This window comes from Rutilus rutilus (genome assembly GCF_951802725.1).
Source record: "Rutilus rutilus genome assembly, chromosome: 13".
Taxonomy (NCBI): domain Eukaryota; kingdom Metazoa; phylum Chordata; class Actinopteri; order Cypriniformes; family Leuciscidae; genus Rutilus; species Rutilus rutilus.
Window position 1 is genome coordinate 6077769 of NC_140218.1, and position 144179 is coordinate 6221947.

The 144179-nt window shown below is 41.1% G+C and overlaps 3 protein-coding genes and 2 long non-coding RNA genes across 6 annotated transcripts in view; 4 read left to right on the forward strand and 1 right to left on the reverse strand.

Annotated features, from left to right (window-relative positions):
* Positions 1 to 14177: 14177 nt before the first annotated feature.
* LOC311302661 lies at positions 14178 to 15830 on the reverse strand. Its single transcript, XR_014629640.1, has 3 exons — positions 15346 to 15830; positions 14798 to 14851; positions 14178 to 14664 (listed from the first exon to the last, which is right to left on the reverse strand). It is a non-coding gene; the product is annotated as an uncharacterized lncRNA (long non-coding RNA).
* Positions 15831 to 16151: 321 nt separating this feature from the next.
* Positions 16152 to 65321, forward strand: LOC311302372 (uncharacterized protein; the record flags this gene model as incomplete). The annotated part of the gene is made up of 19 exons (XM_084428189.1): positions 16152 to 16661; positions 17133 to 17682; positions 17936 to 17992; positions 18114 to 18236; positions 21961 to 22975; positions 28724 to 28750; positions 28839 to 29371; positions 34556 to 34580; positions 35919 to 35999; positions 36796 to 36866; positions 37691 to 37780; positions 47010 to 47243; positions 47372 to 47519; positions 51485 to 51511; positions 51608 to 51919; positions 53383 to 53759; positions 57952 to 58176; positions 64196 to 65071; positions 65184 to 65321. Exons 2-19 carry the CDS (start codon positions 17134 to 17136, stop codon positions 65319 to 65321), a joined length of 4908 nt encoding a protein of 1635 aa, XP_084284315.1. The 5' UTR covers positions 16152 to 16661; position 17133.
* A 150-nt stretch (positions 65322 to 65471) lies between these two features.
* Positions 65472 to 66746, forward strand: LOC311302658. 2 transcript variants are annotated; one of them, XR_014629637.1, is made up of 5 exons: positions 65472 to 65573; positions 65663 to 65767; positions 65865 to 65925; positions 66030 to 66142; positions 66318 to 66746. It is a non-coding gene; the product is annotated as an uncharacterized lncRNA (long non-coding RNA). The 2 variants fall into 2 exon arrangements; XR_014629636.1 differs by having other exon boundaries at positions 65472 to 65767.
* A 39736-nt stretch (positions 66747 to 106482) lies between these two features.
* On the forward strand, positions 106483 to 120918 carry LOC311302617 (E3 ubiquitin-protein ligase TRIM39-like). The gene is made up of 7 exons (XM_084428607.1): positions 106483 to 106707; positions 107340 to 107896; positions 113875 to 113970; positions 117166 to 117399; positions 118557 to 118707; positions 120108 to 120134; positions 120257 to 120918. Exons 2-7 carry the CDS (start codon positions 107342 to 107344, stop codon positions 120805 to 120807), a joined length of 1614 nt encoding a protein of 537 aa, XP_084284733.1. The 5' UTR covers positions 106483 to 106707; positions 107340 to 107341; the 3' UTR covers positions 120808 to 120918.
* A 22445-nt stretch (positions 120919 to 143363) lies between these two features.
* LOC311302623 (E3 ubiquitin-protein ligase TRIM21-like) overlaps positions 143364 to 144179 on the forward strand; it is a 183590-nt gene continuing 182774 nt past the window's right edge. Inside the window, exon 1 of the mRNA XM_084428621.1 lies at positions 143364 to 143376. The gene's annotated coding sequence lies outside the window, so the exon portion shown is untranslated. The remainder of the gene's footprint in view (positions 143377 to 144179) is intronic.

The window sequence follows — 144179 nt, forward strand, 5'->3', positions numbered from 1 at the left end:
TTCAAATTCCCTCTGCACGCAATAGGATAGTGCTACAACCAACCAGAGCAACGAAGAAGGTTGCAACGGTGGCAAGGGAAAACAAATGACCGGCGAATATCGAACCTACAACTAACTTTACTGCGCTCAACCATTTCACGCATTTGTATTTTGAAAATCGCTCGCGTTCGGTGGGGGGGCACAGTAACTCGTTAGGGTGGGCATGGCCCTCGAATGCAGATGATCCTTAAATCTAGTACATATTCTTCAAGAGAAGCGAGAGCATTAGAAGGCTTCACAATGACAGTGTTTTTGACTTTGGTTTGAGCACAATATCAGTGAATCCGTGCACCTGATTGAGCTGACGGCAGTCCATCGATGCCAGGAGCTTCTGAGAGCCGGAGACGGTGGGAACAAACTTCTCCATCAGTGTAACCGTCGCAAGCTTCTCCACATCACTGACAGACACAAAGACAATATCAACTCTCTGGAAGCTTCACTCTTTAAATATCATATTTAATGCAGTACAATTTATGTTTTGAAGCAAATCTTATGGAGCTTAAAATATGACAATATGATCTGAATTTGAATTGTGTAAATTTGAATTATTTACAAGTGAAATCTAACAAAATTGAATTTTAGGTGGTAGTTTAAATAGTTCTGAATTTTATTTTTTTAAACGAATATTGAACATTTTAAATTTAACAAACTGAAATGTTTTTATGGCAGAATTTTATAGACATGTATTTTCAAAGAGCTAGTTTTTTTGTTCTGAATTCTTATTTTGCAAATATTCAGTTTAAAAAAATACAGATTAAAGTTTTCAAGATGAAGAAAAGATGAAGAAATTCGGAACTTCAAATTCAGTTTTCTAAAATTCAATCTCAAAAATTCAGATCTTACAGAAAGTAGGTCACAGGGAAGAGTAACTCGATCTGGATTTTATTTTTTATGATGGACAAATGTTTCGGAGGCAGTGTGTAAACGTGATTGACACAAGGTGGTTGCATTTCATTTTTAAAGTACACGCGGTTACAAAATCCTCGCGTCCGCATAAAAGAGAAGAATATTTTGGCCTTTAGTTCAATTCTCCTCAGACGGACCGTAATTTTTAAATTGTAGAGATTCGCACTTCAGGATAGTGACGTGTGCACTCGTACAGTGACAACAGTTTTATTAAAGCTCACAGATTATTATTATTATTATTATTATATGAAGGTCTTAGAAACTTTTTTAGTATGCTTTCATCGTTTATTTTTTACTTTTAAATGCCACATTGGGTTACCCTTGTACAATATGCAGGAAATCAATGAAGATTAATGACACTATTAACACACTGCTCAATATTCATGAAATATGAGCTTTATGACATCACTGCAGGCGAGTGAAAGACTTTCGTGAAGGTGAAACTTCAGGTAAACTGAAAGCTTCTTCAGACAACAACCTTTTTATTCTGAAACTAGTGATTTACATCTGATATTCACTCACAGGTAAGTGACAGAAATGTAAGAGTTTAGTAGAGTTTACCAGAAAGCAGTATTATCAAAAACAGTCTGCTATTAAAAGTGCATTTGATTTGTGTATTTTCATGTCAGACTTCAGAAACAGGAAGAACTTGAATAGATAGACAGAATGAACAAAGTCCAATGAAAACTAGACTACTCCATAAAATGAGAATTGCATAATGTTTAGAAGATTTTTTATTTATTGGGTTATTTATCTGTAAAATAAATACTTTGCTGTGTTGTCTGTCATATATAGAAAGATCCTTTCTTGATGGTATTAAATGCTGTTGGCTAGTACCCGTGCATCACCGTGGCTAGTAGAGACATAACTAGTTTCTTTTACGATGCAGAGAGAGATGATAATCAAATACTTTGACATAAACAGCTGTTCATATTTACATTGGTATAACAGATTTTATGAATACACTGGAATATGTCACTATAATGATGCATTTTGTCCCCACTATCGGTGTTTGTGTGACAATTCCTTAACAACAATTCCTTATAATCAATTTCATGTATTTCTCTGTGATATTGTCACGGGTGGTTGAAGCAGATGAGGAAGTAGGATCCATTTGCAGTATTCCTTTATTACACAATCTCAGACTCAGGAAACAAGGCACGGGAACAGAACAACCAGCAAACAAACATTAAGGATTGACAAAGACTGACCAAGACACACAGGCTTAAATACAAGGGCAAACAAGCTAAACAAGATAACAAGGGGGTGTGGCTAATAGGAAGCACCTGGGAAGACTAATAAACATAACTGGGAGCTGCTAAACATGAAACAAGACAGAAACACAGACTAGACTTATGACAGATATAGCAAAGGCATTTTTTAAATGAAAATACACAAATTACCCAGAACTAGAAAGAATGATACGAGTTGACCTTCTGAGGTGCTGCCCTGCCTGTGGGGGTGTAGCCTAGCAGTTTAAGGCCTGGAATAACTGACGGAATAATACATAGTTTCTATACCTAAGTATAGTTTTGAAGAATTTTTACCTACTCGTGTAGCCTAAACTTTAGAGCAAAACTATGGAAAAACCTTGTCTTCCTTGCAGTCTCTTTTAGACTTAGGCCTGTTCACACCGGGACGAATTTCGCGCGATATTCGCCGACGTTTAACGCCTCGTGACTAAACAAAGGGCGCCAATGTGAGTGTGCACACCGGCGCGAAAAACGCCACGCGTAAAAGCGTCCTTTTTGAAACCTCTGAGGTCGACAAACGCGCGGGCGCGTTTTGCTGGATTTTCTCCACATTGTAGCACTATAAACTTAAATTACTCCGTCATTTATGGTCATACAGAAAAAAGAAATATAAAAAAAGAATCTGTGATATTTCTCCTTTTGTAGGTGTCCATTTACAATCAAATCAAAACATTGTGCTTTTGTAAAATAAAGAAAATAAACAGGGTGTGCGTTCTGCCTCTCCGTCGCGGTGAACTTTTTTTTCTTGAGCACGTCTATAAACTGAAACAAAACTCAGCGAATACTTGTCACACATTTATGAGCCATATACCTTTATAAACATTTAAGTGTGTACTTTTAAATGATCGGATTCAAAACGAAAACAAATATTCTCTGTTTAAGTAATTTGTATAAAACCAACAAGATGTCCAGCTTCTCAAACGCTTGCTCATTACAGTTAATTTGGCCACGCCCACTCGCGCAAAAGATATTCAGATGCAAATCTCCACATGGAACGCGGACTCGTTCATTACCTCAACAACAAAACACTTCACTTCACTTTTCGTCGAGTTTGAAAGTGCCTGAGCTTACATTGGATTTAGGCTAACTCAGAAGAAGAAGAACGCGATTTGAAGACAAGAAAGATGTAAGGTAAGACATTCTTACATATTAGTTTGTTATTGTTGCATAAATTTCACATTGCAGTTGAACTGTTGCTAGATATATGGGGAATATTATAATATTTAGACCCGTGTTTACTGTTACTGTGTTTGTGGATATCTGCTCAAACGTAGATATCGTCGCTGTCCAATGAAAACCGCGTATGTCCATTTTGCCGATTTTGAGATTTTTCGACGGATAGAATGTCCAGGTTCATTTCCGTATACAGTATGCTTCACATATCTAAATGACCAATGAAAAGTTGTGAAATCATGTCATCTGATTTTCACGTATATCCATTTGGTGTCAAAGCTGTCAATCACGCCGCGTATCTCCCGCCCTGTGGAGGCATCTCGCCGGTCTAAAAGCGTCTCTGGTAGCTCAGCATTGGACAGCCGAATATCTCTGTGAGGTGAAGTATCAGCAAACGTTTGTGTTTGACAACTGTTCAAGTTTATAATATATATTCGCAATATATTCACAACTGTTATTTACCGGTAAATGGTCAAGACGAAGTAATTGTCACTGTTTATTGTGGAGATGTTAACGCACGGGTCTGTTATTTTTAAATACTTTTAAGGTAGTCTAACATTTTTCTGACTAATAAATTACTGACACAGTAAAGGGGAGATTTAAATAAAGAAAAACAAAATTTAAATAAAGAAAAAAACCCGAAATTTAAATAAAGAAAAAACGAAATTTAAATAAAGAAAAAACGAAATTTAAATAAAAAAAAAGACATTTAATCCGTGTATCATTCGTTCAGTCGTTTTTTTATTTAATATTGAAAGTAGAAAAATGAGAAAACAGTTCCTTTTTCGATTTTCATTTTTTCCAAAAAAACGAAAAACAAGAATTCAGCTTGATTTTTCGTTTTTCGTTCTGAGGTAGAAAAATGTATAAACAGCTGGAATATTCGAATTTTACACGTGGGTGGGAATGAAACGCCCCTTTCCTTTGATTTGTCAGCCGAAGATCAAACTGTCCCGTCATCAGTTCTTCCTCAGTTCTGCACTGCAGAATAAAAGTCCTCGCGTTGTGATTCCTAACACGTTTTTTGCAACTACATTTCATCTTTTTTTCCCATCAAATAACCAGACTAACATGGCTCGACACAACCCGTACTGGGAAAAACACTAGACAGGGCTTTCTTCTGTGTAGATATAAATTCACCTACGCTTTGCATCAGCTGGGTATGCCTAAATGACGGCTGTTAGCCTACATGGTCGCCCTCGCCCAGTAAATTTTTTTTTTTAAATAATAAATGAAGGTATAAATCAATATAATTAGTTGTAAATTTAATATTTTTAACACTAATACAAAAAGAAAAGAATAATGCATTGACAATATAATATTTCTATATTAACGTAAACGCATGACATTCAGACTGACTATCTAACAACCAGAGAACAACAGAGATATTAAAATACACACTCTTCTGAGTTTTATGATGTAGGCCTTGTGTTTTATTAAAATGTATTAATTTATATCTCAAAGATGTGCGCTTGTACGCAGCGCACCGGGTCATGTTGAGAGGGAAACAAACGCATTTTATTATTAGCATATTCAGAAATAGTGTAAAAGATCGGTAAATAAAATGCAACATTAACATTATAAACACTATTAATAACATATAGGCTATGTCTATGCGTATTTTACTTCCCCTTACTGTAGCCTATGTCAAATCCTTAAATGAATGGTAGGCCTATTCAGAAAACAACAAGAATGAAAAATAAGTAGCCACGTATAATAAAAATATAGCCTAATAGCTTATAAAAATAGCCTATTTTGTCCTTTATTATAAACAACATTTAGCCAATTTTAAACGCCAAGCCTAAACGAATTTATTTGAATCGAAACTGAAACTGTACCGACGTTGGTTTCGCGCATCTCTCATTCGGTCCAAAGTTTCCATATTTGCAATGTAATATTTGGATGCTAACTAGTAATGTAAAGAAGGCTTTATACTTAAGTCGAGTCCCAATACACGTATAGGCTGAATCAGCATCTTCACAGCAAGGGAAATGAGTTTGGAATAACAGCAAGTAGCCTACTGTGCGGCACAGCCTTTATATTGTACAACAGACCAATTAAATTAAGCAGAATAACTTTTTATATGTTTGGTTGACTGTGTTTTATTTTAATAATGAACAGGCTGCGATGTTAGCCATGCCAGAAGTGAACTGATAATAGCCTAGAGATGCTGTGTGAGCGAGCGATGCGCCGGCGACATCACTTTGATTTGTTGCTCAGCAGGGGAAATAATAATATTCTGTCGTTTAATACTCTGTCATTCGAAACAGTAACATTTATATTTTTATTTGTGTACATTCAAAATGACTACAAAATGTCATGCCTTTGGAAAATAAAGAAAACAATATGATGCGCTGCTTTAGCGCGTCTCAGTCTCCTTGAACATCTTTCTGGCGCACACCAAAAATGAACCAAAATAGTGAATAGCCTTCTGACGCACCTACTTTTCAAAGTCAACATTTAGATTATTTTAAGTAAAATGCATTATATAGTCACTTAAGAATAAAACACAGCGTGGTTCATGATAAAAAAAAAAAACGTGACTTTACAGTTCGGAAATAGGAAAATAGCAAACCCCTGGCACTTGAGAACTCCTGGTCTACACAGAAGAAAGCCCTGTCTAGTGTTTTTCCCAGTACGGGTTGTGTCGAGCCATGTTAGTCTGGTTATTTGATGAAAAAAAAAAGATGAAATGTAGTTGCAATAAACGCGTTAAGAATCACAACGCGAGGACTCTTATTCTGCAGTGCAGAACTGAGGAAGAACTGATGACGGGACAGTTTGATCTTCGGCTGACAAATCAAATGAAAGGGGCGTTTCATTCCCACCCACGTGTAAAATTCGAATATTCCAGCTGTTTATACATTTTTCTACATCAGAACGAAAAACGAAAACTCAAGCTGAATTCTTGTTTTTCGTTGGTTTGGAAAAAATGAAAATCGAAAAAGGAACTGTTTTCTCATTTTTCTACTTTCAATATTAAATAAAAAAACGACTGAACGAATGATACACGGATTACATTTAAATAAAGAAAAAACTCAAATTAAATAAAGAAAAACCCGAAATTTAAATAAAGATAAACTAAATTTAAATAAAGAAAAACGAAATTAAGTTAAATTAAAAACGAGATTAATTTAGATTGATAACGGGTAAAAAGGCTAATAGCCTACATGTTGGGTCCGTGTACTTTTTCGTTCATTCATTATTCTATTTCGGAATGATAGATGAAATGTAAAAAAAAGGGTGCAGCTTGTTTTTTTGTTTAAAAGAAAAAAACAGAAATGGCTGTATTTTTTTTTTTTTTGTACATAGCATAGCCTACTTTGTTATGATTTTAGTATCATAATGATTAATAAATGCACGCACAATTATCCGTGAACTTGATTTGAAGCCTTTCAACTTGTGTGTGCAAAATGCAGAATTAAATGAATGTGCAACAATTTGTACAAATAGAGTCTGTAGGTCTACTATACTGTTGAAAGTATGAAAAGTGAACAGCACGAGTAATAGGATGCACAATTTGAGACGGGTCAGACATGATTTTGACCAATTCATTACGTTTTGTTTTGTAGAAAACCTTTCTTTAAAGTGAGTTTTGTTTTGTATAAATTGTATCTTAATTTTAATCAATTTTGCATCAACCAATCGCCTGGAGTGGATTTAATAAATAAGAAGCAAATATATAGCAGACAATATAATCATGGAGGCGCCCGCGCGGTCACTTGCATTGCACGTTAACGAAACTCAGTGTATGCCTCACACAGACATGAGAAAGACATCAAATACACAAAGCTTGAAAAGTCTTTAAACAAAATAATTCTAAACGAAAAGAAAAGGCTACTCTCTGATTATGTATGATTATATGATCATAGAGCCTATAGCCTATTTTGTGAATTGTTCATTCCCGGTTGGCACACATTTTGCTGCCCTTACAAAAGTGCCGCTCTAGGCAATTGCCTAGTTCGCCTATATGGACGCGCCGGCCCTGGGGTCAGCAATGAGTGTATTGATTCATTGTCCCTTCATAGTTTGCAAGAGACATTTAATAAACTGAGACGTAGGCTATTTAATAAACTGAGCGTAGCCTATTCATCTGTCAATGTGAAACGCGACTTGGCCATTCTAATTAATGATCGGAAGAACGCGTATCGACCACCGTTACTGTAAAATATGCACGTATGTCCATTTAAACTCGATTTTGGTCAAATGTGGATTATATCATTACACTGGCAAGAATATGGTTACATTTAAAGATGCCGTACAAAGTATGACAACGCTACGTTCAACTGCTTTTGAAATTACGGTGTTTATTTTCACTTCCTGAAAAGTAACCGTTTTGGACATACGTGAGTTTCATCGGGCAGCGACGATATGTATATGGTAACCATTATGTTTTATATTTGAGCGCGATCGCGTTTGAATGTATCATATTTTGGATAGCGATCGCGTTTGAATGTATCATATTTTGCAGCGCGATCGCGTTTGAATGTATCATATTTTGGATAGCGATCGCGTTTGAATGTATCATATTTTGCAACGCGATCGCGTCTGAATGTATCATATTTTGCAGCGCGATCGCGTTTGAATGTACTGTATCATATTTTGGATGAAAGCAAAAAGCACCAAACGGCTTCATGTTTTTATTATTATCTCATTTCATATCATCATAACAGATGGAAACATTTGAAGTAACATGATAATCAATATATTTTTCTCTGGCTTAGTTGTTACTGAAATCTTTTGGAAGGTTTATACTGCTATAGGTTATCTATTGTTATTATTATTTTATCCGGCACTGCGCATATACCTTATGCCTACAAGGCACAACAAACCTGGTGTTCATTATATTATATATTGTTGGAAACATTTGTGTGTGTGTGTGTGTGTGTGTGTGTGTGTATTCTGTGAATTTTAAAAAGGATTTTTTTTTTTTTCAGGGCCCAGATGCCACTGAGGACTTCAACATTCACATGAGTCTCTGTACGTGAACATGGTAAAGTGAAAATCTTGGAAATGAAAGGTATGTACAATGTTTTTAGGAATGGCACAAAGGTCTCTGTCTTTGAAGTGCTTTTTTGGCATTTGTTGTGTATCTTTGGATTATGTTGTGTTGTAAATAAATCCAAACAATCTAAAAGCCATTCTTTTTTAAATCTCCTCATTCTTTGTGCAAGGTTGCTCAGAATGACAGGGCCTGATAGCTCCTAATAGGGCCGTTAGGGGAGGGTCTTTGTCTTTCTCAGGTGTGAAAAGCTTACATATTAATGAGCTCCCGCATATTGCTTTTTCACACAAAACACGTCGTAAAATTTTTAAATCAATATATTGTCTTATCTGAATGAGCAGTCAGGGTGATTTTCACATAGTTTTGCAGCAAATATTCTAGGCTACGTCATACAATTTTCAAAAGTCTTGTGAAGAAATAATCAGTATGGGTTTCATGGCCTTATTTCAGTGAGAATTTTTTTTTGTATTTTCACAAACCACGCATAAATGTCATTATCTCAAAACTACAAACTTTTACATACATGCTGCTGATATATTATTGTAGCAGAGTTTGTGCTGAATACAGTGTAATTAGACTTTAGCTATGAAAATGTCACAAGTAACAGAAATAACCAGAAATGTCAGAGCATGTCAGAACACCTCCAGGGCCCAGAAAACAGCTCAGACCTCAGAGGGTTAAGAGCTGCGCGCGCCCTGTTGAACTGTCGTCGGCAGTTTGTATTGTATGTGCACCTCGAACACCCGTATGCGGGTTATTTCAGTTTGATGCTCATTCTTATCCTACTTTTGTTTATCAAGTAAAGCTGTGGACGGTAGAACGGGTGACAGACAGTTACACGAGTTCGACTGGGGAATAAAGTGCAAGTTGTGAGATGCCAATCGCCTCCGTGAGTCTGTCTGGCCTCGGTAATAACTTAATCTGTGAGCTATCCCTATTTCTCCTCCTGACAGAACGCGTTACAAAGCGTTGGACATCGAACAGGCACAGATAACCTCTGAAGATGTCTACTAGGCCCAAAGTTGCAAGGGTGGTTTTTCTGCTCACAGGCGCTTGGGGGCTGCGCAACGACCACCATTCAACCCGAAAAAAGTCATATAACTATTCCAATGACTCCGAAGCTGTTCGGTTAAGGTAAAAAAGTTACTTAGTGCACCTTTAAAAGGGGACTGAGAACTTTTTAAGCTACAACAAAAAAAAATCACACTTTTTAGCCTTTTTTAAATTGTCGTCTTTGACTCACGTGAAAAATTGTTTCTTGTTACAGGTTCTGAAATTACAAATGTAAAATATTATGAAAAAGTAATACAATGAAGAAACATACCTGATGGAATATAATCATCATCATCGCTCTGTTCTTCCTCAGCTGTGGTTTCTCTCCTCATCTTCATCTTCATCATCATCATCATCATCGCTCTGTTCTTCCTCAGCTGTGGTTTCTCTCCTCATCTTCATCATCATCTTCATCATCGCTCTATTCTTCCTCAGCTGTGGTTTCTCCCCTCATCTTCATCATCTTCAGTGGCGTCTGCAGCATCTGCTGTTCTTCAGCGTTACAGTCTGAACCCAGAGACTCTGTGCAGGTTTGATCGGTGGATCCATGACTGTCACACACACACACACACACACACACACGCACACACACACACACACACACACTCTCTCCTGAGCGTCAGTGTAACAGAGTAAAGTGAGTCCTGTGTGTCTCTGGATCTGTGTGTGTTCAGAGAGTTGATCTCTGACGCTCCACTGAATCCTGTCCATCAGTCAGACACACTCAACCTCTTCCAGCTCCTGAGGAACACAGAATCACAGCGACTTTCAATTTATATAACAACTGTTCAGGCCATTGCACACTGAGTCCGAAATTCGTATCCGAAATTTTCGCACGTTAAAAAAAAAATTCGACCTCACGTTATGTCAATCACGCTTGCACACTGTCTACGAAACTTTCGTCCGTAATAAAAAAATTCGGATCGGGTTCAATTTTCTGCGTTTTTCGCATCCACAGCCAGTATTTTGAGAGTTTTTTTGACAATTCAGAGCCACCGTACAAGCGAACGACAAAATCCAGAATGGATAAAATATAACCTGTGTATAGGCTACAGCTGTTCTGTCTGCCTAGCGCTTCCGCTGGCCGTGTGTGTGTGTGTGTGTGTGTGTCCATAGTCTCTGTTCAGGATCGATTGGTTCAGGGAAATTGGTGGTCTTCTTTTTAATATGTGGCTCCAGTATCGCTAGCAAAGCATCAAACTGTTCCACTGACATTCTGAGGTAAATTTTGAATCGCTCAAGATAGTTTCGCAACTCCTTGATAAGTGAAACTCTCCTTCCTCTCGGCGCAATCTCAGGATTGGATGGACCAAATATTTCCTCTTCCTTTTTCTCTTTTTAAGAAGAAAGAGGGCAACAAAATCATCCTTACTGCTTGACGAATCCATTTTGTATTTTTTGCGTTTTTTTTTCCGCAAAGGTTTAATAACGCATCGGACTCAGTGTGCAAGGTTCCTGTGCGTGACAAATTTTTAAGGCTGACGAACACGAAAAAACGCATACGAAAATTTCGGACTCAGTGTGCAATGGCCTTTCCTCTGAAGGAGACTATTTTAAAGAATAATAAACTGTAAGCAGACTGGATGTAACATTAACATTTTTAGATATGTCAAAATTGCAGTATCTATAATGGAGCTCGTCACACTAATGCTGGAAGCTTATCGTTGTTCTGGTAATACACTAATACACTTATATTGTACATATAAACATTTCAGTCAGAATCTGCAGTCATATCAAGATATTTGAATTGTGAGAATCAAATGAATTAATCAATTTGATTACTTCATTACTCAGCAGAAAGAAAGAAAGAAAAAAAAACGAGGAAAAGATATAGGCTAACAAACAAACAGATGTTTCAGGTAAGTTAATTCAGGTATTAAAGGATGAAGTGAATCTTTATCATGTACAAACCTCTCAATCCCTTCAGTTTCTGGTTTCTCTCCATCATCTTTATTTCCTCCAGTGACGCCTTCTCTTTCTTCAGCTGACAGATCTCTGTGATGAAACTATCAATATCCAGAATGGACAGATATATTATCAACATTTAACAGATTTACATTTTAAACATGCTATTCTCAAACTTCTACTGGTTTCTTCTGAATCTGTGAGCACCAAGGGGGCATGGATTTGTATTATTTTGAAGGTACCCCCGGACGCCGCCATTGGCTAACGGAACCCCACCTGCAGTTAGCATCCCATTGACTCCCATTCATTTTGGCGTCACTTTGACAGCGAATAACTTCACATCTGAGGCGTTTAAAGACTCCATTTGTCCATTATTTATTTCTAAAGAAACACGACAATGTATAAAATGCTCCATTACCTTGTAGCTTATGTTATGGCCCTGTAGAAGCAGTTTTTGTAAAAGTAGGCTAATGATTGCGTCATAGCCACGCGACTCTCTGTCGCACAGAACCTCGCAGGCAATATTTTATGAGCATAGACGTCTATGAGGCAATCGGGGGGACGTAGAGTCAAGGGAGAAGCCCATATAGAGTCCATAAAAGCAACGGGGAAAAATTGTGCAACAACGTTTTGAGGAATTGGAAATAATTCGGTATGTGGCAAGTATACATGAAGTAGCCTAACATTTATCCACAATCTTTAAATAATGTATCTACTTAATTAAATAATGAAGTATGGGTAACGGGGTATTAACGGGGGATGGAGAAATTATCATGAAATTATGCAATGAAAAAAAAAAACATCTCAATGTCAATCGCGGTTAACTTTATTCCTTTATTTATTTACAGATATGCTTGAAGATGAATGTGATCCCTTTCATCCTGGTCGGAAGCCATATACAACATGTCCTATCCTACATAACCTAATGTAAAAAATAAAGAAAACCGTTTCTGTTCAAGTGTGTTTGTCCATGATTTATTAGCCAAAACTGCATGATTTAACAGCTCATCATTTTTTATAAATTGGAATATTATATGGTCAATGTATTACGTGAAGAGATGAACTGTACAATGAGTCATTTTAAGAGACTATTTAAAATTAATATTGAATGGATACGAAAATGACTCGAGGGGATAGTATATTGTATAGGCCTACTTACAGTATGGTTCCTTGGCTTATATAGTATTGTTTTGAATGGGTTATTATTCGGTTTAATGTAGATAGAGGGAAACGGAGAAGATGGAATTTTTTTGGTAAATGTGCTTTTTGGTAATTTTTTTGAAAAAATTCAAATATGATTCAAATAGGAATTTTTGGAATTCAAATAAAAAAAATTAGACCCGTTTATGCACACATATAAGATAGCGTACTGGCGTTAAATTTTAAAATAAATAAATAAATACTACGCAAAATGACAAAATAATTAATCAGAATACTTACTAAAATTTGCTGCTGTTCACGTTCGCCGTCTCTGCAAGATTCGGTGGGTGATTCAGATTGATTTCTCTTGGCACAGCTTTTAGAAGACTTACAATTGTCAGACGGGTTGCTCACGTCACTTCTACGTCATCAAGCTCAGTTTGAGTCTGCGCAGTACGCTGGACCCCCAGGAAGTAAGAGTTTCTAATGGGCTTCACATTGGCTGCGTTCCAAACCGCATACTCAATGAGTAGGTACTTAATTTCAATAAGTACTTACTCAACGAGCGCTAAAAGAGTAGGTACTTTATAGCAAGATCTCGTTGAGTATGAATGCGAACCGGACATCTGCCATGTTGACGTTATCATGTGACCTACGACGCGTTATCACAAGCGCAACAACTTAAAAGATTTGAACGACACGTTTAATTCATCTATCTGTAAATATCTTGATATTGATTAAACTTGCTCATTTTGTGGTCTTTTTGAAGAAACTGCTGCCCATTTATTTTGTGAATACATTTAGGGTTGATTTAAGTTCTTATATTTAACCCTACTAATGTGACCCACCGTTTTATCCTTAACGATATTATTTATTTTTATTACGAAATCCCAAAATTGTCATCTCTTGAATATGTTGTTAATTTGTTATCCAAACGTTTTCATCCACAAGCGAAAGTGGCTAACTGCTTTATTTTTTCCTCTTTTTCTTGTTGAATTTAACTGTCGTTTCATCCCTAGGCCTATAAATAACAAAAAAAAATATATTTTTAAATGTATTATAATGAATTATTTAAGAAAATATATATTAAGATATTCAACCTTGTAGGTTCTTTTTTTCCTGTGTAAAAAATATCATATTATGTATGCAAACCCATAATATATATATATATATTATGGGTTTGCATACATAATGAGATTTTTTACAGATCTCATAACATCAGTAACTCGACAGCCCTACCTAGAACGGATTTCCTCAGCGTTTGTAATGTCTGCACAAAGGGCAGCTTTTCGAAGATTCGCCTTTGGAGGAAAACTGTTGATTTTATACTCGAAAAATGTACGCATCATTAATATTAAAAAATAATATTACCTCAGAATGAATTGCATTGCTATCCCACCCCAAAACATACAATAACAACAACGATAAATGCTGACCAATACTTAATTATATTACTTTTTACTGAAAATTATATAATTCAATAAAACAAACAAAATGTAATGTATGTCATATGACATAGCTCTGCATGATTGAATACACTCTAGATGTGTATATAATGAACATATCTACATTTTCTTTCAAACAATTAAATAAAACATTAATTAAATAATTATATTTTATTTACTGACAACAATGAGAAATATTAATAAATTAGTAAAAGAATGAATGAAAGTCACCATCACACAATAAACAAATGCATAAGTCAACACATGAAACAAAGCTTTATTCAAACTACATCATGTATGTAGGCTACAGGCACTGAACCCCACATCCTTCTGCCATCTCAACACAGCGGTTCCCATTCTGCGGCTTTATTCTGATGAATCAGCTGACCGCCAGAGGTGAGCCGTTCCCTCGTGCCGGAGGTTGTTGCGTGATGTGTTGTGCTTCACAATCTGAGGCAATAAGAGCAGGTTGAGTGATCAAGGGTCTTGTAAGGGCAGGTGGAGTGATGGAGGGTCTCATCCATGGCACCATCTCCAGGATTCAGCTCTGGGCTCCTCATCCTCAGTGCTCACACCAGCCTGCTGACATTTCAGATCCTACAAAATGCACAAACATAAAACAAAAGCAGTCATTTTAACCGCACAATGTCATTTGATTTCAGTATTATTTAGAAGACAAAAACGCTTTTTTTCCACAAATGCTGCCATCATCTTCCCTTGCAGGTCCTGCTCCACCACAAAAGATCTGCAGCAAATGCACAAAAATCAATAATCAGAAAAGTGCTGTAATAGCTCTGTTTGAAATTACAATAATTAAAATAAACTACAGCTTAAGATTTAAATAGTTGTTATTCATTTCTTGATAGTTGTATACTCACTCAAAGCCTTCATGAGCCACTCCACCGGATAAACACACATCTGTTCATCTGACCCTGTAACATCCAGACAAGATCCACGTTACCTCTGTGATTTATGAACTCAACACTACATTTACATGTTGAGGTTGTTTTAACTTTTTATCCAACATAAATGTTCCTCAATTTATCAACTACTAATGGACAAATAAAATAGATAACTTATGTTTAACGTTAGTTACTTTATAGATTTGTTCTACATAATAGCACATTACTCAGATGTCTATTTCATGTTGTGATATTTCAAGATTTTCCTGTCAGATGTAAATAGACATTTAAAATAAGCGTCTTTAAGATGTATATGGTTTATGTAAATCCACGTTAGAAACGTAACTTACGTGTCTTTACTGGAGCTCCCTTTAGCTAACGTTATACATAATAAAACGTGTTTTTACAGCAAAATCACAACTATACTACACTGTGTAACGTCTTTACACCTTCAACAATTCAACAGTTTACTCTACAGTAGTTCAACACATGCAATTTTAACACAAGGAACCGTGTTTACTCACATTTGAAAGCACCCGCGTCTCTGATCTCTGCGATGTTTGCGATGACGTATCCTCTCGCGTGGCCTCCTGGGATAGAAGAGTATCCATCGGTCGAGCACTCAAAAATCTGGCCGAAAGCAGTAAGCCATCCGGGAACTTCTCGCCTACTCTTTTATGAATACTGACGTTTGGAACGTACTGCTTCCTTCACGTACTGTTTTCGCCTACTATATAGTAGGAAAGTAGGCATATTCGAACGCACTTAAGTCCGAATCTCGCGATAATTAGTACGTCACCCAGGTAATTCTCGCCTACTCTTTTGGATTCGTACATACTTTTTCGCTCGCCTACTCCTTTTCCCATACTAAATAGTAGGGAAGTATGCGGTTTGGAACGCAGCATTTGTCTCCGTTGAATCCAATGGGGTCGCTGTGTCCATTTCTTTTACTGTCTATGGTAAGCACTGTGTGAACTCCTTTCAAAAGTGATGCTGCTACTGCTGCTTCGTTTCATTTACCGTGGATATTAAACTACTAAACAGTGCATTAGCGCCACCTATTGGCAGTATATGGACCAGAAAACACCCTTCATCTCTTCATATCCACACTGAGCCTCACACACCGTCCAGAGCAAAAGCACTGCACACTATAGCTACTGTTAGCATATTTAAAATATGTTTATAGATATATGTTTTATCCTCCTGTGAGCTCTTTCTTTAGTGTTTTATTTGGCGGATAAAATCAGATTTCCCTCAGACGGACCGCCAAAATAACGGCTGAGATTCGCGCTTCAGGATCGTGACGTGAGTGTGCACTCGTACAGTGGCCAGACAACGGTCAGCATTTTATCTCATGGGGTTGATTTTAAAAACAACTACCAATCTTTTTTTTTTTTTTTTCATAATTAATTAAACAATAATCATAATTTATTTTTAGCTACCCGGAAGCCTTTATATGTTTTATTGTTTTACCGATCCTCCTGGAAATCAAGGCAAATTACACTGAATCATATGTTTAGTGTGTGCTTTTTCAAACAAACTTCAATTGTATAAACTGTGATAACTTGATATTTGCCACTGCTCTCTTAAAAAATTAAGGAACTAAATAAAACTACACATATTCTACAAGTTTCTTACACTGTTTACTCACTCATCATGGATGGATTAGGAACAGTTCAATATTTATGATTATGGGCGGAGCTACAGTATATGACATCACTGCAGGTGTGTAAAGTCTTTGTTGAAAGTGAAACTGAACAGATGAGCTGGAAGCTTCTTCAAACAACACTTCTTTTCCGAAACCCTGAAATTAACGATCAAATCTGACATTCACTCACAGGTAAGCGATGGAAATGTAAGTTCACTAGTTTGATAGCATGATGCAGTACAAGAACGCTTGTAAAATTAAAGTATGTGTTCATGCAACATATATCAGAATCAGGAAGTATTTGAACTGCAGACAGAATAAACAAAGTTCAATGAAAACCATAACTCTATTAAACAGAAATGACTCTTGGAGTTTCTTTCAAATTTGTTATTTGCTTGAAAAAGTACAGTTCCACTAATTTTTTTTTTTTTTTTTAATCTCATGATTGTATTAAAATGAAAACCTATTACATTTGCTGTACTGTGTTTCTTCCCTAGTTTAGTGTCTGTATTTAGTTTCTTCAGATTTTTTCTACAGGTATTTAACATGCAACATCCATAGCCTAATTTACTCAGTACATATAATTATCAAAATTGCTCTCTTCAGGAATGTAGAAGATATATTGACATTACTTATCTTATTACTACTTAATTATCTTTTCAGCATGGCATCCTCCAGTGGTCCATCACTAAATGAGAAGCTCCAGTGCTCCATCTGCCTGAAAGTGTTCACTGATCCAGTCACCACTCCATGTGGACACAACTTCTGCAGAACCTGCCTGAGAAAGTGCTGGCCGAACTCACCGATCTGCTTCTGTCCACTCTGTAACGAAAAATTCAGCAGAAGACCTGATCTCAAGATTAATACTATACTCGGAAAGCTTGTGCAACACTTTAAGAAGCTTAATCAAGAATCTGAGGTGTTCTGTGACTTCTGTGGTGAAAGAAAGCAGAAAGCAGTGAAGACCTGCCTGACGTGTCAAAGCTCTTACTGTGAGACTCATCTGGAGCCTCATCTCAGTGTCCCACGTCTAAAGAAACACACACTGATCAACGCTGTGGAAAATCTGGAGGATTATATATGCCAGAAACACGAGAGACCTCTGGAGCTGTTCTGCAGAGATGACCAGACGTGTGTTTGTCTGTCCTGCACTGAAGGAGAACACAGGACTCACAACACTGTTCCTATAGAGGAGGAGAGTCGAGAGAAGAAGGTAAAGAGTTACAGACAAAACACTTTAAACACACTGTGAAATGCATCCTAAATCAGGTAAAAGTTAATTTAGTCAATTTTTGAGAATGCAATATATTACCTTCAAAACTGACAGACATGGACTAAAAGCCATATGTATAAAAGCCATTTAATTCATGAGGTCTAACATTTATTATTCAAATAAGAATTGTTTTGTCAGAAAATTTAACGCTAAATTCAGTGATAAATGTGTCTGTGTTTTTCTCTGTATGCAGATGATCCAGGACAGAATGAAGAAGATTCAAGAGATCACGCGCTCAGAGCAGAGAAAAGTGAGTGGAAAAAAATGATTAAAATCATTTGTGTTCTTGCACTTTGAGCCACAACTTATCACAAGCTTTGCGATCTTTCTTCGAGAAGTGTTGCTTGAACTGAATCTTCTTCTTTTTGCAGACTCGCGCCTCCATTGATTGTTTCCTTACTTCGTCTCGAACTGTCCACATTTCAAACTGGATGATTATTGGTCTGGGTGTCCTGTTGGTAGCAACATTGATCATCTTGCCTAAACAATATACCGTGAGTATGCGAGAGTGTGTGTAAGTGCATTGGTTTAGGAGTGTGTGGTTTGGTACTTGCGGTTAAGTGTGTCTTCAGCTGCTTCTTGAACAATGTGATGGTCTCAGCAGTTCAGTTGGAGGTTAAAATAAATAAATTAAATATTTAAATTAGGGGAAAACAAAAATATAAAAAAGAGCAGTAAAAGAATAAAGTTTTTTGTTACTGTTTGCAAATAATATATGTATATATTTTTAAATATGCACCTATTCAGTCGTATTCATATACCTAATCTGTTGAATATTCAAAACTGAAAAAATCTAGTCTTCTAGTCTCCTCACAGTCAATGAATTACATAAATCACACGTAACTGAAAATTTCACCAAAAAATAAAATTGGTTTGCATCACTTGATATTACTGTTGGTCATTAAAACAGTGTCAGTGTTCTGTCACTTCGGTCTGTTTATTAGGGGATTTGATGAGAGAACTCAGAAGCCTTGTTTATAGTTTGGCCTGGCTCTGCAGCGCGAGCCTCCGCTGGCTCCGCACACTTCTCCCCAAACAGACGAGGCGTTTGTACTTGATGCGCTCGCCTTTGTAATATTCTTTGAAACGACAGGGTGTGACTGGGAGTAATTGTCCTCTAAACCATCAGGACACAGTGGTGAGAAGTAGTAAGATACACACGTTACGATCATAGACAGTATATAAATTTGAAATCACCCTCAAATATGGCACTATTAAAGGGATACTCCACTTTAAAATGAAAATTCTGTCATCATATACTCACCCTCATGTTGTTTCAAACCTGTATGAATTTCTTTCTTCTGCTGAACAGAAAGGAAGATATTTAGAAGAATGTCAGTAACCAGACAGTTTCTGGTCTCATTGACTTGCATAGTACTACTAAGTACTATCGTCTGTTTATATATCCATACTCCCTTAATAAAGGAGTCCAGACATTAGAAAAATATCTGTCTACACATGTGTTTTATATTTAATATGAGGGAAATACACATGCGTGACACAAAAAAAATCTTTAACTTTTAGGTAGCAAAATATTTTTTTAGTACTTTGAATTACACTGCGCAAACCAAAAATAATACTACCCACCAGATGAAGAAGGGTTGTCTCTCCACATAAAATATTAATTTAATGTTCGCATTTATGAGGAAAAAACAATGTTACGGGCGTGACCACTCTGAAAGCGGCACTAAAAGACTGCTTTAAAACTTTCACAGAGACCTCAAAGCACAAAGCCTGTCTTTAAAGTGAATTTCGTTTTGTATTAATTGTATCTTAATTTTAATAAATGTTTCATCAACCAATTGCCTGGATTTAATAAATAAGAAGTAATAGCAGACAATAATCACGACACGGAGGCACCGGGGGGGTGAACTGGAGCTCATCTCATAAATGAACCGAAACTTGGCATATAAGGTTACACTTGCCTCACAGACATGTCTACTTTTAAACAGAACTATTCAAAATGAAAGAAAACAGACTGCTCTCTGCTTATGTAATCCGTATGAAATGTGCATTTCTCTCTGCCGCGTTCACTACTGCGAAGATCGTGAATCAGCATTGTCAAATTAATCTTTGCAGCCGACACTGACACAGAAAACACTTGTTTATTAATAAACAATTAAAATATATCCTTGCTATATTTGACATACCGTATTTTCCGCACTATAAGGCGCACTTAAAAGCCTTTATTTTTTTCAAAAAACGACAGTGCGCCTTATAATCCGGAGCGCCTTATATATGGATCTGGCGCCTTATGTTAACGTCTGTTAAACAACCGCTGACTTAAACCTTGTTTATACTTTCGCCTGACACCAGAGCGCGAGCCTCCGCTGACTGCGCGCGCAACTCCCCAAACAGACGCGAGGCATTTATACTTGACGCAACTGTTTTGTTTTAGACTGAACACCAGACCATATAACTGATTTAGATGCGCAAACTGGGTGCCGGTGTGATGAGATGTACTACTAATATCCGTCTGCTCGGGCAGATTCGGCTCAAAGTCATGCATCTTCGGATTCAGAGGCGCGCGCGCTGTTAAGCCGAATCTGCCCGAGCAGACGGATATTATTTTTTTTATTAACTTCGCGCTCATGCGGACGCGTCGAGTATAAACAAGGTATCTTGGTTTACATTTGGACTTTGGATGTGATCTTAGGCTTGAAAAGGTTGGTGACCACTGCATAACGCAAACCCAGTCAAACGTTTGACTGCAGTATCTTCTATTCTATGCGCCTTATAATCCGGTGCGCCCTATATATGAAAACAGTTCTAAAATAGGCCATTCATTGAAGGTGCGCCTTATAATCCGGTGCGCCTTATAGTGCGGAAAATACGGTATTCATAATCATTACTTTTGCCGGTTCTTTGTGACAGCTTTTATTGGCAGCGCCTAGGCCTGTCACGATAACAAATTTTGCTGGACGATAAATTGTCCAAGAAATTATCGCGATAAACGATAATATTGTCGTTCTGAGACCATTTTCATTTAATATAATTATAATGGCATAATAATGCAGGTACACCTTTTCAACGATCTATAAACTTTTATTTCTAAAGAATATTAAACATTGAAAACGGAAAACATTTTAAATATCCAAAAAAATGAACATAACAACCAAAAACAATGAAAGCAATGGACTCTTAGTGTCTGTTAACAAAATAAATGTCTGTTAATAAATAAAATGAAACAAAATTGCACTTCAAAAAATATTAAACATTAGGCTTTAGACATTATTAAATAGTGATACATTCCATAACAGGCAAAACTGACAGTTAGGACCTTTGTAAACAAATTTAAAAAAGCCTCAACAAGCCATATCGCTCAATTTAGCACTGTTACTCCTGTTACTTTGTCCTCCTGTTACTTTGTCAAGTGATTGTGTACTGTCGGGAAGACGGAGACACACTTTATTGCGTGTATGCTACGCACTGAAAATACTTGGTTAGGATTAGGGGTGAGGAGTGCGTGCGTATTACACGCCATAAAGAGCGTATCATATGCACGCAAAAACTATTTTTGGCGTATAAATGGCACGAGAAATAACATTCGTGGTATAGATACGCATTTTCATGTGATCGGGCTCGCTGTCGCAACTCACAACTAGCGTCTTCTCTCTCTCCCGGAAGTAGCCGCAAACAGTCCCGCCGGCGCTTTCCCATACAAAGACCATGTGACTGACAAGCGCCGCGGCGCCGCCTTCCCACACAAAGACCGCATGCAACTGACAACAAGAGGGTTCACTCCTTCTATACGCTAAAGAACCGAGCGAGAGTGGTCATCCAGTCTCTTTGGTAGAGAGAGAGAGACGAGGAAAACAAATAATCATGCAAATGGAATTATCGCGGCCGGAAAAATTATCGAGCTCATTTTTTTTTATCGTGCGATTAATCGACTTATCGACTATCGCGACAGGCCTAGCAGCGCCACCCGTTACATGAACGCATCACCGCACCGCATTCCGCATTCCTACACTTATAAAATGCAATTCAATGTGGAAGTAATCCAAGTATTCAAAATACGTTACTCAGATTGAGTAACGTAACGGAATACGTTACAAATTACATTTTGGGGCATGTATTCTGTATTCTGTAATGAAATATGGTTTGAAAGTATCCTTCCCAACACTGATCACACGCTCACCATGACAAGACAAGAGATTAGCCGTGTCATAATTGGTTTATAATGAGCTCTTCACTCATCTGATCCGCTCCTTTTAGAGGTGTCAGTCTGAGCTGCTGATGATGGAGGAACAGCAGAAAGCAGCAGAGAAACAGGCTGAAGATCTCATTAAAGAGCTGGAGCAGGAAAACACTGAGCTGAAGAGGAGAAACACTGAGCTGGAGCAGGAAAACACTGAGCAGAAGAGGAGAAACACTGAGCTGGATCAGGAAAACACTGAGCAGAAGAGGAGAAACACTGACCTGGAGCAGGAAAACACTGAGCAGAAGAGGAGAAACACTGAGCTGGAGCAGGAAAACACTGAGCAGAAGAGGAGAAACACTGAGCTGGAGCAGGAAAACAGTGAGCAGAAGAGGAGAAACACTGAGCTGGAGCAGGAAAACACTGAGCAGAAGAGGAGAAACACTGAGCTGGAGCAGGAAATCACTGAGCAGAAGAGGAGAAACACTGAGCTGGAGCAGGAAAACAGTGAGCAGAAGAGGAGAAACACTGAGCTGGAGCAGGAAAACACTGAGCAGAAGAGGAGAAACACTGAGCTGGAGCAGGAAAACAGTGAGCAGAAGAGGAGAAACACTGACCTGGAGCAGGAAAACACTGAGCAGAAGAGGAGAAACACTGAGCTGGAGCAGGAAAACAGTGAGCAGAAGAGGAGAAACACTGAGCTGGAGCAGGAAAACAGTGAGCAGAAGAGGAGAAACACTGACCTGGAGCAGGAAAACACTGAGCAGAAGAGGAGAAACACTGAGCTGGAGCAGGAAAACACTGAGCTGAAGAGGAGAAACACTGAGCTGGAGCAGGAAAACACTGAGCAGAAGAGGAGAAACACTGAGCAGAAGAGGAGAAACACTGAGCTGGAGCAGGAAAACACTGAGCAGAAGAGGAGAAACACTGAGCTGGAGCAGGAAAACACTGAGCAGAAGAGGAGAAACACTGAGCAGAAGAGGAGAAACACTGAGCTGGAGCAGGAAAACACTGAGCAGAAGAGGAGAAACACTGAGCTGGAGCAGGAAAACACTGAGCTGAAGAGGAGAAACACTGACCTCACTCAAACTGGTATGTGAATATCAAATACAGGGTTTTTGTCTAACTTTTTTTAAAAGTGTTAAATTAATTGTAAGCATCTGTGATGTGCTGGTGATCACCACATTATTATAAACTTAAAGTTATCACGCAAATCACGCAGCGTTGTGGACCAATAACCCTGTATTAATATTGAGATCAATCAGCATTTTCAGGAGAATGTGTGTCTTCGTTGAATTAAAAGCTGAGCTAAAATCTATGAATAAAACCCTGGCATATCCTTTGTGATGCATAAGATGTTTAGTAACTATATTAAGCAGGGTCAGCACAGCATCATTAGTCTCTCTGTCTATCTTATATGTGAACTGGAGTGGATCTAGTAAAGACACCACAGTGGAAGTCAAATGACTGGCCTTGTTATTGAGAGCTTGTTATTTGGGGAAATTTTCAGTTTTAGTTTCAGACAATATCTTCTGAATCTATCTTTCAAAATTTGAAATACTATGTAATACAATCGATCAATAGTCCAGTTTAAATGAGTGGGACAGTCCACATATTGCTTAAGAGTAGGTAGATATTCAGTCACATAAATGAAAGTCTCCAAGAATTAAAGGGGTCATGACATGAGAAACCAAATTTGCCTTGATCTTCTGGTATATAAGAGGTCTTTGTACCATTAAAACGTCCTGCAAGTTTCATAGCTTAAGACGTCCTTCCCATTATAAACGAATCATTTATTTAATCAAGCTCTAAATACAGCTCGTTCTGGATCCATGGTATGAAGTGACGTCACGGTACGAAGTGACGTAGCAGTCGTTTGCATATGACCACCTCTAGCGTAGACAACTACGCTTCAAGCGCAAGATAACTACGCCTCATTTCATCATCGCATCTGTCATGCGCTTCACATGTGTTCAGTCGATGTGCAGCGAGTGGGTCTGTTTACAAGAAGATTGCGATGTCACGACACGCAGATGTGCTGTTCCTGGCTGTGGACAAACAACATGTTTGAATAATATACGCTGCTGAAAGATCCAGACGTCAGGGGAAAATGGATGCAGTTTATTTTTTGCGGACGTCCCAGTCATGGCAGAGTTAATAAGCGTGTGTTCTCCACATTTCAAGGATGAGTGACAGTTGAGAACAATCGCAGTTTGATGCTAGCCTGGGTTTCCCCATACTGCCTTGCTCGCAGCGCGATTCTATTCACGCTGCTATGGCAGTCTGGACACCATGGGACAATTTTCCCCTGAAAAAGGGAACCAATCACAGAACGGGGAGGGAGCAGCAAGATGATGACGACACCGAAGCAGTTTGTTTATATCAGACTCGACGTTACCTTCTACCCTCATGTTTATCTTGCACAAACGGTAATATTCGCTAAACGCCATCGTGTACAAATAAATCTTTGACCCATCGTCTTTTTCCTCGTCGAATTTCTCTCACTCTACATACGTCATCTGGTATAATTGAAGCGATTGGCTATGAGATACATACAGGCGCATTTGATAGACATTCATAGCGCCCAATAAACGGCTCTGGGCATTCGTAAACCACGCCTCAAATACGAGAAAATGCGCACGTAGTTCCCAGACCAAGTCTCAATGAGACTTGGTCTGACGTTAGCCAGGCTAGTTTGATGCTGGCTTTGCCAGAAAACTTTTGTACAAGATAAGGCCATGTGGACTATTCTGGGCTCAACAACGACGCAAACTGTAAGTAATGTAGGCTATTTAAAACTTAAAACTTTTTTAAAACGTTAATTGCAGTTTAATCACCGTGTTTTTACTTAGTTTAGCCTACTTATTGTTTTATGACCGTCATGTTCATGCCCCGTAGGCTATTAAAAGATGTAGGCTGTTAAACTGACAAAATAGTTTCACACTTTCTATGTGGACGGGCTGATGCATTCTTAGTTGTGTTGATTGATGGTTCATTTCCTCTGATTCCGACTCAAACATCATTGCAATCGCCATCGCCTCGCACGCATCACCCGTTACTATGGTAACGGTAAACACAGCTCCGCAAAATCTGCACGTTTTGAAAAGGGGGCGTTAACAATTGATGAATAGGCACTGACGTTATCCAATCATAACAGTGGGTGTTAACACTGAACTCTTAAAGGGGAAACACCCCCAAAACAGACTGTTTGAATCAGAGCATGAGAAACAGGGTGGGAAAAGGTCATAAATCACTCAATTTTAAACGTTTTTTGTCCAAAAAACTATAGTAATACTATAATTGCACCTAAGGGAACACAATAAAAGAAAAGAAAAAACCATGTCATGACCCCTTTAAAACAGGTTGACCTGCAGAGCGAGTGCATCATTGTAGCTCTTCGCTATTCCGGTCCGAGTACATTAGTAAATCTGACTGTGATCTTGCTGATCTCCCTTGAGAGATAAAATGGGCTAAAGAAATTGTTTTCATGTCAATCTGTGTTCATTTTGACCACGAACCATGCGCTGTCACTTTAATTCAGCGCGTGCAGCACAGCAGAAATAGACTCGGTGTGGAAACGATCTCTACATGTCATGCTGTATACGCAACGCTCCTGGACCGCATCCGCATGCAGTGTGAAAGCTATAACCTGTTAACATGGGTGCGGAAAAAATACGCACCGCATACGCACTGCAAACGCAGTATATGTGAAACGGAGGTGACACTGACGCTTTTCTGTCAGTGGTAGAATACCAGCTACTTGCGAGAAGTAGCGGTACGCAATGAAAAGTGCAGGTACGCTTAAGAGTAAAATGCAGAAGTGCCAGTACCGCCCCACTTCAAGCACTGGTTTGGTCTAAAATGCTAAAACTGCTCTCATGTTTTGCTGCAAATGCGAGTGAATTTTCTGTCATCTTTGCAGGACTGTGATATGAAGAGTGTGCAAAGTAACATATTTTAGCAACTGTGTGAAAGTGAATAGCACATAACGGGCACAATACCGGTAAAAACATGAATATCTATGGGTTCAGAAATCAGAAATCAGAAATCAGAATCAGAAAGAGCTTTATTGCCAAGTATGCTTGCGCATACGAGGAATTTGTCTTGGTGACAGTAGCTTCCAGTACACATACAATATAAAGTGACAAGACAAGTAACATAGGTATAAATAAAAAATAGAAAAAATAAAAATAAAATAAAAATAAAAAGATTATAAATTATAAATATATATAAAGTTATAAGGTGCTATAATGAAATGTCTGAGGGAAGTATTGCACATGTTTGTTCCACAGTAGCGGAACATTTAAGTGTTCATGAGGTAGATGGCCTGGGGAAAGAAACTTTTCCTGTGTCTGGTTGTTTTTGTGCTCTGTGCTCTGTAGCGTCGACCAGACGGTAACAGTTCAAACAGAAAGTGTGCTGGGTGTGACGGGTCCAGAGTGATTTTGCGAGCCCTTTTACTTACTCTGGATGAGTGCAGTACTTTGAGTGTGGGAAGGGTAGTGCCAGTGATTCGCTCAGCAGTCCGAACTATCCGCTGTAGTCTACGGAGGTCGGTTTTGGTAGCAGAGCCGAACCAGACGGTGATGGAAGTGCAGAGGATGGACTGGATGACAGCTGAGTAGAACTGTACGAGCAGCTCCTGTGGCAGGTTGAATTTCCTCAGCTGACGCAGGAAGTACAGTCTCTGTTGGGCTTTCTTCACAATAGAGTCTATGTGAGTGTCCCACTTCAGATCCTGAGAGATGGTGGTGCCCAGGAACCTGAATGACTCTACTGCAGTCACAGTGCTGTCCATGATGGTGAGTGAAGGGAGTGCAGGGGGGTTTCTCCTGAAGTCCACGATCATCTCCACTGTTTTGAGCGTGTTCAGCTCCAGGTTGTTATAACTGCACCAAAGAGCCAGCTGCTCCACCTCCTGTCTGTACGCAGACTCGTCACCGTTCCGGATGAGTCCGATAACAGTAGTGTCGTCCGCAAACTTCAGGAGCTTGACAGAGGGGTCTTTAGAGGTGCAGTCATTTGTGTACAGGGAGAAGAGCAGTGGTGAGAGAACACATCCCTGTGGAGCACCGGTGCTGATGGTGCGGCTGTCGGACGTGATTTTGCCCATTCTGACTAGCTGTTGTCTGTCTGTCAGAAAGCTGGTGATCCATTGACAGAATGAGCTAGGGACAGAGAGCTGGGTCAGTTTGGTCTGGAGCAGTGATGGGACGATGGTGTTGAAGGCAGAACTAAAGTCCACGAACAGAATCCTTGCATAGGTCCCTGGTTTGTCCAGATGTTGTAGGGTGTAATGCAGTCCCATATTGACCACATCATCCACAGACCGGTTTGCTCTGTAGGCAAACTGCAGGGGGTCCAGCAAGGGTCCAGTGATGTCCTTCAGATATGCTAACACCAGTCTTTCGAATGACTTCATGGCCATGACTTCACTTCATGAGTCCTGTGATCTTTGGTTTCTTCGGGATTGGGATGATGGTGGAGCGTTTAAAGCAGAAAGGGACTTTGCACTGCTCCAGTGATCTGTTGAAGATCAGTGAGAAGATAGAGGCCAGCTGGTCAGCGCAGGTTTTCAGACAGGCTGGTGAAACACCGTCTGGGCCTGGTGCTTTCCTTCTCTTCTGTTTCCTGAAGATCTGACGCACATTATCCTCACTGATCTGAAGTGCAGGGGGGGAGGGGAGGGGGATGGCTGGAGGTGTTGATGGCTGTGTAGAGAGATGGTCAGGGCGGGTATGGGGTGTCTGATCGGGGGTCTCAAATCTACAGTAAAAGACATTCAGCTCGTTCGCAAGATGCTTATTGCTGTCGATGCTGGGGGATGGTGTCTTGTAGTTGGTAATGTCTTTCAGGCCTTTCTTCCACTCATTCAGTATTGGTCACATGACTAAACTTACATCATCGTTTTCAAATACCTCCATTTTGACAGTCCTAAAGTGTTGACAGTGCTAAAAACATGGTCTCAGTGTGGGTGGAAGGCCAAAACGGAGAGAAAAAGATGTGTTTTCAAACGAAAAACGTTTTAGTGTGGACAAGACCTGAATTCACAATCATGATCAGCTCTAAGTTCATTACCGAACGCACGTTTGACAGGGTAATGATGGGCAAAGGAAACCTGTATCAGTGTTTCCAGAGTCAGTGTCTCACACCTCCTCTTTTTCCTCTCTTTCACCTCTTTAACAATCTGTCATGCCGCCGGATTGCATAAAAATCCTCAAGGTTTACAGATGAAGAGCCGCCAGTAGGGCGTAGTGAATAAGTGACAACAGGTGAGGGGGCGTCTTGTTGGCCTGTCCAGCAGTTATTCCCAGACGTGAATGTCATAAGGCAAAATAATATCATAGTAGTGTGAAATTCATGGCAGCATAACCCTGGGTAAAACACCGTTTCCAGCAAGTGTAATCCACATCAGATCAAAATAACTGTTCAAAACAAACTTAAGATCTCACACGAGCAAACAAAACACACGCGGTGAACAGAGATCCTGTCACTGACACACAACCAGAAGTCTGACTATAAAATAAACTGTCTAAAAGGTTTCCTCACTTCACAAGGACAATATAGACAGCAAAAATAACACTTTTTTTTTTACACTGAATAATAATTATTACAGCTTTAATAAAAATACAACTTGACATTTCTGCTTTTAAACCCTCTGTTATGATTTTCTCATAGACCTCCATCGTACGTATATTTACTGCAGTAACATTCTGCATTTTGTTTTACAAACTGATGGACGAACAACATTTCCATGATGCTGCCAGTAGAGAAACTCACTGTTAACCTGAAATTACTGCTATGAATAATTCATCATTATATTGTCATCTGTGTCCACAGGGTTGAAGTTCGTGCAGCAGTTTGCAGGTACAGTGTGACTGACACCATTACACTCACAGAGTACACATGAAAATGTTTGTTCTGAAGTTGATTGATAATGTCTGATCTCTCTCAGTGGATGTGACTCTGGATCCTGATACAGCGAATCCATATCTGATCCTGTCTGATGATGGAAAACAAGTCAGTCATGGAGACATTTGGAAGAACGTCCCAATGAACCCAAAGAGATTTGATGTGGGTTTGTGTGTTCTGGCAAAGCAGGGATTCAGTTCAGGGAGATTTTACTATGAGGTGCAGGTGAAGGGAAAGACTCAGTGGACTTTAGGAGTGGTCAGAGAATCCATTGACAGGAAGGGGGAGATGATCATACTGACTCCTGAGGATGGATTCTGGACTCTGTGGCGGATTAATGAAAATGATTATGTAGTTATTGATAGTCCATCTTCCTCTTTATCTCAGAGAGTGAAACCTGAGAAGGTTGGTGTGTTTGTGAGTTATGAGGAGGGTCTGGTCTCGTTTTATGACGTGGAGTCCAGATCTCATATCTACTCTTTCACTTGTCAGAGTTTCACAGAGAAACTCTATCCATTTTTCAGCCTAGGGTTTAATGATGACGGTAAAAACTCAAACCCACTGATCATCACTCCTGTCAGATGAAACGAACAAAATAAATCAAGTAGATTTTACCAGAACACTTTATAATAATACAGTAATAGAGCACTTAAAGGCACACTGTGGAGAAATTGTGTTTTTGTCAAACAGCGACCCCTAGAGTCGCTGTGGAATACTTGCACTGGTGTAAATCTCACAACACCTGAGTTCAGCTGGCAAACTAGTTCGTGAGGCAAGCTAGGCAATAAAGCATAATGCAAAAAACACGTAAGAGAACGAGTGTTTGTAAGTCTGTTAACAGCTCTGATAATCGAAGCTAGCTAGACATATGTGGAAATTATTGGACTGGTCTAATTATCAGCAATGGATCAATGAACAGCTTGTAAAAAAAACATACTACAAGCAAGCGCAACAACATAGAATGCAAACAAGTTTACAAATAAGAGATTTATTTACTGGCCACTTCATGCGTTTTCTCAGATCGGATAGCTATCAGATTTATCAAAACGACTCCATCTACACCTGGTCACATAAATGTGTTTTTGCGAAACGGATTTAAATCCGATCTCCAATTCTCGCGCTATATGCAGATTTAATGGAGTGCACGTCACCGAAAGCAACAGATATGAGCTGCATTTTATTGATCATCAGCTAAAATTTCTAAATCAAAGACCGCAATTAGAGAGAGCAGCAGCAACAGCCCTGGAAAGATCATTTCGTTTCAATGATGATGATTGTGTGTTAAGCGTCTGCGACTTACTTTCACTTTGATTTGCGATAGTTTGCACGTTGGTTTAATGAATAGATGCTCAGCTTCTCATCTGCGGTGATGCGTGTTCCAGCACGTCGTCATATCTGGCAATAACATAGCCTATAACACGCTCTCACACGTTTTTTTATTATTTATTTTTTAGCATTTTTGGGAGGAGTACAATTTACATGTGGTTTCAAAAACCAGATGCATTTACACTTGTCCAGTTTCGTCTGGAATGCGTCTCAGACCTCCTCCTGAAGTGGTTTGAGCGATCGGATTCAAATCCGTCTTGAATGCGTTTCGGAGGACATTTACACCTGGGCTTTTCACGATCGGATTGCTATCTGATCTGAGAAAACGCATGAAGTGGCCAGGTCTAAACACAACAGCCCCCATGACAAAAACATACGCACGAAAGCCGAAAACAAACGCTGGTTGGCATCTCACGTCCATAGACCGTATATAAACGCTCACGTCCGAATTTGAGGAAGTGGTGGGGGAAGTGACGTATGCCGTAAAGCAGTCGAATTTTGTAGTTCTTTTTGTGCTCTGGTTACTACCCGAACCCCGAAGTTACATAGTGCCAGTAAAAGCGATACAGACCCCGTCAGGCTATGGCAGACGTGTCATTCAACCTATTGTAAGTCGATGTACCATCACAAGGGTCTTGGAAATATTATGAAGGTTGAAAAGTTACACTGTGGCTTTAAGTCATTTATAAACTATTAGTTTAAAGTTAATTAACAGTTTACAAACTGTAGTTTGTACAGTGTGTGAGTCACTCGACTCACTTTAGATTATTTATTTTATTTTATATTTATTTCATAGACTCACTCACACACACACACACACACACACACACACACACACACACTCTCTCTCTCTCACAAACACATAAACACTCTCACGCACGCGCACACACGCACACACACACTGCAACGCCACAAACATGTAAGTAACCATGTTTACTCTAATGTCTGATCTCTGATCAGTGATTTCTGATGTAATTATTCAAGTTCAGACAGATTTTCTCTCAAAATCATTCAATACTGTTTATGCATCAGTAAATCCAGCCAGTGACTAAATTATAATTATAATAAACGATCAACTTCACATTGTTTCTCTTAGTAGCATGAAAACAATGTTATTTAAATTGATTAAATTGTATTCAGAAAGCGATCAAAGAACGGTCTCTTTATAATCGCTGGAGCTGTCAATCAAACAGTGTTTACTCTTACATCGAGTTTGCATTGTTATTTATGGTGAAAGCATTCGTGAGAGTTCAGAAAAAGTTGCAATGAAGAGAGTTCAGTGTACTCTCGCTCGGGACGGGGCGGTAACATTAGCCAATCACAGCAGTGGGCGTTTACACTGACATCTCACAGCCAATCACAGCAGTGGGCATTTACACTGAAGTCTCACAGCCAATCACAGCAGTGGACGTTTACACTGAAGTCTCACAGCCAATCACAGCAGTGGACGTTTACACTGAAGTATCACAGCCAATCACAGCAGTGGGCGTTTACACTGAAGTCTCACAGCCAATCACAGCAGTGGGCGTTTACACTGAAGTCTCACAGCAGCCAATCACAGCAGTGGGCGTTTACACTGAAGTCTCACAGCAGCCAATCACAGCAGTGGGCGTTTACACTGAAGTCTCACAGCAGCCAATCACAGCAGTGGGCGTTTACACTGAAGTCTCACAGTAGACACGGAAACAGAAATCAGAGGCTAAAATCAGGAAAGAAAACAGACAATCTTTTGATGTCAAAATTATATTAACATTATAAGTGCACCTAATTATAAAAAAAAGTAAAAAAAATAAAAATAAGTTGTTAACAAAGCATCATCTAGCCTAACTCTTTATATAGACCTTATGTAGCTCCGCCCCTTTTCAGCGCTGCGCTCGTTGTCTTTTGACTTCCGGTCTGTATTTTCACAGCGTTTTGCGTGCTTATTAATGAACGGCTCGTTTTAAAATCTTCCCGGTCGATTTACATTTGTTAAGTCATCTGCTTTAAACATTACAGTCCTCATGATAACTTTCGTTAACTTTACATTAAGTAAATCCACTTAAAAAGCGAATTACTCCTGGACAGAAATGCCATATAAATATACAGAGCGACCGCAAAACGGAAGTTAAAAGACAATATTCCAAAGATGGCGGCGCCCTTGTTTCTCTGGTGCATAAGGTCTATATGAGCGAATTAAACAATAATCATTTTATTAATTACAGTGACAACGAATGAAGATCTCATTATTTGAATACAGTCTATTAATGTATTAACTACAGTTTATTAACTGTTGATTAACTATAAACTAATAGTTTGCAAATGATTTTTAAATACTTTATTACTTTATAAATTGTTACCGATTTTACTTACAATTATAAAAAATAATGTGATAGACAAAATGTGTACAAGTGCAAAAACCCTGTAGCCTATATTCAATCATTGACAAAACATCAACTATAATCAGATATTTGTGAGACATATTAGTGTGATTTGTTTAAAAAATATATTTCATCACGGCTAGATTTGAATGGGCAATTTATTACGAATCTGTATAGTTCTAATCAACACAATGATTTTGCTTTTATTTTTCATTTTTACTTTGCTTTTCAAATGGAATTGACATATGATTTAATATTATATATGGTTAAATTGTACATAATATGCTACAAATCTCAGAAGCCATTTTCTCTCTCTCCTCTCCAGCTGTAAACATTGAATTACTTGTGAAATATTGAGGATCTTGGTTTATATTGTAATAACTGCATCATCTGAATAAAGACAAGTGTTCAATTCTATAACTGATATTGATTATAATCTAAACAGCTTGATAATTATTATGCAAATACACATTGGAGAACAATGAATATCTGCTCACATAAACATTACAACAGACAGACAGGATATAATTTAAACATGGAGGATCTTTATTGTTAAATCACATTAATTGCGAATGAAAATACTGAATTATTATTTAATGCAGATGATCCTTAAATCTAGTACATATTCTTCAGGAGAAGCGAAAGCATTAGAAGGCTTTACAATGACAGTGTTTTTACCACAATATCAGCAGTTTGTCACTTAACAATTAAAAAAACTATTATCTCAGTTTGTCACTTTCATCTTCACCCTGGTCTCATTGTTAATACGTAGGTATTTATCACTGATCTATATAATGACATTGTCATTCTATATAGATCAGTGGTATTAATACATAATTTTCAAAGATAGAAAACGTACTTTATTGTACGTTTGGATAGATGCTGAAACGTATAATATGGACGTATCTGCAACGTTTAAACGTAACATTACGTTTTTACAGCAAAAAAAAAAAAAAAAAAAAAAAGAAGATATCTGTATATTTCCCCTTTTATAGACCTTATGTAGCTCCGCCCCTTTTCAGCGCTGCGCTCATTGTCTTTTGACTTCCGGTCTGTATTTTCACAGCGTTTTGCGTGTTTATTAATAATCTTCCCGGTCGATTTACATTTGTTAAGTCATCTGCTTTAAACATTACAGTCCTCATGATAACTTTCGTTAACTTTACATTAAGTAAATCCACTTAAAAAGCTAATTACTCCTGGACAGAAATGCCATATAAATATACAGAGCGACCGCAAAACGGAAGTTAAAAGACAATTTTCCAAAGATGGCGGCGCCCTTGTTTCTCTGGTGCATAAGGTCTATAGATTATAAATGTTAGATCCCTTAACTCTATACTCCCACACCTAAACATACTCATTTTATTGACAATATTAAAAGGATAAAACGTAATGAACATGTGTAGGGAAATGGCAGTTTTATTAACAATATAGCATTAAAAGATAGTTTGAGCCACTAATCCTACCCCTACCCCTCACAATTTCTTAAAACTACGTAACGTTAGGCTACAATTATAAAGAAAAACAACACACGTTTAATCACAATAATTTATTTAGTGAGAAAATGTCAAAACCGGTACCAAAAGTCATTTAAATGACGATGTGTCGCAGTCCTCTCTGGCAGTATTTTAATAGTTTTGTATGAGGTAACGTTACAGAGCAGAATTTAAGTTATTAATCCATGAAAATGTTAATCCAGTTTTGGTTCGTTCGCTCTGTGAAGGCGCGCGCGCTTCTCCATTTCAAATGTAGCACACCAACTTAAACACGGCATGTCGCAATCTGTGACGAAGCATGCGAGAGCCAATGAGCGTTTGATATCACTGCCGTAAAACATGTCGTAATGCTTCGGGCGCAATTTTTGAATTTGAATTCACAACAAGTGCGGGATGCCGGGATTTGACGTTTACGGTCTCTGCTGTTGAGAAATTATGAAGATCACAGGATAAAGGCTGAATTTATGATCTGTTTCTTGCAAACAACGCATGGATTCTAATGATTTGGATTACACCAAGCTAATAAAATTGATGTCTTTTGTGAATTTATGTTGTGTTTTAGTGTATTATGGATCTAGGAGAAAACGCCTTTTGTGTCTCACGGTAAATAAACTAATATTACAAAATGGTTAAACGATTAAAGAAGGCATTTTTAAGGTTTTAAAGTGTATTCTTGTTTAACACCATGTAAGTTAGGCTAATCCTCCGAAACGAGTTTGCAGCAGAAGGCACGAACAGAGCGAAATGTTATTATTTATGAGTAACGTTAAACTATTAATTATGGACTGGAAATTTAATTAAGACAATTGAATGCAATAGAGTCAAAACAGTGATGCCACGATTTTAATAAGTTAAATATGAATACGTAGAAATTTGTACGTCGGTACATTTGTTTATACGTAAATAAATTACGTTTTTTTGCTGTCAGTACGTAAATATTATACGTTTTAGTGCTGAAAATACGTCAGTAATACGTTTCTGTGTGTATAAAACGTAACACTTTACGTAAAAATACACACGTATTCTCATGAGATCACGTTGCAGCAATCTTTCACATCCATCAAGTATAAATTGTCAGAAATTGTCAAAAATTAATTCTATTGTGGCCAATGTTAAGCAAAAAGAAATGGAAGGGACCTAGACAGAAATAAACAGAAGTATTTGTTTTTACATGTTTAAGGTCAATTCTGTCATGTTTATATGATCAAATATAGTAGATAATACAGTATAACTGCTTGTCAAGACCAAGAAACATCATTATTAGTGTCATTTCCCCCATAAAAGACTAATCCAGATTCACTGAATTCAGAGTTACTGAACTGAATCTGTTAAATAGCAGATTCTGCATGATATTGTGAGTCAATCTACTCTGTCAAGTTATAACAGTAATGAGAAACATGCTTTTGTTTATAATGTATGTAATTTGCACATTGATTGAAGGAGAACATGGGCAGGATGAGGATTGACATGTTTCTTTCTTAATAAAACAAGAAATAAATGGCAGATAATCAAAATAGCAGCCCTTCATTGATATATCATTGTTAAAATTACACAGATGAGAAAAAACAACTATATAAAAGTGACTTTAACAAAAAAATCTTTCTGGAACAGTTTCTGACATAGCAGACAAATATCATGAAAAAGTTTAAAAGATTAAAGGATGAAACATACCTGATGGAATAATATCATCTTCATCATCATCATCATCATCTTCATCGCTCTGTTCTTCCTCAGCTGTGGTTTCTCTCTTCAATAAAGACACACACACACATTGAATTTGGGTCACAAGAATGTTGTGTTATTAGTACTGTATTATGTGATGTTTGCATGTGTGAACTAGTATTTACTTGTATTTTATAAGGTGTTTTTATTACATTAAGGTGTTTTAATGAGTGTGTATTGCAGGGAATTAAGCTGCATTTTCTAAATTCTGATTGGCAGTTGAGAGTTTGAGAGTTACCATGACGACTGCATCCTCAGACAACACAGAGCAGTTTCTCTCACACTCATTTAAAGCTAAAGGTTAGTAAAAATCATCACATTCCAGAGGAAACAACTGTTACTCAAATGCTTTAACGTCTAACTATTGCATTTCAAGTAAATGTTCATTTAATTAATCATTTTAGTATAGTTATGTCAAAGAGAAGTCTGATAGTGTATCATTTAACTTACCTGAGATCAGTCTGCTGTGTGAAAGAGTCTGAAACATTTATTTGTATTTATGTATTAAATACTTTAGTTACGCTTTAGTCCAATTCTCACTGTTAAATATGCATTAGCATGCATATTACTAGGATATTGGCTGTTTATTAGGACTTATAAAGCAAATAATAATGCCTTTATTATGCAAGACCATATTCTACATCCCATAATCCTACCCAATATCTTATTAACTATTAATAAGCAGTAATTAGGAGTTTGTTGAGGCGAAAGTCGTAGTTAATAGTTAGTTAAAAGTGAGAGGTCTTGTAAACTGGTCTAACTTGTGCATTTCCCCTTCAAAAACCTGAAATTCAAATAAATCCTCGTCCATAAAGCCACAAGATCATTTTATGTTTGGAGTTGAAATAATACAACGCCACACATAACCGGAGCTGAACTGGAAAGAGAGTTCACACAGTCCCAAACACTTTTCCTTTACTATTGCTGTATGAGCCGTGGATCTCAGATACAGTGAGATATGTGTGATTTATGTCACTTGGAGAAGGAATATTTTCTCAGCTACTTTTGAAGGGCCGTCAGTGGAGAAATACATAATATTCTTTGAGTATTAGTATTATCAAAACTGCTCTCTTACTTCTCTTCATTGTTTTGTCAGTCATGACGTCCTCCGCTGATCACAGGACTCACAACACTGTTCCTATAGAGGAGGAGAGTCGAGAGAAGAAGGTAAAGAGATGCAAACTAAACTCCTTAAACACAGTTTGAAATGCAGTTTTCCTATGTGGATGTTGGTGCAGGTCATTTTGAAGGGCTCGTAACCTTTATTTCAGCCAGTTTGATTGGACAAGCGGTGCAAGATGAGTCTTGAAATTGTGTTTCGCAGAAAATAAAGATTATACATCTTAAATTTGTATATATGCCAGAAATAAATTGTCAACTTTCAAGAGTACACAGCTTAGAGACATGAACTAAAAGCCACCAAACTAAATTTTGAAGTCATTAAAATGGTTTAAAAATAATTATTCAAATGACTAATTGTAACAGGACTGTTCTAGATGGGGATTGAACCCGGTCTGTTGTGTTCAAAGTCACTGAGTTAACGGATTGAGCTACTGTAGCTCCCCAATAAATGAAACCAAGAGCAGGGGTGGTCAAAAGGCAAGGAGTCGTGGATCTTCAACAAAAGGACAATCTTTACTGATAAAAAGTACAACCAAACAAAGGAAGTCGGGCTTCCAAGAAACAGTACAAAGAAAAATAGACACAAGGGTCCAAAGACTTAAACTCGAACAGACTTAGCTTGCAACAGGTAACATAGGCTCAAGACTGAACAATAAGGCATGTCACAAACGCACTTAAATAGGGCAAGATACAGGTGTGATGCATCAGGCATAATGAGTGGTAGTGTTCAGCAGGAGTCTGGTGAGAGGCGCCAACTGCCGACCAGGAGGAAAATAGCAGTCCAGTTAAGGGTTCCTTGCACTAATATGGAATTAATATGAAATTAATATGTAATCTATACCTGTGTGTTTCTCTGTGTGTCTCATCAGCTGGATCAGACACTGATAGATGTTTATCAGATGATCCTGGACAGAATGAAGAAGATTCAAGAGATCCAGAACTCAGTAGAGCTGAGAAAAGTGAGTGGAAGTAAAAATGCTACATTAATATTGAATTATAATATTTTAATCTGCTTAATAAAGGTGCTCAATTAAATAAATTAAAACAACTTTTAAGTGACATGAGGCCAGTAGATGGTGAGAGAATTTCCTTTTCTTTTTTTTTCTTTTTTTACTATTCCTTTAAACATGTAAATACATAATAACCCTTAAAGGGATACTTCACTGATTAGCATTAAGCTTTGTATCAGTGTGTGTCTGGAAAAAAATTCGTCATTTTGCGTCATCTGAGGCTTTTTTTGTCCAGAGGTGAGAGTAGTAGCCAGTAGTAGGAGCTCGTTCCGCATGTTTTCAACCCGCCCATAGAGGGTGGATCTCACTCACAGAATGTACAAATATTGTCAGCCATCTTTTTTTTAAAGCTAAGCTAACAGTCTCTTGCTCTGTGGAGAAAGGATCCGTGTGAAACAGAATGCATGACCTGCAAAGCTGGCACGTACGTGTCAGTGTCAAATAATGTAATAATGTAAACATAATGAATGCCGACTGTAGAAAGCAAAAGCCGAATCCCGGTAGATGATATGGCAGAAGGAGATTTTGAAGATAAAAGATAAAATCTAATTTATAACCGTTGCGTACGCACAAAACAGGCCCTGAAAGAGCACTTCCAACGCATAATTTGTGATTTATAAAAACAAACTTGACGGGAAAACTTGTCACACCAGCACGCAAACTCTGACCCATGCGTACGAACATTTTGGACATGGAGCAGTTTGGCGACACCGATGGTGAGCTGGAGTTAAATGTCTTTTTGGTCACTTTTAGACAGAAAATCTAAAGAAAATAATACATGTACAGAAAAATAATACAAATAAAATTTCACTCACCAAGCCTGTCACTTGAAGCAAATATCCATCCATTCTTAAAATGTTCATACCAGCGAGCGCGTTGGGCCGTTTAGTGAAACTGACACACATCTATCTATAAATTACAGAAACGTCTGTCTGTCTGTCTGTCTGTCTGTCTGTCTGTCTGTCTGTGTGTGTGTGTGTCTGTTCCTCGCATATCTCTCGAACCGTTAGTCTGATTGATTTCAAACTCGACAGGTGTCTCGCTACGGGCACGAGTAAGTGCAGTGCCAAGTTTGACGTTGTTTGGATGAGAAATGCAAAAGATATCGTTAAATATATCATTTTTAAAAGGTTGTGGTTTAAAAATAAACATTCTGACACTAGAGAGTTGTATCGGTCAAAGAAGCCCCGAGAAGGTTGTGGTTTAAAAATAAACATTCTGACAATCTGTCAGCTACACTGTTTACTTCTGAATATTAGAGTTTGGTTCCAAAACGTGATAAATCCATTTTGATTAATTTGAGTAAAAATGTGTTTTTTTTACCAAGAAAGTGGCAAGATGAAAACCACTATTTTCTGTTTCAAACTTTCACATAGCATCTTTAGGTTATAATATCATAAAAAATTCAAATCCAGATTTGGATTTTCAAAGATTTATTATAAAAACGGATTATTTTCCCCCAAAAATGCAATAAATTCATGACACTTTTTTCTTCAAAATGCTATCATATTGAAACTGTTGAAATCAGCCGTCGCTAAGAAATATCTCCTGAACTTTTTTGACGGCGATCATCTCACAAAAACGTCTCGGTTACGTATGGTAACCCTCGTTCCCTGAGTCCAGGGAACGGAGACGCCTCGTCGGGGGAGTTCCCCTGACGAATTGGGATCACGCTAGGGAGACCAATTGCCTTCGAGTGAATTAAAACGAGCCAATGAACATTGGCATGCAAGGTTTGCATTCCGCGGCCCGCCTACCAGTGCGGGTATAAGGCGGAATCAAGCGCATACACAAACGCTTTTCGCTGAGGAGCCGAACGGTGTCCAGTCCTCCGCGAAGGTACAGCAGCATGGCGACGGGACGAGGCGTCTCCGTTCCCTGGACTCAGGGAACGAGGGTTACCATACGTAACCGAGACGTTCCCTTTCGTCAGCAGGGAACTCCGACGCCTCGTCGGGGGAGTTCCCCTGACGAATTGGGATCCCTACCAAAACGCCATGGTGCTGGCCCCTTCCAGCGCCCAGCTAAGCTACAGCCCTGCAGCAGTTTCCAGAAATTTTGCGGGAGCTAGCTAGGGAATCACACTGCTGTTACGCAAGACCCAATCAGTGGATATTGGATAACACTGGGAAAGCGTGTCCGACCCCAAGGATATAATAGGGGGGGGGAACGCTGCGGAAGCTGAGGCAGCCTAGAGGAAGGCCCTCAATACACATATGTACTAACCACGTAGGGTAGTGAAACATATGGCAGTCCTTGAAGGTAGTCCCAGTCCGGAGGAGTGAGGAGCATACTCAACAAGGACGACAGAATGAGTCTGTCAAGGGGAAGACACGGCTGAACTGCACGTGGCAATCATGGGTCGCCGCAGGGACCACTGGAAAAACACCCAGTCTACTAGCAACTCCTTACTGAAGGTAGCAGACCTGGTGCCGGGCGGTCCGCAACGCCTGGCACCGGAGGGGGTGATGGAGGAACTCACGAGGTTAGCCGTTTGTTGGGTAACCAACGGAGCAAAAAGACGCACGTATCCGCTCACGGAATGGCGTCGCAAGCCGACACACCTATTCCCTCTAATTACTGGCCGTAGCAAGTACTCGGGAGGAAACAGGTTCCACACGTAGGCTATAAAACCTAGCGAACGTGTTCGGTGTCGCCCAGCCCGCAGCTCTACAAATGTCTGTTAGCGAGGCGCCTTGTGCCAGAGCCCAAGAAGCGGCAACACTCCTAGTGGAGTGAGCCTGCAACCTGGGTGGGCAGGGCTCACCCTGGGACTCATAAGCCCTGGTGATAGCATCCACTAGCCAGTGGGCTAACCTCTGCTTGGAGACAGCCTTCCCCTTCTGCTGGTCTCCATAACAAACAAAGAGCTGATCTGAGGTCCTAAAGCTTTGCGTTCTGTCTATATAACCCGGAGGGCCCGGACGGGACAGAGAAAAGCTAGGGCTGGGCCTGCCTCCTCCTGGGGCAGCGCTTGCAGGTTCACTACCTGGTCCGCGAAGGGAGTGGTAGGAACCTTGGGCACATATCCGAGCCGGGGTCTCCACACAACGTGAGAAAGGCCGGGCCCGAACTCTAGGCACGATTCGTCGACCGAAAAAGCCTGCAGATCCCCCACCCTCTTGAAAGAAGCCAATGCTAACAGGAGTGCTGTCTTAATGGACAGGATATTAAGCTCGACTGTCAGCAAAGGCTCAAAAGGAGGACTTTGGAGCGCTTTGAGCACTAAAGTTAAGTCCCAAGAGGGTACAGGGTGCAAGTAGCGAGGTGGATTTAGCCTCCTAGCACCCTTGAGGAATCTGATGACCAGGTCGTGCTTCCCCACGGACTTACCTTCAACTACATCGTGATGCGCGGCTATTGCGGCAACATACACTTTGAGGGTGGAGGGAGACAGCCTTCGCTCCAACCCCTGTAGGAAGGAGAGCACTACACCGATCGGGCAAGTTCGTGGGTTCTCCCCGTGGGAAGAACACCAGCCGACGAACAGGTTCCACTTCAGAGCATAGAGGCGCCTCGTAGAGGCCTGCCTGTGGTAGGCCATCTAGAACCTCCCGTCCAGGGACCAGACATGGAGTTTCCAGAGGTCTGGACGCGGGTGCCATAGGGTGCCCCGTCTCTGAGAAAGAAGGTCGTTCCTCAGAGGAATCGGCCAAGGAGGGGCTGTCGCGAGGAGCATGAGTTCTGGGAACCAAGTCCGGGTTGGCCAATACGGGGCCACCAAAAGGACTTGCTCCTCGTCCTCCCTGACCTTGCACAGAGTTTGTGCAAGAAGGCTCACTGGGGGAAACGCATATTTGCGTAGGTCCCGGGGCCAGCTGTGTGCCAGGGCATCCGTGCCGAGAGTCCCTTCGGTCAGGGATTAATACCACTGGCAATGGGTCGTGTCCGGAGAGGCAAACAGGTCTACCTGTGCGGCTCCGAAGATTCGCCAGATCAGCTGGACCACCTGGGGATGAAGTCGCCATTCTCCCGGAAGGGGGGACCGACGTGAAAGTTCGTCGGCCACACGATTGAGCTCCCCGGGGACATGAACGGCACGAAGCGACCTCAGATGCTTCTGACTCCATAGGAAGAGGTGGGAGGCGAGTCGCGACATACGACGGGAGCGTAGACCACCTTGTCTGTTGATGTACGCAACGGTCGCAGTGCTGTCCGTACGGACCAGTACGTGTTTGTGTCTGAGAAACCCCTTGAGGCGACACAAAGCTAGGTGTACTGCTTGCAACTCTAGGCAGTTGATGTGCCAATGCAGCTGGGGCCCCGTCCACAGACCCGAGACTGCATGCCCTCTGTACGTGGCCCCCCAGCCCTTGGCAGAAGCATCTGTGAAAACCACAGCATGCCTGGAAACCTGGACTAGGGGCACTCCGGCCCGTAGAAACCCAGGATCCAACCAAGGGGAGAAGGTTTGGCGACAGCTCGGGGTGACTTTGACCCGGAACTTGCCGCTCTGCCACGCCCACCTCGAGACTCGATCGCGAAGCCAGTGCTGGAGCGGTCTCATATGCAACAGACCGAGCGGCGTTACTGCGGCTGCGGCTGCCATATGCCCCAGGAGCCTCTGAAATTGTTTCAGTGGAACCGCTCACTTGCCTCGAAAAGACTTGAGGCAGTTGAGCACTGACTGGACGCGTTCCTCCGTGAGGCGCGCAGTCTGGGCGACCGAGTCCAGCTCCATACCGAGATAAGAGATCCTCTGCACAGGGGAGAGTTTGCTCTTGTCCCAGTTGACCTGAAGCCCCAACTGACTGAGGTGCCGGAGCACCATGTCCCTGTGATCGCACAACACATCTCGCGAGTGTGCCAGAATGAGCCAGTCGTCGAGGTAGTTGAGAATGCGAACGCCTTGTTCTCTCATGGGAACAATGGCCGCCTCCGCGACTTTCGTGAAGACACGGGGCGACAGGGCCAGCCCGAAGGGTAGGACCTTGTACTGATATGCTCGACCCTTGAAAGCAAACCGAAGGAACGGTCTGTGTCGAGGAAGAATCGAGACATGAAAGTACGCGTCCTTCAGGTCGATCGCTGCAAACCAATCCTGGGGACGGATGCACTCGAAAATGCGTTTCTGCGTGAGCATCTTGAACGGGAGCTTGTGCAGGGCCCGATTCAATACTCGCAGATCCAGGATTGGCCGTAACCCACCACCTTTCTTGGGTACAATGAAGTAAGGGCTGTAAAACCCTGACCTCATATCGGCTGGAGGGACCGGCTCGATCGCGTCCTTCGCCAGTAGGACGTCGATCTCTTTCCGCAAGACCGGGGCATCCACTGGACGCACATGGGTGAAGTGGACGCCCCTGAACTTGGGAGGCCGGCGTGCAAATTGAATTGCATAGCCGAGCCGGTTGGTGCGGATGAGCCAGCGCGACGGACTCGGGAGCTCTAACCAGGCTCTGAGAAACCGCCGCAACGAGCCCACCCGCACGACCGGCGTACCCGCGGAGGGGCAGCGAGGTGGAGGGCAGGGACACGGCTCTGGTGGCATTGTGGCGGCCGAGAGCGGGGTCTGGGTGTGTATTTGAACAACACCTACCTGCCTCCACCGGGGGACAGACGGCAGAGAAGACCCGAGAGTGTTCTGCTGCGGTCTGTCGCCTGGCGAGGGAAGGGGAGGAGACAAGGAGCAAGGCCCGAGGGCGGCTGCTAGTCTCGCCTTCCCGCCCAGCGACAGACAGGAGTGGCGTGACCGAGGTGGCGCCACTGCTATCTGAGAGCTGGGGAGAGAGGACTGAGAGTGGCAAGACCCGAGGGTGGCGCACACTGACGTCCTACTCTTGAGCGGGAGAGACTGCATGTTCGGCAGTCCCAACCGTGAATGACCCAGAGGAGGAAGAAACTGCTCTTTTTTAGGTTTTGGGTACCACCGACCAGCTGGTCGGCGGCGGAACAGAAACTAGAAAAATTTAACAAAGGATTCTCCACCCGGCCCTCCTCCGGGGGAAGGAGTGGTGATGACACACACTCCCAAAGAGCAGTTTTCGTCACACTCTCTGGGTCGCTCCTCTCAGGGTCATTTCCCCTCCTTTTGCTGGGGGGGAAACGAACTCCGAGCGGGCTGGTTTTAAGGCGCTTCTGGACCACAGTGTGGACATCGTCTGACCGAAGGCCAGCGCTGTGACTAATCACGGTCAGTCATAAAGCGCAGCTCTACTCCGAGTCAGAACTACCCACGTGCACTGAATGTGCAGGGGTAGTGAGAGAGGAAAAACTTCTGCAGATTTAGGCATGTTTGGCTTGCCATATTGGCACCAAAATACTTCCATACTGCCAAAATTTTTCACACACATCTAGGCACTTTAGACCCAGGAAGTGTGGCTGTCAAGTCTGAACCTTCAGCATGAGAACACACCATTACAGTAGGAACTCAGCATCATTTTCAGAGTATAACAGCCCTCTCTCCGATGTAGCAATCGACATCTGTCCTCCCCTGGGGCCCCGAATGAAATGCTTGGTCCCTCATGATAAGGACCAAAATCCCACTCAAAGCCTCGACGGCACACGGCACGCTGAGCGGCTCAAGCCTTTACGAGAAAGGGGAGGCGAACAACGTGCCGACGTGGTCATGCACTCATGAGAGAACATGAACCACCCATGAACGCCGTCTCAACACACTGATTAGGCATGTGAAACAGCGATCATGGCCGTCAACCAGGCATGCAAGACAGTGAACGTGGCCATCGCTGGCACACGGCACGCTGAGCGTTCAAGCCCTCAGGCAAGACGAACAACGTGCCGACGTGGTAATGCTCTCATGTAGAGAGCACAAACCACCCACGAACACAGTCTCAGCATGTTTGTGATGCGCTAGAGGAGTGGGAAGCTCGTGAGGGTCTTTCACCTGGCGAGACATTCCGCACTGTAACCCTCAGATCACCAATGTTATTTGCCAAAGTAGCCCTCTCCTGGTGCACCAGAAGAGAAACTAGATCGGGAAACAAGCAAAGGGACTCACCTCATAGAGGCACGCGAGTCTTGATCTTGACCACGCATCTTGAGTGCCGAATGACGCGCGCTGGGTTGCCGTGACAACCCACGCTGCCAACCGGCGCTCGACGGCACACGGCACGCTGAGCGGCTCGAGCCTTTAAAAAGGGGAGACGAACAACGTGCCGACGTGGTCATGCACTCATGAGAGAACATGAACCACCCACGAACGCAGTCTCACACACTGATTAGGCATGTGAAACAATGAACGTGGCCGTCAAATAAGGACAGGAACGATCGCATCCAGAAACACACGAGTGAAACGTCATCCTGAAAAGGACGCGATCTTCACTCGTGTTGCTCTTTCAGGAAGAAATTACTCTCTTTATTGTGCTGAAGCACACAGGGACCCAACGCGGCGACACAGCGGGGAAACTGCAAGCCCGCTGTGCGCACTCAACCGTTTACCATCTGTAAAAACAGCTTTTGAATTAACAGCGTGTAGACGCAGCTGGCAGACAGGAAATCGCGCGGTCGCTGAAACGCCGTCTCACCAACACAGAGAGGTCCCTTCCCGAAACAGCAGACTCGTAAGAGCGTAAGATAAATACAATCTTAAAACTCATTGGCCGTTTCTCAATATGCGTTCTTGTCTGTACTTGTGTTCTTGTGGACTTGTGAAACGTCATCAGTCGCTGCCCAAGTACCGTCCCAATACACAAGTTTGCATTTTGGCAAGAACGGTTAAAAATCCCGGAAGTGTTCTTGACACGCCCATTTTACCGAGGATGCAACGGTTGGTAACTTGTGTGAACTTGACGGCAGAAATATCCCAGCATTCATTTCGGCATTCGAGGAACGAGAGGTCAATACAGCAAGTCGTTTTTCTACAATTTCGTACGCCATTTCATCACTAAATTCACTTCTGAGAACATTTGATGTGAGAAATCAACTGTGTAGATTTCAAATATTGGCATTTTTCGAAAATGCGCTCAAACGTTTTCGGAAGTGAGAATCTCCAGCGTAGGTAGCTTTATTGTTATGAATATACATTACATAGTGTTGTAAAGTAATCCCTTGAGCTGAGGGTAGGCTTGGGCGATAAAGCCTGGCTGTTACCGTCAATAATTCTCGTTATGTTTGGGTACTGCAGACGGCGTCTGTGCGGGGGTATTATTGCGCAATACCAGCAAGAATGCATCGTCTCAAACTGTCAGTGGCGTTCTGTGTGCTCGTCACCTTGTGAGTTCATTCTTCCAAGAACAACTAGCAAGAGGATTCTCCCCAAGAACACAAGTCCGTTCTTGGCATTCTTGGTTTTGAGAAACACCCATTCACTCAGAGAGGACACAACCGGTCGGCTCCGAAGCAGAAAGCGTTTGTGTATGCGCTTGATTCCGCCTTATACCCGCACTGGTAGGCGGGCCGCGGAATGCAAACCTTGCATGCCAATGTTCATTGGCTCGTTTTAATTCACTCGAAGGCAATTGGTCTCCCTAGCGTGATCCCAATTCGTCAGGGGAACTCCCCCGACGAGGCGTCGGAGTTCCCTGCTGACGAAAGGGAACTGATTTTGCACGGGCACTTTGCACTGCTCCCTGAATCGCAACGTGCTTATTCATTTGTGGATGTTAACTGAATCTATATGTCAGCTATGCTGTTTACTTCTGAATATTATATTTCATTCTGGTGCGCTTAACATTAATCGCTACTGTGTAATAGTAGCCTATGCTATTCACCAACTAAACATATCCTATTCAATGCGTTCACAGTCTCTTTCACGGGCATCATTTGTAGTTGCCTATTCACAAACTGTTTGCTCAAATATAGCGTTTTCTCGGAGTTCACTGTGTGCTTTCTACCATGCACAAATAAAAATGTCACTGAACTTTTGCTGTGTAATTGTAACAATGAGCACTCAATCACACCAAACCAACAATTACTAAAAACACACACAAGAACTGATTTTGCACTAGTTTATCTAATGGCAGATGAAAACCGTAAACCTTCATTATGAGTCCTAATCATTAATACAGTGCATGTTCACAATAACATTTTAAATAAATAAAAGAATGAAACACTTACATTACATGAAATCATTAGAAGTTACGACATTTTTTATATTCAATAAATATAAATATTTGTAGTGGGTGCGATGCTTTTGAACACTTTTCCTGTGACGTTTTAATGTTTTTTTTTTATATTATATATTTATATATTATATTTAATCTGCTCATTTATTTTATAGAGAAACACAGATAAAGAGAGATCCTCCAGTGTTGAGATCTTCACTGATCTGATCCGCTCCATTGAGAGATATCAGTCTGATCTGCTGAAGATGATGGAGGAACAGCAGAAAGCAGCAGAGAAACAGGCTGAAGATCTCATTAAAGAGCTGCATCAGGAAATCACTGAGCTGAAGAGGAGAAACACTGAGCTGGAGCAGCTCTCACACACTGACGATCATCTAGATCTCATAGAGGTCTGTTAACATCTGTCATTATGTACAATATTACAGGACCGGTCTTTCGAAATTGAACAGAACGAAACAGTAATAATGTCAAATTTGAAAAAATAACAATAATAAAATAATTGTCTCTCCTGCTGTAGATGTGCTCATCCCTGGACAGTCGTCCACACACCAGGAACTGGACTGAGATCAGGACTGACTCTGATGTGAATGTGAACTCTCTGTATAGAGCCCTGACTCATCTGAAGAAAACTCAAGAGACACTGAATGAAAAACTCAGTCAAACTGGTATGTGAATTTTTGATACAGTCGAGATAAAGTTCAGAGTGAGGAAGAAGGCTGGGCCGGCTTACTGAGGCTTGTGCTTTTTATTATTTTCACAAATGAAACAAAAACAAAACTTGTGCTCTCTGCGCTCTCAACAAACTTCTGAACAAAGTGACAGCAGTTTCTCAAGCATTATCACAAGTTCAAACAGCACAACTCCTCAGTCCAGGTTCTCTCATTACTTCCCGTTTCCCTTTGGCTCTTATCCGGTCTCTCCGCGCTTGAACTACTTACTCACTGCTCATCTCCCGACTTTCTCTCCCGCTGCAGACCTCACTGAACCACGCGCCCCTCGCCACATACCCCCACTGCCCGACTCAGGCCCCACATTCCTGGATAGGAATCTGTACCCCCGGCCTGTGGACCACCCTGAATTTAAAGGGCTGTAATGCCAGACACCAACGCGTGATCCATGCGTTGGTATCCTTCATGCGGTGGAGCCATTGCAAGGGCACATGGTCCAAACAGAGGGAGAATTTCATCCCAGGAGATAATAGCGGAGGGCCATCTAATTGCTAAACACTCTTTTTCGATGGAGCTGTACTTCGTCTCTCTCTCTTTGAGCGCTTGTTACTGATGTACAGCACCGGCCTCTCCCTCTATCTTCTGCGACAGGGCCGCTCTAAGCCCTCTGTCTGACGAGTCAGTCTGCAACATAAAAGGGAGAGAAAAATCAGAAAAATGTAATACGGCCTGCCACACAGAGCAGCCTTTACTTGGTTGAAAGCCTGCTGACACTGCTCCGTCCACTGGAGCGGATCTGGTACTTCCTTTTATTCAAGTCAGTCAGCGGCTGGTGAGGTCTGAATAATTAGGCACAAACCTTCTGTAATATCCCGCCAGCCCCAGGAACTGCCTTACCTTCTGTTTGGTCTTGGGTCTCGGGCAGGTTGCAACTGCTGCAGTCTTACTAATTTGGGGACACACCTGTCCATGACCCAAGTGGAAGCCCAGATACCTGACCTCCACACAGCTAACCACACACTTCTTCTGGTGGACCATCAGGCCGGCCACCCTTAGCGCTCTCAGAACAGCACACAGATGCTCCATATGACCTGTAGGATTCTGTAGGACCTGTAGGAATCTGTAGGATTCTTCTATTACTCCCATGTCTAGAATCGCCTCTAATTCAGTCTGAACCACCTTTTTTTGTGTTCAGGTAGACGATATGGCCGGCTGCATACCACCATGCCCGGCTCGATCTCAATATGGTGCTGAATCAGGTTCATTTGACCAGGCAGGGGCGAGAACACGTCTGCAAATTCTACTTGCAACCTGGCTACATCAGTGAGCTGCGAGGGCGAGAGGTGATCCCCTCCTGGGATAGAGCAAGAGATTGGATATTGGTGCTCACTTCTGGCTTGAGATCTTCCTTCCCGCCATCGCTGGCATCACTGACTCTGCCTCACTCCATTTTTTAAGAAGGCTGAGGTGATATATTTGACGTGCCCTGCTCCTGTCTGTTCAACTAACCTCATAATTGAGATTGGGGTTAGGGTTAGGGTGTTCCTCACCGTGTGACCTCAAAGGGTCCTTGACACTTGATGAGTAATTTGGAACTAGATGTAGGGAGCAATACAAGTACTTTATCTCCCGGTGAAAATTCACGCAGTCTGGTTCCCAGCTGACACTGTTTGTCCTGGGCCTGTAACAAATTTTCCATAGAGAGCTGCCCCAAAGTGTGGTGTTTTAATCTCAGGTCCAGCAATTACTGAATTTCATTTCTGCTATCAGAAGGTCCTGCTTTCCAAGTTTCTCTCAGGACGTCCAGCAGGCTTGCAGGACCTTGCGCACAGTGAACAAAAGTGAACAACATTTTTTGGCGTCTTCATGAACAAACATTTGAATCATGGTTTTCAATGTGCAGTTAAATCGTTCCTCCAGACCGTCTGTTTGTGGGCTGAAAAACGCTGGTGCGAATTGATGTTATGCCCAACTAAACACGTATAGTTTGTGTAATGTCCGTGACATGAATGCCGTGCCCTAATCAGTGAGAATCTCTTTTGGGATTTCCACTCGGGAGATTAAACAAAACGGTGCGTCCACTGCGCTTTTTGCAGAAATGCTGCGGAGTGCAACTGTCTCTGTGTGTCGTGTTATTGTGTTGTCCATACCAATTCTCTTGAAGGGGACCTGCATTAGAGGAAGAGGGCGCAAAGGTGCTTTTAGAGAGGCATCACTTGCACACTTTCTCGTGAAATATCGGGTCGTGAGATGATTTAGTGTCGTTGACTTCCCTAAATATCCTGCCATAGGATTACAGTAAGCCATCTGGAAAAGCATTTCTCAACGGTATTCGGATACTAAATATAGGGTTGTGTCTTGCTTTGTCTGAGCCTCTTGGGTCACTCGATACAACCTATCTTTTAAAAAAGCGAAATATGGCTAGGAGAGCGGCCGAGCTGGTTGGAGAAGCTGACCATGGATAGAACAGACCTGTTCAAAAGCATTTTTAATCTCTCATCCCGAGACTGCTTCAGGGGAAAATCATCACACTCTATGAGGATTAGCCTCTCAATAGTGCTCTGTTCCCCTGACTCAGGTCTCGTCTGTCCCGCAGCTTCTCCCAACTGAGCGACCGCCCTCCTTTCCCACTCTCTGTTCTCATCTGCACACTAAATACCCCAATAAATGACTAAAAGCTGGCCAATTCGTTCCAAAAATCAGTGAATGTCGCAGTGAAAGGCGCGGGTTAACTTTACCCTCTACAGTATTCTTTTGTCCCTGAAAATTGAACAAAAGCAGACATTATTGGATATTTCACCACACCGGCGCACACACCGCACCTGAACCATCCAGCTCTTATCCAATGCCTCGGATTGAATCAGGCTTTAATGGATCGAGGTTAGGTTACATCCTGATTTCACCATAGACTAAGTACCCCTCTTACTACTCATGGGTATTTGTAACAACCCAGCTTGATCTGGGGCAGCCTGCGGTGCTTCCAGGACTTGAATCAGGGTCCCCACCTCTATTACTGGACACCTGTCAATGCAATGTCCCGTGTCCCCTTAACACCAACAGGATGGGCAAGGAATTGATGTGGAGAAAGAGGAGGAATGGAAGCTGACGCTCTGCCAGCACTGGCCACCCCCGTCCCCCTGGGTGGTATAGTCTGGCCAGCTGGAGATTCATGAGCCTGACCACCCAACCCTTTGGGATGGGGCTTGAGGAGGGACATTAGAGAGAGAGAGAGATGGCAAGGATTCACCAACCCCAGGGCACACCACCATCTGGTCCTCAGTCCAGTCTCTCTCATTTACTTCCCGTTTCCCAGTGGTTTATCCGGTCTCTCCATGCCAATTATGGCAACAAGACACAGGTGTTTGTCATTTTGCAATTGACCAGGTTACCACTACTCTCCCGACTCTCTCTCCCGCTGCAGACCTCGCTGAACAACGCCCCCTTCGCCACAACAGTGTATAGATTTTTTTTTTTTTGGCAGTAACTAAGAAAATATTATTTTCAAGGAATATTCTGGGTTAAATCTATGTCATGCTGGTGATCAGCAGAAACTATATTTAGTCTCAGTTTGTAAAGGATCTCAGTGTTTCAAAAATATAATAATTTAACAACTAACCGTGTCATATACAGTATAAACTTTAACTCATGACCATTTAAAGCAGTTTTGCTTGAAATACTAGAACAGAATGTGTATCTATCTGTGAACAAACTATAATGACACATTTTACTGAATTGTTAATAGTAGAGCTTTGATAAAAAAGCTTCAAATTTCTTCACTTAAATCCTCATTATGTTTTTCCCATAGACCTCCATTGTAAGTATATTTACAATATTTATATTTACAAATGAAGGGGCGAGCAACATTTGCATGCTACTGATGCTGCCAGTAGAGAGAAACTCACTGTTAACCTGAAACTATTGCTATAAATAATTCTTCATTATATTGTCATCTGTGTCCACAGGGTTGAAGTTTGTGCAGAAGTTTGCAGGTACAGTGTGACTGACTCCATTTTCTTCAATACACTCACAATACTGTGTTAATCAGTATTATATGCTGTACATCTGAAATGTCTGTTCTCTCTCAGTGGATGTGACTCTGGATCCTGAAACAGCAGATCCATATCTCATCCTGTCTGATGATGGAAAACAAGTCAGTTATGGAGACATTAAGCAGGACGTCCCAGAAAACCCAAAGATATTTGATGAGGATTGTGTTCTGGCAAAGCAGGGATTCAGTTCAGGGAGATTTTACTATGAGGTGCAGGTGAAGGGAAAGACTGAGTGGGCTTTAGGAGTGTTCAGAGAATCCATTAACAAGGAGGAGACTGACAGTTTCCCGAGTCCTGAGAATGGATACTGGATTCTGGGTCTGATTAATGAGGATCAAAATGTAGTTTGTGATAATCCACCAGTTCCCTTTCGTTGTCACTCCGAGTTACGTCGGATGACGACGAATGGGGTTTCGCTTAGAAATCCTATCATCTTCGAGTATTAAAACACGAGCCAATGGCAATGAAATGCCATGGGTCTGCGGAATTTGCATAGCGTAACTCCGCCCCACGCAGGGGGTATATAAGGAAGTGCGCGAGCAACATGCAGACTATGTTTTCGCTTCGGAGCCAAGTTCAGTACTTCACTCCACAAGCCTTTTGAGTGTCATCTCAAATCTCTTCGAGACGAGCGGCTCTTCAGTGTGTTGGTGTGACGGCGCTTCCAGCGAGATCGCATTTCCTGCTGCTGATTTGTGCAGTAATCTGCCGACAGTGAGTGTGTTTCTCCCTGGGTGCTTCAGCACTCTGCTGAGCTTTTCCACTCTCTAAAAAGAGCTGCACGCGGCACGTCTTTTTCAAGACGGTTCGCCCGTGTATTTTCTGGATGTGTGTGCGTCAGTCATCTGCCTAACGGTCGCGAGCGCTGTTTTGCGTGTTGGGCTTTATCACGCTTGGCAGCGCTCGTTGATGAGTCATGTTTTCATTGCGGGAACATGACCATCGCGATGTTTATAGATCGAGACTCAATGATCTCCATGTGAGTAGAGTCCCCTCTGCCACACCCCAATTTATCTCTTCCTCGTGAAGGGATACTTTGGCTGGTGGCCAGGGTGATCTGAGGGTTGGTGTGGCACAACAACCGACGATTCAATTCCTCGGGCCACACCCCCCTCCACATCGCAGACCATGCACTCACAGCATCACAAGGCGGGCTTGATTCCTCTGGAAATGAAGTTTCGACTGCGTTGCCTCCCACGGGAGTGCCATCGTTGCCGGGACCGATCCAGAGCTGTCAGCCATGCTTTCCCGGGCAGCTGAAAGCATCGGCTGGAGTGGCCCCGCCCTCCCCCCGAGCGCTGTAAGCTTCTCCCGGACGTGCATCAGGACGCCTGCGCTGCGCGAGACTCCACGTGACTTTCGCGGCCCGCGGGTGTCCTCCGCCTTCGCTGCTTTCGATCGCACGGCGATCATGGTCTGTATGCTCCCTGTCACTATAGTGGCACGGTCATGCAGTGCTGTGTGTCGCCTGCGCCTTCGATGCAGTGCTGTCCCGGGAGTTCTGTCGAACCGGCCGCAGTGGAACGCTAGTCCTTCCCTGGCCAACCCTGACAGAACGCGGAAACTCTAACCACGCCCCCATCCTGGGACGCTATGCCTCCCATGCCAGGCCTGGTTGTTCCGCCACGCACACTACTGACCTCGCTCAGGCGACATCGGTACCTGCGTGATCCTGGGTCAGGTGATGCCCACTAATGTGGTCCAGACATGGGTTTAGCCAGGTTGATGTGGGGCGGTCTGAGAATGAATTTTCTCAAATTCCCCATGTCCCGGGCTGGGCTCTTTGGCGGTGTGGCTTCGACCACCTGAAGCAGACTCGGGTCCGGCACCGATGGTCATCCATCCGTGCGGCCTCCTCAGTCTGCTTCCCGCCAAGCCCCCCTCCATGCGGCTGCTCCCCTCGGGCCTGCAAAAAATGGACCTGAGCAGGAGGAAGCCGCAGGAGGGCGGCGCTGCCCGTCTCCGCCCCTTAGACTGCCACGGCAGCCTAAGCAGCACCTTGAGGCGGGCAGCCTGGTCGGTGGGCTGGTTGAAGACTGCGCCCAACAGTCTTCGATCAATCCAGAAGCGGACTGAGGCTTCTGCACTGACGGTCATCCGTCGGTGTGGTCTGCTTAGTCTGCTTTCCGCCGACGCCGCCTCCTTGCGACTCCTCCCCTCGAGCCTTCACTGGCCTGAGCACAAGGAGGTCGCTGGAGGCTGGCACCGCCTGTCTCTGCCCCTTAGCCGGCTAACACCTGGCTGAGCAGCACAAACCTGAGACAGGCAGCTTGGAGTTAGGGCTCAGTTCTTCAGGAGCTGGTAGCAGGACCACTCCTTCCCCCGCTGGAGGGTCGGGGCAGAATCTCTACAAAAGAACTGATGCTCTTTCTCTGAGCCCCAAGAGGCTATGGATGACAGCACGCGCCGCCCACGGGCCACGCTCCTCTCGTCCCCCTCTGTCGCCAGACCCCTGCCAGAGCACGCCCCTGTGGGACGCTGGTCCTCCCCTGGCCTCCTCTGGCAGGACGCGGCTAATGACCGTGCCCCCGCACTGGGCCGCTATGCCACCCACGCCTGGGCCGGTCATTCCGCCTCGCTGCACCCCCGACGGAACGTCTGTGGTTCGTATGACCCCGCTGGTGCACTTTCTGGAAGCCTGGCTAGAGCTTCCCAGATTGTCCCGCTGGGTCGCGAGAACCATCAGGCTCGGCTACGCGATTCAGTTCGCGCGATCTCCTCCCCGCTACAGCGGAGTCCGCTTCACTATGGTCGGTGGCAATGCCCCTGTCATGAGAGCGGAGGTCGCCACCCTACTGGCGAAGGGTGCGATCGAGATTGTCCCTCCAGCCGAAATGAGGTCCGGCTTCTACAGCCCTTACTTCATTGTTCCGAAGAAATCGGGTGGGTTACGACCGATCCTGGACCTGCGCGTCCTGAACCGCTCCCTCCACAGGCTGCCGTTCAAGATGCTCACGGCCAAACGCATTTTCGAGTGTGTGCGGCCACAGGATTGGTTTGCAGCGATCGACCTGAAGGACGCCTACTTCCATGTCTCCATTTTACCTCGACACAGACCGTTTCTACGGTTTGCTTTCGAGGGGCGGGCATACCAGTACGCGGTTCTCCCTTTCGGGCTAGCCCTGTCTCCTCGCGTCTTTACGAAGGTCGTCGAGGCAGCCCTTGTTCCCCTCCGGGAACACGGGGTTCGCATCCTGAACTATCTCGACGACTGGCTGATCCTAGCTCACTCTCGAGTCCAGGTTTGCGAACACAGGGATCTTGTGCTCCGGCACCTAGCTCGTCTGGGCCTTCGGGTCAACTGGGAGAAGAGCAAACTCTGCCCAGTGCAGAGGATCTCTTTTCTCGGTATGGAAATCGACTCGGTCGCCATGTGCGCGCAGCTTACGAGCGAGCGCGCGCAGTCACTGCTGACTTGTCTTCGCCAGTTCGAGGGCAAGAGTGCAGTCCCACTGAAACTTTTTCAGAGGCTCCTGGGGCATATGGCATCCGCAGCCGCAGTAACGCCGCTCGGATTGCTTCATATGAGACCGCTTCAGCTTTGGCTTCGCGATCGAGTCCCGAGGTGGGCATGGCAACACGGCAAGCTCCGGGTCCCAGTGACTCCGTCCTGCCGTCAGACCTTCACCCCGTGGACGAACCTCAGCTTTCTACGGGCCGGAGTGCCCCTGGAACGAGTTTCCCGGCATGTTGTTGTTACAACAGATGCCTCCACCACGGGCTGGGGCGCCATGTGCAATGGTCATGCTGCCGCGGGCTCCTGGACAGGACCCCAGCGCCTTTGGCATGTCAATTGCCTCGAGTTGCTGGCTGTACGTCTCGCCCTGCACCGTTTCCATGCGTTGCTCAGGGGTCAGCACGTACTAGTCCGATCAGACAATACCGCAACAGTAGCGTACATCAACCATCAAGGTGGTCTACGCTCCCGCCGTATGTCGCAACTCGCCCGCCACCTCCTTATATGGAGTCAGAAGCATCTGAGGTCGCTTCGAGCCATTTATATCCCGGGACACCTGAACCAGGCGGCCGACGAGCTGTCTCGAGTTCAGCCTCTCGCTGGAGAATGGCGACTCCATCCCCGGTCGGTTCAGCTGATTTGGGATCAGTTCGGCGACGCACAGGTAGACCTGTTTGCCTCCCACGACTCGTCCCATTGCGACCTGTTTTATTCCCTGACCGAGGGCACGCTCGGCACGGATGCACTGGCGCACAGCTGGCCGAGGGGCCTACGCAAGTATGCGTTTCCCCCAGTGAGCCTTCTTGCGCGGACCCTGCGCAAGATCAGGGAGGACAAGGAGCAGGTTATATTGGTTGCCCCATACTGGCCCAGCCACACCTGGATCTCAGAACTCATACTCCTTGCGACAGCACCTCCCTGGCCAATTCCTCTGAGGAAGGACCTCCTTTCTCAGGGACGGGGCACCCTTTGGCACCCTCGTCCCGGTCTTTGGAACCTCCACGTGTGGCTTCTGGACGGGACGAGGCAGGTTTGAGTACCCTACCACCAGCGGTGGTGGCTACCATCACTTCCGCTAGAGCATCGTCCACGAGACATGCCTATGCGTTGAAGTGGAACCTCTTCGTCAACTGGTGTTTTTCCAAACAGCAAGAACCCACGAAATGCCCGATCAGTGTCGTGCTTTCCTTCCTGCAAGAAGGGTTGGAGCGAAGGCTGTCTCCCTCCACCCTGAAAGTGTATGTTGCCGCCATTGCCGCACATCACGATGCAGTTGAAGGTAAGTCTCTGGGGAAGCATGACCTGATCATCAGGTTCCTGAGGGGAGCGAGGAGACTAAATCCTCCTCGCCCTCCCCTCGTACCCTCTTGGGACCTCGCAGTGGTTCTGACTGCCCTGCAGAGGGCTCCATTTGAGCCTTTGCAATCAGTGGAGCTTAAGTTCCTGTCAATGAAGACAGCGCTCCTGGTTGCATTGGCCTCCATCAAGAGGGTAGGGGACCTGCAGGCATTTTCGGTTGACGAAGCGTGCCTGGAATTCGGGCCGGCTAACTCTCACGTGATCCTGAGACCCCGGCTTGGATATGTGCCCAAGGTTCCTACCACACCCTTTCGAGATCAGGTAGTGAACCTGCAAGCGCTGCCCTTGGAGGAGGCAGACCCAGCCTTGGCACTGCTCTGTCCAGTACGCGCCCTTCGTGCTTACGTAGACAGAACGCAGTGTTTCAGGACCTCAGACCAGCTCTTTGTCTGTCATGGTGGGAAGCTGAAGGGAAAGGCTCTCTCCAAACAAAGGTTGTCTCACTGGATAGTGGACGCCATTGCTTTGGCTTACCAGCAGCAAGGTCGACCGTGCCCCCTTGGTGTGACGGCCCACTCCACTCGGAGTGTGGCATCCTCTTGGGCTCTAGCGCATGGCGCCTCGCTAACAGACATCTGCAGAGCTGCAGGCTGGGCGACACCTAACACATTTGCGAGATTTTACAATCTCCGAGTAGAGCCAGTTTCTTCTCATGTACTCGCTTCAACTAGCCGGTACTAGATTCTGCTCAGGTGTCTTCGCTTGCTCGCCATTCCTCTCCACGGACGGGATACGTGCGATATTTCCTCAGGTGAGCCTCATAAGCCCTGAGTCTCCTCCAGCACTGATGACGTCAACGCCAGAGTTATGCCACGGGCAGCTTTCGCGCTTGGCTAGGTGCCACCATGTGCATGGTTCCCTTCGGGCGACCCCCACATGTGTGTTCCACTGTAAGCCTCTTTGAGCATGTGTCTTTCCCTTGGCAAGCCACCTTGCCACCCCTGGGGTTGAAATATTCCACCTGCGGCTGGACACCCCAGTGTTACTCCGTATGCAGCCCTTCGGGGTCATATGTGTATTCCAAGTCCCCCCCTTCGGGTTGGGCATGATTGCATATTTCCACTGGATATGCTTCCCAGTGTACCTTGGTATTCCTGTGTTAAGTAGGACTCCTTCGTCCGTGCTAGTCTCACGACAGGGAGCTCAGACTTACGCAGGGCACTGGAAGACAGTCGAGAGGTGGCGTGATTATACGGGAACCCCATTCGTCGTCATCCGACGTAACTCGGAGTGACAACGAAAGGGAACGTCTCGGTTACGTATGTAACCCTCGTTCCCTGAGTAGGGAACGGAGACGTTACGTCTCCCTGCCACTTCCGCTGTACCGCTGGAACGCCTGAGTTCAGTCTCGGCTCCTCAGCGAAGACATAGTCTGCATGTTGCTCGCGCACTTCCTTATATACCCCCTGCGTGGGGCGGAGTTACGCTATGCAAATTCCGCAGACCCATGGCATTTCATTGCCATTGGCTCGTGTTTTAATACTCGAAGATGATAGGATTTCTAAGCGAAACCCCATTCGTCGTCATCCGACGTAACGTCTCCGTTCCCTACTCAGGGAACGAGGGTTACATACGTAACCGAGACTTTATGTTCCCTCAGAGATTGAACCCTGAGAAGGTTGGTGTGTTTGTGGATTATGAGGAGGGTCTGGTCTCTTTTTATAATGTGGAGTCCAGATCTCATATCTACTCTTTCACTGGTCAGACTTTCACTGACAAACTCTATCCATTTTTCAGCCCATGCGATAATGATCAAGGTAAAAACTCAAACCCACTGATCATCACTCCTGTCAGATAAACATTTTTTTTTTTTAAACATGAAATCTGAAAAGATTAACTGTGGATGTGCTGTTTAAAAAATAAAAGTATATTTTAATTACAACTATAAAGAAAATGTAAATGTGATAGACAAAATGTGTACAAGAGCAAAATAAAACAAGAACTATAATAAAATATTATAGTTATATGCACATTTGAATGGCTGATTTGTTATGAGTCTATATTTCTAGTCAAGACAATGACTTCCTTACTTTTCTCAGTCATTATTACTTTGCTTTTTTATCTACTATACAATTTTATATGATTAAATGTTGAATTTCTACATAATATGCTAAATTTCCAGAGTGTTTCTCCGTGTTATTTTGTAAGGAAATCTCTGAAGCCATTTTCTCTCTCTCCTCTCCAGCTTTGGTTTATATTTTAATGACTGCATCATCTGAAAGTGTTCAATTCTATAACTGATATGTCTTGTAAACCAAAAAACCTTCTAATTGTTATGCAAATACACATTGGAGAACAATGAATATCTGCTCACATAAACATTACAACAGACAGACAGGATATAATTTAAACATGGAGGATCTTTATTGTTGAATTACATTAACTGTGAATGAAAATACTGAATTAGTATTCAATGCAGATGATCCTTAAATCTAGTACATATTCTTCAAGAGAAGCGAGAGCATTAGAAGGCTTTAGTTTACAATGACAGTGTTTTTCACTTTGCTTTGACCACGATATCAGTGTAACCGTCGCAAGCTTCTCCACATTCTCCATGAAGCAAATCTACAGTGCATGAACACGTCACAGCTGAAATTAAACTGCTGTGAAACACTTACCCATACGGGATCTTTCTGACGCTCTGCATTCCCAATCCTTCTATACGGAACAAAACGTTCTTCAACACTTGAGACAGCGGGTTCTGGAACATAGACATAATAAATACATAGACGCCCTATTGGCCGCTGGATCGTACGTCAACGGCGCCGCCATACTGCGGAGGGCAACTTTCCTATACCTCTCATAACGAGAATTGAGAAAAATGCCTATTTCGTGTGCTGCTTGGGGCTTTACAAATCGCCACACAATTGAAAACAAATTTGTTTTTTGGTTGTATTTCATTTACTATTTTTATTTTCAGAGGAGCAAGGCCGCGAAATTGAAAAATACTACTGTTATTGTGTCACGAAATGTAGCTTTAAGAATTTTTCAGTCGACAATGTAGTTGTTTAAAGCTCAAATCTGTGGTTTATTTATAAAGATAGCGCCTATTTAAAAATGTTATCTGATGGTTTCGGAGTTGTGAGATCCAGTGATCACCGGGCGCTTAGCGCTCATGTAACGTTACCCCGCCGAGAACAGCCTTACCTCGGCGCCGCTGGATCTGATGTCTTTAGTCTAGTGGTTAAACATGAGAATAATTCGTCTTGTGTATATCTAACGGGCGATCTTTAGTCTCATCAGGGACGGATTGACAATCTGTGCGTTCTGGAAAAGTCCAGAACGGCCGTCCAACCGAGGGCCGTCGGCACAAAAAAAAAAAAAAAGTCTAATAAAGCAGTATTAACAGCCAACAGCAGGGGCACTAATATGATCACTTATGCTACGTGTAAAAAACAACAACTGAGGAAGAAGAGTCGGCCTATAGCCACTGACATTTTATAAGGCTGCACTTTTAAATTTGCTTACATTATATTTGAATAGCTGTGGTCTCCAACGTGGTGCCTGTGAGTTGCCCGCTAAACACATTCTATAAATAGCCCCGTCGGGCTTGCCGTCGGGGTTCCAGACTTCGAATAAATGGTATAATTTTGCGACCTTTTCAACTAAACGTTTCAATTTGAACTTTTGCCTCTACAAAATTACCCAACTCTCTTTGTATGCTGTCATTTGCGTTGCGTATGAGAAACATCAAATGGCAAACGCTTAAAAAGCGGAACAAAACTTGTTTGATCTGAGCAGCGCATTATCAGCTCGGCCCAAAAAACAGCGATCGCGGACAAAGCTGATCTCGATCACGCGAACATTAGCCGCTTTCCGACCAAGTAGTTCAAGGAACTTAGTTCTAGGAACTGTCCACTTCTTAACAGTTCTAAGAACTACTCTCCCCCAAACTCGATTTTGCTGTTCGCGTTCGCACTGGCCAAGTGGCCATAGGAACTAGTAGGAGGGGTAAGGGAGTGACGCAAGCACGGTGACTTTTATTTTGACTGCGCGACGGACCTTTATTTTGGCGGCGCTGAGAACACCAGAGCAAACAATGCTCGCATTCTCTATGTTTATTAGTTAGCGATCTGTCTAACAGTACTGTTATTATCTTATTAGATAGAACTGTTATAGAAAGTAGACAGTATATGAAAAAAGGTTATTAGCCTATGCCGTGTGGTTGATGTGTTGCTAGCTGGGCAGATAAACATAATCATGTTTGGCTTGGTCCCCTCAAAGTTGCGTTGGATTTTCTCTTCAGCATAAAGGTTTAGAGACCCATCTATCACTGTTTTCCATGTTTGTATAGTTAGTTTATGGAGTAAATATATAGGCTATAATCTGTGTGTTTACAATACCATACACTAGCTGTTTTAAAAATGGCGGGTGCTGGTGTTCCGCGTGCGTTCGGTCAATCAGCGTACACTAACGTCACGGGTAGTTCCTATAGTGGTGGTTTAGACCCTACTCTGAAGTAAGACCCAAATTAGTTCCTACAAATGGAGTTCCTAGAACTAAAATCGTTCCTAGTTCCTGCGGTGCGAACACGCCGACATCCGGGTACTTTAGCCAATAGTTCTACGAACTGTGAAAAGGTTCCTCCGGTCGGAAAGCGGCTAATATTACACAGAGCTGCGCGATCCACTGAGAAGCATTTCAATTCAGCGCAGAATTCTCTATCTCTATTATAAACCACAAATGACTATGTGATTTAAGCTTGTAAAAAGCCAGATGAAACAGCGCTGATATTCTCAACATATTGACGCAAAAAAACAAAAAACAAAACAAAAAACAGGCGAAACATTGTTCCAAGAACAAACCAGTTAGAAGACATTACACACAAAAACCTATAAATTAACTATTAAAAATGCTGTTATATTAATACAGTTATGTATAAATGTATTAGGCTAAATGTAATGCAGTAATGTTTTTGTTTTTGGCAGTTTTATTATTATTATTATTATTTTTTTTTTCATTTATATTTATACTAAATGTTTGGGCTACTGTTTTTGATAACACTATATATAAGTTCACAATACTCATATGTATTTATTTTTAAACTTAAATGGTTTGCCGCAATCAGTTTCCTCAATCGGTTTGAGTTGAGTTAACTTGTTGGGTTTTACAGTGGCAAAAGTTCAGTGACATTTTTATATGTGCATGGTAGAAAGCACAAAGTGAACTCTGAGAAAACGCTATGCTTGAGCAAACAGTTTGTGAATAGGCTGATGCCCGTGCAAAGTGCCAGTGCAAAATCAGTTTTTGTGAGCTGATCGCCATCAAAAAAGTTGGCCAAAAAAGAGATATTTCTTAGCGATGGCTGATTTCAACAGTTTCAATATGATAAAAAATAACTTTTATATTGATTCAATGGATTAATTGCATTTTGGGGAAAAAAAGTGTCATGAATTTATTGCATTTTTGGGGAAAATAATCCGTTTTTATAATAAATCTTTGAAAATCTAAATCTGGATTATAGATTATAATAATCTATTATTATAACCTAAAGATGCTATGTGAAAGTTTGAAACAGAAAATAGTGGTTTTCATCTTGTCACTTTCTTGGTAAAGAAAACACATTTTTACTCAAATGAATCAAAATGGATTTATCATGGATTTATCACGTTTTGGAACCAAACTATAATATTCAAAAGTAAACAGTGTAGCTGACAGAGTGTTTATGTCAGAATGTTTATTTTTAAACCACAACCTTCTAAGTGCTTATTTTACTGTTATATTTAACGATATCTTTTGCATTTCTCATCCAAACAACGTCAAACTTGGCACTGCACTTCCTCGTGCCCATAGCGAGACACCTGTCAAGTTTGAAATCCATCGGACTAACGGTTCGAGAGATATGCGAATAACACACACACACACACACACACACACACACACACACACACACACACACAGACAGACAGACAGACAGACAGACAGACGGACATACAGACAGACAGACGTTTCTGTAATTTATAGATAGATATACCACTTGCGATTATCAATATATTATAGTTATGCTGTTAAATTATTGTACTATTCATAGTAACTATTTAACTTATTATTTTTTATTGTCTATATTCTGTAATTGATATTTCATATTCTTTTGCTATTATTATAGTATTATACTATATGCTTTTATCAATATATTATTATTATTTTATAGTATTTATGATATTATATAATTATACTTTTCATTACTATTTTATTTGCTGTATACTGTTTGTTTATTTTATTGACTAAACTATTTACTATTAGCCTACTTCTCACTTTATTTTATATTTACTATTTGCATTGCACTGTAGTTGTACGATATCATAAGATAAAAAGAAAGAGGAAATATTGGGTCCATCACGAGGGATATTTAAAACACAGGTCAAGAAACTTGTATGGAATAAGGTGAATATTTATGGATAAATTGGAGAGTTTTTTTACAGTGCTTTTTGGGGGGGTTATATGATGTCTTTTCTATCCCCCTCCTCATACTGTATGTCTTTTTTTTTTTTTATCTGGTTTGTCTGCTTCTTGTTTATTGTTTTGTAAGGGTGGATTCCTGCAGTGGTTCAAGCTGCAAGAACTGCCGAATGACTAAAGAAACGTTATTGGCAAGATGGTAGAAAACTGCACATTTCTAGTCTTTAACCACCCACTGCCACTTATACCAACGACGGAAATAAGTGCAGTTACAATAGCTTAATATTTGTGGGAGAGCGTTGCTATAGATAGTGACAATATTGTATTGCAATATGTACCACTTCAAAGTCAATATCAAATCAAAACTAGTTAGCACATTAGTTGCAATTGAAAAGGTTTAATGACAAAATATGGTTATGGTTACACTTAAAATAGTTACAAAATATATGTATGAGATGATGATAACTAATTGTACCCAGCATATATGAAAAATGTTACCTGAGAGAGAGAGAGAGAGAGAGAGAGAGAGAGAGAGAGAGAGAGAGAGAGAGAGAGAGAGAGAGAGAGAGAGAGAGAGAGAAAAGAAGAGCCCCCAAGAAAGGGACCCAGAGAAGAAGATAGCCAGAGCATCAAAGAGGCCAGAGCAACAGTTACAATCCTCTTTTATCCTTTCCTTGACCATGTGACTAAAACCCAAATGTGAGACATTCAAACTGACCAATCAGATAATTACACTTCCACCACTGTACTAAAGGTGTGAAATTCATCTACCCCCAAAGTACAAACATTTGGCCTGCAAGCCGAGATCACTATCAGCCCCTCTGTGCCTTAGGAACTCCAAATGGTCATTGTGGTAGAAAGAGGGGGTAGAAAAACAGTCAAGCAAATATCTTTTTTCATTTAAAATATTTTGGCCTACACTTGTATATTGGAAGAGGGGCAGTCCTCCTACAGCCCCAGAGAGGTCCAGTGAGTCCCCTGCTGTTGTGGAGCTTGTCCGTCAATGGGCAGACTTGGTAGTCTATGAGGGTGTCCTATACAGGAAGACACATGTCCCTGGCAGCACTAAAGAGGTCTTGCAGCTACTGCTGCCTCAGGCTCTTCAGACAGAAGTGCTCACAGCCTTGCATGATGATCATGGCCATCAGGGGGTAGAACGAACAACTAGTCTTGTCCGCCAGCGATGCTATTGGCCCTTTATGCGGAAGGATGTCGACCGGTGGTGCCGTGAATGTCGGCGGTGTGTGGTTGCCAAGGCAACTCAGCCAAAACTGAGGACTTTTATGGGTAGTCTGTTGGCATCAAGGCCTTTAGAAATTGTAGCCATTGACTTTTCCATATTGGAAAAATCTAGTGATGGGAAAGAGAATCTTTTGGTTGTCACTGATGTGTTCTCTAAATTTGCGCAGGCATATCCTACGGCAGACCAGAAGTCGTCAACGGTAGCTCGAGTCTTGACAGAGCAGTGGTTTTACATTTATGGTGTCCCATTACGTATTCATACCGATCAAGGGCGCAATTTTGAAGGTGAGCTGTTCCAACAATTGTGCAGAGTGTATGGGATTCGTAAATCCCGCACTAGCCCATACCATCCAGAGGGCAACGGACAATGCGAGCGATTTAATCGCACATTGCATGACTTGCTTCGTACACTACCTCCTGACAAGAAGAGACGGTGGCCCTACCATCTGCCACAGGTTTTATTTGCTTATAACACCACAGCTCATCAGTCTACGGGGTTTTCTCCGTATGAACTGATGTTTGGGCGTAAGCCCACTCTTCCACTCGATTCTTTGTTGGGCACAATTGACACTCCATCAGACTCTACTACTACTGCCGAGTGGGTTCAAGAACACCAGGAGCATCTCTCTGCAATCTATAGCCAGGCCCGAGCTCATTTGGAGGCAGCCGCTCAACAACGAGCAAAGAATCATTTGGTTCCTTTGCCACTTTTGCCCCCTGGTACACTGGTGTATCGTCGTAGTCACCCGCATGGACGGCACAAGATTAGTGATCATTGGGAAAATGTGGTGTATGAGATTGTGAGGTGCCTTGATGAGGTTGGTACACTTTATAAAATTAGGCCAAGGGATCAGTTAGGTCCAGAGAAGAATATCAACCGGAAAGAACTGCGGCCCCTCCCAACTGACCCAGGTTCACCCTATCTTGTACCTGGGGCCGAGATGCTTAATGTAAGCATGCCAAACTCCATAGGGGATGATGTTGATGGTAGTATGGAGGAAGGTGATGATTTTGGAGTATTGGTGGCAATTGATGCACCTCCTGTAAGAGGATTAACACCTCCCACTGAGTTTGGAGCGTCGCAGCCTCCAGCTCTTGAACAGCAGGGGCAGACTACACCCCAACATTTAATACGTGACTCCTTGGGTGTTGAAGGGGAAGTATCAACATCTGGCAATACCCTTGTTTCAAGGAGAACTGTTAGAACAAATGCAGGCCACCATCCTAACCCTCACAACCTCCCATGCACGACTGTTAGAAGATCACCGGTGGCCTCGGCAGAAAACGATCTAACCATTTCCTCCCATAGCGCTGTTTTTAGACCTTGGGTTTGACCCTTGCCCTAGTCACCGGGACGGTGACATTCAAGGGTGGGTGAATGTAGCGGGTAGGACGTAGGCAGTGGGAATTGTGCCTTGATTTGAATCAGCTGGTGGTCATTTGGCTTTGCACCTTTAAATCCAGTAAGCTGGCGGTCTCTCTCTCATTAGTGTTTTGCTACAGACTTTTGGTTCCTTGGACTCTTGGTTGGTTGTACGAGTTGATGTGAGTTCATGCTTAAATGTATTTTGGCCTCCTTGTGTAAACATGGTTGGCATGGATCTGATTTTGATTCCGACTATTGCATTTTGTAGCGCGATCTGGTGTGTGCGGTTATTCAGTGCCGTGGTTACATACAGCTTCCTGTCTTCACGAGCCCTCACTGGCTATGAATTGTGTCTGCGCGTTTCAACGAAAATGTAAGTTTTCTGCTTTTACTCGTGAGCAGCGTTCAGTTTTTTTCTTTAGGCACTGGCCGTAATGAACTCTCATTGATTTGTGTTCTGTTTATATTAGTTATGGGTTTAGAGTGTGACCACTACAAAGTTTGCTGAGTGCTGTTTGTTGTGCTGAGAATGTAAGTTCACTGGCTTTCTTTCTCCCTCCCGTGTGTACATTTTCATCACGGAACGCTTGTTTATATGTATGTAGTCATGTTGACTCGCCATGTCTGTATTATAGTTTGGCCTGGGAATGTACGAGTAAAAACCAGACGGAATAAAGCGATCGCTACAATATTACAACTAAACAAGCTCTTGGCTCGACGCTGCGGTCTGCATTCAGCATTCATACAGGTTGGTAAAGTAGGCTGCTTTAGCACCTTGCCCTGTTCCGACTGCTTGTATTTAATTGAAGATCTTTTGTTTTAATGAACTTTTAGCCTATTGATGCACAGGTTATAAACTAAGCATAGCTTTGATTTTGACCTGTATAATTACTTGTATGGTATTGTAACTGTTTTCTTTGCAGGAGGACCGTCACATGCCATCTTGGCCACTGTTTTTCCTGTGCTTTGTTTTTAGTATCTAGTTGTGTGCGAGCGTGTGTGTGTGTGGGAGGGAGGCCCACTGGGTTGTCCATCAGTCTCTCCCGTGTGTGTGTTGTTGTATGTTTTATGTTTGTGTATCTAATGTTTGTATTTTAGGCCATTGGGTTGGTGCAATATCCTGGGGGGGTAACAATTGTATTGTGTGCCCACTTGTTTGCTGAGTGTAAATTATTTTTGTTTTTTTGTGCATGTGATTTGTGATGTGCCCTATTTATTCTGTGTTTGAGGTTTGCTGAATTTGAGTGCTATTTATTCAAACACCTTGATTTTGCACTTTGTTGTCCCCGTTCCTGAATTTGTTGCCCAGAGGCCTAGAGTCTGTTTTTCATGTTCATGTTTTATGTCCAACTTGAGAAGAATAAAATAAACTGTTTATATTTTTTATAATACTCCAGTCCCTCTCTCTCCTTTCATTTCCCTTCATTGGGATAGCCTGCTTGTAAACATCTAAAATTTGGATTGTTGGTGATCCACTTGTGATTGATGTAAAAAGGCCCCTTGGGGGTCACACTAGTAAAATTGTAATTCAAGATATCTCTAGAATTATGCCTAGTACAAAATCAATTATAGATATCTTTAATTACAATTTCTACTAGTCAAAACTCATTTGAAGATACCTGGAAATATTTTCCAATGGAAGTCAATTTAAGAATATGACTAGTCATAATCACATTGTAGATACAGTACCTACAGCGAGGTGGAGGGTAGGGACCCGACTCGGGAGGCATAGCGTCTGGAAGTGGGGTCTGAGTGTCCAGTGCAACACTTACCTGACTCCACGGTTGTGCAGAGAGTGTGTGAAAGAAGGCTTGAGAATGTGGGTACCGCTGACTGAGACGCCAGAGATGGATCAGAATTTTGATTCAACAAAAGATTCTCCGCCCTCCGGGAAAAGAGCAGTTCAACTCCGGATCGCTCGTCTCAGGGGTGGCTGAGAAGGGTTGTGCCATCTTCCTGCGAAGGCTCGATGTCATAGTTAGAGCTGGCTGTGGCTGAGTTTTTTTTGTTTTGTTTGTTAATTTCTTTTATTTCCACAGGGAACTGACACCCTTGGAGATGAACAGACTGAGGAGCTGCCCATGAGTGACTCTGATAGCACACATCAGGGCAAGTTCTTGGTTACCTCAGCCTGCTTCTGAACTGCGGAGAACGGCTGGGCACAGTCCTCAACAGTGTCGCCGAAAAGGCCGTCTCGTGAGATGGGAACATCAAGAAAGCAAACTTTGGCAATTTCTCACACCACTGCAAGGTTTAGCCAGGGGTGCTTCTGGACCACCAGGGTGGACACCGTCTGGCTGAGGACAGGGTGGACACCGTCTGGCTACTGTGACTTTAATCACAGTCAGTCACCATGCACATCTCAACCTGACTCAGAACTATCCTCGTGCATTATGAGTGTTTTGGCCTTCACAGACTTGCAGGGGGGCCGTCACATGTAGGGAAGAGGCGGTCTACAGTAGCACTGCAGCCCCACCACTGAGGGTAGTGAGAGAAGAAAAACTTTTCTGCAGATTTAGGCATATTTGGCATCGCCAATATGCTTCCATAGTTCTTCACACACATCCGGAAAGGCCCGGGGGCAGGGCAAGACGATTTACGCGTCGCAACCAGGGAAAGCACGGCTGTCAAGTCTAAATCTGATTCAGCATGAGCACGCACACCATTACAGTGGGAAGCTCAGCATCATCTTCATTTCCAGAGTGTAACAGCCCTCTCTCCGATGCAGTGATCGACATCTGATCCTCAGCTGGAGCCCCGAATGAAATGCTACGTCCATCATGAGAAGGACCAGCAATCCCATCCGGAAGCTGCCAGGCATACGAGACAGAGAACGTGGCCGTCAAACTTGGCGGCACACGGCGCGCTGAACGCTCAAGCCCTAATGAGAAAGGCAAGACGAACAATGTGCCAACATGGTAATGCTCTCATGAGACAACATGAACCACCCACGAACGCAGTCTCAGCATGTTTGCGATGTGATAGAGGAGTGAGGGGTCCACAGGGATTGGTTACCGGGCAGGGAGACCCTCACTGTGATCCTCTGGTCACCCTGGCTATTCGCCGAAGAAGCCCTTCTGGAGCAGCAGAAGAGGATCAGGGCATAGGCGAGGGGACTCCACCTCGTTTGAGGAAATCCCCGCTTTCAAATGGTGCTTGACTCCCACACCTTATTAGCCTGCTGTGTACTCACACACTCTTTGAAGGCACAACCTCTCTCTCAGGCTTGTAAAACAGCAACTCTTTGAAGACGCAACAACCTCGAAGAGCTGTGAAAACTGCTGTTTATGCAGCTCTCTGAAGTCCCGATCTCCACTGTGAGCACTGTCACACCAACACCAACTCGAGAGGCTCCTACAAAAAGAACAACAGACTCATCTTGGTAAACTCGTCTGTGAATTCGCAGAGAAGAACATATGAACTGCTCGGCTCTGAAGCGAAAGGCAAATATGAAAATAAATAAATAAAAGGCAGATAAAAATTTCGTCGGTCTAACCCGACGTGACGTCGAGAGTGACCGACTGAAAGGGAACACAGAAGATGTCACTGTGAAACATGTTTAGCGTGTCGTTTCTATCAAGCTGCAATTGTATAAACTGTGATACATAAATGTGAGAATATAAACTTGATATTCTAAAACTTTCTTACACTATTACAATCTGAGCAGAACTGTTCCATATTCATGATTATGGGCGGAGCTATAGCATCACTGCAAGTGTGTAAAGACTTAAGTGAAAGTGAAGCTAAACATATGAACAGGAAGCTTCATCAAACAGCATTTCATTTCAGAAACTCTGAAATCAACGACCAGATCTGACATTCACTCACAGGTAAGTGATGGAAATGTAAGAGCTAGTTCAGTAGATTCATCAGATTGTTGGTAAAAGTACTGTATGTATTTTTTTTTTTTTGTGGCTGTAAATCAAAGTTTGATTATTTGTGGTCATGTCACACTTTAGAGACTTTAGAAACAGGAAGTACTTGAATTGGCGGCAGAATGAACAAATGAAAAATCAGAATGATGACTTCTCTAGTAAAAGTCACATGTCTATTAACCCTCTACAGCACAGCGCTGAAAGTTTTCTTAAGCCCTATGTTCAGTACTATATGTTTCTATAAAAGATTGCAACCAATTAGAATGGACAAAAAAAAATATCAAAGAACAGTGTAATAAGGTGTGGGAGTCGAGCAGCATTTGAAAGCAGGATTTCCTTTTCTGACACATAGTCACAGGAGCACATGGTGTGAGAAGAAAGTAAGTTTATTTGCTGTAGTAATCTTATTTAAAATGACATGAACTGTACATAAACGTGTGTGTGAATGACGGTGTAGAGAAGGTTTTATGAAGTTTTTTATTTATTTTGCATTTTCAGTTCATTTAGGTTTTCCTTTCATTGCCTCAGGGCAACGTTGTGTGTTAAGGGGTACTTTTCAAGGATGTCTTTGCTAACAATGTGTTGGGACGTTATCACATATTATCACGTATTAGTGCACGATATAAGCTTTAAATATAGTTAGTAGATTTCTTGACATTTTTTAAAAAGATTTGTGATATTGTATTGCTCTCTGACCATTTTTTGTAATATGTCAATTAATCATTAGGCAACGAAAAAATATTTTATCAATAAAATGTTCCTAAATGAACCAAGAAATGATGTGGAACACATTTTTATCATGTACCATCAAAATGTGTGCAGTAGAGGGTTGAACAAAACTGACACGTGGTATTTACAGATGTTTATTTAGTGGGTTATTTGTTTGAAAAATACACTTTCACCCCTTTCTGTGTTGTCTTTTATTTATATACCCATATCTTTTCATGATTGTATAATATGGTGTTGTAAAAACCAGATACATTCGCTGTACTATGGCTCCTAGTGACACATTTAGTTTCTGTATTTAGATTCTTCTTCTGCAGCCTAATAGATCTAACTACAGTTAGAGGCGGAGCTTATAGGCTCAGTGAGGTTAGAGTTAGTGGTGGAGGAACTTCCTGTCAGAAACTGCTGTCTCATATACACCAGTTTATGGCACGTATGGCTGCTTTGACTGCTTGACAGTGGTTCATAGTACAGATTTGAGTTATAATAATTTTTAACCATGCAACATACATTTTAGAACACAAACTAATTTACTCAGTGAGCATTACTTGTATTATGAAAGTTGCTCTCTTCAGCAATGCAGATGATGTATTGTCGTCATTACTCATCTTTTCAGTCATGGCATCCTCCAGTGGTCCAGCACTAAATGAGGAGCTCCAGTGCTCCATCTGTCTGGAAGTGTTCACTGATCCAGTCACCACTCCATGTGGACACAACTTCTGCAGAACCTGCCTGAGCGAGTGCTGGACGAACTCACCGATCTGCTTCTGTCCACTCTGTGAAGAAAAATTCAGCAGAAGACCTGATCTCAAGATTAATACAACACTCGGAAAGCTTGTGCAACACTTTAAGAAGCTTAAACAAGAATCTGAGGTGTTCTGTGACTTCTGTGATGAAAGAAAGCAGAAAGCAGTGAAGACCTGCCTGACGTCTCCAAGCTCTTACTGTGACTCTCATCTGGAGCCTCATCTCAGAGTCCCACGTCTAAAGAAACACACACTGATCAACGCTGTGGAACATCTGGAGGATTATATATGCCAGAAACACGAGAAACCTTTGGAGCTTTTCTGCAGAGATGACCAGACGTGTGTTTGTCTGTCCTGCACTGAAGGAGAACACAGGACTCACAACACTGTTCCTATAGAGGAGGTGAGTCGAGAGAAGGTAAACAGACACAGACAAAGCACATTAAACACACTGTGAAATGCATCCTAAACCAGCTAAAAGTTAATTTTGTAAATTTTTGAGAATGCAATATGTTACCTTCAAAGCTGACAGACATGGACTAAAAGCCAGGAGATAAAAACAATTCACATTTATTATTCAAATAAGATTGTTTTTTTTGTCAGAAGATTTAACGCTAAATTCAGTGATAAATGTGTCTGTGTTTTTCTCTGTATGTAGATGATCCAGGACAGAATGAAGAAGATTCAAGAGATCACGCGCTCAGAGCAGAGAAAAGTGAGTGGAATTTTTTTTTTTAAATCATTTGGCTTCTTGCACAACTTATCACAAGCTTTGCGATCTTTCTTCGAGAAGTGTTGCTTGAACTGAATCTTCCTCTTTTTGCAGACTCGCGCCTCCAATGATTGTTTCCTTACTTCGTCTCGGACCGTCCACATTTCAAACTGGATGATTATTGGTCTGGGTGTCCTGTTGGTAGCAACACTGATCATCTTGCCTAAACAATATATCGTGAGTATGTGAGAGTGTGTATGAGAGTAACCTTGAGATGCGATGCACCTGCTGCTCATTATATGCTCGTGCCGCGATGCAGCGCAGCTGATAGCAATTATCACACTGAGATGTGCATTGACTCGTTTTAGTTACACTCAAAGTAGATTGGCCTCTCTTGCGAGATTCCTATTCGTCGGTCACTAACGTGACGTCAAGAGTGACCGACTGAAAGGGAACCACACGCTCACCATGACAAGACAAGAGAATAGCAATGTCAAGCTTGGTTTATACTGAGCTCTTCACTGATCTGATCCGCTCCTTTTAGAGATATCAGTCTGAGCTGCTGATGATGGAGGAACAGCATAAAGCAGCAGAGAAACAGGCTGAAGATCTCATTAAAGAGCTGCATCAGGAAATCACTGAGCTGAAGAGGAGAAACACTGAGCTGGAGCAGGAAATCACTGAGCTGGAGCAGGAAAACACTGAGCAGAAGAGGAGAAACACTGACCTGGAGCAGAAAAACACTGAGCTGGAGCAGGAAAACACTGAGCAGAAGAGGAGAAACACTGACCTGGAGCAGGAAAACACTGAGCAGAAGAGGAGAAACACTGACCTGGAGCAGAAAAACACTGACCTGGAGCAGGAAAACACTGAGCAGAAGAGGAGAAACACTGACCTGGAGCAGGAAATCACTGAGCTGAAGAGGAGAAACAGTGACCTCAATCAAACTGGTATGTGAATATCAATTACAGGGTTTTTATCTAACTTTTTTTAAAAGTGTTAAATTAATTGTAAGCATCTGTGATGTGCTGGTGATCACCACATTATTATAAAATCACTTAAAGTTATATCTTCAACTCATGTCATAAAGCTGCAGACCGTAACACTTTTTGTGTTCAAAATTTATCAAATTTATATAATGAGCAAGTACATCATGAAACCAATTTCCAAACTGAATCACTACGGTACACCTATAATAAGTGTTTATATTGGGACTATTTTAGACTGGTTCGGATCGTACTGCTGCAGAGGAGCCCAGTACCTGCGTAACTCGTCATAGACATAAACAGAGAGAAGTAGCTCCGGCTACAATGTTCTTCCGCTAAGCGCATGCAGGTCTGTTTATTAACACTAGAACTGCCAGAATTCCATAACTACTAGAATGGCCGTAAGCGGTCATTTTGACCGCTAGATTCCAAACTATATATATATATATATCTTTAATGATAAATACCCAATTGAGAGATTAATGCATTTATTGTATTAGGATGTCTTTTAAAAACAAAACAACACCAAACTGTACATTTAAACAAGTTTAATTATACATTTATAAATAAATAATATCCGTAGATGTCCTGAACAAAATTACGGAGTAGCCTATGTTTTCATGTTTTTGTTCGATCGTGCCCGCGCCCGTCGTCACACACACACACCAGTGTTGCCAGATTGGAAATGTCCAAGTATCGTACCAAAAGCTCAAAATTATCGGATTTGGCAGAAAATTATCGTACACGAGTCAACCACTTGAAAATGACATCCCAACCTGCACAAAGTCATTTCTGGCAGTCAAGAAATCTCCGACCCCGTGGGTGGAGGGTTTGTTCGGTTCTGATTCGGGAGTATAGATAAAAGCCCGCCTGCACTTACAGTTGATTGGTTGGGTCCTTACATGCGCTTCATGAGGCACACTAGCACACACGCAAGGTCTCTCACTCCCTCTCTATACACGTTCTTCCCCCGGTAAAATCCACTGCTAGATCAATGAGAAGTCCTATTACAACGACCATCATTTGAAGTGTCACACAGTTCTGAAATTATCGTACATTATAGGATTTTTTCCATTATTGATCGTACATCGTACAGAGGTCGAAATTATCGTACAAATACGATAATTATCGTACATCTGGCAACACTGACACACACACACCATATTCCAGCATTGCAATCTTGACATTGCAGCCTGTTCATTATAGCCATAATAAAATATAATAATAAAATAGTCAACCTAACATATAAAAATTCCACTGCTCTGTTTGTCAGTATAGCCTACAATTCGTACCATTTTGCGCATGTGAAGAGGATGATTTTTTCTGTCGATATTGGAACGTGAGTGAAGTACAAAGCCTATAATAAAGAATAGTTTACCATCCAAATACATCGCAAATGTTGAAACATTTTTATTCTAATTAGAGAGTTACGTGAGCCCAACGCCGCTTACTTTCACTTTCGCTTATAAAGTAGGCTATTTCATTTTGGCTTGTTTTTTTCATTCTTGTTCTGTTCTGAATATCATTATATTTAAATTATTTGTTGTTGAATATGTTTAGTGTATTTTTTTACCACATTTTATTGTTGTGTATATTAGTATAGCCTATAATAATACCGCAAAATTCAGTGCGGTCAATATGACCGTCTATGGCCGAAATAGGTAAATATGTTCATTTGTTTTTTTGCCTTATGTGTAATTTATATGAAACACATTTTAAATGAAAATACAGACAGTTTTAGGAAAAGTCAGGTACCAGCAGGATTGTATTTCTTTTTTCAACAAAGTTATTGCAGATATAAAATTCAAAACGGTCAAAATGACCGCCACGGCAGTTCTAATGTTAACCGCTAAAGCCCCAAAAGATACGGACTGCAGCTTTAATGAAGCATTATGTGAACTTTAGTGACATCTAAAGCACATTATGTAACTATCCTTGTATAAACTTTATTTGAATTTAAATATCTTTATTGTCCACTGGAGTGGAAATGTATCTATGGCTCACCAACACAAAACTACATCTACATACTCTGTATTTCCAGAGAAGCTGAAATTCCAGTGAATTTCTAACTGGCGAGAGCAACATCATGTTTCAAGGGTCTTAATGTGAGTCAGATAGGCAGTATCAGCTGAGGGGTTTGTGTTCTCTAAGGCCGTGTCATCGGCATATTTAAACAATCTAAAATGTTTCTCATTGATCAAAAAGTAATTTGTTAAAAGAGAAAAAAGAACAGGGGAGAGAACGCAGCGTTGTGGACCAATAACCCTGTATTAATATTGAGATCAATCAGCATTTTCAGGAGAATGTGAGTCTTCATTGAACTGAAAGCTGAGCTAAAATCTATGAATAAAACCCTGGCATATCCTCTAGGATGCATAAGATGTTTAGTAACTGTATTGATCAGGGTCAGCACAGCATCATCTGTCTCTCTGTCTATCTTATATGTGAACTGGAGTGGATCTAGTAAAGACGGGTCTTTGGTGTTTTAAGCCCCAAACGGCGCCTTCCAGGCAGCGAGGGCATGGGTAGGTTTAAGGTTGAGGGTAGGGTTAGCTGCCTCTAAGGAGCCATTGGGGGCTTAAAACACCATCGAGCGTAAAGACGCCACAGTGGAGGTCAAATGACTGGCCTTGTTATTGAGAGCTTGTTATTTGGGGAAATTTTCAGACAATATCTTCTGAATCTATCAAAATTTGATACACAACATAATACCATCGATCAATAGTCCAGTTTAAATGAGTGGGACAGTCCACATATTGCTTAAGAGTGGGTAGATATTCAGATAAGTCACAGAAATGAAAGTCTCCAAGAATTAAAACAGGTTGACCTGCAGAGCGAGTGCATCATTGTAGCTCTTCGCTATTCTCTCTCCTGCAACATAAAAGTTCAATATGCGTCACATTGTAACAAGTAGGTACTGCTCCTTTAAGGTGGAAAAGCACTCTCTAATACCGAGTTCACATTGAATGATTTTAGGCCCGATAATCGCTCGTCGACAGGTTTTGTGAGATTGCCGACAAATGGGCGAAATCACAGGCAAATCAGTGCTCGTTCACGTGTGTGACAATCACACAGTGTGAATTATCAAAGACGTTGGGCCCTATTTTAACGATCTGAAACGCAAGTATCAAACGCGAAACGCAAGTAGCTTTGTGGGCGGGTCTCGGGCGCTGTTGCTATTATACCGGCGGGATAAATGACTCTTGCGCTCGACGCAAATCTAAAATGTGTTGGTCTGAAGTAGCTTCATTACTCATAGGTGTGGTTTGGGTGAAACGTTAAATAAACCAATCAGAGCGTCATCTCACATTCCCTTTAAGAGCAGATGCGCTTTTTCCATGCTATTATAATTAATTAATAATTAATTTAATTGCTATTATAACGGCGGATTTGCCAGACGCACGCCAGGAGCGGTTCACAGCCGAGGAGAGCAACGCTCTCATCACGGACGTAAAAGAGAGAGAAGTGACATTGGGGATGGAGAAACACACCCAAATTAGCTTCGGTTAAACAGGCATATAATAATTTGGGTAAATGTGTAAGCTAGATGTATGCTTTTATAATAAATTGTCTCTATCTATCTATCTATCTATCTATCTATCTATCTATCTATCTATCGTAATAATGTATGATTTGCAAAAATGAAAACGGCTGCTTCTGTGTAGATTAGAGCAGTGGTTCCCAAAGTGGGTGAGATGATTTCTATAAAAAAAAAAAAAAGTGGAAAAAAATATATATATTTTTGTTGCAATAAATTTAACCCTTTCGCACGTACGATCACACTGGGTAGATTATCTGTTTGGCGAGTAAATCTCAAAAGGCTATCCGCCACACTGGCGGGTGAATGTTCATACCAAAATATGAAATTTTCAGCACACACGCGCTCTTCTGCCTCTAACGAGCAGAGAGAGAGAGCCCCGGCCGCGCGCGCGCACTCACTATTCAGAGCGGCCAAGCGTCAAGCTTCCCCGTACTTTTTGACAAGCGTCCTTGACAGGACGGCCAGAGATTCTTTGCAGCTCAAGTCGGCGGCGGTGTGTGCGTACAGTTAACGCTCTATCTGTTGACGGCGCTGAGGAAAAACGTCTATGAGCAAAAAGCTCCCGCCACTGGAAGAAGCGGTCGCCGCCCATTTGTGTCCTGCTGGCAGTTGGAGAGCAAAGGCTGCACACCCATCTTAAGTCGTGCAGAATGTCTTCAGCACTCGCGGATCGTGCATACTCCGCCGCTGGCCATGCTGCTTCTGCTTTACACACTATGGCCGTTCTTTTCTCGAGAAAAGGAGTTTTCCCATAGCGTTTGCAAAGCAATAGCCTACTCTTCCCTTATCTCTTTTTTTTTTTTACCCCAATGATAGTAATATTTAATATATTTCTCACATTTTGATCAATATATATATATATATATATATCTTTTTTTTTATTTTTTATTTTTTATTATACATTTAAAATTTTGCTCTGGACATTTTTTTTATGTTTGTATTCAACATAATAGGCCTACCTTATTATCTCAATTAAAAGTACTGAAATGAATGTAGCCTATATGTGACAAAAAAAAGGCTGTTTATTATTGTGGCCGGTAAAAAATATGCTTGGCTGGTGGATTTTTTCATCTACCAGTCCCCGTGGCAGGTGAGCCAAAAAGTTCATTTCGGACCCTGGGGTGGGGGAGGCACGGGGTCGCGGGGCAGCAGCGCATTTATCATGGGGGTCGCAGGCTAAAAAGTTTGGGAACCCGTGGATTAGAGAATCAAAGTGTATGCGCGTTGTGCACACGCTACATTGATTATGGCCAAGCATGCGCCCTTAAAATAGCATATGAATAACATGCGCAACGCGCCACTGACTTTAAACTAGTTTTTTTTCGGTCAGTGGCGGAATTGTTTTCTAAACCTGCAAAATAGCACCAGGGAACGTTTGCGCCGGAACACGCCTCCTCTTTGCGCTGAACCGCCCCGGGGAGCGCAAGTTCATTCCCTAATTTACCGACGTGTGTCTGTGGAGGGAAAAGTCCGCTGTGCGCGGGTGCAAAATAGGAATGATACATGCATCGGTGTACAAAGTCAATTGCGCTGGGTGCAAGATAGGGCCCACGATCTGAGAGAATCGACGATGAGTAGCCGAAGCCCTTGAGATATTTGGCATGATAAATATCTTCAAAATCCTGCTGTGTGAATGTGTTCTGACTGAAAACTACGTCTGCGAAGACCTACAGCCAATGAGAGAACAAGATACAGGACAGCGGGGAGTTCGAGGAGGAGTTATAGACCACACAGTATTTTTAAGTGATATTTACAATTATATAATACAAAAATAAAGCACAAACATTTGCTTGACCAGAAGCAACAGCAGCACATTGTAAAATGATTTATTTTCCCCCAACTCTCTTTGCAGAAACACAATCCTTGCTCCCCTTGTCTCCCCAACCATTCCCTCCGGCATAATCTTTTCACTGCAAATAAGTGCACTGACAATTTGGATCGTAAATCTTCTTGCAGGCTATCATTTTTAATAACAATTTCCGCCTCAACAATTAGCGACGTCACATCAAATAAAATACAAACAGTTCAGTCATTTCACGATGCAAAAGAGACGTGTATTATATAAACACCCAGATTAAACATATCAATAATCACACACATGAGCAAAGTCCACCTTGTCGTGACTTATCGTAGATCCCTTAGTCTTTGCACTAAAAGATGAGTTGCGTATTTCTTACCGCAACCTTCGATAGTCCCAGACAAATGTACCTCAATCCTTTGTGCTGCATTGCATCAAAAAGTCCAATGTCACGAAACACTCCAAAACATCACAAGTAATTCCTGCCAGCGAGGCATGCTGCAAACAAGGATATCCACCTGGTAAACTAGAGGTCCATCAATTGGAAAAGTTCCCAGGGAAACAACACACCACACATTGGTTCCTACCCCCTTATATACATATGCAATCGTCATCCATAAAGAAAACATTAAACAGGAAAAACAGGAAATAATACAAGAGTCCAGCACAGCATTATAGGAAATGGAGTCAAGAACTTAATAGTATTAGAAATCAAGATACAACTTGATAACCTTAATCCAATTTCCATTCTTGCATAACATGCTTACATAAATTAAATATAAATATGTAGAGGTGCTACAGTGTGATCTTGCGTTATTTCCTTATCACTTCTCGCGCATGTTTGGTTGTGAAATGTAGTTTGCGGATTCTGTCGCCGATCCATCGCGCAACAGCAGCAACTCAATGATACCCCAGATAGTCGTGCAGTGTGAAAAGAACAGTGAAAACCGTTCAGTGTGAACTCGGCATTACTCCCTCACTGATGAGTATGTCAGTCGGTATGAGGAGCGCGAGCTGTGAACATCACATGTATGCATGTAAAGCCTGTTTTATAATTCTGCTGCTCTTATCCTGTTTTATTTCTATTAGGTAATGCAGTTGTTAGTAGAGTCTCGACCGATAGTGGATTTTACCGATAACGATAGCTAGGTTGGGCCATACTTGCCGATAACCGATTAATCAACCGATAGTTTTTAAAATTGATACTGGATAAAAACAAATTGCACCTTGATCATTCATGTTAGTTTGATAGTGCATTAACTATGGTTAACAAATAAAAACTTTAATTTAAAAATGTATTAGTACATTTTAATTAACAAACAAACAATGAACAATCCTTATTCAGCAGTTATTAACCTTAGTTAATGTTAGATATGGAATTTTATTGTAAGTGTTATCATTTCATATAAATCCAAACAGTCATGCTTAAAGATGGCCAACTTTAAATATCTACAATGCCAGAGCATTGAAATGACAAAAATATTACATGTATAGTCTCACACCTTTGCTTCTATTTTATAAACACTTGATGATTATCTAATCAAAATAACAAAATATGTATTAAAGTGATTGAAAAAATAACCGAAATCTAATGCTTTTCTAATTTGTTTATATGTTTCTGTCAGCTGTATGAACATATGAGTTTACTATCTTACGTCTCTAGCTTTAAATATGCAACTTCTCTGCATATTTAATGCATAAAAGTGACCAGCTGGATATAAACTAATGCAAATAGATGGTAACAATTGTGACATTAAACATTCGGGTCGGACTTACGTTTATTTTTGTCAGTGTTTTAACCGCTTGAGGTACTACTAATGTTAGCGTCCTCTCAGCCTCGAAGGCAAACAAACATATCGTTGTGCTGTTCTTTCTCTACTAATGCAGCATTTAGTCAACAAATTAATCACTTTATAATGATATGACAAAATGTACTGTATACAGACCTTTTAGCTGTCGGTGCTTTAAACGCGCATCTGATGTCAGCTCTCCGCGCAGCGTGTGCTCTCAGTGCAGCACGCAGCATCACGTGTCGAAATAAACGACACGAGGCATCAGTGATAGTTTTTATTACACCTCTAGAGGTCGCTCTTGTACTGCATGATGCCAGCAGACCCCTCTCAGCTCTCTCTTACTGTGTAATGAATGACGGCGCGCGCTCCTCAGCCGCTCCAGCAACAGACGCAACCAGGAAAAACTATCGGTATGTATTTTTGCCGATAACGATAGTTCCACCAATCAACTATCGGTGCCGATGAATCGGCAAAACCGATGAATCGGTCGACCTCTAGTTGTTAGTGGAGTGTTTTGCAAACTGCCCCATGTGTGCGTGGGATCGACAACGCTGATAATACATAACCACTGTGGAATATCAGATACTTGAGTCTTTGCTTACACTTGGCTACAACCATTCAAGCACTCCTGGTTAAAGCGTTACAACATGACTAAACTTACATCATCGGTTTCAAATACCTCTGTTCTGACAGTCCACACTACAACACGAAAACGGCTTTTTCAAAGGTATCCACTTTGGAGAGCGTTTTTGAAAAGCTTCGTTTTCATTGCTAAAAACACGTTCTTAGTGTGGACGAAAAGCCAAAACAGAGAGAAAAAGATCAGCTCTTAGCATAAATTCATTACCAGACGCACATTTGACAGGGTAATGATGGGCTAAGGAAACCTGATCCAGTGTTTCCAGAGTCGGTGTCTCACACCATCTGTCATGCCGCCGGATTGCATAACAATCCTCAAGGTTTACAGATGAAGAGCCGCCAGTAGGGCGTAGTGAATAAGTGACAACAGGTGAGGGGGCGTCTTGTTGGCCTGTCCAGCAGTTATTCCCAGACGTGAATGTTGTAAGGCAAAATAATATCATAGTGGTGTGAAATTCATGGCAGAATAACCCTGGGTAAAATACCATTTCCAGTAAGTGTAATCCACATCAGATCAAAAGAACTGTTCAAAAACTTAGGATCTCAAATGAGCAAAGAGATCCTGTCATTGACACACAACCAGAAGTCTGACTATAAAATAAACTGTCTAAAAGGTTTCCTCACTTCACAAGGACAATATAGACAGCAAAAATAACACTTCTTTTTACACTGAGTTATTATTACAGCTTTAATAAAAATACAACTTGACATTTCTGCTTTTAAACCCTCTGTTATGATTGTCTCATAGACCTCCATCGTACGTATATTTACTGCAGTAACATTCTGCATTTTGTTTTACAAACTGATGGACGATCAACATTTCCATGAAGCTGCCAGTAGAGAAACTCACTGTTAACCAGTGGCGGTTTGTCAATAGAGGGCGCTGGGGCGCCGCCCCCATCAAAATTCGAGAAATATATATGTACAAAAATTATATAAAAATACAAAAATAAAAATACCAGCGATGTGCCGGCTGGTAGTAAGAAGAGCATCAGCATTTAATAAAAACTGGCTTTAATCGGTTAATTATTTTCCATGTTTTTCAATGTTTCATGCGGTTTCAAGAGCAAGGGATGCCGGACAAATGGATATCTATCTGAGTCCTTAAATTTTCGGGTAGCATGTGACCTGAAGCTGGGGTGCGTTCTCCGAAACTACCTTAACGCTACGTCGTTCTTAAGTTGTACCTTAAGAAGTACCTTATTGTTAATACGTGGTTTCCGAAACCTTCTTAGTTAAGTATACCTTCTGTAAGTCATACGTTCGTAAGGTTGGTCTGGAGCGCTCTTAGCTATACCTTATCGCTGCTGACGGTTCATACCGCTAGTGGCCACCACTACGCAAAAAGCTTTTTTACATCGCAGTTTAATTACACATAGAAAATTTTATATGAACATTTAATATAAAATCTGATTTAGTATTAAAATTACATTTTTACTTTACTTTAAAAATTTACACATAAAATACTTAAGTTGTTATAGCCTACACCCAGTGTAAGTGTTTTCATTATTAAAGTTTCCATACACTAATGGTTGTTAGCTTTTTTAATTACTATCCTAAGGCACATCAGCTGGCGAACCATTTGACAGAAAAGGCTTAGGAGTCTATATAAAGAAAGATGAGTTTACACAAACTTTATAGCTATGGCAGTGAGACAGCGAGTACTTGTTTTAAATCAAAGACGGCGCCGTCCGCGGAGCCAGTTAGTGTATGTCAACTACATGGCTGGTGGATAATCAGCATACGTTGTGGAGAACATTAACACACTTATGGCCGTGAGGGTTTGGGATTGCACACTTGCTAAATTATAAACACATACTCATATTTATTTCTGCATGTACATATTTCAATCAGCCCCGATAAATGCAGTTTGTACTATTTCTAAAACGCTTCTTTATAAATAACATTGTTTTCTCAATACTTTACCTATACCGCTGTGAAGGAAAGAGCGCACAATCGATCACCGAGGCATCGATATCAACCTATTCAGCGCCTCCACCATGGACAGCGCCTGCTAAGGTCGAACTTAAGAAGGTTTACCTTAAGCAACATCCTAAGGTATAGTTCGGAGAACACACGTAGGAAAGGTATACCTGTAGTTAAGGTGTACCTTTTGAGTCTTCGTAGCGCACTAAGAGACAACGTTATCGGAGAACGCACCCCTGGTCTCTAATTGGTTTCTTCAAGAAGTCGTTGCGTCCCTGGCGAATCAGAATTGGAAACGTTATTTTATCCAATCTGATTGGTTCTCGTCACCTGTCATTCAACTTTACGCTCTTGGCCACTACTGCGAGTGTGCGGGCGACACCGTCACTCTGACTCCGTCAAAACCTTGCTAGGCTGATCACTTTGGTAGAAATAATGGCAGCAGTTAATCCAAATTCTGAAATTTATTTAAAAAAAAAACGTTCACAAAAAAAAAAAAAGGCCAGTGACTGAAGACGAAGCTAACGCTACACCCGGAGCTTCACCCGCGCGTGTTATGAGAAATGGAGGTGGCTGGCTGGATGTGATGTTAGCAGTGCCCTGTTTTGTTTTGTCACTGAAGTTTTGTGGACAACAACGGGGGTAAGAGACCTCAAACATCTATCTGAAAAATGTATATTCCAGCTGTTTATGGAGAATAATCTCGAAGAAGTCTTTTCCGAAACTGTGACTCTCCTAAAAGTTCTCATTACCACACCCATGCCATGATCACAGCTGAAGCTGAGAGGTGCTTTTCAACCTTGAAAAGAATAAAAACTTTTCTCATAAACACCATGACCCAGGAGAGGCTGAATGCACTGGCATTGCTGTCCATGGAAAAGAGACTTGTTACTGAGATGACTTACTTTAATCAGAGAGTCATTGAGAAATTTGCTGGCCAGAAAGAAAGGAGAGCAAAATTTATGTTCAAGTAGGAAACATGATTTTTGGTACTGCTTATAATTATAACCAGCCGCCACTGCTGTTAACCTGAAATTACTGCTATGAATAATTCATCATTATATTGTCATCTGTGTCCACAGGGTTGAAGTTTGTGCAGAAGTTTGCAGGTACAGTGTGACTGATGCAATTTTCTTCAATACACTCACAATACTTTGTTTATAATATGTATTATATACTGTACATCTGAAAATGTTTGTTCTGAAGTTGATTGATAATGTCTGATCTCTCTCAGTGGATGTGACTCTGGATCCTGAGACAGCAGATCCATATCTGATCCTGTCTGATGATGGAAAACAAGTCAGTTGTGGAGATGTTAAGCAGGACGTCCCAGAAAACCCAAAGAGATTTGAAAAGAACATTTGTGTTCTGGCAAAACAGGGATTCAGTTCAGGGAGATTTTACTATGAGGTGCAGGTGAAGGGAAAGACTAGGTGGATTTTAGGAGTCGCCAGAGAATCCATTAAGAGGAAGGGAATGATCTGGCTGAATCCTGAGGATGGATTCTGGACTGTGATTCTGAGGAATGAAAATCAATATAAAGCTTATGAACGTTCACCTGTCTCTTTATCTCTGAGAGTGAAACCTGAGAAGGTTGGTGTGTTTGTGGATTATGAGGAGGGTCTGGTCTCTTTTTATGACGTGGAGTCCAGCTCTCATATCTACTCTTTCACTGGTCAGACTTTCACTGACAAACTCTATCCATATTTCAGCCCATACACTAATGATGAAGGTAAAAACTTAAAACCACTGATCATCACTCCTGTCTCACCTTTAGTGGATTAGAAAGTGTAAATGAAAACCAAAAAATTATTTGCACTGAACCATAATCAAGTAGATTTTACCATAACACTTTATAATAATACAGTAATAAAGCACTTAAGTTATTTACAAACTATTAGTTTATAGTTAATTAACAGTTTATAAACTGTAGTTTGTCGAGTCACTCAAATTTTTTTTTTTTTAGTTCTCACTTTAGATTCGGTCACAGAAAAAGTTATTCATTTAATGCTTTGATCCAGCCTTTATTAGGCATTAATTACATTAGTATTTTATGTTAAAATGTTTACAAATACACACACAGACACTCTCACACACACACACACACACACACACACACACACACACACACACACACACACACACACACACACAAACACAGACTCACACACACACACACACGCACACTCACACAAACACGCACAAACACTCACACACAAACACGCAAGCACACATACACACACACACTCTCACACGCGCACACACACACACGCGCACTCACACGCGCGCACACACACACACATACACTCTCAAAACACACACACACACACACACTCTCTCACACACACACACACAGATTCTCTCACACACACACGCACACACACACACACACACACACACACACACACACACACTGCAACACCACAAACATGTAAGTAACCATGTTTACTCTAATGCCTGATCTCTGATCAGTGATTTCTGATGTGTAATTATTCAAGTTCAGAAAGATGTTTCAAAATTATTCAATACTGTTTATACGTCAGTAAATCAAGCCAGTGACTAAACGATCAACTTCACATTGTTTCTCTTAGTAGCATGAAAATATTATGCTGTTATTTAAACTGTGATTAAATTATATTCAGAAAGTGATCAAAGAACAGTCCCTTTATACCAATCAAACAGTTTATCTGGACACTTGCCAAAACTCCCGTTATGTAATCAATGACGCTGTTACACTGGACAACCAAACTCTTACATCATGTTTGCATTGTTATTTATGGTGAAAGCATTCGTGAGAGTGCAGAAATCACGTTGCAATGATGAGAGTTAAGTGTACTCTCGCTCGGGGCGGGGCGGTTACATTAGCCAATCACAGCAGTGGGCGTTTACACTGATGTCTAACAGCCAATCACAGCAGTGGGCGTTTACACTGATGTCTCACAGCCAATCACAGCAGTGGGTGTTTACACTGACGTCTAACAGCCAATTACAGCAATGGGCGTTTACACTGACGTCTAACAGCCAATCACAGCAGTGGGCGTTTACACTGAAGTCTCACAGCCAATCACAGCAGTGGGCGTTTACACTGAAGTCTCACAGCTAATCACAGCAATGGGCGTTTACACTGACGTCTCACAGCCAATCACAGCAGTGGGCGTTTACACTGACGTCTAACAGCCAATCACAGCAGTGGGCGTTTACACTGAAGTCTCACAGCCAATCACAGCAGTGGGCGTTTACACTAACGTCTCACAGCCAATCACAGCAGTGGACGTTTACACTGACGTCTCACAGCCAATCACAGCAGTGGGCGTTTACACTGAAGTCTCACAGCCAATCACAGCAGTGGGCGTTTACACTGAAGTCTCACAGCCAATCACAGCAGTGGACGTTTACACTGACGTCTCACAGCCAATCACAGCAGTGGGCGTTTACACTGACGTCCGTCTCACAGCCAATCACAGCAGTGGGCGTTTACACTGAAGTCTCACAGCCAATCACTGCAGTGGGCGTTTACACTGACGTCTCACAGCCAATCACAGCAGTGGGTGTTTACACTGAAGTCTCACAGCCAATCACAGCAGTGGGCGTTTACACTGAAGTCTCACAGCCAATCACAGCAGTGGGTGTTTACACTGACGTCCGTCTCACTGCCAATCACAGCAGTGGGCGTTTACACTGACGTCCGTCTTGACGTCCGTCTCACAGCCAATCACAGCAGTGGGCGTTTACACTGACGTCTCACAGCCAATCACAGCAGTGGGCGTTTACACTGACGTCTCACAGCCAATCACAGCAGTGGGCGTTTACACTGACGTCTCACAGCCAATCACAGCAGTGGGCGTTTACACTGAAGTCTCACAGCCAATCACTGCAGTGGGCGTTTACACTGACGTCTCACAGCCAATCACAGCAGTGGGTGTTTACACTGAAGTCTCACAGCCAATCACAGCAGTGGGCGTTTACACTGAAGTCTCACAGCCAATCACAGCAGTGGGTGTTTACACTGAAGTCTCACAGCCAATCACAGCAGTGGGCGTTTACACTGACGTCTCACAGCCAATCACAGCAGTGGGTGTTTACACTGAAGTCTCACAGCCAATCACAGCAGTGGGCGTTTACACTGAAGTCTCACAGCCAATCACAGCAGTGGGTGTTTACACTGACGTCCGTCTCACTGCCAATCACAGCAGTGGGTGTTTACACTGACGTCTCACATCCAATCACAGCAGTGGGCGTTTACACTGACGTCCGTCTCACAGCCAATCACAGCAGTGGGCGTTTACACTGACGTCTCACAGCCAATCACAGCAGTGGGCATTTACACTGACGTCTCACAGCCAATCACAGCAGTGGGCGTTTACACTGACGTCTCACAGCCAATCACAGCAGTGGGCGTTTACACTGAAGTCTCACAGCCAATCACAGCAGTGGGCGTTTACACTGACGTCTCACAGCCAATCACAGCAGTGGGCGTTTACACTGAAGTCTCACAGCCAATCACTGCAGTGGGCGTTTACACTGACGTCTCACAGCCAATCACAGCAGTGGGTGTTTACACTGAAGTCTCACAGCCAATCACAGCAGTGAGCGTTTACACTGAAGTCTCACAGCCAATCACAGCAGTGGGCGTTTACACTGAAGTCTCACAGCCAATCACAGCAGTGGGCGTTTACACTGAAGTCTCACAGCCAATCACAGCAGTGGGCGTTTACAGTGACTACGTTTACATGCAGCCAATATCCGGGTTATGGTCGGGTTAGGGTCACTATTTGGGTTTCTGAAACATTCGGAATAACCCGTTTACATGCGTGAGCAGAGAGAGTTACTCCTGTATACATGGAATTTGTAATCAGTTGGGAATATCCCGATGTAAACGGCGACGCACGGTTAGCGTCAGGACGTACGGACAACCTTAAGACGCAATATGCGTCATTTCCAATTCTTCTTCCTGTATCCAAAGACAACAACAACAGCAGCAACACGCGGATAATGAATAGTTCGGGGCAGATAGCGATCGCCTTTGTTTGCGCTTTCCTTCTCGCTCCAAAAGTGTGTTGCTGTGCTGCGTCTCGCCATGTTAACCTCTACTTCTTGTTTACTTCCGGTATACTGCACGCGGGTTTCTGTATGCGCCGTCTCTACTCAAAAGACCACGATTCCTTGCGAATAGAACATGCGCAGAACACAAATCAATGTTCCTTTTGATGGGGATATGCTGATACGCGTTTACATGACCAAATATTCGGGTTAGAAAAGGGGTACCCCAGGGGTAATATCCGGGTTTTTAAAAACCGGGATATGAGCATATCCGGGTTTTTGCCGGTGTTTACATGGCCGTGCGCGACCGGGTTATTGCTAATATCCCGGTTTTGAACGGGTTATTGGCTGCATGTAAACGTAGTCACTGACGTCCGTCTTGACGTCCGTCTCACAGCCAATCACAGCAGTGGGCGTTTACACTGACGTCTCACAGCCAATCACAGCAGTGGGCGTTTAATAAGTTGTTAACAAAGCATTTAATAAGTTGTTAACAAAGCATTATCTTATGAGCTAATTAAACAAGCCTTTAATTAATTACAGTGACAATGAAGATCTCATTATTCGAATATAGTCTATTAATGTATTAACTACAGTTTATTAACTGTTAATTAACTATAAACTAATAGTTTGCAAATGATTTGTAAATACTTTATTACTGTATACTTATAAATTGTCACCGATTTTACTTACAATTATAAAAATGTTTTATATGTGATAGACAAAATGTGTACAAGTGCAAAAACCCTTTATATTCAGGCCTTTAAAAATCAATCATTGACAAAACATCAACTATAATCAAATATTTGTGAGACATATATATTTGTGTGACTTGGTTAAAAATTATATTTCATCACAACTAGATTTGAATGGACAATTTATTACGAATCTGTATATTTCTAATCAACACAATAATTTGTTTGCTTTTCTCTTTCGTTTTTACTTTGCTTTTGCTTTTCAAATATGCTATGAAATTGATATATAATTTAATATTATATATGGTTAAATTGTACATAATATGCTACACTTTCTGTGTTTCAACATGTTATTTTGTAAGGAAATCTCTGAAGCCATTTTCTCTCTCTCCTCTCCAGCTGTAAACAGTGAATTACTTGTGAAATATTGATGATCTTGGTTTATATTGTAATAACTGCATCATCTGAATAAAGACAAGCGTTCAATTCTATAACTGATATTGAGTATAATCTAAACAGCTTGATAATTATTATGCAAATACACATTGGTGTCACGTTTCCGTTTGTGTTTTGGACTGTCTTATTGCATTCAGTTTCTTGTATACCCTGTTTTCTGTGTTTTTGGTTTAGTCCCTGTAACCTAGTTTTCCCCAGTCTGTCTAATTAGTAATTTTACTCACCTGTTCCCTGTTAATTTCCTAGTTAATTATCTTGTTAGTCCCTATGTATTTAAGCCCTGTGTTTTCCTTCAGTGTTTGTCGGTTCTCGTCAATGTTGGCGTGTGAATTCTGTTTATTTGCTGCTCCTGAGTTAAGTTATTGTTTAAGTAAAATTTTAAGTTTTGAATCTTTTGCCTTCCTGGTCTTCATTTGCCTGCACGCATCGTGACAATTGGAGAATGATTTTAGTTCATGATAAACATTACAACAGACAGGATATAATTTAAACATGGAGGATCTTTATTGCTGAATTACATTAATTGTGAATGATAATACTGAATTGTTATTCAATGTAGATGATCCTTAAATCTAGTAAATATTCTTCAAGAGAAGTGAGAGCATTAGAAAGCTTCACAATGATTTTTTTTATCATCAGTTTGTCACTTAACAATTAAAAAAACTATCTCCTCAGTTTGTCACTTTCATCTTTCACATCCATCAAGTCTTCACATCCATCCAAAAATTGTTAGAAATGGTCAAAATTCTATTGTGGCAAATGTAAAGCAAAAAGAAATGGAAGGGAACTAGAAAGAAAGAAACAGAAGTATTTGTTTTTACATGTTTAAGGTCAATTCTGTCATGTTTATTTGATCAAATATAGTAGATAATACAGTATAACTGCTTGTCAAGACCAAGAAACATCATTATTAGTGTCATTTCCCCCATAAGAGACTAATCCAGATTCACTGAATTCAGAGTTACTGAACTGAATCTGTTAAATAGCAGATTCTGCATGATATTGTGAGTCAATCGACTCTGTCAAGTTATAACAGTTGTAGCGACTGCGAGGATGAACCAAACACAGACTAATCTTCTCCCAGAAGATTAATTCAAACTCTCCGCTTCTTGCCGAATGAAGGGGGAAGATTTGTTCAGAACTTCTCATCATCATCATCAATTTTGCCATCGGGTCCCGGCGCCACCAGTCTGGCTATTTAAAAGAGCCCCCCAGGGATGAGCCCCACTAATGAAATAACTGGTCAATGCTAGATTTGTTGCCGAACACTGACTGGTTAAGAGAATGACAGAGACCAAGGTCCCACGAGAGATGAACAAAACAGATTTCAGCAGGAAATATCCATGACCTCAGATTGGAATGTCTTAACTGTCATAAACTTTACACACCAAGAGACTTTACATATCAAAATCCATAAAACTCATCCCAGAACAATTCTTGACTGACCTATAATCAAACATCGTTCAACTACATAATTCTTTATTGTCTACAACCTATATGTGTCTATACTTGGTTATAAGTCATTAAATCGTTAGATATTAGATGTGTGAATGAAAGTGTGTATTGTTTCATATCAATGCTATCTTACGAACACAACTAGCAAGATGGCTGGAATTAAATCTGTTTAAAATGTTTCGTATTCTGATAATTAGAAATCATGCCTAAACTGTTGCATCTGGTCTCCACTTAAAGCTAGAGAACCGACACCCCCAGGGAAGACATGATTTACGACTTTGAAAACAAAGCAGCAGTCAGAACTCCCATTTGTAGGAGGAACAAACCTTTTCTTGTTTTAAAAAAACCTTTAAAAACCAGCGCAGAGCATTAGTTAAGTTGGCGGAACAAAGATGAAGAAAAAAACCCAGACAGACTAATAACCATGTAGACGTGTAGAGACAAAGAACCCAAATTAAGATCAGAAGAACGGGTTCAACAGCTTTATTCAAGCCATCTTACTACTCTCGTCTCAATTTTCTTTCTTTTCTGAGTTTTCCTTTCTTTTCCGTTGTGAGTCTCGGTTCTAAGTTAAGTTCTGCGGCAAAGTTTCGGTCCACGTTTCTTCTGCAAAGCCAGCTTCAAACAAAGACTTCCATCCACTCGCCAGCACACCACGTGATTGGCCGCCTCAGACCCAGGCACAAGAAGACCAGCCAATGAACTCGGGAAACCCCTTTTACGCCCAAAAAGGGAATCCCAAGAGGAAAAAAGGAAAGCAAACAAGCAAGTACTGCCTCCAGACTCTTAAACTGAACTGGTGTATTTGATACAGATTTAGTAACCCACCTAAGAAACGAAGGGTGAAATTAATTATTGATGGTTTGTTCAGGTTATGTCAAATAAGTGCATAGAATCTTGAGATTTCATCATCTCACTCTTAGGGCCCTATCTTGCACCCAGCGCAATTGACTGTACACCGACGCATGTATCATTCCTATTTTGCACCCGCGCAAAGCGGACTTTTCCCTCCACAGACGCACGTCGGTTAACTAAGAAATTAACAGAAAAAAAAACAGTTTAAAGTCAGTGGCGCGTTGCGCATGTTATTCATATGCTATTTTAAGGGCGCATGCTTGGCCTTAATCAATGTAGCGTGTGCACAACGCGCATACACTTTGATTCTCTCATCTACACACAGACGCAGCAGTTCTCATTTTTGCAAATCATACATTATTACGATAGATAGATAGATAGATAGATAGATAGATAGATAGATAGATAGATAGATAGATAGATAGATAGATAGACATTTTATTATAAAAGCATACATCTAGCTTACACATTTACCCAAATTGTCATACGCCTGTTTAACCGAAGTTAATTTGGGTGTGTTTCTCCATCCCCAACGTCCCTGACGAGAACGTCGGTCTCCTCGGCTGTGAACCGCTCCTGGCGTGCGCCTGGCAAATCCGCCGTTATAATAGGAATCCGCTTTAGAACAAGCGCGTCTGCTCTTAAAGGGAATGTGAGATGTCGCTCTGATTGGTTTATTTCACGTTACGCCCAAACCACACCTATGAATAATGAAGCTACTTCAGACCAACCCCTTTTAGATTTGCGCCAGGCGCAAGAGTCATTTATCCCGCCGGGAAAATAGCAACAGCGCCAAGACCCGCCCACAAAGTTACTTGCGCTTTGACACTTGCGTTTCAGATCGTTAAAATAGGGCCCTATAATTCTTTCCAAACTCTTTCTTTCTTTCTTTCGGCAACTTGTATGAATGTGTGTGTATGCGTGTGCGTGTGTTTGTGTTAGATATTAGTTTTATGTGTTAGTATATAATCAATAAAGTATTGTTTGTATTTGAAAAGAGAAGTATTACTTGTGTTATGTGCTTACGAATTTATTGTCTTGAACTGTGATCTAAGTTACCTATGCTTTTACCCTTTATTTCTTTACTGTTAGCTGGGGATTATTCTTTCTTGGCCAGGAAGATATTATATTTCCCAGAGTTAATAATTGTTTATGCTTTCTGTTCATTGGATGAACTGATAAAATGATCATACTATTGATTCTGCTGCAGTAAATTCTGAAAATAATTAAATTATTAATTATTGATCATAATCCGTTATGAATAATAATTAATTATATTTATTCGGGCATATAAACGCTACATTATTTTGGTGGAGAATGCGGGCAGTTTAACCTAAATTGTTAGCATATTACCAAGTAATTTATCTGTTCATATTGTGTGGATGAGAGATCCGAACCTCTAAGAGTCTGCGTGTGACGTATGGAGAGCGCGCCGCACGTGCCCTATTTGAATGAATGCTGCCTGCTGCTCGAGCTGTCTACTCTAGTCTAGTCTGCCTCCCTATTTTATTTTATTTTAACTGCAGTAAATTAAGTTAAGATATAAAATCTCACACAACAATAAGGTAAGAAATTAGCGCGTCCCTCATTTTCTGAGATACCCATTATAGCTTAAGACGTCTGCGTGTTCCAGAGTCTTTCAAATAGCTATAATGTTATGTGTGTTTGTATCAGTCAGAGAGCTGAATGAAATTAAAACTGCAGTAATTAAAATAACCCTGTAAAGGATGAATGAGCGTGTTCCTTGTAGCGAATACGACTCTGGGTAAATATGAATTAGCTCAAGAATATGGGGAATCTTGGTAATATTAATATTTATGACTCATGGTCATAATTCATAAGTCGCATGTACATTTATTTTATCAATTATCGAGATTACCTTGTTCTATAACTATCTGACCAACATTTAATTCGTCCAGCGAAACAAATGTAAAATCATTACAGTCAAGAAGAGGTATTCACAAACTTCAAAAGAGTTTCATGTCCTGGCCACGGACACCCAACTTTCTGAGTTTATAAATTAAAACTACTGAATGTAGTCTAATATCGAGCTTGTAGCTTAAATAAGATCTTTGATTTCATTGACTTCATAAAAAGTGGATTCTTCAAACACAGAGGCAGTGAAAAGTATTTATGAATTTTAATAAATGCAAAACTAGAGATTATATGAGCTACGAATATAAATGTACGTAAAAATGCAAACAATAAACAAACAAACATTTAAACAAACAAGAACATAAGTGATCAGAATGAAATGAAATGAAATGAAAGAAAGAAAGCAAGAAAGAAATATAGAGAAGGGAAAAGCTAGTAATTATTACATACAGAAACCTAGGTTCACGAGACACCGGGAAACAGCTTTTATCAGACAATGTACTTGCGATTCTGTGCCCTTTCGGGTGAGGCTGATGCTGAGGGTGGCGTCCTGTTTTTGCTGGGTCTTCCGGTGCCGCGAAGTTCGAAAAGGCTCACTGAATGTAAAGTTACCGGAAAATCAGATTCATCTCCCTGGATGGGAGAGGTTTAAAGTCTTTGTTGCAAGGGACGCAGCTACGACTCGGACATGTGCTCGCTCGATAGAGAAGACTAAGGCCTTCTTCAGATGATCCTTGGAGGAGCGCTACGCCGGGGAGTGGAGGAAGGGTGAGAGGTCAGGGATGAGAGCGACCGGAGAAGAGAAGAGGTGGGATCGATGAGAGAAGAGCGTGAGAAGTGGGGGTCTCGTCCTTTTAACAGACATCTGTTTACGCCCTGTTTTGTGACAGAGCGAATCAGCTCTCCTGATATGAAGCGGGAAACAGTTCTTTGTGTGAAGAAGAAGACGCCTACTTTGACTTTGTCATGTGAGAGATAGAATTCGTATTTCCTCTTTCAGACAAGATACTACCCGTAAGAATACATTTCATTGTAATCTCATACATATATGTAATTCCGTGAGATCACTACGATTAGAATGATACCAGACATGGTGTACAGAACATGGGAATACAGATATGCATTTCTAATGTAGGATTCTGAGCATTTTAAGAGTCAATTGATTTCTTATGATAGAACATAGAAAATCTCAATCTACCATGGAAATTATACACACATAAAAATACATATCAAAAACATGGTTCTTGGATTGCCTGTGTGGAAGTGTATGGAATGTGGGCTTGCAGGAACTGGATGAGATGCAGCTCTGGGTCATAAAGTTTATGACCAAATTACCAGACCGAACCAGGTCGAGTTACAAGACACTATGGAGTGACTTTCTTTCAATGAACCTTCAGAATTAAAGATTTTACTCTAGCAAGTCACACCTCTATTATAAATTTGTAATGAGTGGTAAAATGAAATTTAATATGTGGAAGTCCATGTATGGAAATGTGCTTCAGTTGCATCTCGTGGTGGGTTTCTGGTTGAAAGTCCACGAGTGTGTGTGTGTGTGTGTGTGTGTGTGTGTGTGTGTGTGTGTGTGTGTGTGTGTGTGTGTGTGTGTGTGTGGAATGTCATGAGGCTGTAAAGTCGGGGGATACGAGTCACATGGGTGTACCAGCCAAACTGGCGCTGGCAAATTGGTCCTCGTGGGGCAATTATTAACCAGCAACACAAAGACGATGTGTTTTGCCATCACATGATCTACTTAATGCGAAAAGCAGATGTCATTGTTGCTACATCCTCATAAAGTCCTTTATGATTGCCAGTGCGAGTTCCACTGCAAGGACGAATATTCCCCTCATTTAGTCTTTATTTTATCAGGATTGTCAATGCGTGTTCCATTGCAATCCCAGTAATAAATAGCTGTTTGTCTATGTTTGTTTATATGTTTGCTTATATGTTTGTGTCTGTTCATGTATTCTCGTGTAACACTGCGCGTCTAAGTGTAACAGTTAAATTGAATAGTCATTTAAAGTCGTGTTCAAGTAAAGCTCGACGCTGAAACTTAACCAACAGTTAAGAACCCTGTTATTTGTGTGCTCAGATCAAATTGCACAGAGACGATCCGCCGAGATCGCTATTGTTCCATCTACAGTATTACAGCGCAAAGCTGTCCTTTAAAGTTAATCACTCTTAAAAAAAAAAAAAAAAACAGAGTGAAGCCCCACGTCGTAAAACAGCTACGAGTGGTGTCCTTTATTTGTAGTTTTGAAATGCGCCAACATTTCACGTAATACGACTGTGCGTGCATATTCTTTAAACAGTGTTGAAATGTGCCGACATTTCATGTAACATGCATAACTTTTTACAAACTGCAATTCACATGTTTGCCCCCAAAGATAGAGATGCCATGAAATGTGTTTTTACGGCTCGTTTTACAGTCTGGGAGCTATTAATTTTAGCACTGCAAATCATCTCACATCTTCTCTGGGAAGTTCTAGATTTTGTAAAGAAACTCATATGTAGGCATCATTTATATTTGTCTGTATCTATTAATTGTATTCATTTTGAAATGTGAGAGATGGCAGAAGGCAGTAGATGTGGCTTGAGTTAGGCAGAATAACACTGAGAAAAACTTAAAAAATAGTGTCTAGATAACACTAGTTATGTGTTGTTAAATGTCTGCGCTTCATAACACAGAGTCAGTTTCCTTGCAGAACTGCAGTAGCTTAAAATAATTATCACAAATAAAAAGTGGGTAACGCTTTAGATTACAGCCCGGAAAGTACTGCGTAATTAAAATGAAAGTACAGTGTAACTTTCGGTAATTACAGTTTACCAATAAAGTACTTACGTGTAAGTATAGGGGAACAATATGTAAAGTCTTGGGAATAAAGGTGTAACAACCAGGAAAATACTGTGTAATTAAAACAAAATAACAGTGTAACTTTCGGTAATTACAGTGTACCTATAAAGTACGTACGTGTAAGTATAGGGGAATAATATGTAAAGTTTTGGGAATAAAGGGGTAACAACCAGGAAAATAACATTATTTAGGAAAATTATTTAGGCTAAGTATTTTAGAATCTTACTTTTGGGAGCAATTTAGCGAGTACATACACTGCACCTTTTTGTAATAATAATGTATAAAAATACATAAAGGCTTTTTTTTAATTATGGGGTACATATCAGTGCATTTATAAAGTAGGCTAATTTGTTATTATTGCAAAGGTGCACTGATTAAGTTTCAAGGCAAGTAAAACTATTGCAACTTTTTTTTTTTTTAAATGCTGGGTAAATATACTCTTGTTCCATGTAGTTACAGGGTAAGTATGACATTGCGGGCTGTAAATTAAAGTGGTGCTTCTTACCCTCTTGTTTCATGTAGTTACAGGGTAAGCACAATAAAAACACATGTACACACACACAATCTGATATCACTCGGAAAACTTTATTTGAAAAATAACTTATTTCAAAACGGATTTACAGCACTTTGTTTCTTTTGCTTGGTTTCCTCCTCCTCTTGTTCCTCTTCTTCTTCTTTTTCTTTCTTTCCACTGATGAATCTTAAGAAGGAATCCCATGACATGTCTCTTGCTATTCTGTATTTTGTGTTAAAAGAAAATACAGTACAGAAATGTCCTCACCATTTACTCATCTTTTACCCTGCAATGCAATGAACGCTTAAAGCTTCTTTAAACGCGAAGCCATTCAAGCCGCCCCTATGAAGCCGACTCTCATGCACTCGCTGGTGATAGTTGGTCGGTAGCGAAAAGATGAGTAAATTATGAGAACATTTCTGGGTGTACAGTATTTTATTTTAATACATAATACAGAATAGAAAAAGACTCATTCTTAAGATTAGGCTAATCAGTGGAACGATAGAAAAAGAAGAGGAGGACCAAGAGGAGGAGGAAGCCATGCAAGAGAAACAAAAAAGGACAAAACATGCTACTTTCTGTCAGGACTTTAGTATTTGAAATGAAAAGTTGATTTAAAAAAAATAAAAAAAATAATAAGAAGTGTAATATGTTGTAAATCTGTTTTGAAATAAGTTGTTTTTCAAATAAAGGTTTTCCAAGTGATGTCAGATTGTGTGTGTACATGTGTTTTTATTGTACTTACCTTGTAACTACATGAAACAAGATGGTAAGAAGCACCACTTTAATTTACAGCCCGCAATGTCATACTTACCCTGTAACTACATGAAATAAGAGGGTAAGAAGCACCACTTTAATTTACAGCCCGCAATGTCATACTTACCCTGTAACTACATGGAATACTTACAGTCTAAATAATTTGCCTAAATAATTTGTTATTTTCCTGGTTGTTACCCCTTTATTCCCAAAACTTTACATATTATTCCCCTATACTTACACGTACGTACTTTATAGGTACACTGTAATTACAGAAAGTTACACTGTAATTTCGTTTTAATTACGCAGTATTTTCCTGGTTGTTACACCTTTATTCCCAAGACTTTACATATTGTTCCCCTATACTTACACGTAAGTACTTTATAGGTACACTGTAATTACCGAAAGTTACACTGTACTTTCATTTTAATTACGCAGTACTTTCCGGGCTGTAATCTAAAGCGTTACCAAAAAGTGCACATGTTAAAAGGGGACTGAGAACTTTTGAAGCTACAATTTTTTTTTTTTTTTTTTTTTTGTTGTCTTTGACTCAAGTGAAAAATTGTTTCTTGTTACAGGTTCTGTAATTACAAATGTAAAATATTATGAAAAAGTAATAAAATGAGGAAACATACCTGAATGAATAAAATTATCATCATCATCATCGCTCTATTCTTCCTCAGCTGTGGTTTCTCTCCTCATCTTCATCATCTTCAGTGGCATCTGCAGCATCTGCTGTTCTCCAGCGTTACAGTCTGAACCCAGAGACTCTGAGCAGGTTTGATCGGTGGATCCATGACTGTCACACACACACACACACACTCTCTCCTGAGCATCAGTGTAACAGAGTAAAGTGAGTCCTGTGTGTCTCTGGATCTCTGTGTGTTCAGAGAGTTGATCTCTGATGCTCCACTGAATCCTGTCCATCAGTCACACACACTCAAACCTCTTCCAGCTCCTGAGGAACACAGAATCACAGCGACTTTCAATTTATATAACAACTGTTGCTCTGAAGGAGACTATTTTAAAGAATAATAAACTAAGCAGACTGGATGTAATTTTTAGATATGTCAAAATAGCAGTATCTATCATGGAGCCGTTGTTCTGGTAATAAATACACTAATACACTTTATTGTTGTTACGTTCCACGTGCGTTTCGCTGGCGTGGGAATGATGTTTTCGCTCGCTGATGCACTACACGTGTGTTGTGCGTTCATTGAGTTTTCTTTCTGTTTGTGCCCGCCTCTAGGTCGCTGTGACTGGCTGACTCATCTGTCAGTTATCCTTAGGGCGGAGCACCAGAACCAATCAGAGGCAGTCCAGCTGGTTTAAGAGAGATGGCGGGTTCATTCACTTCTCTCTCTCCCTCTCTTGTGGCAGCAAGCTGTTATGCGGCGTGCTGAGTTTTTGTATACTCCTTGAGAGTTTTGTCTGTTTAATCTAATCTACCTGGAGAAGTGTGCTATGTGCTTTAGTGATTATATTTATATTTAGTAACTTATTCGTATTACGTGTGTATCACTATATGAGAATATAACGAGAGTTTTCAGCTGCAAAGCTATTTTGGGAAGGAACATCAGGTCAGTATATCGCGATATACATTTTGCCCGTAGCTGCTTTTGTGTATATACACACCAGGTAAGAGGTGAGCGCCAACCCTTGTATTTTTATTATTAGTCAGGTTATTTAGGCGCCGGAAGCGCGAAGATTTCGGTTTGTTTTCTGCATTTTTCTTTGGTTAGGTTTAGGGATTAGTTAAGGATTGTTTTGTTATGTTTTGTTATTTCCTTTGGCGCCACTTAAGTTCTTTCCCATTTTCCTTTTTATTTTATTTATCATTGTACATAGCCCACAGACATATAATTGCTTTGACTGGATTCAGTGGCTACGGCTTGTTGTAAAATAAAACTCCAGTCAAATTTCTCTCTCAGAAGTTGTCTGTCATGTTTCCTTCCACCACATTCCACACACCAGTGGTGTTTTAATATCCTTAATGTTATGTATATTTCCTAGACACATTAATATCGTAACATTAAATGGGGGCTCGTCCGGGATAATAAAATATTGATAAATAAAAATATTAATATGCATATTTTTCCCGAGATATTGATTACTGCTGGTGTGAGTGGTGGAAAGACCGTGTTCAGTTTTTTTTTCTGTAGAGTATTAGTGCTCGCAAGGTAGTGATTAGCGGATGGGCTGTTTTGGGATTTGGTTAATAATTTTGATAGGAACAAGCATGGCTGATTTTGATTTAGATGCTTTCGTAGGTTCACCCTCAGTGGAAAAGCTTTGTAAATGTAGAAAAGAGGATCTGTTGTATATCGCTGCTCATTACAAAATCGCTGTCTCGAAACAGTTGCGTAAGTTAGAGATTAGGTCTGCTGTATCTTTGGGGTTGGTGCAATTAGGTGTTCTAACGCTGTCTGCAGGTGTCGGTGAAGTTGCCGCTGAAGCTGACGGTCGCTTTGGTGAGGAGGAGCGGAGCGAAACTGCTGAGGAGGAGGTCTCCGAAGCCAAGGCTGTTTTGCCGCCCTCCGATCCCTTTTCTCCAGGCTCGGATGGGTCTGGAAGTGGTGCGCGACTAAAAGTTCGCTTAGCGCGAGTGCAGGTAGAGGCACGCGAACGTGCAGAAAGTCGTCGGCTGGAGGCAGATATGAAGTTCCGACTTGAAATTCGCAGACTTGAAATTGAAGCGGACACACAGATTAAGCTGCGTGAACTTGAGATAGCCGCTAAAAGAACACCGGCCCCGGTTATACCACCCATGCACTCGAGGTTTGCAGATGCTGGCTCGACAGGGAACACTTTTGAGGTTAGCAGACACATCTCTCTCGTACCACAATTCCGAGAAACAGAGGTTGACTCGTATTTTAATGTATTTGAGCGAATTGCGTCCACACTTCAGTGGCCTAAAGAGGTCTGGTCGCTGTTGTTACAGTGCAAACTAACTGGTAAAGCTCAAGATGTTTGTACTACATTATCTTTAGAGGATAGCGTGACTTATGAAGCAGTGAAGGCTGCAATATTGCGTGCTTACGAGCTTGTACCTGAAGCCTACAGGCAACGGTTTAGAAGTCATCGGAAGAATTCTAATCAGTCATTCGTTGAATTTGTGAGGGAGAAAAGCGTCTTGTTTGACAAATGGTGCACTTCGAGTAAGGTAAATGATTTTAAAGACATTCGAGAATTAATTCTTTTAGAAGAATTCAAGAATTGTTTACCTGAGCGTGTTGTCGTTTATTTAAACGAACAGAAAGTGACATCGGTATCACAAGCTTCTGTCCTTGCAGACGAATTTACATTGACACATAAAAATGTTTTTATTCCTGCACGTTCTGAGAGAGCTACGCCATTTCAAGTGAGTTCGAATAATTCATCACGTCCGAAAACTGCTTCTGTGAAATCGAAAGAGGATCGTGAATGTTTTTATTGTCACAAACCCGGTCATTTGATTGCAGAGTGCTTTGTGTTAAAACGAAAACAATCGAATTCTGTGCCTAAAAGCGCTGGCTTTGTAAAGTTGGTTGATTCTGTTGAAACTGAGCGAAATGATAAACCTGATTCCAGCTATGCACCGTTTTTGCTGGAAGGGTTAATTTCTGTTACAGGAAACTCGGAGGAGCAAATACCCGTGAAACTACTCCGTGACACTGGGGCAATGCAGTCATTTATTTGTGCTGATGTACTGCCGTTTTCTGATCAAACTTTTTGTGGCAGTCATGTCCTAGTGCAGGGCATAGAGATGGGTCTTGTTCAAGTCCCGTTGCACCAGATTCATCTAGAGTCAGAACTGTGTACAGGTTTTGTGAAGGTAGCTGTTCGTGAGAGTTTGCCTGTATGTGGAGTACAGTTCATTTTGGGCAATGATTTAGCCGGTGGGAAAGTCATGCCATTGCTGGAGGTATTTAATAATCCTGTTGTGTCGGACCAGCCTGATGAACTGGCAAAGTCTTTTCCTGAAACTTTTTCAGTCTGTGTAGTCACACGAGCACAGTCTCGTAAGACGGATGCTGAAGATTTAGCTACATCTTTTATTGCACCTGTTTTTATTAGTGACGCGTTACCCGATGAGAATAAGACTGTTAAAAATGTGCCTGTTTTAAACACTTCTGATGTAAAGCCGCGTGTGACGCGCGAGAGAGTTATTGCTGCTCAGCATGAGGATGAGAGTTTACAAAATTGCATTGCCGCTGCTGTATCACGGGAGAAGGCACGAGAGAGGAAGACTGCTTATTTTATTGAGAATGGTTTACTGATGCGTAAGTGGTGCTCTGATGTTTCTGATGAGGCTGAATGGACTAATGTTTATCAGATTGTGGTTCCAACCTGTTACAGACAGCAAGTTCTATCTCTAGCTCACGATCACGATCTGTCAGGACATTTAGGAATCAAGAAAACTTATTATAGAGTTTTAAGACATTTCTTTTGGCCTCGATTAAAAACTGATGTTACACATTTCTGTCGTACCTGTCGCATCTGTCAGATCACTGGCAAACCGAACCAGGTAATTCCCAGTGCTCCACTCGTGCCTATTCCAGTGATAGGAGAACCGTTCGAACACGTTATTGTTGACTGTGTTGGGCCTCTGCCTAAATCTAAGACCGGTAACCAGTTTCTGTTGACTATAATGTGCACTGCAACCAGATTTCCTGAGGCAATTCCTTTGAGAAAAATTACAGCACCTGTTGTAACTAGAGCTTTGGTGAAATTCTTTTCTACGTTTGGTTTACCCAAAGTTGTGCAATCAGATCAAGGCACTAATTTTCTTTCGAAGATTTTTACTCAAGTACTATCCAGTTTAAACATAACTCATCGGATTGCAAGCGCTTATCACGCTGAAAGCCAGGGGGCGCTCGAACGTTTTCATCAAACGTTTAAGTCAATGCTCAGAAAGTATTGTATGGAGACAAATAAGGAATGGGATGAGGGTGTACCGTTGCTCCTATTCGCGATCAGAGAAGCAGTTCAAGAGAGTCTTGGATTTAGCCCTGCTGAGTTAGTTTTTGGACACACTGTCAGAGGACCCTTGAAGATGCTTAAGGAGGACCTGATGTCTTTTGAGTCTAGCCCATCACTGAATGTGTTGGATTATGTGAGCAAGTTCCGTGAACGATTACATAAGGCTTGTTCGGTGGCAAAAGAGTCACTCGAAGTTGCGCAGAGAAAAATGAAATGTCTTTTTGATCGTAAGTCTGTACAACGTTCCTTTAACAAGGGCGACAAAGTGTTGGTATTGCTGCCTATGGTAGGCTCCGCGTTATCAGCACGGTTTTCTGGACCATATGAGGTGGTCAGAAAAATTAGTAATACAGACTACGTAATCGGAACCCCCGATAGAAAACGAAAGACTCGTGTGTGTCACGTGAACATGCTAAAGACCTTTTATTGCAGAGGAGCTGTCCAGCCTGATGTTTCGCCGGCAGAGGAAACTGCTGTTCCTATGTCATCTCCTGCTTCTGTCTCGGTAGCATGCGCTGCCGCTGAACTTGCTGATCCCGAGGATGGAGTAATTATACGTCATACTCACCAGCAATGTGCACGACTTAAGAACTCTGAGGTAATGTCTGACCTTACACCTTTTATATCGCATTTAACTGAACAACAAGGATGTGATATTGTGCAGCTAATCAATGATTTTCCTGCTTTATTGAATGATGTACCTTCTCGCACCACAGTTTTAGAGCATGATATTAATGTGGGTGATGCTGTTCCGATCAAGCAACATGCGTACCGCATGAATTCAGTGAAGAGAGATCTTATGCGGAAAGAGGTTGAGTATTTGTTAGAGCATGGGTTGGCTCAAGCCAGTTGCAGTCCCTGGAGTTCTCCGTGTTTACTGGTACCGAAGAGCGACGGCACTGTTCGGTTTTGTACTGACTTTCGTAAGGTTAATGCCTTAACCGTACCAGATTGCTTTCCATTGCCGCGTATGGAAGATTGCATTGACAACATCGGTTCGGCTCGTTATGTCAGTAAACTAGATTTATTAAAAGGGTACTGGCAGGTACCGCTTACAGCTCGTGCTTCTAACATCTCCGCCTTCGTGACACCCGACAGTTTCATGCAATACTCTGTGATGGCTTTCGGCATGCGTAACGCACCGGCTACTTTTCAACGACTCGTAAATCTTGTGTTGTCCGGGGTGCCTAAGTGTAACGCATATCTTGATGATTTGGTAGTTTACTCGTCTGACTGGTCAGAGCACATCTCTTTATTGAGAACTGTTTTCGAGCGATTAGAGGAAGCTTCGTTGACCTTGAACTTAGCTAAATGTGAATTCGGTCAGGCTACAATCACGTATCTGGGGAAGGAAGTGGGTCAGGGGCAAGTACGCCCAATCGAAGCGAAAGTCACTGCGATATCCGAATTCCCTGCTCCAACCACCCGTCGAGAACTTCGTCGTTTTCTAGGGATGGCCGGCTATTATCGCAGTTTCTGTAGAAACTTTTTGACAATTGCACAGCCGTTAACTTCACTCCTCAGTCCGTCTCGAAAGTTTCTGTGGTCTGCTGAATGTCAGCATGCTTTTAACTCGGTTAAAGATCTTTTGTGTAATGCACCTGTTTTAGCCGCTCCAGACTTTGATTCTGCTTTCAAACTCGATGTGGATGCGAGTTATGTGGGTGCTGGGGCTGTGCTAATTCAAGGAGATAAAGATGGTATTGACCATCCCGTCTGTTATTTCTCTCGCAAGTTCAACAAACACCAGTTAAACTACTCGACGATCGAGAAGGAGGCATTAGCGTTGCTGATGGCCCTTCAACATTTCGATGTGTATGTTGGATCGAGTATTAGCCCAGTTACAGTGTTTACCGATCACAATCCATTGGTTTTCTTGTCTCGCATGTATAATCAGAATCAACGTTTGATGCGCTGGTCTCTGATTATGCAGGGATACAACTAAATTATCAAACATAAGAAAGGCGCAGAAAATGTGATCGCGGATGCACTGTCTAGAGTTGCCTGTTGCGGCGTCTGAGTACATTCGTTTGAACAACTATATGTTAGTTTTTTTTTTCTACATATAGTTGGTTCTTAAGGGGGAGGGTGTTACGTTCCACGTGCGTTTCGCTGGCGTGGGAATGATGTTTTCGCTCGCTGATGCACTACACGTGTGTTGTGCGTTCATTGAGTTTTCTTTCTGTTTGTGCCCGCCTCTAGGTCGCTGTGACTGGCTGACTCATCTGTCAGTTATCCTTAGGGCGGAGCACCAGAACCAATCAGAGGCAGTCCAGCTGGTTTAAGAGAGATGGCGGGTTCATTCACTTCTCTCTCTCCCTCTCTTGTGGCAGCAAGCTGTTATGCGGCGTGCTGAGTTTTTGTATACTCCTTGAGAGTTTTGTCTGTTTAATCTACCTGGAGAAGTGTGCTATGTGCTTTAGTGATTATATTTATATTTAGTAACTTATTCGTATTACGTGTGTATCACTATATGAGAATATAACGAGAGTTTTCAGCTGCAAAGCTATTTTGGGAAGGAACATCAGGTCAGTATATCGCGATATACATTTTGCCCGTAGCTGCTTTTGTGTATATACACACCAGGTAAGAGGTGAGCGCCAACCCTTGTATTTTTATTATTAGTCAGGTTATTTAGGCGCCGGAAGCGCGAAGATTTCGGTTTGTTTTCTGCATTTTTCTTTGGTTAGGTTTAGGGATTAGTTAAGGATTGTTTTGTTATGTTTTGTTATTTCCTTTGGCGCCACTTAAGTTCTTTCCCATTTTCCTTTTTATTTTATTTATCATTGTACATAGCCCACAGACATATAATTGCTTTGACTGGATTCAGTGGCTACGGCTTGTTGTAAAATAAAACTCCAGTCAAATTTCTCTCTCAGAAGTTGTCTGTCATGTTTCCTTCCACCACATTCCACACACCAGTGGTGTTTTAATATCCTTAATGTTATGTATATTTCCTAGACACATTAATATCGTAACAATTGTACATAATAAACATTGCACTCAGAGGGCCCTATTTTAACGATCTGAAACGCAAGTGTCAAAGCGCAAAGCGCAAGTAACTTTGTGGGCGGGTCTTGGCGCTGTTGCTATTTTCCCGGCTGGATAAATGACTCTTGCGCCGGGCGCAAATCTAAAAGGGGTTGGTCTGAAGTAGCTTCATTATTCATAGGTGTGGTTTGGGCGTAACGTGAAATAAACCAATCAGAGCATCATCTCACATTCCCTTTAAGAGCAGATGCACTTTTTCCTTGGCGTATTGCTATTATAACGGCGGATTTGCCAGGCGCGCGTCAAGAGCGGTTCACAGCCGAGGAGAGCAACGCTCTCGTCACGGCCGTAAAACACAGAGAAGTGACATTGGGGATGGGAGAAACACACCCAAATTAGCTTCGGCTAAACAGGCATATAATAATGTGGGTAAATGTGTAAGCTAGATGTATGCTTTTATAATAAATTATTATATTTATAATAAATTATCTATCTATCTATCTATCTATCTATCTATCTATCTATCTATCGTTTGTAATAATATGATTTGCAAAAATGAAAACTGCTGCTTCTGTGTAGATTAGAGAATCACAGTGTATGAGCGTTTGTGCACTCTATACATTATGGTCAAGCATGCGCCCTTAAAATAGCATAATGAACAACGCGCAACGCGCCACTGACTTTAGACTAGGTTTTTTCTGGCCAGTGGCGCAATTGTTTTATGGAACAGTAAAATAGCACCAGGGAACGTTTGCGCCAAAACACGCCTCCTTTTTTGCGCTGAACCGCCCAGAGAGCGCAAGTTCATTCCCTAGTTTAGCGACGTGCTTCTGTGGAGGGAAAAGCGCGCTTTGCGCGGGTGCAAAATAGGAATGAAACATGCGTCGGTGTACAAAGTCAATTGCGCTGGGTGCAAGATAGGGCCCAGAATCTGCAGTCATACCAAGATATTTGAATTGTGAGAATCGAATCAATGGTTTCTCTCCATCATCTTTACCTCCAGTGACGCCTTCTCTTTCTTCAGCTGACAGATTTCTGTGATGAAACTATCAATATCCAGCATGGACAGACATATATTATCTACATTTAACAGGTTTATATTTTAAACATGCTATTCTCAAACTTCTGAGTTTCTTCTGAATCTGTGAGCACTGTGTGAACTCCTTTCAAAAGTGAGCTGCTGCTGCTTCGTTTCGTTTACAGTGGATATTAAACTACTAAACAGTGCATTAGCGCCACCTATTGGCAGTATATGGACCAGAAAACACCCTTCATCTCTGGAGGTATCAGGGCTCTCGCCTCTCAGTCATCGTTTTCAGCTCCTCCAGTATCCACACTGAGCCTCACACACCGTCCACAGCAAAAGCACTGCACACTATAGCGACTGTTAGCATATTTGAAATATGTTTATAGATATATGTTTAACTTTTATCCTCCTGTGAGCTCTTTCTTTAGTTGTTTTAACGGCGGGTAAAATATCAGATTTCCCTCAGACTGACCGCCAAAATAACAGTTGAAATTTAAATGGCTGAGATTCGCGCTTCAGGATCTTGACGTGTGTGTGCACTCATCATAGACTGTAAAAAAAAAAAAGTAAAACTCATACAGTGGTCAGACAACGGTCAGCATTTTATCTCTATGGGGTTGATTTTACAAACCACTACCAATCTTCTTTTTTTTTTTTTTTTTTTTTTTTTTTTTACCACGCCTTCATAATTTATTTTTTAGCTACTAGAAAGCCATTATATGTTTTATTGTTTTACCGATTTAGGAAATCAAGGCAAATTGCACTGAATCGTATGTTTAGTGTGTGCCTTTTCAAACAAACTTCAATTGTATAAACTGTGATAACTTGATATTTGCTCTCTTCAAAAATTAAGGAACTAAACAAAACTACACACATTCTAAAAGTTTCTTACACTGTTTACTCACTCATCATGGATGGATTAGGAACAGTTTCATATTTATTATTATGGGCGGAGCTACAGTATATGACATCACTGCATGTGTGTAAAGACTTCAGTGAAAGTGAAACTGAACAGATGAACTGGAAGCTTCTTCAAACAACACGTCTTTTCAGAAACCCTGAAATTAACGATCAAATCTGACATTCACTCACAGGTAAGCAATGGAAATGTAAGTTCACTAGTTTAATAGCATGATGCAGTACAAGAAAGTTTGTAAAGTTAAAGTCTGTGTTCATGCAACATATCAGAATCAGGAAGTATTTGAACTTCAGACAGAATAAACAAAGTTCAATGAAAATCATAACTCTGTTAAACAGAAATCACACTTGGTGGTTACAGATGTTTATTTAGTAAGTTATTTGTTTGAAAAATTACAGTTCCACTCATTTTCTGTGTTGTCCTTTATACATGTTATGATGGTATTAAAATGCTGTTGTAAAAACCTGTTACATTTGCTGTACTGTGGCTCCTAGTTTCTGTTTAGTTTCTGTATTTAGTTTCTTCAGGTTTTTCTATTACTCAATACAGTACCCATCTAAAACAAAACCAACAGTCTCAGACCAGAAGTTAAGGGTGGAGCTTATAGGCTCAGTGAGGTTAGGGTTAGTGTTGGTGCGTGTTTGACAGTATTTGACTTTGATATAGACAGTGGTACATGATTTATTATTGTTAGTTATAATAGTATTTAACATGCAACAAGCCTAATTTACTCAGCACATATAATTATCAAAGTTGCTCTCTTCAGCAATGCAGATGATATATTGTCGTCATTACTTATCTTTTCAGCCATGGCATCCTCCAGTGGTCCATCACTAAATGAGGAGCTCCAGTGCTCCATCTGTCTGGAAGTGTTCACTGATCCAGTCACCACTCCATGTGGACACAACTTCTGCAGAACCTGCCTGATCAAGTGCTGGACGAACACACAGATCTGCTTCTGTCCACTCTGTAAAGAAAAATTCAGCAAAAGACCTGATCTCAAGATTAATACAACACTCAGAGAGGTTGTGCAACACTTTAAGGAGAAGCTCAATCCAGGAGAATCTGAGGTGTTCTGTGACTTCTGTGATGAAAGAAAGCAGAAAGCTGTGAAGACCTGCCTGACGTGTCCAAGCTCTTACTGTGAGACTCATCTGGAGCCTCATCTCAGTGTCCCACGTCTAAAGAAACACAAACTCATCAATCCTGTGGAAAATCTGGAGGATTATATATGCCAGAAACACGAGAGACCTCTGGAGCTGTTCTGTAGAGATGACCAGACGTGTGTTTGTCTGTTCTGCACTGAAGGAGATCACAGGACTCACAACACTGTTCCTATAGAGGAGGAGAGTCGAGAGAAGAAGGTAAAGAGTTTTTTAAAAGCACTTTAAACACCCCATGAAATTCAGTTCCCTATCAGTCAGTCACGTTCGACGTTACATCGGACTGAACTGACGTATAGGGATCTCGCCTGAGAGCCCAATCACCATCGAGTGGTAACAGAACAAGCCAATGCACATTTGCGAAAGAGATTTGCATCTCAAGCCACTTCCAGCTTCCAATTATATAAGGCAGCGTGCAAACTCACACATTAAGATTTTGCTCTGGAGCAGAGCAGATGTTGTTTCACTCTGCTCTTCAATCATCGTTCAGTGAGTGAGTAATTCCTTTGTTGGTGTGACTCTCCTGCCGGGTGAATCCCCGCGGTCCCATGGGGGACCCAGCATCTCATTCGGGGCTCCTGTAGAGGACCGGATGTCGATCACTGCATCAGAGAGCGGGTTTGAGTCCTCTGGGGATGAAGATTCGACTGCACTGCCCCCTTCGCGGAGAGTAGCATTGTTCGAGTCCAACCCAGAGCTGACTGCCATGATTTCCCAGGCCGCTGCGAGCATTGAGCTCGAGTGGAATACTCCAACCATGTCCCGAACGCTTGCGGCTTGATGATTGGTTTCTTGGGATGACGCATGGTGAACAGCAGCTTTCTACTCCGGTCCCTTTCTTCCTGGAAGAGCATGAGGAAATCACAAATTCGTGGAAGGCACCTTTTTTTCCCAGAAACTGTTCCACTGCCTACTCTGCTCTCACTACCGATGGCGGGGCGACCAAAGGGTACATGGAGATCCCCCAGGTGGAGAATGCAGTTGCGGTGCATTCACGGCTTTACTCGCGGCCAAGGCTTACACCGCCGCTGGACATGCCGCCTCTGCCCTGCACGCTATAGCCCTCCTGAGGTCAAAGCACTAAAAGAGCTGCAGGAGTGTTAGTGAGGTATTCTAGTAGGGCTAGTTCATCAAGGTTTTCAGCCAGTAAACAGGATGGTGTATCGGTCAGGACACAATGTATTTCTTCTTTCAACTGTATTGAATTCCAGCAGTACTCATCAGAACATTCCAATATCCAGTATTGTCATTATAGTCTGATAACTAACAAATAAATCACCATTAAGTACTGTCATTTAAACAGTTACAGTACTTATTACTATGCAGCGTAAATAATAAATCTAGACACATAATACAAATCAGGATAATCAAACATAAATACCTCAATAAACATTGCTATGCCCCTTTAAACATAATTGATTATTACATAAACAAGGATATTACTCTTTAGAGAAATATAAGGAGCTTCACCTATCTCACTGACCAGTTTACATGAAACTGTATTAAACAGGGTTTACAGAAGGAGAAATGGTGACATCCTCTGGCCAGACTAAGCTACTACACAAACAGCGTCCGCACATGGTCTCCTGAGCACGATATAAAAATTTTTCTTAACTCAATGTTATAAACGTTGCTACATAACTTAGACATCAGAAGGCTCACATAAGTTAAATTATTATTTCCTACAGTGTTTTACAGCATAAACATTGTTCTATCGCTATAAATCTCACTCATCACGCTGGGCACATGTTAATGCATGGTAATTCTACAATATAGAAACACAAACACAACGAAGTGAGTCACTTACTTTTCGTCATGAACTCAACACATGAATATTGGAAGCTGGATCATTCAGAACAGAATAAAGAAACTACACAACACAGGTACGTAGGCTGAACTATGCTGCTGAACTTGAACACGTTTCCGAACTCACTATAACCAACACACTAGCTACACACTTCCTCTACCATAACCACAGAAGAAGAGTCTTAAAGCGGCAGGCACCCAGAAATGTCAGAGCCTTTTATACAAGGAGGGTAGTTTTGACCCAGGGTTGATGCAGGAGCTACGGACAGTGACGGACCTCACCCTTGGGCAGACGATGTCCAAGCTAGTGGTCCAGGAATGCCATCTCTGACTGAAACTGGCTGAGATGAAGGAAGTCGACAAAGTTCACTTTCTTAACTCCCCCATCTCCTAGGCCAGCCTCTTTGGCGATGCTGTCGAGACCTTTGCCCAGCAGTTCTCAGCAGTACTAAAGCAGACAAAGGCAATCAAACACATCCTGCCCCCTGGCGGGATGCTGCTGCTGTCTGCGGTTCAAGGACGCAATGCCTTCTCACGCATCTCCAGCCTCTCCTTTACGGGAACTGTAGAGCCAGGTAAGTGTGCCACCACACTTACAGCCCCCACAGCCTCAGTACCTCAGTGGCAGACAAGTATGCTCCTGTGCTGCATGAGGAGATCGCAGTCTTACTGAATCAAGATTCCGTTCAAGATGCTGACACAGAAATGCATCCTCATGTGTGTTTGCTACCAAGATTGGTTTGCAGTGATCAACCTGAAGGACACATACTTATCTCAACGTATCTCGACGACTGGCTCATTCTGGCCAAAGTCGCAAAATCAGTTATGCGAAAACAGGGACCTGGTGCTCAGGCACCTCCGACACTTGGGTCTTCGGGTCAACTGGGAAAATATCAAACTCTCCCTCACCCAGAGAATCTCTTTTCTCGGTATGGAGTTGGACTTGGTTGACATGACTGCGCGTCTCACAAACGAGTGCGCATAGTCAGTGGTGAACTGCTTGAATTTGTTCAGGAGCAGTACAGCATTTCCACTGAAACCATTTAAGAGGCTCCGGGGACATATGGCATCCGCAGCCGCAGTAACGCCGCTCGGATTGCTTAATATGAGACTGCTTCAGCACTGGCTTCACAACCGGGTACACGTAGAAATCACTCCGATCTGTCACTGTACTTTCAGCCCGTGGTTGGACCATGTTTTTCTAGAGACAGGAGTTTCCCTAGAACAAGTGTTCAGGCATGTTGTTGTGTCAACAGATGCCTCGAGCACGGGTTGGGATGCTGTATGCGACGGGCACGCAGCCTTGGGTTCCTGGACAGGACCACAACTGCAATGGCATATCAATTGCCTCGAGTTGCCGTACTGTTGGCCGGTTTCTGTCGTTGCTGCGGGGCAAACATTTGCTGTTGTTTTAGGTTAATAAAACAACAAGCTGGCCCCGGGGCCTACACAAGTATCCGTTTCCCCCTGTGAGCCTGCTAGCACAGACACTGTTCAAGGTCAGGGAGGATGAGGAGGAGGTTGCAACTTACTGGTCCACCTGGACCTGGTTCACAGAACTCATGCTCCTCAAAACAGCCCCTCCTTGGCGGATCCTACTGAGGAAGGAGCTGTTTTCTTAGGGATGGGGGGCCCGCATCCAGACCTCTGGAACCTTCACATGTAGCCTCTGGACAGGATGCGGAGGACTTAAGTGGCCTACCTCCAGCAGTAGTTGACACTATCACTTCAGCTAGAGCCCCCTCTACGAGGCGTGCTTATGCTTTTAAGTGGAGCCCCTTTGTTGATTGACGTTCTTCTCGCAGGGAAGACCCCCGTAGATGTCCTGCAAAAAGGGTTGGAGCGATGGCTGTCTCCCTCCACTCTGAAAGTGTATTTTGCCGCTATCACCATACATCAAAACGCAGTAGACAGTAAGTCTCTTGGGAAACACAACTTGGTCATCAGATTCCTGAGAGGCGCCAGGAGGTTGAATCCTCCTCAGCCAAAACCTCCTCCCCTCTTGGGACATCTCTCTGGTCTTAACGGCCCTACAGAGAGCATCTTTTGAGCCCTTGCAGTCAGTAGGGATCTAAAGACAGTGCTCCTGACTTCATTCACATCCATTAAGAAGGGTGGGGGACCTGCAGGCATTTTCGGTCAGCGAAGCCTGCCTGGAATACGGGCCAGCCAACTATCACAGAGATTCAGAACCTCAGAACAGCTCTTTGTCTGCAATGGAAACAGAATGGAAAGGCTGTCTCCAAGCAGAGGTTGGCCCACTGGAAAGTGGATGGTAATGTCTTGGCTTACCAATCCCAAGGCGAGCCGTGCCCCCTTGGAGTGAGAGATCACTCGACACGAAGGGTTGCTTCCTCCTAGGCATTGGTGCACGGCACCTCTCTGGCAGACACATGCAGAGCTGCAGGCTAGGCAACACCTAAATGGAGCAAGTTTCTTCTCGTGTGTTGGGTACAAACAGGTAATATGCAGATAGGCTGGCTCTGTGTCTTGCTTGCTGCACCATTCCCCTCTGAGGACGGGATACGAGCGCCTATTCTGCTCCTCAGGTGAGTTCCCCCAACAGTTAAACTTTGGTGAAGTTCTTCCAGCATCCTTGGCAGTCAGGATGTGGTCTCTGTAGCATTCCTTTCTGGTTGGAATAGGCACACTTTCCCAGTGTTATCAAGTAGTCTCATTGTATAGGGTCAGAAGGAACACCAGTGATTGACATTCTCTGTGCAAAGCTCTGTCCTTTCTTATGCCCCAACTAGGGTGACCACCCGTCCCGCGTAGCGCGTGCGCGCACAGCGTTTGAAGCCCAATTCACGCGTCACGTAAATTGAGACCGTGTCACGCATAATCTATGCTTGCTCAAAAAAAAGTTGGTCGCTCTATATACTCGAGCCCCAAGCAGACAAACGAACATTACTTGACATTTCAGCACGCTATTGTTGCCACACAAACCCCTCAGTTGAACTGCTGACTAGGTTGTCAACTTTTTCGTTGTTGTCATAACAGCGCACGCACGCGCATACCAGACACACTGGGAAGGAAGGAACTTTTAGATCCGCGCTTTCCAATTCGAAAAATTCGAGAAAGAGACTGTCTGAGAGGCAACGCCATCATCAATTAAAAAGAGAAGGTGTGAGTACAAGAAACAAGAATGGGGAAATGAATATTTGTGGCTGAAAGGTGTTGAGGGGGATACCGAGAGGGCTTTTTGTGACCTTTGCAAAACGTCCTTCTCAATCGGACATGGAGGGAGGGGAATACGAGGTCAATCGTATTTTTTTTTAAATACTTTTTTAAAATTGTTCCTGTGGTGTTGAGCAACTACAATTCCTGTTAATCCTATACATTTATATTATAATTTATTAATTTATTTAAAGTAAATAAATTGTAACGAAAAATAAATATTAAATAGTAAATCTTAAGTGGAAGTACATCTGTCAATTCATTGAATGTTCAAAATATTATGAGTCTTTATTTAGAAAAAAAACCACACATTGGTTGGCCTATTCATGAGCATACATCAAAAATTACACGTTTAGGAGAATAGGGCATTATTAATACTATGCAAGGTGGTATGTGCTAGAAATGGGTAAACCACTATCAGTGAGTCTGCCAGTGGGGCACCGCCGCGCCAGGCAGTGTCCCACATTGTCCCTCAGAAACATACCCATTGTCCCCCCTTGGGCTTATTAGCAGGTGGTCACCCTAGCCCCAACAGGTGCAGGGACACTAGGCAGCTTACTCAAGGCAGCTGTTGTGGCAATTCCCATAGGGATCCCAATATGTCAGTTCAGTCCGATGTAGCATCGAACATGACTGACTGATAGGGAATGTCTAGGTTACTGATGTGACCCTCATTCCTGGAAGGAGGGAACAGAAACTTTACATCCCATCGCCCCAACTCCTTTACCTCCGCTGAAACAGCCAGGACCCCGTCTCGGCTCCTCAGCAGAAAACTTAATGTGTGAGTTTGCACGCTGCCTTATATACCCGGAAGCGGGGAGTGGCTTGCGATGCAAATCTCACTCGCATTGTGCATTGACCTGTTCTGTTACCACTCAAACGCGAGATCCCAATACATCAGTTCAGTCCAACGTAAAGTCTTGGTTCCCTCCTTCAGGGAATGGGTGTTTCATTAGTTACCTAGATGTTTTCTTTCCTGTGTCCTGAAGAACCTGTCCTTTTTTTAAATGAAAAACAGCTTAATCCAATAGTGTTTCATTACATCTGATAAAAGCTAATTTTGTTACTCTCAAAACTGTCAGACATGAATTAAAAGATTCAAAACTATAATTTTAAATGTTTATTTTTTTATAAGACAGTCAGAAGATGGAAAGCTATATTCAGTGATAAATGTGTCTGTGTTTTTCTCTATGTAGAATCAGCTGGTTCAGACACAGACAGAAGTTCATCAGATGATCCAGGACAGAATGAAGAAGATTCAAGAGATCCAGCACTCAGTAGAGCTGAGAAAGGTTTGTGCTTCGATCAACCCGAGTTGATATGGTCGTTTCACTCATGGTCGTTTCTGATCCCCTTCTCCCATTTCACTTTCTGTTCACTCTCTAACTATCCTAGCAAAAAATACATTTCAAAAAATGAAATGCATCATAATATTTCAGTCTAATTAATAAAGGCATTTTATTAAATTGTGAGTTCTGCCATCATCTAGTAACCCTCATGTGTAATGCTTATGCCGAGATCACACTGCACGATTTTCAAAGTAGTCAGGTCACTGTTCTTTTCACACTGCATGACTATCTGGGCGTATCATTCAGTTGCTTTCAGTACATGTTCACACTGTACGATGCATCTGCGAAAGGGGGTTTCACATTGGATAACTTTAGAAAAGAAAGAATCGCCGACAACTTCTGTCTGGTCCACAAATTACGTTTCACAACCAAACACACGCGAGAAGTGATAAGGAAATAACGCAAGATCACGCATGCGTGAGACCGGAGTTCTCGCGCGAGACTGAAATTGTTATTAAAAATGATAGCCTGCAAGAAGGTTGCGATCCAAATTGTCTGTGCGCTGATTTGCAGCAAAAAGGAGTGGAAAAAAGCAGATTATGCTGGAGGGAATGGTTGGGGAGGCGAGGGGAGCAAGGATTGTGTTTCTGCAAAGAGAGTTGGGGGTAAATAAATCACAGGGTTCTCAAGTTTTATCAAAAGCTTGGAGTGAGATCACATGCGGTTAGGGGAGGAGCCCTAATGGAGCCCCGCCCCCGCCCCCCAATTTTACCCATTGTTCATAATTAACCAGCACAAATTGAAATGATAACAATTGGTAAATCTAATAAATGACAGAGCAATTCATCACATCAAATATACTATTTAATGTTATATTTCAAATTACAAATATACAAAAATATAACAAATTGCTCCAAACAGTTTGGAAAAACAAATCTTTTTGCATTTTGAATGTGTCTAGTCGAAATGGTATAATGATTTATTGTGTGGTGGGACATTGTGAACAAATGACATATTAGAGTATTAAGGTGTGTGTTTGTGTTTGTGTGTGTGTGTACACAAGAGCAGGGCTGGACTGGGACAAAAAATCGGCCCTGGCATTTTGGCCCAGACTGGCCCACTATATGATCATAAACACCACCCATCTTTGCACGCCCTTAAATATATGCATACCATCTCCTATTCCTTAAAACCACTAATGCCATGTAATGAGTGAGTATAGGAACGAGTGAGAGTTAACAGATGAAATAAGTAAAAATTTTACATTTATTAATACAGTTGAACTATACTCCACAGTGATGAATCCTAAAACAAGCTATAAGCTGCATTGGCATAGCAATACCCGTGTTTCTTACAGGATTTTTGGTAAAATTGTGGTGGGTGGACCTCTGTCCTTCCATATTCAGTGTGCAAATTAAACAAAGAAAAATGTAAACCTCTTTTAGTTCCAGTGTCTTACATTACACTACATAATAATGTTATAATATTAATCCAAAGACAGTAATAGCCATATTTTGTAAAAACAAATGTACTAAAAAATAAAGGAAACTTTCATAATTAGATTTGTACCTATTTTTATACTTGAAAGAGATAAGCACATGATCTTTTATTTTGACGCAAACTGCATCAAGCTTTTATTTTGGCTGAAAACATGGTTTACAAACGCCTCTCATTAAATTTCTAGTGAATTGCAGTAATCGTCAACTATGCAGATGTGGAAATAATCTGTAACTGGGTTATGGGTTCCTACACTCATGACATAGCCTAAGTGTTTTGAAAGTAGTTCTGCTTACCGCGGACTCTACACTTTCTCATCTCTCTCCTGATCCAGATCCTCCTCACTATCATCATCATCACAGGAGCTGATGAAGGGCAGAAAACATACTGTATATTTTGACACAGTTTACAGCGTCTGCTTTAAGGGCCTGTTTCTATTGTTTCGCGATATTTCTCTGCACATTCCTTGCGTTTCTTCTCCATCTCGCTGACTATTTTGACAGATACACACTGACACTGCTGCACGCTCGCTCACTCGTTTAAAGTTGTGATTGGGCCAGTCCAGTGTCAATCAAGGAAAGAACCAATGGGCCGCTGATCTACGTGTTTCATGGGCTGGTCTGTCAGAAAAAAAAAAACTAACGCTGACTTTTTTTGACCAATGCATTACACCAGCACAAACCCAGCGCGTTCGCGCGATGTTGTTGGTTACCTAGTAACGAACGTATGGTGCGTGTGCGTGCGCCTCGTACACAACGTTATATATAAAGCTTGCAGGACAACTTGGTTGGCATTGCCTTTTCAGCGTGAGAAATACATGGTGTGGCGTGTGAGCGTGTGAACTGGTTGAATTGCGTGTGTCTCACGGCCAATGCGTGAGACTTGAGAACCCTGAAATCATTTTACAATGTGCTGCTGATCAAGCAAATGTTTGTGATTTTTTCTGTTTGATTTAATTGCAAATATATTAAAATAATATCCTGGTCTATAACTCCTCCCTGAACATCCCGCTGTCCCGCATCTTTGATAATTCACATTGTGTGATTGTCACTCACATGAACGAGCACTGATTTGCCTATGATTTCGGGCATTTGTCGGCCATCTCACAAAACCTTTCAACAAGCGAAAATCGGGCCTAAAATCGTTCAGTGTGAACTCGGCATTAGTTCCACAGAAGATGAAGATGATGATTCAATAACATAAGATTTAATATGATACTCTGAATAAACAGCTAATATGCGAGACAGTGTGCTGTGCACAAATAATAACCGACAAATGAACAGAACCAAGGAAGGAACTTAAATATACAGAGATGATTAACTAGAAGACGAACAGCTGTGATGATTAGTGTTAATGTCCATGGTAACTGATGAATGGCAGAAAATTAGAACAAGGAACACAAGTGACGTATGAAAGCAAACTGAGAATCCATGAAAACAGAAACTAACATAACGGTGACATCATGTTGCTCCAAACACATATGATTTTTTCCCATAGAGCACAAATCTGTTGTATGAGTTCTATTGGAGTTCTTCAACAGCTCGTCCTCAAGAGTGCAAAACATTTATTTTGTTCCACTGAAAAACAAGTGATATAAGGTTAATTAAAGATGATCGAATTTTCATTTTGGGGTGAACTATCCCTGTAAATAATATGTGAATATTGAATAGATTAACAAATATAACTGTTCTCATTCATCAGAGAAACACAGAGAAAGAGAGATCCTCCAGTGTTGAGATCTTCACTGATCTGATCCGCTCCATTGAGAGATGTCAGTCTGATCAGCTGAAGATGATGGAGGAACAGCAGAAAGCAGCAGAGAAACAGGCTGAAGATCTCATTAAAGAGCTGCATCAGGAAATCACTGAGCTGAAGAGGAGAAACACTGAGCTGGAGCAGCTCTCACACACTGAAGATCATCTCCATCTCATAGAGGTCTGTCAACATCTGTCTCAGTCAATATGTACAATATTACAGGACAAACTGTCTGTTCTGTAAGGTCCACCCAACTGACCCAACAGGTAACAGACAGAAAGCAAACAATGAAACCAAAAGAAAATAACATGGTAAGACTGTGACAAGCCCCCAATAGTGAATGCAACTATATAACAACTTAACTAAAATCAAGCAGTTAGTCAGACATCTAGAATCTCGCCTGATGTGCTGCATGCTCAATCTAACCTGATATCTAGTATGTACTCAACCCTGGACACAGATTAGCAGAAACATGGATGCAACATAATCTAGTAGAGTCAATAATTTCAAAGTAGGTCAGAATAAAATCAGATGTAACAATTTCTTATTATTCAGGGAAATCTATAATGCCAATTACATAATCATATTGAAGATAATCAATGCAAAACATAAAATGCTCAGAAATAAAGAGTAAAATATGCATACCTGACATCTGAAAGATACATTGCTGAGTGTATGGAAGACCTTCAGCATTACGGGCTGATCAGACTACAGAATCACTCTGAGCCTTTTGCAACATTTCTTTAAATACTCAGAACAAGACAAAATATCCTCCAAATGGAGGCACGACCTAACAATTGGAATTTGCATTAATCAAGATCCCAGACTTGGGTAGTTTTGACTGTAATGATTAGATCTATTATGTGATGAGTACTAATTGATTCCAGAAGATGGCAGTAATGTGTTGTATAAGATGATGTGCATTTGCTAGAGGAAGTGTTGTTGTAATGGACATATGCTTGTGCTCCACATGGAATAAAGTACCAGCTATTCCTCTTAAAAAAAAAAAAAAAAAAAAAAAAAGTGATTGATTTGACCTTATTGAGGACAGCAGGTGTATTCTGCTGCCAGGCCATTAGATGGCGATGAAACATTATAGACTGAACATAAGACAATGCTTCATTTGCATATTTAAATGTTTCAGAAATGTTTTAATAGAGAAAATATAAGCAATTCTTCATGTAATCAATCAACTAGGGGAAGTACGGTGATATCATCCATATCCATACAGAGGTTTTGCCTCAACTGTGTTAGAAAGCTCCTGTGTAAAACGTATTGAATTAACTGCTTTAATAATAATGATCATATTTAACAGTCTTCTCTCTCTCCTGCTATAGATGAGCTCATCCCTGAACACTCGTCCACACACCAAGAACTGGACTGAGATCAGGATTGACTCTGATGTGAATGTGAGCTCTCTGTTTATAGCTCTGACTGAACTGAAGAAAACTCTAGATGAGACACTGAATGAAAAACTCAGTCAAACTGGTATGTGAATATCAAATACAGTGTATCGATTTTTTTTGTTATTAACTTAGAAATTACGTTTTTCAAGGAATATTATGGGTTGAATAAAAAGTTGATGATCACCACAATTATTTTGTCTCAGTCGGCAAAAGATCACACTGTTTGAAAAATATAACCATAACATAACTTAAACTTGCCATGTTAGCATTAGACTGGTATGATAAAATCACGTACTAAACGTAGAGTATGTAAAGTTATATCCAAACTTTACCATAACCAGTTATTACAGTATTATTTTAACTTTAGAGACATGTAAGTGATATGATGTAACTATTCATGAACAAACACTAATACAAATCACTGTACAAATTTAGGCTTGATAAGGCTTGATTTCTTTAATGAAATCTACCTGAATAAATAATGTAAAATCTCCTAAATTATTTAATATATATGACACAATGAATTTAATATAATTTAATAATAATTTAATATTTTCTTTGTGAAATGTGTTTTTATTTATTTAAGTTGACTCTCAAAAGTGTGTGATTTTTAGTGAACGGAAATGACCTGTTTGAAATGGACTTGTATTGTATTTGACAGTGATCCTGGTTTCTCCAAAGGTTTTTTTTCTTTTTTTCTCCATTCTGCCACTGATGGAGTTTTGGTTCATTGCCTCTGTCGCCTTTGGCTTTTGGTTTGCTTAGTTGGGGACATTTAATATTCAACAATATTATTGATCTCCTGCATTGACACCATTATATGAGAACTGAACTGAGCTGGACGATGACATCACTGTTTTCTCCAGAGCGGCTTTATATATAAATCAACTAAATTAATAACTTTTTACAACAAGAATTAACTTCAGTGAACTTAGTTAAGCTGGACTGTGATGCTATTTTCTTCTAGAAACAAATTTTGTTGCATTATTTTCCTGTTATCACTGTAAAGCTGCTTTGAAACAAGCTGTATTGTAAAAGCGTTATATAAATGAAGGTGACTTGACTTTAAGTTATGTTGTAGAAGTAAAAGACCGTATCTGCTCAGCACAGAACAATACACACACTTGTTAATGCACTGGCATTAGCAAAGCTATTGCTTATTGAATAAAGCAACATATTATTAGTACATGCAGTTATTCATAACCTATCCATAAGCTCTACTCTTCAATGGAAACTATCAAAACATCAACATAACAGAAACTCTTTCACATGTTAAACATGACTGAACATTAAACATTAACTGATGTTTCCCTTCACTCAAAAACACATAAAATAACACTTAATTTCAGTATTTACTCTCCGTTTCCAGCCATGTGCAAAGCATGCTGGGAACTAACAATGGTGTCTCTAAATAAAACTCACTGTTAACCTGACATTATTGCTATAAATAATTCATCATTATATTGTAATCTGTGTCCACAGGGTTGAAGTTTGTGCAGAAGTTTGCAGGTACAGTGTGACTGACACCATTTTCTTCAATACACTCACAATACTGTGTTAATCTGTATTATATACTGTACATCTGAAAATGTTTGTTCTGAAGTTGATTGATAATGTCTGATCTCTCTCAGTGGATGTGACTCTGGATCCTGATACGGCTCATCCACGTCTCATCCTGTCTGATGATGGAAAACAAGTCAGTGCTGGAGACATTTGGCAGGACGTCCCAGAAAATCCAAAGAGATTTGATGAGGTTTTGTGTGTTCTGGCAAAGCAGGGATTCAGTTCAGGGAGAGTTTACTATGAGGTGCAGGTGAAGGGAAAGACTGAGTGGGATTTAGGAGTCGCCAGAGAATCCATTAACAGGAAGGAGGAGATCACACTGAGTCCTGAGGATGGAGTCTGGACTGTGGCTCTGAGGAATGAGGATGAATATAAAGCTTGTGAACGTCCACCTGTCTCTTTATCTCTGAGAGTGAAACCTGAGAAGGTTGGTGTGTTTGTGGATTATGAGGAGGGTCTGGTCTCTTTTTATGACGTGGAGTCCAGATCTCATATCTACTCTTTCACTGGTCAGACTTTCACTGACAAACTCTATCCATATTTCAGCCCAGGCCTTAATGATGAAGGTAAAAACCCAAACCCACTGATCATCACTCCTGTCTCACCTTTAATGGATTAGAATATGTAAATGAAAACCAAAAAAGATTTTGCACTAAACCACAATCAAGTAGATTTTACCAGAACATTTGATAATAATTCAGTAATAAAGCACTTAAGTCATTTACAACTATTAGTTTATAGGTAATTAATAGTTTATAAACTGTAGTTAATACATTAATAAACTATATACAAATAGTGAGTTCTTCATTCATTGTCAATGTAATTAACAAAGTGTTATTGTTTAATTAAAGAGTTAGATAATGCTTTAACAACTTATTAACTATAAATAGTTCACATTAGATTAGGTCACAGAAAAAGTTATCAATTAAGTGCTTTAATCCAGCCTTTATTGGACATTAATTACATTAGTATTAAGAGTATTGAAATGTTTACAAATACACAAACACACACACAGACACACACACACTCACACACTCTCTCCCTCTCTCTCTCTCTCTCTCTCTCTCACACACACACACACACACACACACACACACTAACACACACAAACTCTCACTCGCATACACTCACACAAACACACACACACACACTCTTTCACTTTCTTTCGCACACATACTCACACATTCTCTCTCTCTCTCACACACACACACACAATTATAAAAAGATTTTCTTTGTCTCAAAATCATTCAATACTATCAATACTGCGTCAGTAAATCAAGCGACTAAACAATCAACTTCACATCGTATTGATACTCTTAGTAGCATGAAAATAATATGTTATTTAAACTGTGATTAAATTATATTCAGAAAGCGATCAAAGAACACTCCCTTTACAATCACTGGAGCTGTCAATCAAACAGTGCGAGTTTATCTGGACACTTGCCAAAACGAAGCTCTTACATCATGTTTGCATTGTTATTTTTGGTGAAAGCATTAGTGAGAGTGCAGAAATGGCGTTGCAATGATGAGAGTTCAGTGTACTCTCGCTCGGGGCGAGGCGGTAACATTAGCCAATCACAGCAGTGGGCATAGGCGTCGATTTCGGTGGGGACGGTGGGTACGCGTACCTACCAGATTTCGTCATGAGTCATTTTGTACCCACCACTTTTAACTTAACGTCCATAATTGGACTTTGGGTTAGATTTTTTGACAGTTTTCAGTGGTTATGAGGAGCAATATGAGAGAGAAATTTGGTGATCGTTGTTTAGGTACATTAAACCACGTAAAGCTTTTTCACGTTAGGATTGATATATAAAGCCCATAAGAACCGTGTGGAGTCAACCCACAGCCGCTCCGCTGCCCTGCTGAAAATGTGAAGCAGAAAAACTTAAAGGTCCCATGACATGAAATTTTCACTTTCTGAGGTTTTTTAACATTAATATGAACATTAATCCCCTAGCCTGTATATGGTCCCCAAGTTTCTAGAAATTTTAATCGGTGTAAATCGAGCTTTTTCTATCTTTCTCTGCCTTTGAGAAAATGGAAGCTCAACCGGGCTGATCTTGAATCTCCTCCTTATGACGTTATAAGGATAAATGTTACCTCCCCTTTCTCTGCTTTGCCCGCCCAGAGAATATTTTCCACCCATGAGAAAATGAGCTAGGAAGTAGGAACGTGCGTGCGATTTTAGTTTGTCCACGAGCAGTGGTGGAAAGTAACTAATTACAAATACTTTCGTTACAGTACTTGAGTAGATTTTTTTATTTTTTCTACTTTCTTGAGTATAATTAAATTGTGGTACTTTTACTTTTACTTGAGTAAAATTAAAATAAAGTATTCAACTTCGCTACATTTATTTTTCACCAAAAGTACAGAGTACTTTGACAAAGGTGCCGACGGAGCAACAGAGCGAGCTTACATTTCACAAACACTTTTCAAACGACTGCGTGCAGTGGAGGCTGAGCCCTCAGCCCTGCGCTTCAGCCAATAACAGACAGTTCTGAAGCGCTTCAGCCAATAACAGACAGGTCTGACTCGGGTGCAAAACCAATCAAAATTTCCGGTTCAGCTGGGGGGCGGGGCGTTCAAACCGCGCTTTGACATTCAATCACTGGCGCCAGTTTTGCCAACTTAGCGCCTTTGTCGCTATTTTTAGCGACTTTTCAGACCCCTTTAGCGACATTTTTTTTAAAAAGCAACTAGCGACAAATCTAGCTACTTTTTTGACAAACCTCAGTAACCTCCAAATGTTGCCAGCACAGTCCTGCGAGCGCGAGCTTTGCGTTCTCCTTGCCGTCACACACCTCTCTCTGCGTCTACCCTGTTCAGTGAATGGCTGAGAGAGGAGCAGCAGCACGGAACAGACGTGAATGAGCAGTGTTGTTTCCACGGACTTATCACTTATCTTTTGTTTTATATTTAAATAATTTAGTTCGACCATTTTATTTTATTACTTGTGCTTATCACTTGTAATACTCACTATCACAGTGCTTTAGTAGTTCACCCAGTTCCCGAACTCTCTCAATTCAGATAATTTTACACATATAAAAAATAGTCATTCAAGCTCTACTCGTTCTATTGTCTGACAAAAAAATATAGTAAATGAGAACAGCTTTATTGGACATTCGGTTATATTCTATTCTATTCTATTCTATTATATTATATTATATTATATTATATTATATTATATTATATAAAAATACAGTATGTGAGCATGATTTTAATGAGAAAAAACATTAGGCAGGCAGAACGCAAGTACGCCGCGATGACGTCATGAATATGCTAATTGACGTATGACGTCATCTAGCGACATTTAGCGACTTTTAGGGGAGGCGTTAGCTACTTTCCTTTGAAAATAGTTGGCAACACTGGCGCTCGTGTTTAGAATCCGTATTGCTAACGTTTCCAACGTTTTTATTGAATATAAGTGAGCTATGCTCATATTCTGATTTTAAAATGTTTGTGGCAACTCCTGAAATGGGTCATCCCATTGATATTACCAGAGCATTGAGCAGTTGAAGTAAATAAAAAACTCGGCTCATAACATGGACACCGTTATTGCTTGGACGGAGCAAGAACAATGTAAGTGTCTTGAAAACATTAACACAGTTCAACTGAAAGGTAAAGCTCGCCCTCTTTAACAATATAGTTAAACTAAATGTACGAAGCAAACTTTGTACAAAGCTGAAAAACCCTCAACAACAGTGAAATAAGATCGCATGATTTGTCTGTCAATCAGATGCATGTAAAAGCAATAGTAGGCTCCCAGCACATTTTCGGTAGAACGAAAAAAAAGAGCATTTAATTTAACGTTAACCATACCCCACTTATTTTTTATTTTTTTTACTGGCACTTTTTTATTCATACTACATCTCTCTTTTTTATCGGACCTTTCACTTAACCTTCTTTGCTTTCAATTATGAAATTATTCAAATAAAAACATTCAAATGATCTTACCTGGACTTCATTTTAAAGATTAGTAATAAAACATTTTCTCTTGACAACAGGGAAAGCTAGTATGTTTGCTTAGCATACCGTCAAAAACTACAATTTATGAGTTTAATATCATGTTTTGCTTCAAAAATCAAAATTACTTGAAATTACTTCTGTGGTTTCATGTGTGAGAATATATTATTTTATTAAATTCTATAATACAGGCTATGTTGATTAGCATTGCATTAATGGGTTAGTTCACCCAAAAATGAAAATTAGCCCATGATTTACTCACATAATTAATATAAATGTCCCTGGCTCCTCCAAGTTTTATGATGGCAGTGAATGGCTGGAAAAAATTTTAAACCCCAAAAAGTGCATCCATTCATGATAAAAAAAAAAAAAACTCCACATTGCTCCAGTGGGTTAATAAAAGCCTTCGGAAGCAAAGCCATGGGTTTTTGAAAAATACCCATATTTATAACTTTATAATCTAAAATAACTAGCTTCCGCCAGACGATTGTACGCATACTAAGCAAATTGACTTGCGCCACAAGAGTAACCTGTGACACATGTATGATGTAGAATGTAGGAGTATCGTAAGTGTCACGTTTCTGTGTTTTGAGTTCTGTTTTGTGATCTTGTTTTCCCGTCTTTTGTGATTTTGGTTTAGTCCTGTTAGTTTTTCCCTGTCTGTTTGATTGGAAATTCCTGTCACCTGTGTTCTGTTAATTATCCCATTAGTCCCAGTTCATTTAAGCCCTGTGTTTTCCCTCAGTGTTTGTTGGTCGTCGTCATTTCATGGTTGTGTGTTTTGAAGTCCTGGAGTTTCTTTTCCCTTGTTCCTGTATGTTCATAGAAGTTAAGTTTGTAAATAAATAACCTAAACCGCAGTTCCTGTGTCCTCGTCCTCGGCTCCCTACACAAACCTGACAGAACGACCAACCCTTAAACAAAAAAAAAAACTAAAAAAAACTAAAAGAACCAAGAATGAGCCAGAGGAGATGTAACCGGAGGAAAAAGGTGAATCCATTTAACACACCTATCCTCTTTCAAGGTGAACGCTCACTGGAAGAATATGTGGGGCTTTACCTGGATCTCTACGATGACGTGACGTGGGAAGAAGAGGAATTGACAAAGAGTTTCTGGGGTGGATTAAGGGACCCTCTTGCCCAGCTGATTCTGGTAGAAAATCTCGATCAGACTTTCCTGGAGTTCGTGGACCACACGCTGTGGGTGTGTGGGTCAGACTACGTGGTGGAGGATTTTCCATTCAAACCAGTTCCGAATCCGGTATGTCCTGAATCCATCGTCAGTTCGCCAGAACCCATAGTCTGCCCACCTGAAGCTGAACCCATCACCTGTCCACCAGAGATTGAGCACGTGGCATGTGAGTTCACTCAAGAAGAAACAGCGCTGATTGTGATGTCTGCGGCGATTCTGTGTGTGTGGGCTACACACACATCAGTTCTGGCCCATGAGTCCAGTCCCGAGTTCCATGATGTGCTGGTCCCGTCCAGCACAGAGTCCGATGATCCAAAGCCCGTTGATCCAGAGCCCGTTGATCCAGAGCCAGAGCCCGTCTTCGAGCAAGAGCCAGAGCCCGTCTTCGAGCAAGAGCCAGAGCCAGTCTTCGAGCAAGAGCCAGAGCCAGTCTTCGAGCAAGAGTCTGAGCCCGTCGCCTGTCCGCCGGAGACTGAGTACGCGGCACTTGGATCTGCTCATGAGGACACGGTACTGACTGTGGCTGTTCTGTGTGTGTGGGCGGCACGCGCATCGACTGTGGTCCATGAGTCCAGCCCCGAGTTTCCTGATATGCTGGTCCCGTCCAGCCCCGAGTTTCCTGATATGCTGGTCCCGTCCAGCCCCGAGTTTCCTGATATGCTGGTCCCATCCAGCCCCAAATTTCCTGATATGCTGGTCCCGTCCAGCCCTGAGTTTCCTGATATGCTGGTCCCGTCCAGACCCGAGTTTCCTGATATGCTGGTCCCGTCCAGACCCGAGTTTCCTGATATGCTGGTTCCGTCCAGCCCAGAGATTCCTGATATGCTGGTCCTGTCCAGCCCAGAGTCTTCTTCGCCGTTGATCCTGCCCAACTCGGAGCCCTCTTTGTCACTGGTCATGCCCAGCCCGGAGCCCGCTGATCCTGCGCCAGAGCCCGCTGATCCTGCGCCAGAGCCCGCTGATCCTGCGCCAGAGCCTGCTGATCCTGCGCCAGACTTGTCCAGCCCAGAGTTTCCTTCGCCGCTGGTCCTGCCCAGCCCAAGATCCTCTTTGCTGCCGGACCTCCCCTTTCCTGTCAATTTCCCCCTAAAAATTTTGGGGGGGCACAGTATACCTGCCAGGGGGACCGCGGAGGACTCTCCGACGCGGGTCCCAATGCTACCATGGCCACCTGAAAAAATATCTCCACCATGGCCACCCGAAGGGTCATCTCCGCCATGGCCACCCGAAGGGTCCTCACCACCATGGCCACCCGAAGGGTCACCACCGCCCTGGATACCCGAGGGTCCGACAGCTCCGCCCTGGACGTCCGACAGCTCCGCCCTGGCCACGCCCACAGCCTGCTCCGTCGTGGCCACACCCACAGCCTGTTCCGCCCTGGTCCCTGACCAGCCTGCTCCGCCTGGACCGTCTTGGAGTCCAGGATGCCCACCCTCCCGCCCCTTTGGATGTTATACGGCACGAGGATGCGCCTTCGGGGAGGGGGGGGTACTGTCACGTTTCTGTGTTTTGAGTTCTGTTTTGTGATCTTGTTTTCCCCTGTCTTTTGTGATTTTGGTTTAGTCCTGTTAGTTTTTCCCTGTCTGTTTGATTGGAAATTCCTATCACCTGTGTTCTGTTAATTATCCCATTAGTCCCAGTTCATTTAAGCCCTGTGTTTTCCCTCAGTGTTTGTTGGTCGTCGTCATTTCATGGTTGTGTGTTTTGAAGTCCTGGAGTTTCTTTTCCCTTGTTCCTGTATGTTCATAGAAGTTAAGTTTGTAAATAAATTACCTAAACCGCAGTTCCTGTGTCCTCGTCCTCGGCTCCCTACACAAACCTGACAGTAAGCTTAGACGCCTCTCGTGGTTTAAACAAATAGGGCTGTGCAACAAACTGAAGCTCCTCTTCTATAATATATATACGTTGTGCGTCGAGTCAGGGGTTAGTCTTCCACCGTAAATCGATGCGTACGGTCGGTCGTCTGGCTGAAGCTAGTTATTTTAGATTATAAAGTTATAAATATGGGTATTTTCCTTACACAAACACATGGCTTCACTTCAGAAGGCCTTTATTAACCCCCTGGAGTAAAAGTGGAGCACTTTTATCATGGATGGGTGCACTTTTTTGGGCTTCAAATTTTATCTAGCCATTCACTGCCATTATAAAGCTTGGAAGAACCAGGACATTTTTTAATAAAACTCTGATTGTATTCATCTGAAAGAAGAATGTCATATACACCTAGGATGGCTTGGGTGAATAAATCAGGGGCTAATTTTCCTTTTTTGGTGAACTCAACTATCCCTTTAAAGACATACATCATTCTTATTAAAATACCTAAGATATCACTATCATGTGTTTGTCTTCATGTTTCTTCAGCCAAATGTCTCTATTTGCATGTTATTATATCCATATGGGCATTTCCTGAAACGTCATAAGTGAATCACTTCTATGAATCTCACTTGTGGACTTTCTGTGCGAGGTATGAATCAGTGTGTACTGGGCTTCCAGTATGAATGAAACAGAATTGACATGAGAGTGTTTAGCGCTCCATGTCGCTATCATCTCCCCATTTTGGGTAAAAATAGAAAAATAATACTAAAGTACTTTGCAACGTAGTTACTTGAGTAGTTTTTAAGCAAACTACTTATTTACTCTTACTTGAGTCATATTATTTTTCAGTACTTCTACTTGTACTCAAGTAAATTATTACTTAAGTAGCAATACTTTTACTTAAGTACAATTATTTAGTACTCTTTCCACCACTGTCCACGAGAGATATCATGGCTTTTGAGCGAGCGAAGCATAATTGCTCAATAATTGGATGTACAAATGAACACCGCAGGGTCAATACAGAGCTTGGCTTGCTGAACGTCTGAAACTAAAGTCTGGATCAGTACCAACTCTCTTTGGCTCAGCTACACACCTCGGACAAGTAAGTCAACTAGTGATATAGTGTGTTGCTTTATTGTTTATGGTTACCTAGCTTGTTACACGTAGAACGTGGCTGTAACATTAGCTATGCAGTTACTTGCGCTAATGTAAAGGTAGACAGCATCAAGTATGTGTGTGAATACACACACTGTAACGTGAGTGTTGTGCACTTCTTTGTTATTTGGATAACCATTCTCCTGTTGGTGATATGGCGTGCGCGATATCCGCATTTCAAGATCACAGAGCTTGATGTAATTGTAATAAGATAAATTACAGACGTTACATATCTCTCATGAAAAGGCAACAGTAGGTTAGCGTTAGCTACATGATAATAACTGTAAACCATCCGAATAAAGTACCGTATCCAGACATAATATTTTAAACTAACCATTCGGAAACGTCCTGCTGGAGCTGCTGAGTTGCAACTTCTTCATCCGTTGCTTCTCCATCTGGATCAGATTCTGGGTCAAACTGAAATTTTTGTTTTGAACGACTGCGTGTCTTCGTGCCATTGCAATATATCCAATGTAAACATGCATGGTACCGTTGCCGCAAGATGGTCATGGCCACACCCACCCTCCACCTTGCGCCGCCTTTCTCCTCCTCATTAGTATTTAAAGCTACAGACACCGAAACGGCCCGTCTGAAGGAAGCTCATTCTGGGACTGGCTTGTGTGGCTATAATTCTGCACTGAGGCTGAATTTTTGTAAAGAGATTTCAGATACAGTACTAGGGACCACTAAGGCCTATATTAAAGCCTACAAAAAGTAGCATGTCATGGGACCTTTAATTTCAGATAACGTCCATAATAATTTGACTTTTGGTAGGATTTTTGGACCGTTTTCAATGGTTATGAGGAGCAATGTGAGAGAGAAATTTGGTAATCATTGTTTAGGTACATTAAACCACGTCATGTCATATTGTCAACATGGTACTTATGAAGCAGAACAGAGGGTCATAGTCTAATGCTTTTTGAAACCTTAAGGCTTTCTTCTAGGGGTGTGACGGTTAGTATATAACCGTGAGACCGACAGTTATAGTTGAACACCGTCATTAGAACTCTATAACCGCCAAAACCGTGTTATTAAAATATTTTTTACAAACATTTTTTATCATAGAGAATGTTTAAATACTAATTAAAAACAATTGTTAACAGTCTGTGTTATTAATGGTCTATGTCGTTTCCAACTGTATTTGATTCTTTGCGAAGTACCCCCTGCCTGACCGCCAATCATTTGAGATGACTATGATATAGTGATGTGCCATCATTATGAGAGTTATTAAACAAATGAAAAACATTTGCAATAATAAACATTAGCAATAAACATTAGCAATAATAAACAATGTATCATTACCGATAACTGATCGTGCAGTTTAATTACCCCTTGACTGGCCCCAAACATGTTTGATAAAAGAAACATATACAGTGTGTATATATATGATGTGTATTACATTTTAGCTCAAAAACAATTGTAATAAAAGATAGGATCATTCGATTTTTGTTTTGTTTTGTAAATCGTCAGACATGATTTTTACCACTTCATTAAGTTTTGCTTTGTAGAAAACCTTTCTTTAAAGCGAATTTCGTTTTGTAAAAATTCTATCTTAATTTTAATAAATGTTTCATTAACCAATTGCATGTATTTAATAAATAAAAAGCAAATATAGCAGACAATATAATAACAGTGACATTGAGGCGCCGGCGCGCTGCGTTCACTTGCATTGCATTGTTAAAAGCCTTTCTTTAAAGCGAATTTCATTTTGTACAAATTCTATCTTAATTTTAATAAATGTTTCATCAACCAATTGCATGTATTTAATAAATAAGTAAATATAGCAGACAATGGAGGCGCCGGCGCGCCGCGTTCACTTGCATTGTGAACTAGAGCGCATCTCATCGTAAATTAATGAAACTCAGCGTAGGCCTATGCCTCATACATTAGCATTAAATATCTTTGCTGCATCCTTTCTAGAACAGACAAGGGCTTTCTTGCGGCTCGCATCAGCAGAGCTTTGCATCATATAGACCGCAAAACAATCAGCGGATGGCGGGTGGGTGCGGCTTTGAAATTTGGTCAAAAAACGTTGGTGCGGATGATGAGTTTTGTGATGCCGTTGCGAATGAAATAATACCCCATCCGCGTATCTCTATCGATAACATTGAACACTACACAAATATTATTATTAGGGGTTCAAGCATGAAATGCTGAAACCCTATTGTAATTGTAAGGATTTGTAAAACGCATCGTGCAGGCCAAACCGTAAGGCCTAGAGACTTGAAACCTGGCCAGATGGTAGGCCTCAATTTGGGGACAACCTATCAGAGTATGACCCCGAATGGCCCATAGGTGGCGCTACAGCAACCAAAAGTTCAAAATGCGGACAATCAAGGCGGACAAAATGGCTATCTCCGATTTGCTCGCCCTTCAGGCACCAATTTCGAGTAAACTGCATTTTTTTGAAAAACCTATTTTTGCGAACTTCTCCTAGGTTTTTGGCCCTATCGGAACCAAACCACTGCAAGAATATTCTCTGGAGTCTGACAATCAATAATCATCCAAAAAATTCTAAATTTCAATTAACGGTCGATAAGGGGAACCAAAATCTTTGATGGCACCAGGGCCACTTTTACTAAAACGGTTATAAATTGTGAACGGAAAGAGATTTTTTTTGCTAAATTTGGGATACATCTTCCTGAGCTCAATCTGAGATCACTTGAAAAAAAATCGCAACAATTAGCCACTAGGTGGCACTATAAAACGGTTATAACTTGTAGCATCTCCAATCTCTCATCAGTTATGAACAGAAAGAGGTATTTTCATAAAACTTGGGACACATGTTCATGAGCTCATTCTGAGGTCACGTGAAAAAAAAATCTTGACAATTGGCCACTTGGTGGTGCTATAAAATGGTTATACCTTGTGAACGGAAAGAGATATTTTCGCTAAACTTGGGACACATGTTCATAAGTTCAATATGAGTTGACATGAAAAAAAAATCGTGACAATTGGCCACTTGGTGGCGCTATAACAGTGAAAAAAATCATGAAAATAGCTATAAGCGCACCCAACTGTTAGTCTACTGAAAATTGGCACGCAGTGTCTTTGTCCAGGGTGCCATGATAGTCTATGAGAACATTGGTGTATCTCAAAAAACTCAGTATACGTCATTGGCACAATGCCTTGAAGGAGCCTTAGAAGTTTCAAGCCCGTGTTTTTTTAACAGGAGTGACCTCCTAAGAATCCTTGCCGAGTCCAACAATACCAAACATGCCAGGTTTCGCCTTATGGTTTTTGTAAGTGTCATTTAGAGCTTTAAAAATTTGTGGTTATCTTCAAAGCCGTTAGTCTGATCGAGACTACAACAAAAAAACAAAGGAAATTTGAAAACAGAGATAAATAGCTAAACAATAACGCCAAAATGTTAAAATTATGAAAGGAACTGACAAAAAAATTAATTAAATCCAATCAATTTCACCCATGGATCATTTTGATGCTCTCACATGTTTGAAACAAACAATGATGGATTGTGATGAAATTTGTTTTGAATTGGGACTGGCGAATCCCCGTCCATACTGTCAATGACCGTTCGCAAAGACCCGCCCACTTTAGTTACTGTTGCTATGTCTGACAAGCGACGCCACTCTCACACCACACCAAGTTCTCACGCAGTGAAAAATACATTGCGGATCAGAGAAAAGACTGCGCGCTGACAGACAAGTACTTTTGATATGAAACAAAGTCTCACCTTTCAAATGTAGTCATTTTCTAGAGACATTTAAACAATAAATACCGTTTTGTGACTCTTTAATGTGTCTGACAGATCGCTGTAGACTCGAGGCTCAGTTAAAGCTGCTTGTGAACCGATCATCTCTTCCTTCTAGTTAATTTATAGCAGTGGTTCTCAAACTTTTTACACCAAGTAACACCTCAGAAAATATTTGGCTCTTCAAGTACCACCATAATGACCAATATGAAAATACAGTAGCGTAGTAGGCCTAACTATTCAGCTACAGTTATGCACAGCTCAAAAATGAGGCAGCTTAATTTCTAATAAGAATATTTATTATTGTCAGCCACTTTAAACATTGTAAAACACAGTTTGAACATTAACAATGCACTGTGCTGCTTGCATACAGGCAGTGGTGGTAAGTAACGAAGTAAAAATACTTTGTTACTTTACTTAAGTATTTTTTTCAGGGATCTGTACTTTACTTGAGTATGTTTTATTTGCATCTACTTTCACTCTTACTCCACTACAATATTAAAGACAAAGTTTACTTTTTACTCCAAAACATTTCCCCATGCCCGCTCCAAGTATTTATTACACTGGCTTTCCAAACCAATGAAAAACTTGGTTTTCTTTTGAAAAAAATAATGGGTGAGGCCATGAGGTCTTTGCCAGCATACGCTCACGCATTTCTTTTTTGCCTGCCATGGGTGAATGGAATTTCAGCATTCAAAACTTCACCCTCAAATCTGAGAAAACATAATGAGGTGAGTTGACGTTAATGTTGTTACTATTGTTAGCCAAGTGATTTCATATTGAAACGTGCCTTGTAAACAGATAGCTAATTTTAGTCAAGCTAACGCATATTGATAGCTAACGGTGGCAGACTTGGGGTTGCGTGTGATTAAACCGTGCTGACTACATCAGTCTGCTGAATACCTTTCCCTCCATATGATGTTTTATTAACAAAGTTCGGGAGGAGCACGTTCAGATAATTAACACGAGTGGAGAGCACTCAGCAATCAATGGTAAGAGGTATATATACATTCAGCGGTCTCACCTCAATCCATTGACAGTTTAGCAGCATCCCTCCACCACCCCTTCTCCACACTTCTAGTCCTAACCACTTACATACGGGGGGGAGTCCTCTGGGTTCGGGCCGAACTCTGAGCTTGGAGCCCTCCCCCCGGACAGCACGCCAAATACGCATTAAACTTTATTTCCACTAATTGTATGTAAGTGTGAACTGCAAGTTGTACATCAGGTTAAACACACCCCTTCCTGTCTCAGTGGCGTGTAAGAGGCTGTTTAGTATAGTAGGATTGTTATTTAGCCCCAGGAGAGCCAGGATGGACTCGCAATTTTGAAAATCAGCTTCTGCTAAAGCTGAACAAAAGCTTTTACAACTTGGAATAGTATTCTGTGTAGCTTAATGGTGTGTTTTGAAGATATTTCAACTTAAAGAGATGGTTCTTCCTCATTGATATACTAAAACATATACAACATATGCAATACAAGTCTTATCTTGTATTTTGCGCATCTTCTGTTTGATGCAGCTAATGTTATGGAACATGTCTATTGCAAGTTCAACCACTATACTATGTTAAGGTGCTTCATTCTCTCTTATGATTGCAAATCTAACAAATTCTTAATTGCAGTATCTAATCTTTTAATTTCTTCAATTAAAACATTGCATATCACTCCCAAAACAATTGATCTGCTTAATTATTGATATTTTACAGTTAATTTGAATATTTACTTTTTACTTTCCATACTTAAGTACGTTTTAAATCGGATACTTTTGTACTTTTACTCAAGTGATGTTTGAATGGAGGACTTTCTACTTTTACTGGAGTCATTTTTTATTTAGGTATATATACTTTTACTCAAGTATAACTTTTGAGTACTTTTACCACCCCTGCATACAGGTTAATAAAAACTTAAATAATGATTCAATTCAAATGTATTGCACCTAAAAGTGAAATAAAAACTGTAGCCTACTGTCCTTAAAATATTAATAAATAAAAAAACAGGCTGTGTATTCATATTTAACCCTTTTAAACATAAATTTTAAATGTTTTGGCTGACCCCTGTGAGTTTTTCAAGATCACTTTACTTTTTCCATGGTGACGCGTCATTGCTTGACACGTGACACACCGCAGCGCTGAATGAATGCTTTTATTTCTTTTTTTTAATTCAAAATATTCACAAATTTGTTAGCTATGGCATGAAATATTTGATATTCCTATTGTCAAATATTGCAAGTGGAAGTGTTATGTTTTTTAAACACCTTTAAAATGATCGCGTTAGTTGAGCTATATGCGCCGCCATGTTAGTTTGTGCCACTGTTCAGAGAATCGTATCTGTTGGATTTACAGCACGTAAATTCATCCACTTCTCCCAAAATACATGAAAGTAAGTGGCCGGTGAACTGGGAGAAGAATAGAGTTAACTTTAAAGTTACTTACACAATGTGTAAAACGTGCCGTCTAATTATAATGGCAATTATTATATTTTCGCTTCCATAGACATCAGTGTGTATTTTACCAATTGTAAATGTATTGTTTTTTAGTACTTATGTGAATTTAAATGTCTGAAACGTAAAATAAACATTATGTGGTTAAAAACACTGAATAATTGTGATATTTGACAGCGTATAAGTGGCGCGCGTCCGTCTCTGGCTCAGCGCCAGCCAACTGCGAGCACGATTTGAATTTAGCAGTTGATCACGTGATGCACTGGCCGTTCTACTCACACCGGTGTAATCGTATTGTACGCTCCAGGGACCGGTCAAAACTGATCACACAATAGACAGTAAATTTTGATCTTACGTGCGAAATTCAGTGATTCCTCTGCGTACCACTACCACACTTTGAGAACCACTGATTTATAGCATTAAAATAAACATGAATGAACATAAAAGGAATGTTGTTTTAAAGTACTAAGACGTCAGCACACTTTGGTTTTCAAATTTAAATCCTCCTATGTTAATCTACTAACTCTCCTGACTGCTTTGTTGGACAAAATGGCGGATTATGATTAGTCAGATCGCCTGTTAATCAAACTCCCTGCGAAGGGTCAATTGAGAATGCCTGTGCGCACAATCCTGATCTAATCGACAACTTTGCAGTTGCACATAGGAAAGCCCGGAAAATCCCGCTATAATGTAAGAGAACATCTTTTTTATGTATTTGGACCTAGGCCTAACAATGTTTTATAGTGCGCTGTCACCAGTGTTTTTTTGTTGTTTTTTTGTTTTGTTATTGGTGAGCGTAGGCTACTCCTGATTTTGTTAGTCATCTCATCTCTTATATGCTGTGTATGATCATATCCTACCCTATTCATGGTAGCCTACTCGCGGACATTGTGTCATCAATGTCATCAATTGCGTCATCAAGGGGCCCGCCTTGATAATCCTACTTAAGGGCCCGGTGTTGGCTTGTTACGCCACTGAATATAATTGTCTAAACTCCTTATCAAAATGACATATTTACAACAAATCTGACACATATATATGGGCACACTTTGAGTACTACTAATAAAAGTGGTGGAGATCAGGCAAGACTTTAAGAAGACTCTAAAAACGCTTTAAAACCATATATTTCCTATGGTAAACTGCCTGTATAGGCTGTAAATTGACTTTTTCATCTATGATGGCAGTTGTTAAATGCTTGCTAAATAAAACTTAATGTCTTTTGATGCTTGTGTGCTTAAAGGCCTTAAAGGCCTTAACTGCTTGAACCCCGATAAATGCTGCTTGCAGCTTAAATTATTTTTATTTTTATTTAGGCGATCAAGTAGCTAATCAGTGTCTGCTGGTTTATTCAAACTAAGTTGTCCTGTAGGCTATAACAGACAAACGTCGCAACGTTTGAATTTCTTTTACAATGTTACTTTTTTCTGTAAAAGGTGTACTTGTGGTTAATGTGCAAAGATGCGCGAGAACAAATGCTGCAAAGAGACGCCCAAGGTAAACTTGTAAAACTATGAACCCTAAGGACTGCAGCATCTTTGAGGAGTATCTTCTTTGAAAAACCGGCATTGAGCTGTGCCCGACTGACGAAGCGGTCACTTGTGAACTGTGCAGAACAGACGGTTAAGGTCAAACTAAATTGCTGTGGTATTTCCGAATAAATAAACATTAGCCATTGTTCTCTTATATTAATGTTGTTCAGAAGCCTGAGCAATGATGTAGTTTCCTGACATCCATCGACTGAACAGCATTTTCTCGACATGTTTCCGTGTTGTTGTTGCTCAGCGACGATGTTGTCTGGGGTTGGGCAAAAGGAGTGAGGGACGCTGGGCAGTGTTCGGGGTGGAGACTGAAGGCAGTGACTGAGTAGTTCAGACGTCACATTTTTGACGGAAATCACAACGGTTCGTGTAAAGGCACAGCAGCTTTATGCAGGCTGTGTGCATTTGTCTGTGGATTGACTGTTTTGAAACTTATATGGTAGTTACATTGCCCCTAGATTTCTGTTATCATGAAAAAAAGCCAGGAAAGTTCAGTTTTGACAATATGGGACCTTTAACTGCAGTTTATAAACTGTTAATTAACTATAAACTAATAGTTTGCAAATGATTTGTAAATACTTTATTACTGTATACTTATTATGAATTGTTAACGATTTTACTTACAATTATAAGAAAATTAATGTGATAGACAAAATGTGTACAAGTGCAAAAAGGCCTTTAAAAATCAATCATTGACAAAACATCAACTATAATCAAATATTTGTGAGACATGTATAGTTGTGTGATATGTTGTTTAAAATATATATTTCATCACGGCTACATTTGAATGGGCTATTTATTACGAGTCTATATATTTCTAATCAACACAATGATTTGTTTGCTTTTCAAATGTACTATGAAATTGACATATGATTTAATATTATATATGGTTAGATTTTACATAATATGCTACATTTCCTGAGTGTTTCAACATGTTTATTATTTTGTCAGGAAATCTCTGAAGCCATTTTCTCTCTCTCCTCTCCAGCTGTAAACATTGAATTATTTGTGAAAAATTGATGATCTTGGTTTATATTGTAATAACTGCATCATCTGAATAAAGACAAGTGTTCAATTCTATTACTCATACTGATTATAATCTAAACAGCTTGATAATTATTATGCAAATACACATTGGAGAATGATTTAAGTTCATGATAAACATTACAACAGACAGACAGGATATAATTAAAACATGGAGGATCTTAATTGTTGACTTACATCAGTTGTAAATGAAAATACTGAATTATTATCCAATGTAGATGACCCTTAAATCTAGTAGATATTCTTCAAGAGAAGCGAGAGCATTAGAAGGCTTCACAATGACAGTGTTTTTCACTCTGCTTTGAGCACAATATCAGCAAATCCGTGCACCTGAGTGAGCAGACGGCAGTCCATCGATGCCAGGAGCTTCTGAGAGCCGGAGACGGTGGGAACAAACTTCTCCATCAGTGTAACCGTCGCAAGCTTCTCCACATCACTGACAGACACAAAGACAATATCAACTCTCTGGAAGCTTCACTCTTTAAATATATTACAATATATTACATATATTATATATTACATATATTAATAAATATATTATATATATTACAAATAAATACAATTTATGTTTTGAAGCATATCTAAAGTGCATGAACACGTCTCCGCTGAAATTAAACTGCTGTGAAACACTGAAAGTCTTACCCACACGGGATCTTTCTGACGCTCTGCATTCCCAATCCCTCTATATGAAACAAAACTTTCCTCAACACTTGTGACTGCCGGTTCTGGAACGTGATCTTGACCGTCAACTCTTTACCCACCACAGCGCCCTCTAGAGGCTGAAACATACAAATACAATCAACAGATGGAGAGATTATTTTTGTGATGAACTCAATGCAGATACGACGTCTTTAGACGTCATCAACACTAAATGCAATGGATTCTCACACGTGACGTAACTGAGCGTATCATGCAAGTTTGAATGTGCAAAATAGAGAATGAGATTCGAAATCTAAGATAGAGGACAAATTGAGTCTCTATTAGCAAGAGTTCTGGAGGATCTGGAGTATGTAAGGCTGGAAGCTTAAGCTGCTCTTTTGAACCAATAACAAACCACTCGCCGCTCGCATCAAGTTCAAGGCATTGACGCTTGCTTACAGATCTATCACAGGCTCAGCTCCCTCCTACTTTCACTCGCTCCTACGAGTCTACATCCCTACCAGAAGCCTACGATCGGTCAACGAGCGACGGCTCGTGGTTCCATCACAGAAAGTCACAAAATCACTTTCCAGAACATTCTCATTCACAGTTCCCTGCTGGTGGAACGCTCTCCCCACCCTCATCCGGACAGCAGAATCCCTGACAACATTCAAAAGACAACTGAAAACCCATCTCTTCCGTGAGCACGTAACCCCTTTTCCCTTAATCCTCCCTTATCGGGCTTATGCTACTCTGAGCAATGCCTGAACTTCGGATTTTGAGCACTTCTTGCATTGTTTTTGCCTCTTCACGATGACTCGCTTAATTTAGTCCTAATTTGTAAGTCGCTTTGGATAAAAGCGTCTGCTAAATGACTAAATGTAAATGTAAACAAAAGTATAATTGTACACATGTATAATTCAAATATTTATCTGACTCCAATATAATTCATTTGTCCCCATTAGAATCATTGTTGTGGTTGATATAGATAACTTTACATATAAATAAGGAAGAATGTTCCTTCAATTCTAATAGGAGAGCATAAGATTTAAACTGAATGCTCAGAAAACATCAGTTTGTCTATAATGAGTAAAGATATAGTATGTAAGTATATAAAGAGTTGAACAGTCAAGGGTCTAAATGTGTGTAGTTTTAGTTCACTACCACAGTGATTAACGAATTAACGTTTTAACATAATAAAGTTATGATCACTTTAGCTTCTTAAAGCTAGGGTAGGTAATCCTGTTCAGAAACACTTTTTTTTATACTGGGTGAAATGGTCCTTCCATCCTGAGAGTAGTCAATACATTATGTGTTCAGAAAAAGGAATGAAAACAATCAGACCTCTGTAGCAGCTGCAGGACAGTAAAAACTCTGACCAATCACTGCCATTCGGTGCGAATGTAAAGAACCAATCAGATGCCTTCATGTCTCGTGCCCGAGCCCCACTGCGCACGCTGACACTCATCACATGTCACCGTTCCCGGAAATATTCAGCTCAAAGCACCTGCATGTCAGCGAAGGCAAACAAGGCAAAAACGACTTCCTCGGACCCTGCCCGCACTCTTGAACGACCTCCTCTGCTTCGCCCTCAACCCCGGACCTGTCCTCGAACCGACGATACGGTACTTGTCTCCGGACTCGGAGTGTATGTTAGTCTTCATTAGAGTCAACAATGTTTTCATCATGGAAACTCTTACATGCAAAACACTGTATATGTTATGAATCTTGTTATGATATATGTTATGATATGGCCAGCAGCCATATCACCCTGTAGCCCAAGACTGGTTGCCCACTGAAGCTAAGCAGGGCTGAGCCTGGTTAGTACCTGGATGGGAGACCTCCTGGGAAAACCAGGTTGCTGCTGGAAGAGGTGTTAGCGAGGCCAGCAGGGGGTGCTCACCCTGTGGTCTGTGTGGGTCCTAATGCCCCAGTATAGTGACGGGGACACTATACTGCCAAAAGAGCACCGTCCTTCGGATGAGACGTAAAACCGAGGTCCTGACTCTCTGTGGTCATTAAAAATCCCAGGATGTCCTTCGAAAAAGAGTAGGGATGTAACCCCGGCATCCTGGCCAAATTTGCCCCTTGGCCTCTGTACATCATGGCCTCCTAATCATCCTCATATACTGATTGGCTTCATCACTGTCTCCTCTCCACCAGTAAGCTGGTGTGTGGTGGGCGTTCTGGCGCAATATGGCTGCCGTCGCATCATCCAAGTGGATGCTGCACATTGGTGGTGGTTGAGGAGATTCCCCCCTTCCATATGTAAAGCGCTTTGAGGTCTCAGAAAAAAGCGCTATATAAATGTAACGAATTATTATTATTATTAATCTTACACGAAATTCACCTTCATCACAGTGTAACTGATGGTAATGGAAAAACGTGTATCAATGCAACCTGTTTTTAGTTTTGCCTTATAAATATAGCTCGTTACCGAATGAAACTTTACCATTATCGATATGCTAGCTTGATAGTGAGTACTAAAATAAATCTTATTTGTTTATATTCATAGTGATAAAGTTAGGTATTTTATTACATGTGATTCTGACATGATGTCACTGTATGTACTGCGCTCCTTCCTCTCCACTCGTCTCAGGTAATAAATGCGTCTTCCAGCTGAGCCTGAGCGTTTGGCGTCGCGCGTTCATGTGTTTTGGGGGCGTAGCTTTGGAAGGAGCTCAGAAGGGAGGGGGTGGGAGTGAATGGAAATAATGAGCTGTGTTTATTGCAGATTAAAAGGTCTACAGTCACTCGATTTTTATATTCTCTTTTTCAGAGTACTTACATTTTAATTATGTATTGGTATATAAAGACAGTTTAAACAAATTTGGAATGTTTTTTTTTTTGAAAAATCCTACCTTTAAGGTCCACACTGAGTGCGAAATGTTCGTATGCGTTTTTTTTTTTTTTTTTTTTTTTCGTCATCCTAATTATTCATCACGCACAGAAACCTTCCGCACTGAGTCTGATGCGTATCAATTAATCCATTGCGAACAAATTCACGAAACAATACAAAATTGAGTCTTTAACCCTCTGGGCTTCTTCGTATAATAGTCACACACAAAGCCTTAAAATGTTACTTTACTTTTTCCCAGGATAACCAATCAAATATATTTTTGTTCTATAATGTTTTCTGATTATTATTTAGAATTTTTTGAATTTTTTATGATACTTTGCATTAATTATATAATTTTATGAGCTATTTTTTCCATTAGAATTAATATATATATTTTTATTTTATTTATTTTATTTTATTTTTCAATAAATGCAACATTTCACATCAAAATAGAGTGCAGGCCTAAAAAAAAAAAAAAATTCAACTGAGAAGAGCGCCATCTAGTGGCTTCAAAATGTATTAATTTGTGTCATGTCCTATAAGCGCCTATAGGCGGCCTATAGCTTTTTTATTTATTTATTTGATTTATTCCCATTCGGAAATAATTTTTTTTATTACTAAGCAACCACTGAATGGAACAACACAAATTATATATCATTTTAAAGCTTAGGATCTCAGCTTTTTAATACATATAATTACATTTATTAACTCCTAAAGAGTGCTGAGTAATCCCTCTAAAACCGAGTGTACCGCCAGCAGGCGCCACCTAGCTGCAAAAATATTCTTTACCATATTTTTAAAAAATCTTGCCCTGATTAACACAAAGTTGATGTCATTTGAAAGCTTAGAGTCTGACCTTTACAGTGAATGTATCCACTTTGATAAACTCTTAAGTATTGCTGAGTTATTTGCTGATAAATAGAATTTTCTTTTTTTTCATAATCTATAAAATAATGTACTGCAATGTGTCAAAAACATCATACAGCTCATGAAACATTCTCAGATAATTGAAAATGGCACTTCATTTTTTACAGCATATTATTACAATTAAAATGAGCCCAAAATTAACATAATCTATTGCTTTTATGACAAGATATTCTTCATGGAGAAAATATTGCCCATGAGGGGGTGTCAAAGTACAAAAAGGCTATCTCTTTTCCAAATGCTGTAACTTTTGATTCCTTTATCCAAAAATTATAATTTTTTTATCCAGATGCAGCTAACATGTAGGGGGACTTCACTAACAAAGAAATTTCCTCCTACCTTATTTCCTTCCTGAGTTATTCCATGACAAATAAGAAAGATATGCAAAATCATAATAAAAATTATATATATATATTGTCTTTTATCCGCTGTTTCTTGGCAGGACAATGTCCAAATGTAATGTAATTTATATTTTCAAAAAATTTAAAAAGAGTTCTTTCAAACGATACCTACCTTTTGACTCTCCTTGCTATAGTTTTGGAGTTATTATGATTATATAATTTTTATATAGTTTGGGGCAAAATTGGCTGTTTCAGTCTTACCAGTTCATTTCTCTGTGTGTGTGTTTGTGTGTGTGGGTGTGTGTGTGGGGGGGGGAGGGTGTCTTATTTGCACTCTTGATGTTTTAGAGTGTCACCCCTTCATTGCTGTACACTTTTTTTCAGCACAGTGGCTGATCTGTAGCTTGTACCACCAAAAGTTTCTCTGAGTTTTCCAATTTTTTCGTATTTCCCATTAATTTCCTATGTCGCCCGTTTTCGGGCGGGAGGAAGCTAAGTGTGACTTTTTTTTTTACAACCCTTTAACATATCAGAATCATCTCCTTGATTTTTTTGTGTGTTCATATAGGTAATAAAACAAAAGTCACCAAGTTTCACCCCCATCCGATGAAGCAAAAAAATTAAACAATTCGAAACGTTCAAGTTTTCGCCCGTTTTCGGGCGAAGAAGCCCAGAGGGTTAAGCAGTGAGGATGATTTTGTTGTCCTCTCTCTTCTTAAAAAGAGAAAAAGAAAGAGGACATATTGGGTGCATCCAATCCTGAGATTGCGTCGAGAGGAAGGAGAGTTCGCTGCGGGATTATCCCGAGTGATTCACAGAGTGGTTGAGGAGATTCCCCCCTTCCTTGTAATAGCGCTTTGAGTGCCTAGAAAAGCGCTATATAAATGTAATGAATTATTAGTTTACGTCAGGGTGTCAGTGTCTCAGTTTGATGCTTTGCTAGCGATACTGGAGCCACATATAAAAAACAAGACCACCAATTTATGTGAACAAGTTGATCCTGAACAGTTCTGGATCTCGGCGTTCGCTTGTAAGGTGGCTCTGAATTGTCAAAATACCTCTCAAAATGCTTGCTACAGATGCGAAAAAAGCAGAAAATTGAACCCGATCCGGATTTAATTTTTTATGATGGACGAATGTTTCGGAGGCAGTGTGTAAACGTGATTGACACAAGGTGGTTGCATTTCATTTTTAAAGTAAATTTTAAATTGTAGAGATTCGCACTTCAGGATAGTGACGTGTGCACTCGTACAGTGACAACAGTTTTATTAAAGCTAACAGATTATTATTATTATTATATGAAGGTCTTAGAAACTTTTTTAGTATGCTTTCATCGTTTATTTTTTACTTTTAAATGCCACATTGGGTTACCCTTGTACAATATGCAGGAAATCAATGAAGATTAATTACACTATTTACACACTGTTCAATATTCATGAAATATGAGCTTTATGACATCACTGCAGGCGAGTGAAAGACTTTGGTGAAGGTGAAACTATAACAGGTAAACTGAAAGCTTCTTCAGACAACAACCTTTTTATTCAAACACTCTGAAACTAGTGATTTACATCTGATATTCACTCACAGGTAAGTGACAGAAATGTAAGAGTTTAGTAGAGTTTACCAGAAAGCAGCATTATCAAAAGCAGTATGCTATTAAAAGTGTGTTTTATAAGTCATGTCAGACTTCAGAAACAGTAATATCTTGAATAGATAGACAGAATGAACAAAGTCCAGTGAAAACTAGGCTACTCCATAAAATGAGAATTGCATAATGTTTAGAAGATTTTTTATTTATTGGGTTATTTATCTGTAAAATAAGTACTTTGCTGTGTTGTCTTTCATATATAGAAAGACCCTTTCTTGATGATATTAAATGCTGTTGTTCTTCACTTTGGCTATTAGAGACATAACTCGTTTATTTTACACATGCAGAGAGAGATGCTAATCAAATACTTTGACATAAACAGCTGTTCATATTTACATTGTTATAACAGATTTTATGAATACACTGGAATATGTCACTATAATGATGCATTTTATCCCACTATCGGTGTTTGTGTGACAATTCCTTAACAACAATTCTTTATAATCAATTCCATGTATTCTCTGTGATATAGCAAAGGCATTTCTTAAATGAAAATACACAAATTACCCAGAACTAGAAAGAATGATACGAGTTTACCTTCTGAGGTGCTGCCCTGCCTGTGGGGGTGTAGCCTAGCAGTTTAAGGCCTGGAATAACTGACGGAATAATACTTAGTTTCTATACTTTAGTATAGTTTTGAAGAATTTTTACCTACTCATGTAGCCTAAACTTTGGAGTAAAACTAGGGAAAAACCTTGTACTTTGTACTCCTTACAGTCTCTTTTAGACTTACAGTATCAAA

Excerpts from the sequence above, each read along its gene's own strand:
- LOC311302617 (XM_084428607.1), top strand. The coding sequence starts at position 107,342 with ATGGCATCCTCCAGTGGTCCATCACTAAATGAGGAGCTCCAGTGCTCC. Across the intron at positions 118,708-120,107 it reads TGAAAAACTCAGTCAAACTG|GGTTGAAGTTTGTGCAGAAG; the intron begins GTATGTGAATAT and ends CTGTGTCCACAG. Across the intron at positions 120,135-120,256 it reads GTTTGTGCAGAAGTTTGCAG|TGGATGTGACTCTGGATCCT; the intron begins GTACAGTGTGAC and ends GATCTCTCTCAG.